Below are 104,803 nucleotides of genomic sequence, written 5' to 3'. Positions count from 1 at the left end.
GTAAGAAGATGGATGTTACCTGAACCTGGTAATCATTTCACAATATATGTATATCAGCGTACTGTAGGCCTTAAGCTTATATAGTGATGTATGTCAATTGTTTTTCAATAACACTGGTGAAAAAAAATAACGTACAGGGGAAACCTGGGTGGCTCAGTGGTTGAGTGTCTGCCTTTGGCTCAGGGCGTGATCCTGGAGTTCCGAGATTGAGTCCCACATTGGGCTCCCTACATGGAGCCCGCTTCTCCCTCTGCCTATGTCTTTGCCTCTGTCTGTGTCTCTCATGAATAAACAAATAAAATCTTTAAAAAATATATCATACTAAAGTTAATAAGGTTGCCTGACAGGGAAAGTGTTTTCAGTGTTCATTCACGTTACAGCTTGTGTCAGTACTTCATTCCTTTTTATTGCCAAATAATATTCCATTGCTAGGATGCCCCACATTTTATTATCCATTCATTGGTTGATGAACATTTGGGTTGTTTCCACGTTGGGTATTATAATTCTGCTATGAATATTTGTGCACAAGTTTTTATATGGACATATATTTTTCATTTCTTAGTTATGTGCCTAGGAGTGGAACTACTGGGTCGTATAGTAACTCTACACTTTTCAGGAACTGTCAGTTGTTTTCCGGAGAAGCTGCTTCATTTTACATTGCTACCAGCAATGTATGAAGACTAAATATCTACAGCCTTACCAACATTTTTTTCTGATTTAAAAAGAATTATTATAGCTATGCTAGTGGGTATGAAGTAGTACCTTATTGTGGTTTTGATTTGCATTACCCGCATATGTATTGATATAGAACATCTTTTCATGTGCTTATTGGCCATTTGTATATCTTCTTTGGAGAAATGTCTATTCAGATCTTCTGCCATTAAAAAAATTAGGTTCTCTTTTTGTTATTGAGTTCATCCCTTTTTTAGTTGGGCAAAACCAAAACTTCCATGATCAGTACACCCACATTACAGTGCTAAGTACGTTATAGTATATGAAGCATGGACATCACTGAAGCAATGTCATGGTGATTATTGCCCGTGTGTTCCATAGATGTGATCCCATCCATAAAACAGATGAGACATTTCTATCTCAACACATTAGCATTTTGCAAGCTAGGAAAGTCCTAAAACATTAAGTAATTAGGTTTTGTCAAGTTTTAAACATAATGCAATGATTTGATATGTGATTTAATAAATGATTTAGTCAGCCCAAAACTTGAAGGTAATAAACCTTTTACTACAAGTAAAAATAGAACCAAATTGCTATAATAAAGTCCATTGATGCTTTCAAGCTATAGCTAATTTGAAGTTTTACCTCTATGCATATTTAATTATTGAAAAGAAGTTGATTTGTCTATTTGTAAAGTTTGTCTTAACTCATTTAGTAAACATACTTTTTATTTGTTAAGAAAAAAAGAAGTTGCAAAACAATTACCAAAGTTCTTACTAGATAAATTAAAGGTGAGACCCACCTTCTCTTCCTACAAAGGTTGGTCTCTTTTATAATAGCAGTGACTAAAATAAATGGTGCCAAATTTTTGGAGAGAGTCTTGTTTAATTCAGAATATAATTAAAATCTCATGTAGCTTTATTGGTTTTAGTATCCAGCAGAGAAAAAATATTGAAACTCCAAGAGATTTTGAATTAAATAGCTACAACAGTTTTGTTTTATTAGTTCTGACTGTGTGAAAAAAAAATTATAAGGACAACTTCGGAAAAATCTAGTTCTTTTAGAGCCCCAAATGACTTTTAAAACAATAAAACAAACTATAAAACCTACACAAGTGATATTAAAAATTATGTAGTTCAATAAATGTGACATTCACAAATGTGGTTGTAATTTTTTTTTAACCATAGCAAAATGAACATGGATCTGACGATTGGATTTAGAAGAGGTGGTGTTATATAGCTTAAGAGAATTAAGTGCTTCAATTTGCTGGTGAGCATTATGTAGCAGAGCTGGAATGTTCTATCAATGCCTTTTAAGATCTCCATCTACCTCATAGGGTCTGTGGCAATCAAAGAAAGAGATCCTTCCTCTTCCTATATTAGTGATTATTTTCCTAGCATTTTAATAATTATTTTTGGAAGGTTTCTATATTTAAGATCTTCTTGGCTGGTGGCTGAGTCATCCACAAAATAAACTATAAACTCATACTGTTTTTGAAGATGGAGAATAACAGCTGGCTAGTGATTTACTGTAAAGGCATTCTATGATTGGAGTAATCATTCCAATCGCTTGCTAGGTAGAAGAGGCAGGAAAAGAAGAAAAACAAAGATGAGGGAGAACATTTTGTGAAAAAACAATAATCACAGTTACCTGCTTAGTTCACTGAGGCCCCAATCTTTGAAGACCCAAACATAACTGTTGAAGTCTCCTTTGAGCTTCAGATAATAACTGTCTGTTCTTTGTCCCCAAATCCTGTCTCTGTCCTTGGTACACAGAAGGGCACACTTGACTTTCACAGTCTTCCAGCACCTGCCTGACTTCTTCATCAGGCCATGTGATGAGAATTATCACTGGTGGAATGGGCACATCATCAGATCCATCTGCAGATCCAATGATTTGCCAATAGTCCTCTGTGGATGGTTTCCAGGGGTAATATACTACCTGAACTTGTATGCAGACTTCACAAATAATTCAAATAATTTTTTTACCTTAAAAAAATGAGATGGCTTTCGTTAACACTTAAATCATACTTTAAAATTGGGAAATTTCAAATCTACAGAGAAGCTGAGACTAGCACAATGAACATAAGTAAAGTCTTCACCTAAATTCACCAATGAATTCTAATTTGCTTTATTTCCATTTATCTATATGTGTGTGTATAATGTTGTGTGTATATATATTGAACTATTTGAAAGTTGCAGATGTCAAGACCCTTCATCCCTAAATACTTTAGCCTGCACCCTACAAGAATAAGGACATTTTACCCACAATATCAGTATCACATGTAACAGAATGAATATTAATTTACTAATGTCATCTAACATACAGTTCATTTTCAATTTTTCTCTATTAGCTCCTCAAATGTCTTTTATGGCTTCTTTTTCTTCTTCTTTTTTTTTTTTAAGCCAGAATCTAATCAAATTGGTGTGATACTATGAGACATTGTGAAAATCCTCATCCTCAGCAATGTTTCACTTGATGGTTCTGGTCCAAAGATGATTATTTCTTGAATGAGTTATCACATTTTTTATTTTCTCAAGGTTTTTTTTTTTTACATTTGTTAGCTGGCATCCTTCCAGCTTTACTATCCACCATTCCTCTGTCTCTGCTAAGAGAGACTAAGGAGAGTGATACTATGAACTGTTATATTCACTGTGTTATAATCCAAAATGTGCTTTTGATGCTTAAACCACCCCAAATTTGGCCAGTGGAAGACACAACAGGTATATCTGTCTCCTTTCTGTGGTTTCTAGCACAAGATACCTTGAGCTCACCTTGTACTTTCCCTGCCCCTAGGATCAGCCACACATCCACATGGTTCAATTCTCTAAATATTCACTAAGTATACAGCACGTTCTCCCTTCAACTCCACCTCTCTCTTCATAGACAGCCAATGTTATTAGTTTTTTGTGTAGTCTTCCAGAGATAGCTTACCTAATAGAACAAGGTCACAGATAAATATCCTTACCCTTTCCTACAGTTTTTTAAAAAATATGTATTTATTTATTCATGAAAAACACAGGCTGAGAGAGAGAGGCAGAGACACAGGCAGAGGGAGAAGCAGGCTCCTCAGGGGGAGCCCAGTGAGGGACTCCATCCCAGGTTCCGGGATCACGACCTGAGCAGAAGGCGGGCGCCCAACCGCTGAGCCACCCAGGAGTCCCCTTTTCCTAAGATTTTAACTCAAATGACAGCATATTACACTCAGTGTGTTTGTGCTTGTAGCGCTTGTCTATCAGGTTCTGAAAGATGCACAGGACTCCACCCCGCAAATATTGGGAGCCTTTAGGCTAAGTTTCAAATGTTTTAGAAAGCTCAGGGAGGATGACTTGACCAAAGTTGCACTGACAACACTCACTTGCTATTCTTTGACTATTCATCCCTCTCTAGGTTTTTTGACAACTACTCCTTCTTCAAACATCACTTCCTTGGAGAACACTTTCCGTTCCTTAACACACCTCCCCTCCCCAACTAGATGACGTCCGCTGGTTATTAGGTTTCAGATCATTATGTACTTCTCCTTCATAGCACACACATAAGTCACAGCATTAAAATTTGTTTCCTGTCTCCGTGAGGACAGGAACTACTACATCTGTCTTGTTCACTGCTGACACACAGTAGTTGCTCAACAGAAATGTGCGCAGTGAAACTCGAACTCGGGCCACCCAGCTCCCAGTCCACTCTTCTTTCGTCTCCGACCCCGCTTTCGTCGGAGAAATAGTTCCTGGACGTAAATTAAAAACCTCAATAGAAAAAGCTGGGAAATGTGCACTTCCACGATTAATGGAGGACCTTAGCAGAAACTGCTCACCGCGAGGTGTGACGACCGCAGGAGGGCGTCAATCAAGAAAATGCCCCCTTGCCCCGCAGGCGAGGGGAGCTGCACAGAGCCGAGGCCGCAAGGGGCAGCGCCGCGGATTCAATGGAAAACACGTGTAAACGCGAGAGCGGTGCTGCGCGCAGCTGCGACCCCCGGGACCCGGGGACAGGGGACCTAGAGCAACCCCTTTGGGTGGGCAAAGGCTGCACAACTTCTCCCTGGCATCGTAAGACCCGGGCTTTCCCTGGACTCCTCCCCGAAAGCGTCCTCACGGGAGCGGCTGAGGGCTGGGGGCGCACCGGAGACACGGGATGGAGCGGCCACGAGTGCGGAGCGCCCCAAGCCTAGTCGTCCGCACCCGACTGGGCCTTAGCTAAGGGTCGGGTTTCTCTCCTCGGAGCTGCCGCCGGGGGCCAGCCTGCCCTCCGGCTCCGAGCTCCGGAGACGCCCCGGCCAACAGCCAGCGCCACCGGCCCTCCCGACGAGGGACACTCTCGGCCGCGACGGCGCGGCTCTGCCGGTGGCCTCCACGCCTCCAGGCTCGAGTCCAGCTGCCCTGCGCCTGGGGTCCACTGCTGCCTCCGTGGGGCCGGGCCTGGGCCGGTGGCGCGAGCCGGGGCCGCCGGGGTCCGTGCTCCGGGCGCCCCTTCCCTCGAGTCTCCCCTCGACGGACGTGGCCCTGGGCTTCCTTCCCTTCGAGGGCTCCCGGGGCCAGGGTGCCCGCCGCGCCGAGCGACGGCGGCGGCCGGGGACCGGGGCGCAGGGTCGGTCCCGGGAGCCGGCGAGCCAGCGCGTCCCGGGGGGCGGGAGCTCGGCCGGCGGGGGCGGGCCGAGGGTGGGGGCGGGAGGCGGCTCCCGGGGCTCCGCGCCATTGGCCGCAGGGACCGGCGGCAGGAAGGGGCCAGAGAGCGCGGCCCCACCCCGTGGCCGGCGGAGCCTATCGCCGGGAGCGCGGAGCGCGGATAAATGTAGCGCCGGGGCGCGGGCCGCCAGCTCTGCGAGGGGCCGGAGGCAGCCGAGCCATGCAGTACCCGCACCCCGCGCCCGCGGCGGGCGCCGTGGGGGTGCCGCTGTACGCGCCCACGCCCCTGCTGCAGCCCGCGCACCCGACGCCGTTCTACATCGAGGACATCCTGGGCCGCGGGCCCGCCGCGCCCACCCCCGCCCCCACGCTGCCGTCCCCCAACTCCTCCTTCACCAGCCTCGTGTCTTCCTACCGGACCCCGGTGTACGAGCCCACGCCGATCCATCCCGCCTTCTCGCACCACTCCGCCGCCGCGCTGGCCGCCGCCTACGGACCCGGCGGCTTCGGGGGCCCTCTGTACCCCTTCCCAAGGACGGTGAACGACTACACGCACGCCCTGCTCCGCCACGACCCCCTGGGTAAGGCGGCCGGGGTCATGGCGGGGCCGAGCCGCGGCAGCGGCGGGGAAGGCGCCACCCGGCAGGTGGCAGCGTCCAGGCGGCGGCGGGGGCGGAGGGGAGGCAATAGAAAGTTGTGGCAGAAGCGATCGAAAAGCGGCCCTCGGGCGCGCGCAGGGACAGGAGGCGCGTGCCCCATGGCGCGCTGCCGGGGCTGACCGCACCGTGACTCAGATTGGTTTTCCTGCACCTTGCGGGCGTCGGGGCGCGCGGGCCCGGGCGAGACCTCTGGCACTGCCGCGGGGGCCGGCGGCCGAAGGCAGCCCCGGGGCGCGCGTGTCGCTCGGGGTGGGGTCCCCGTGGCTGGAGGGACGGGGTAGGGAGTGCCAGGGCGCCCGGGCCGGCCCGGCGGGGCAGGGATAGCTGCTGGGCCCGGGTGGTTACGAGGCTGAACCTGGTTCAACAAGCTTGTGCAGTGAAAGAGCCTGACCCTTTCCGTTCATACAGGAAATCTTGAGTTCTCGATAGGAGTAAATCTGGTTTCAGAAGCTGTTAAGTGTTTTCCTGGCTGCATGAAGCAGACCCTTCCCCCGGAGTAGTGCACGCTGCTGATTATTTTATCGACATCCTCAATACAGACAAATTCAGGAAACACTCGACTTCTGATAGCCGGGATCCGTTTTTCTGATATTGTTCATTTCCTCTGTGTGGGATGTGACTTTATGGCAGCTAAAATAACCAGTTGCTTCCTTTTTTCCCCCCGCCCCCGAAGCTGTTTTGCACTAGTCTGAAGCCTGACGTAAGCAAAATCTGGGAGAAAAAAAAAAAACAATGCCAGCTTTCAAAGTGTTTGGGGCAGGCCTGCAGACCCACGGACGGACGGACGGACGGACTGACTGATAGGTCTTCGGGGTAGGAAAGGCAGGGAAGACACCTAGGACTTACGGTATCGCGGGGCTCGTCCCCTCAGCGCACGGCCTAAGAAATAAGCCAACGGTGATCCGCACCCCCGAGTGGCCCTTGGCCGCTCCGGCATCGGAAGCCCCGGGGGCATAAAGAAACGGGGCTCCTTGCCTTGGGCCGCCAGGGTTTTAGATTTACCCTCTGCTATTGGCAGCTTCTTTGGGGACCCTAGAGACAAAGTAACATTTTAATTAAAATTTTAATGTCTTAACGTTTATGATGAGGCCTTTAGCTCAGCCCTCCACCCTCTTTTCTCATCGTTAAGATTTGGAGGGGATTATATTTTAACTCCTTAAAAAAAAAAGTTATCGTATTTTTTTTTTAATCGTATTTTTGATCCCAGTTTCGAGGGTTTGGTGCGGTGGCTCCTGTCCGGCGTGGTTCCGGCGCCTGCTGGGGCGGGAGCGGGACCCTCAGTCGGGCCGCGTCGGGGGCGAACGTTTTCGCAGAGCGCGCCCTGGGTTTCCTTGGGTTACTGCTGGGACCGCGCAGGAGGAAGCAAAGGGCTTTTCGAGATAGACCAACAGGAAACACATTGACGGAAATGTTGCCATAGCCCACGGGGTAGCTTTAACTGGCCGCCCCCGCCGCCGGGTGTGAAATCAGAGGAGGAGGCCGCAGCGCCCTGGAGCCAGGATTGGAAGCTCCACGAACCCGGGCCCCAGGGCTTCCCAAGTGGGCTCCCCGCGGCGGCACCTGGCCAGGACACCTCGGGTAGTGTAGCAGTCCACGCCCCCCCCCCCCAACATACACACACTCGGGTGTTTGGAAAGTGCAGCTCACCAAGAGAGAGGGCCTAGAGGTGCAAAAAGTTGTGTATAAATTCCAGAGAGACTTGTTAAGGAGTGTCGTGGTATTTTAAACTCCATTTATAGTGTGTGTTCTTTTGGGGATCAAAAGACTTGTGCGTTTGAAATCATCTATGGGTGTGATGGCAGTTTGCATCTGTGAGTGTACAAGGGTGGTCTGTGTGCACATGCAATGTAGATGTGTGTGCCTTTGGGTGTTTCTGCCTCCGGGTATGCATGTGCCTTGGAGGGAACGCATTGGGTCCTTGTATGGGTGTGTGTGAACAAGTCCGGCTGAGGGTCCGTCTAGTTCCCTCCTCCCCTTTGTCACCCCCAGGGCCCGACGGCTCCAGGGCTGTCACTAACCTCTGCTCTCGCTGCCCTGTAGGCAAACCCCTGCTCTGGAGCCCTTTCTTGCAGAGGCCTCTGCATAAAAGGAAAGGGGGCCAGGTGAGGTTCTCCAACGACCAGACCATCGAGTTGGAGAAGAAGTTTGAGACCCAAAAGTACCTCTCTCCTCCGGAGAGGAAGCGTCTGGCCAAGATGCTGCAGCTCAGTGAGAGACAGGTGAGCGCGCCTGCGGGCTGGGGACAGATTCCCGGGGCAGGGGGCTCGGGCGGGAGACCTGGGGGGTCGGGGGGTGCGGGGGGGGAGCCACCGTGGGCTCAGGCGTTCCTCGTCGCCCCCTAATGCCTGGACCTCTTGCCAGCTCCACAGCCCCAGATCAGCTCCGGTACTCCCCAGGTCGCTTGGGTTTGTAGCAAGTTTTCTTTCTCTTTCCTGTAGGTTAAAACCTGGTTTCAGAATCGACGTGCTAAATGGAGAAGACTAAAACAGGTATCGACAAGGTTCCGTTTCTATGGAAATAAATATTTTTATCATGTTATCTGAATGCGAGGCCTGTTATGGGTTGTATGCAAAAGTCATTTGAGAGACTATTTAACCTCTTCACCTTGATTAAAAAGGCAAATAGTCCTGCTGAAATTCAGGATGAGTTGCTCAGGTGGCAGTAATGCTAAAAGCACCTAATGCAGTTCCTATATCAATTATGCTTGGGTTTTCACACACTGGCTAGTAAAACTCTGGGCTAATTGTTTTATAAACCCCATATGTTGTTTATCTAATTAACGCAGGAAAGATAAAGTAATTGACAGTAAATGACTTAAGCAGTTATCTTTGGGAGAAAATTGTTTCTTTTATTTACACAGCCATAATAAAACCAGGCAGAGCTCAAGGGTAAATATAAGGAAATAAACACCTTTAAGTCTTGTTTGCACTGTTTTTTTTTTTTTTTAAGAAGAATTAAATATCAAAGAGTTTAAAATTATTTCCCATCTAATGCCAGCTCCTAAGATGAATATAAGACAGGTAAGAGAATATACAAGCTTATTTGGAAAGTAGCTTAAACTTACTAAGTCTTTTTTTCCAATGAAAAATACTGCGTAAATACTATTATGCAGTATGTGATAAAAAGTAAAGGCTAGTTCAGTTTTTGAAAAACCTCTTTTGACTTAAACCTAAAGATTTGTTTTTGATGTTCCAGTCTGGATGTCTTCTCCAGAGTTTTCTAACAATTGTTGAACTGTTCATATGCCAGTGTATGTACAGCTTAGAATAAAATATCTTTGAAACAGTATTGGGGGGGGATTGAAAGCAGTGTGCATTTTTAAATTTAGTGATCCTAACTTTTTCATTAGAAATAAGATGGTGTCACAAAGAGTACTTTGAGACAGAAAATAAATTGTCCATAATTTCATTATTCTAACATTTAAAAATTTGTAGATTCTCTCTCAATCTCTGACCTTGTGCATCTCTTGGTTGCTTAGTTACAAGCCTAGTGAATATATTATTCTATAGTCTTACTTTAAAAAAGCCTTTAGCAATATATCGTATTTCTTTGTAGTGTTTATGTCTGCTTTAGACAAACAGGATTAAAAATTCACTCATATATTTAGTTCTTGTTCAAAGGCTTGACTGCAGTTTACCAGGAATTTTTTAAATAGTGGTTCCTGTGTAACGTGGGAATATATTTTCCAGAAACTTCCCCCGGATTTTAAGTAAATTGTAATTGTCTCCCTTTACAGTTGGCAGTATTCTTCCAGTTCTGCATTTTTACCTTTGCCATGATTTTGTGACTATAATGAGTATTCGTAAGCTTATAGATTTACTCCAGTAAATGGATGAAAAAGTATTCCATTTTGAAACTTCCCTGAATTTACTATTTAGCATTCATATTTCTTAAATGTCTGGAAGACCCTGTTAATTGGCAAGGTTTAAAAATGCTTAAAGAGGGACGCCTGGGTGGCTCAGTGGTTGAGCATCTGCCTTTAGCCCGAGGCGTGTGTGATCCTGGAGGCCCAGGATCGAGTCCCACATGGGGCTCCCTGCATGGACCCTGCTTCTCCCTCTGCCTTTGTCTCTACCTCTTTCTCTGTGTCTCTCATGAATAAATAAATAAAATCTTAAAAAAAAAAAAAAAAAAGCTTGAAAAATGAAGATAGTGTGTATCTGTAGTGATCTATTCTCTCCTCTCCCCTAAACTTTTAATAATCTTGAAAGTTGAAAGCACTAGGTATAACTAAAAATCTTAAAGGTGATAGAGAATGAAAACACATTTTGATATATGTCTCTTATGTCTCCATATTTCATGAGCCTACCAATTTCCATCTTCATTCCTTCCATTCAGGAGAACCCTCAAAGCAATAAAAAAGAAGAACTAGAAAGTTTGGACAATCCCTGTGACCAGAGGCAAGACTTGTCCAGTGAGCAAAATAAAGGTGCCTTGGACAGCTCTCAATGTTCACCCTCCCCTGCCTCCCAGGAAGACCTTGAATCAGAGATTTCAGAGGATTCTGATCAGGAAGTGGACATTGAGGGCGATAAAGGCTATTTTAATGCTGGATGATGACCACTGACATTCGGAAAGTTCAGAAAACTAGACTCGGGAATAACATATGCTACAGAAAATCTCTGTAGACATACTGGAAAGCTATGAGAGAGGGAATCAATTTTCTGGAAACCTGAAATATTTGGTGCACTGGCTAAGCAGCAAACTTACATTGAAACCTTTAATTTTTACTTAAATGGCTTATGTACTGATTGTAGATTGTATGATGAAGGGACTCTTCACTGATTGAATTCACCCCCTTTTTAAAAAAGTAAATTTTTTTTCTATTTATAAAAAGTAATTTTGAACTTTTTTCGTTAAATTTTTAAGTTCTAACTTTAAAGATTTTAATAAGATCTTGAATAACTTTTTAATCTGTATCTACATCCCACTTACTGGAAAACCAAAAGGGCACCCCAGATTCCAGAGGTATGCCGTGGAAAGGGGTGGGGGCCACATTTCAGACAGCCTTGGAATATTTTAAAAGGAAGAAACATCCTTTACTTTCATATTACATTCTTAAACTGCTGCCTTAAATCCAATATGATCTCAGAGATCGTGTCTCGGGGATGTGTGTGTTCTTTTTGTCAGATATAGTTGATAATCTTAAATGCTTGTTTTGCACTATCACTTAGTACCTTGTATGACCAAGTTGTTAAGGGAATAGTACAGTCCAATTCAAGCAGAGAAACTGACTTGTCGGTGGCTAAAATTAATCACGGATGAACTAGAAGTAGCAGGTTAACTAAATGTAAGTAGACTGTAGATATTTGTGTTTTATATCAAACTGTTTATAATGTGTGTATGTATATATAATTGTTCACTGTAAAAAAAAAATGACCGAAATGGTGTTGTTTTTTTTTTTTTAAATGAGTAACTTGTGTATAAAATAAACCCGTCGGCAAGACGACTGACCTCGAGGGACCTCTCATTCTTCCAACGAAACAAACGCACACCTCTCCCTACCTTTCCTACAAGCGCCACTCGGGTCCCGGCGCGGGGCTGGGGCGCGGGGCAGGGCGCGGGGCCTTTCCCTCGCTGAGGAGGGAGGCTGGGGGCAGGGGAGGGTCTGGACGTGTGCGTGTCGCGGCCGGGGGAGGTCCCCGCCGCGGACCCGGGGTGCGGCAGGTCTGAGACCCCGGCGCGCCAGGTGGCTGCAAGAGCCGGGGGCCGAGGCCGGCTGCGCGGGGAGCCGCGAGGCCGCCGGACCCCATCGATTCGCCCCGGCTCCCAGGCTGGCCCGGGCCGCCGTCCTTGACCGGCGTGAGTCAACACTGCGTCATCCCTTGGCGGCCTCATCCCTTGGCGGCGGAGCCCGGGGCGGCCGGGGGCGGCGGGGGGGGGGGGGGGGTCCGCAGGGGTGGGGGGGAGCCTGCCCGGGAAGAGCCGGGAGGTGGTGTGAGACCGGGAGTCTCAAGCTACAGCCAGCTTCAGAAGCACCTGCAGAGCTTCTCGAAACTCTTGGCCAGCCCTGTCGCCAGAGTTTCTGATTTGGTAGGTCTAGAATGGCACCGGGAATTTGCACTTCAGCAAGTGATCAAGTGATGGCAAAGCTGCTGGTAGGAGGACCGAGCTCCGAGAACCACTGTTCTAAGGTGCTCCTTCGGTGGAAGCAGGTGGGGCCCCGCATACCCCCTCCTTTCTCACCTGCTTCCCTTCTCCCAGTCACTCCTCTCAGTGTGGGAGCAGGTGGCGGAGAGGACTGTAAGGGAGGAAGAGGCAAACCGGGCCTATCTAGGCCTGTGGGAGCAAGAGTCTGATGGCTGTGGGGGCCTGGCAGGGCCGAGGAAGGGGACTGTGAGATGAGAGAATGGAAGCCCCAGGTAAGGCGGGATGTGGGGGTGAGTGCAAGGGCGGCCTGATATTTCTGATTGGCCCAGGGCTTGCATCCAGCTGCTTGCCTAGCGGAGCCAGGAACCATCAGGTCCCTGACATTCCAGGAAAGTGATGAGAGGCCTGTTGGGGGAGAGGTCCAGAAACCTCTTCCTCTAGCCTGGGCCTCCATGGAAGCCTCTAGTTGTTTGTGGAGTTGCCTGACTGAGGGTACCCGAAGGAATGACACTGTCCCCTGCATTGCTGATGGGGGCTATGGTTCCCCAGACCTAGGCCCTCCAGTGAAGACATAGTGAAAAGTTTTCTGCTTTTAGGGAGCTGTTACAGTCTGTCTCCTTAGATTCCAAGAAGGCACCTGGAATTGCCTGTGAATTTATTTTATTTTTTTTTTAATTTTTATTTATTTATGATAGTCACACACACACACACACACAGAGAGGCAGAGACACAGGCAGAGGGAGAAGCAGGCTCCACGCACCGGGAGCCCGACGTGGGATTCGATTCCGGGTCTCCAGGATCTCGCCCTGGGCCAAAGGCAGGCGCCAAACCGCTGCCCCGCCCAGGGATCCCCGCCTGTGAATTTAAATTTCTGAGAAAATTAGCACCAGGTGCTTAAACAGAGAAGTGTGAATAGGCCTGGAAGCTTAATCATTTGGGCTGGGAGTTTTAGTTGTTGGCCTCAGTTCTCTCATCTGTGGAATGGAGATGGTCTCATTGATCTACGTGATCCTCTCCAGCGGCCAAATTCCCAACTCAGCTCAAGATCTTTATCTTTATGGTTTCCCCTATTCTCTGCCTCTTCTCAGTGTTGGAGCCCAACGGAAACCTCCGTTGGCTGCAGGCTCCAAACTCCCAGACCCTGCCTGACAGGTTACATCTAGGTTTCAAGGGTCATCATCAGTCTCACTTGAAAATGGGGCTGTCTGCATCAGAGTTTTGGAGAATGGGAGGCTTGTGGGCCTAATATTGAATTAAAGCAATCCTGAAATCAGTTAGTGTGTGTTTCACTCCTGGAGATAACCTCTGGTTAATGTTTATTCTTGAGAATAACTATCATGATGATCAAGCAGAGAAATACAGCCTTATGTATTGATTGACACTAGAAAAGTTGAAGGGCGAAATCTTGTTTTAAAGTAGAGTTTCCTGGGATCCCTGGGTGGCGCAGCGGTTTGGCGCCTGCCTTTGGCCCAGGGCGCGATCCTGGAGACCCGGGATCGAATCCCACGTCGGGCTCCCGGTGCATGGAGCCTGCTTCTCCCTCTGCCTGTGTCTCTGCCTCTCTCTCTCAATCTGTGACTATCATAAATAAATAAAAAAATTTAAAAAAAAATTAAAAAAAAAAAAAAAATAAAGTAGAGTTTCCTGAATCCAGAATGTTTTCTAGTTTAAAGCTATTCCTGACCCTCCTCAAATTGCTCATATTCTGAATCTAAACATAGTCTTAAGGATCAAGAGCATGTTCAGTGGAGAAGTACAGTATTCTCAGGGCATGGGTTGGCATTAACTGTTTTCAAAATGTCCCATTGCAGATCGCCAATGAATATTTACAAATTCTTCCTACAATCCAGGCATTTTTCATTTGTTTGTCTTTTGGCTATTTCATGTTGAAGCAGCATGTATGACCTTTACAGCACAACTCCTGTCTTGTTTTTAACTCTTTTTATCAGGAGATTCAACTTGAAAACGGTTATCATTTAGCAGAAAGACAAACAGAAAAGCACATTTTTGTAAGCAAAACGTTAATGATTGGAAGAATTGCCCTAATTTCACCATGACAGTGTGTGATTAATCCCCTGGGTCATGTACTTATACTTTAAGTTATTCAGTTCGTTGGTCTTTGATATTCAGAACCCTTTCTAACTTAATAGGATATTGATTTTGTTGGATGATGTACTTTGACTCTTTAAACAACATCACTTTTAGGGATGACTAGCCTGCTGTGTAGTATTTTATTTAGAGAACTATTGCATAAGGTTTCTTTTTCTTACTTTTTATGGTTTTCTCAGGGTGAAAGCTGATAAAACATCTTGTGGGAAAAGAGGAAACCATCTCTGATAGTGAAAGTACCTATTCTCTTTCAACATTTCTGACAACTTTTTTTTTTTTTGTGGTTTCATTGCTGTGAATATTCATTTTACTTAATGGAGGCAGGGCAAGGATTCAAGAAAATGTATTTGGACGTGGGGGAAGTGCACTTCATTGGGAACAGACTGCCCTTACTAAAATTCCTATTCTAGTTATACTGCCTTGTGTAACTCAAGCTCAGAAGCTCACCCTTTTGATCTTTCTTTAAAATCCAGTAATCAATGATCCTTTAAATCTGTGCTTGGAGGTGAGAATTTTGTGACTCCTGGCAACATGGGACAGAATGTGGAGAACGAAACAGTCACCCGGGATGCTTCTGAATGGTTAGGAGTTTGGTCTCTTGTAAAAATAATCAGATGTTGTACCCACATTTCCACCACTTTGGATTTCATGAAATTCCAGCTGGATTCTGTATTTGTCCAATCAAATTCTGTCCTTTGATACTTTTTTTTTTTTTGGTGTTATTAAATCCAAATGACAACCACTTTGGAGATTCTTACCACCTACCAAAATATCTGAGATCCAAGATATCTTCAGATCTAGCTGAGGGGACACCAATGTCAGGAATTATGCTATGCCATTGTGGATAAAAGAAGGGCTTGCAGAATGGCTCTCTTGTTGGTTGGGGGCCTTGGGAACTGTGAATTCTTAGCCCAGCTTCTAGAGAGGTGGGCTGCTTACCTGAGAGGAAGCATCAGACCTGGCACTCAGTGGGTGCCAAGCATTAGCTAGAAAAACTAGAAAGGCCTCACTAACTCCCTTCTTTTAAGGTGGCTCTTTGATACGCTGTAGCAGGCGGTAAATCTCCTCTGTCTGATGTACACAAATCTCTGCAGACAATGGAAAGGGCTGTGGGGAGGAGACCTTGGAGCTGGCAAAGGCATTTCCTGTCTGCAAAGGATCTCGACTTTGGAGCATCCGGGGGTTGCCTCGAGGTTTTTGAGGCAGCCGAACACTTTTCCGAGTAGCTACTTAAAAAAAAAAAAAGAAAAAAAAAAAGAAGAGAAGAAAAAGGAAAAAGGGGAGGGGGTCACTGCCAATTTCAAGTAATTTTTCCAGATGGAAGCCAAGGAGACATATTCTCATTAAAAAAATATACATATTAAAGCTTATTTTCTAACCATTTGAATTTTTTCTAATTTGAAAGGGAAGTTTGGGATCATTAAAAATCTTAAACATTCAAAAATCTCATCACTCTCCAAAGACAACTACAGGGAAAAGTTAACGGTACCCATCCCCCCAACCCCTCCACACCAAGATACAGGAAGAGAAATGCCTATTGAGTTTTCTCCATGAAACTTGTTTATATTTTTCTTTTGTAATTTAATTCTACCTCCTCATCCTTCCTTACCTCTCTACTTCTTTTTATTCATTTCCTTTCTCCACTCCACCTATCCATACTACCACCCCCCTTTCAGGATTTCTCTTCCTCATTGATTTTATTTCCCCATTAAGAATAAAAAAATGACTAGTCTCAGTTCTTTAGATGTCACAATTAGGGCCAAGATATTCTTGGCCCTAATAGTGACAAATATATAGAAATGTTCAACTTTAAGGTGGAAATTCTAGGCTTGAGGAAGATGTTGCTGGAGTCCTAGAACACTGCCCTCATCCCTCTAAACAGTTCTTTAGTTTAGCCTTTTTTGTTTTTGTTTTCTTTTTTAGACCAGGATAAGTGATAATAGTGAGAGTAATAGAAAAGTAATAATATTTGTTCCTCTGGAACGCCTGGGTGGCTCAGCTGGTTAAGTGTCCCACTCTTGATCTCAGATCAGGAAGTCATGGCAGAGGCCTCCAGGGGCTCTTGGAAGAGAAAAGGAGATGGGATTGTAGTCCCAGGGAGGGGGATGATCATGTTCAGAGACCTGGAGATGAAAGAGGTCAAGGAATAAGTATGACAAGAATCTCCAGAGGTTTTTGATTCCAGAATTTTGGAAATGGGATTATGGACTGGTATTCTCCTCCTCCAGTCACATAGATCTCTTGGCTTTTAGGTTTGCAGTTTCCTCCCTCTGGAATTCTCTTCCCCTAGACAGCCTCCGAGCTGGCTCCCTTACCCACAGGCTTGGACTTCCTTAGCCACCCTATTTAAAATCATAACCCCTCTTCCCTCATCCCCTCCCACAATCTGCTTTCCTTTATTTCACTTACTATAATTGTATATCATATTTTTACTTATTATTTACCTCTCCTCATTGAAATGGGAATGCCATGAGGGCAAGGATATTTGTGTTTTATCTACTGCTGTGTATCTCCAGCATCTGTATCTGACACATAATAGGTACTCCATAAGTGTGCATTAAATGAATGAATTAAAGAATGTATATTGAAAAAAAAAAAAAGAATGTATATTGAACATTTACTATGTATTAACATATTAACATTATAGAAGTCCTCTATCATTTAATCCTCACAAAAATTCTATGAGGTAGATTAGCCCATTTTCTAGATAAGGAAACTGTCACCAAGAAGTTAAGCCCAAAACCTCAATTACTATACTAATGTTGTAATGTGACTTTCTTTGTGGAATCTTGTGACCTTGAGAATGTATCAAGCAGAGTATAATTCTAGCTATAAGGTTCATTTTATGTAATCTTTTTGCCTTCATTCAAGTCTAGCATTATATCTGGAAGGGGTGGGTGATGGGTGTTACGGAGGGCACATGATGAGATGAGCACAGGGTGTTATACTATATGTTGGTAAATTAGACTTAAATAAAAATGTTTTTAAAATTTAGAAGGGATTACAATACAGTATAGGAGATATGCAGTTTCTGTCTGTGTAGCCCAATATTCTATCACCCTAGGAAACCAATAAACTGGAGCACTATTCCTATTTTCTGAGGACATGAGCATTATAAAATATGCTTTCTACTTTTCAAGGTGTTAAAAAAAAGTCTGCCACTGGTCGATGTTGTTTGGTGTTCCTCTTAACCAATACACTGTTTGGTATCATTGCATTTATTCTTCATCTGACTTACTGATGAATGTTCCACAAAGGCCTCTGAACATAGAGCAGTGCCGTGGCTTCTTTTTTTTTTTCTCAGTGCCATGGCTTCTATAGGGTCTAAAATACATCTAGCTCTGTGTTTGGCATGTGGTAAGCTGTTAATACATGTTGTACTACAGAATGAGAGTGAAAACCCTACGCCTTCTGCAGTGGAGAGAAGAAATATTTCTCTTCCATAATGAGCTCTGCACCCTTTATGCTTCCTGTTCATTGGCCACAAAAACACAGCTTTCCTGGATGGCTCCAGGAGCTCAGCAGAATGCATGATAGGACTGCAAGTGGAGGAGAGTCTGCGGGGCTGGGGCATGGGTGGGGTGGTGTGGGGGTGGGGGATGTGATTAAGGCTATTCAAGCCTATAGGCACTACAAGGAGATGTTCTTTCCCCTCTTTTTACTGACATGAATATGAAGAGGAAGTGCTTTTGTGGGTTTATATTGGTTCTTTTCCTTTCAGATTTGGCAATTTCATTCAATTTGACATTTACACTTCTCAATTTCAACGTTAGTTAAAATATACCTATTTTGCTGAAAAAAGACACCATTTGTGGTTATTACTATTATTTGTATTGACATCATCCATTTAGCAATTGGAAGCAGGAAAACCCAAGTGTTTATAAATTATTTCTTCAAGTATTTTATGAATTGCAAAGAAATGATTGTAGAAGGAACATAAAATGTGTCTGCTTCAATGTCACACCCTAGTTCAAAGTTTTAGCCTTCCTTAGCTGCTTATGGAATCTGCAATACTGCAGACTTTCCATTAATTGTAAACTAGACCAGACTAATTCAATAAATGTTTAAAAAATGGCCCCTGAGTGCAGGTTCAGAGGTCTAGAGGAAGTGGTTTCTTAGACACCTGCCTCCCATATATTGACTCGATGGTATGTAGGTGGAAGTGAGATAGTTATAATGATGTATAGTGCTGTTGATTAGTTAATTGGAGGTGAAATTTTTAGTTTCACCAAGCAATTACCTGACCTCATTAAGGTCTTTAAAATCACCCAAAAAGCCATTTTGGCTGAAGCAGCTGCTCCTTGTTTGGATGTTGTTTCAGGCATTAAGAAAAGCACAATGCTAGTGGTAACCAGGGAATATAAGCCTGCAATTTCTGGAATATATTGTTCTGAATCTTAGCCATTATTCATTATTATCTATCCTGTCTGAACATGAGACACTAAAATCTGTTTACATCTGTATGGTACTTCTTTTCAGACAGTTTTTTTTTGAAGTATCATGTTTACAAAATATGTATTTTTAACAAATGAAATTGTTTTTGAAAACAGTGTCAGCTTTATTTTAATTTTTAAGGAAACTTCTTGTTAAAGTATAACTTACATACAAAAAAGTTCATAATCATGGGTGTATGGCTCACAAAATGAATACATTTGTTGACACAGAATATGGAACTTCTAGATCTCTAGAAATTTCCTTTTTGTCCCTCCTCTCTGGGTTACTGTCCACAAGGCCATCCCAAGGGAAACCATTATCCTGATTCTAATTTTTTTTTTTTAAGATTTTATTTTTTAAACATGGGCTCAAACTCACAACCCCGAGATCAAAAGTCTATACTCTTTCAACTGAGCTATCCAGGTGCCCCTTCACAATCCTGATTCCAAATAACATGGACTCATTTGCTGATTTTTGAACTTTATATAAACAGAATTCTACAGTATGTTTTCTTCAATCTCTGGCTTCTTTAGTTTACTTCTTTTTTTTTTTTTTTTAAAGATTTTATTTATTTATTCATGAGAGACACACACACACAGAGAGGCAGAGACATAGGCAGAGGGAGAAGCAGGCTCCATGCAGGGAGCCTGACGTGGGACTCCATCCTGGGTCTCCAGATTCAGGCCCTGGGTCCAAGGCAGGCTCTAAACCACTAAGCCACCCGGGCTGCCCCTAGTTTACTTTTTTGTTGGTAAAATTCATCCATATTATCGTGTGATGCTATTTGTTCATTGTAGTAGTTCTTCTGTATGAAGAACTTCTATGTAGTAGTTCACTGTATGAATTTTCATGCTACTTTAAGTAATCCATCTGAACATAAAAAGCTGTACTGCAAAGTTTACAAACATTAAAAAAATATATCACTGTTCACGTATTATAACCAGGCACTTATTTTTCAAAAGGCACCATCTGTATGTAATTCTAAGATTTCTAGGTGCACAGAAGGAAAGATGGCAGAAAGACCAGGAGGTATCTTCAGGAAACAAATGACTGCAAACTGTCACATATCAGAACTGAGAATACCAATATCTAAGCTACTTCCTACTTCCTAGCTTTTCCACTCAGGAAGATTAAATTTAAGGAATTTTTAAAAAGATTTATTATTTATTTATTTATAAAAGGACTTTGTTTATTTGTTTATTTATTTATTTGACAGAGAAAGAGAGAGAGCAAGAGAGCACAAGCAGGAGGAGCAGCAGGAAGAGGGAGAAGCAGGCTTCCCCTGGGACAGGGAGCCCAACGCAAGGCTCAGTCCTGGGACACTGAGATCATGACCCCAGCTAAAGGCAGATGCTTAACTAACTCAGCCACCCAGGCGCTCCTATTTATTTATGAGAGAGGAAGTGGGGGATCCCTGAGTGGCACAGCGGTTTGGCGCCTGCCTTTGGCCCAGGGCGCGATCCTGGAGACCCGGGATCGAATCCAACGTCGGGCTGCGGGTGGATGGAGCCTGCTTCTCCCTCTGCCTGTGTCTCTGCCTCTCTCTCTCTGTGACTATCATAAATAAAAAGAAAAAAAAAAAAAGAAGGAAAAAAAAGAGAGGAAGTGGGACAGAGGAAGAGGAAACAAAAATCGTTTTAAAGTTTTAAAAAATTAATAATGCTTTAGGAGGGGCAGTAGAGGTAAGTGATTCATCATCCTTTAAAAACACCCAGGCTCATCAAATCTCATCACTCTCCAAAGACAACTACAGGGAAAAGTTAACGGTACCCATCCCCCCAACCCCTCCACACCAAGATACAGGAAGAGAAATGCCTATTGAGTTTTCTCCATGAAACTTGTTTATATTTTTCTTTTGTAATTTAATTCTACCTCCTCATCCTTCCTTACCTCTCTACTTCTTTTTATTCATTTCCTTTCTCCACTCCACCTATCCATACTACCACCCCCCTTTCAGGATTTCTCTTCCTCATTGATTTTATTTCCCCATTAAGAATAAAAAAATGACTAGTCTCAGTTCTTTAGATGTCACAATTAGGGCCAAGATATTCTTGGCCCTAATAGTGACAAATATATAGAAATGTTCAACTTTAAGGTGGAAATTCTAGGCTTGAGGAAGATGTTGCTGGAGTCCTAGAACACTGCCCTCATCCCTCTAAACAGTTCTTTAGTTTAGCCTTTTTTGTTTTTGTTTTCTTTTTTAGACCAGGATAAGTGATAATAGTGAGAGTAATAGAAAAGTAATAATATTTGTTCCTCTGGAACGCCTGGGTGGCTCAGCTGGTTAAGTGTCCCACTCTTGATCTCAGATCAGGAAGTCATGGCAGAGGCCTCCAGGGGCTCTTGGAAGAGAAAAGGAGATGGGATTGTAGTCCCAGGGAGGGGGATGATCATGTTCAGAGACCTGGAGATGAAAGAGGTCAAGGAATAAGTATGACAAGAATCTCCAGAGGTTTTTGATTCCAGAATTTTGGAAATGGGATTATGGACTGGTATTCTCCTCCTCCAGTCACATAGATCTCTTGGCTTTTAGGTTTGCAGTTTCCTCCCTCTGGAATTCTCTTCCCCTAGACAGCCTCCGAGCTGGCTCCCTTACCCACAGGCTTGGACTTCCTTAGCCACCCTATTTAAAATCATAACCCCTCTTCCCTCATCCCCTCCCACAATCTGCTTTCCTTTATTTCACTTACTATAATTGTATATCATATTTTTACTTATTATTTACCTCTCCTCATTGAAATGGGAATGCCATGAGGGCAAGGATATTTGTGTTTTATCTACTGCTGTGTATCTCCAGCATCTGTATCTGACACATAATAGGTACTCCATAAGTGTGCATTAAATGAATGAATTAAAGAATGTATATTGAAAAAAAAAAGAATGTATATTGAACATTTACTATGTATTAACATATTAACATTATAGAAGTCCTCTATCATTTAATCCTCACAAAAATTCTATGAGGTAGATTAGCCCATTTTCTAGATAAGGAAACTGTCACCAAGAAGTTAAGCCCAAAACCTCAATTACTATACTAATGTTGTAATGTGACTTTCTTTGTGGAATCTTGTGACCTTGAGAATGTATCAAGCAGAGTATAATTCTAGCTATAAGGTTCATTTTATGTAATCTTTTTGCCTTCATTCAAGTCTAGCATTATATCTGGAAGGGGTGGGTGATGGGTGTTACGGAGGGCACATGATGAGATGAGCACAGGGTGTTATACTATATGTTGGTAAATTAGACTTAAATAAAAATGTTTTTAAAATTTAGAAGGGATTACAATACAGTATAGGAGATATGCAGTTTCTGTCTGTGTAGCCCAATATTCTATCACCCTAGGAAACCAATAAACTGGAGCACTATTCCTATTTTCTGAGGACATGAGCATTATAAAATATGCTTTCTACTTTTCAAGGTGTTAAAAAAAAGTCTGCCACTGGTCGATGTTGTTTGGTGTTCCTCTTAACCAATACACTGTTTGGTATCATTGCATTTATTCTTCATCTGACTTACTGATGAATGTTCCACAAAGGCCTCTGAACATAGAGCAGTGCCGTGGCTTCTTTTTTTTTTTTTCTCAGTGCCATGGCTTCTATAGGGTCTAAAATACATCTAGCTCTGTGTTTGGCATGTGGTAAGCTGTTAATACATGTTGTACTACAGAATGAGAGTGAAAACCCTACGCCTTCTGCAGTGGAGAGAAGAAATATTTCTCTTCCATAATGAGCTCTGCACCCTTTATGCTTCCTGTTCATTGGCCACAAAAACACAGCTTTCCTGGATGGCTCCAGGAGCTCAGCAGAATGCATGATAGGACTGCAAGTGGAGGAGAGTCTGCGGGGCTGGGGCATGGGTGGGGTGGTGTGGGGGTGGGGGATGTGATTAAGGCTATTCAAGCCTATAGGCACTACAAGGAGATGTTCTTTCCCCTCTTTTTACTGACATGAATATGAAGAGGAAGTGCTTTTGTGGGTTTATATTGGTTCTTTTCCTTTCAGATTTGGCAATTTCATTCAATTTGACATTTACACTTCTCAATTTCAACGTTAGTTAAAATATACCTATTTTGCTGAAAAAAGACACCATTTGTGGTTATTACTATTATTTGTATTGACATCATCCATTTAGCAATTGGAAGCAGGAAAACCCAAGTGTTTATAAATTATTTCTTCAAGTATTTTATGAATTGCAAAGAAATGATTGTAGAAGGAACATAAAATGTGTCTGCTTCAATGTCACACCCTAGTTCAAAGTTTTAGCCTTCCTTAGCTGCTTATGGAATCTGCAATACTGCAGACTTTCCATTAATTGTAAACTAGACCAGACTAATTCAATAAATGTTTAAAAAATGGCCCCTGAGTGCAGGTTCAGAGGTCTAGAGGAAGTGGTTTCTTAGACACCTGCCTCCCATATATTGACTCGATGGTATGTAGGTGGAAGTGAGATAGTTATAATGATGTATAGTGCTGTTGATTAGTTAATTGGAGGTGAAATTTTTAGTTTCACCAAGCAATTACCTGACCTCATTAAGGTCTTTAAAATCACCCAAAAAGCCATTTTGGCTGAAGCAGCTGCTCCTTGTTTGGATGTTGTTTCAGGCATTAAGAAAAGCACAATGCTAGTGGTAACCAGGGAATATAAGCCTGCAATTTCTGGAATATATTGTTCTGAATCTTAGCCATTATTCATTATTATCTATCCTGTCTGAACATGAGACACTAAAATCTGTTTACATCTGTATGGTACTTCTTTTCAGACAGTTTTTTTTTGAAGTATCATGTTTACAAAATATGTATTTTTAACAAATGAAATTGTTTTTGAAAACAGTGTCAGCTTTATTTTAATTTTTAAGGAAACTTCTTGTTAAAGTATAACTTACATACAAAAAAGTTCATAATCATGGGTGTATGGCTCACAAAATGAATACATTTGTTGACACAGAATATGGAACTTCTAGATCTCTAGAAATTTCCTTTTTGTCCCTCCTCTCTGGGTTACTGTCCACAAGGCCATCCCAAGGGAAACCATTATCCTGATTCTAATTTTTTTTTTTTAAGATTTTATTTTTTAAACATGGGCTCAAACTCACAACCCCGAGATCAAAAGTCTATACTCTTTCAACTGAGCTATCCAGGTGCCCCTTCACAATCCTGATTCCAAATAACATGGACTCATTTGCTGATTTTTGAACTTTATATAAACAGAATTCTACAGTATGTTTTCTTCAATCTCTGGCTTCTTTAGTTTACTTCTTTTTTTTTTTTTTTTAAAGATTTTATTTATTTATTCATGAGAGACACACACACACACAGAGGCAGAGACATAGGCAGAGGGAGAAGCAGGCTCCATGCAGGGAGCCTGACGTGGGACTCCATCCTGGGTCTCCAGATTCAGGCCCTGGGTCCAAGGCAGGCTCTAAACCACTAAGCCACCCGGGCTGCCCCTAGTTTACTTTTTTGTTGGTAAAATTCATCCATATTATCGTGTGATGCTATTTGTTCATTGTAGTAGTTCTTCTGTATGAAGAACTTCTATGTAGTAGTTCACTGTATGAATTTTCATGCTACTTTAAGTAATCCATCTGAACATAAAAAGCTGTACTGCAAAGTTTACAAACATTAAAAAAATATATCACTGTTCACGTATTATAACCAGGCACTTATTTTTCAAAAGGCACCATCTGTATGTAATTCTAAGATTTCTAGGTGCACAGAAGGAAAGATGGCAGAAAGACCAGGAGGTATCTTCAGGAAACAAATGACTGCAAACTGTCACATATCAGAACTGAGAATACCAATATCTAAGCTACTTCCTACTTCCTAGCTTTTCCACTCAGGAAGATTAAATTTAAGGAATTTTTAAAAAGATTTATTATTTATTTATTTATAAAAGGACTTTGTTTATTTGTTTATTTATTTATTTGACAGAGAAAGAGAGAGAGCAAGAGAGCACAAGCAGGAGGAGCAGCAGGAAGAGGGAGAAGCAGGCTTCCCCTGGGACAGGGAGCCCAATGCAAGGCTCAGTCCTGGGACACTGAGATCATGACCCCAGCTAAAGGCAGATGCTTAACTAACTCAGCCACCCAGGCGCTCCTATTTATTTATGAGAGAGGAAGTGGGGGATCCCTGAGTGGCACAGCGGTTTGGCGCCTGCCTTTGGCCCAGGGCGCGATCCTGGAGACCCGGGATCGAATCCAACGTCGGGCTGCGGGTGGATGGAGCCTGCTTCTCCCTCTGCCTGTGTCTCTGCCTCTCTCTCTCTGTGACTATCATAAATAAAAAGAAGAAAAAAAAGAGAGGAAGTGGGACAGAGGAAGAGGAAAAAAAATCTTTTTAAAATTTTTAAATTATAATGCATTATTAGTTTCGGAGGTAGAGGTAAGTGATTCATCAGTCTTTAATAACACCCAGTGCTCATCACATCACATGCCCACCTTAATGTCCATCACCCAGTTACCCCATCCTCCCACCCTCCTCTCCTCCATCGACCCTCAGTTTGTTTCCTATGATTAAGGGTCTCTTAAGGTTTGTCTCCCACTATGATTATGTCTCGTTTTATTTTTAACTTCCTTCCCCTATGATCCTCTGTTTTGTTTCTTAAATTCCACATATGAGTAAGATCATATGATAATTGTCTTTCTCTGACTTATTTCACTTAGCATAATACCCTCTAGTTCCATCCATGTCGTTGCAAATGGCAAGATTTCTTTTTTTCTGATGGCTGGGCAGTATTCCATTGTATATATACACCACACCTTCTTTATCCATTCATCTGTTGATGGACAGCTTGGGTCTTTCCATAGTTTGGCTATTGTGGACATTGCTGCTGATAAACATTGGGGTGCAAGTGCCCCTTCAGATCACTACATTTGTATCTTTGGGGTAAATACCCAGTAGTGCAATCGCTAGGTCGTAGGGTAGCTCTATTTTTAACTTTTGGGGGAACTTTCATACTGTTTTCCAGAGTGGCTGCAGCAGTTTGCATTCCCACCAACAATGTAGGAGGGTTCCCCTTTCTCTGCATCTTTGCCAACACATGTCGTTTGATGGCTAGTTAATTTTAGCCATTCTGACCAGTGTGAGGTGGTATCTCATTGTGGTTATGATTTGTATTTCCCTGATGTTGAGTGATGTTGAGCATTTTTTCATGTGTCTGTTGGCCATTTGTGTGTCTTCTCTGGAGAAATGTCTGTTCATGTCTTCTGCTCATTTCTTGATTGGATTATTTGTTCTTTGGGTGTTGAGTTTGATACATTCTTTATAGATTGTGGATATTAGCCCTTTATCTGATAAGACATTTGCAAATATCTTCTCCCATTCTGTCGGTTGTCTTTTGGTTTTGTCTACTGTTTCCTATGCTGTGCAAAAGCTTTTTATCTTGATGAAGTCCCAATATTTCATTTTTGCCTTTGTTTCCCTTGCCTTTGGAGATGTGTCTAGCAAGAAGGTGCTATGGCAGAGGTCGCAGAGGTTGGTGCCTGTGTTTTCCTCTAGGATTTTGGTGGATTCCTGTCTCACATTTAGGTCTTTCACCCATTTAGAGTTTCTTTTTGCATATGGTGTAAGAAAGGCATCCATTTCATTCTTTTGCATATGGCTGTCCAATTTTCCAAACACCATTTGTTGAAGAGATTGTATTTTTTCCATAAGATATTCTTTCATGATTTGTTGGTTGACCATAGAACTGAGGGTCCATTTCTGGGTTCTCTATTCTGTTTCATTGACCTATGTGTCTGTTTTTGTGCCAGTACCATATTGTCTTGGTGATTATAGCTTTGTAATAGAGCTTGAAGTCCAGAATTGTGATGCCACCAACTTTGGTTTTCTTCTTCAATGTTCCTTTGGCTATTTGGGGTGTTTTCTGGTTCCATACAAATTTTAGGATTATTTGTTCCAGCTCTGTGAAAAAAAGTCGATGGTATTTTGATAGGGATTACATTGAATGTATAGATTGCTCAAAGTAGCATAGACATTTTAACAATATTTGTTCCTCCAATCCAGAACATGGAATGTTTTTCCATTTCTTTGTGTCTTTGTCAGTTTCTTTCATGAGTGTTCTATAGTTTTCTGAGAACAGATCCTTTTTTTTTTTTAAGATTTTATTTATTTATTCATGTGAGACACACACAGAGGGGGGGTGGGCAGAGACACAGGTAGAGGGAGAAGCAGGCTTCATGCAGGGAGCGTGATGTGGGACTCAATTCTGGGACTCCAGGATAACACCCCGGGCTGCAGGCGGTGCTAAACCGCTGGGCCACCGGGGCTGCCCCTGAGTACAGATCCTTTGCCTCTTTGGTTAGGTTTATTCCTAGGTATCTTATAGTTTTTGGTGAAATTATAAATGGCATTGACCCCTTAATTTCTCTTTCTTCTGTCTCATTGTTAGTGTATAGAAATGAAACTGATTTCTGTGCATTGATTTGTATCCTGCCACACTGCAGAGTTCCTGTCTGAGTTCTAGCAATTTTGGGGTGGAGTCTTTTGGATTTTCCACGTAGAGTATCATGTCATCTGAGAAGAGAGAGTTTGACCTCTTTGCTGATTTGGATGCCTTTTATTTGGGAGAGTCTTTTTTTTTTTTTTTTTAAGATTTTATTTATTTATTCATGAGAGACACAAAGAGAAAGGCAGAGACACAAGCAGAGGGAGAAGCAGGATCCCTGCAGGGAGCCTGATGTGGGACTTGATCCCAGGACTCCAGGATCACAGCCTGAGCCAAAGGCAGCCGCTCAACCATTGAGCCACCCAGGTGTCCCTGGGAGAGAATCTTAAGCAGACTCTGTGCTGAACATGGAGTCTGACAAGTTCCTTAATTTTATGACCCTGAGATCACAACCCGAGCTGAAATCAAGACTCATCAATCTAACCCACTGTGCCACTCAGGTGCCCCTCAGGTAGATTAAATTTTAAAAATTCTTCTAAAATGTGCCTGTTGCTTTAACTTTTAATGAATAAAAACCTATCTCCTCACATAAAAAAAAAATTTCTTCTAAAGACAATTTTCCAAGATTAATTTGTTTAAGTTGTTACACATAGTTGTTTATGATAAGAAAGCTAAATAAAGAGCCAAGTGAGTGAAACAGAACCTCAAATTTATTTTAAGTCTCAACATAAAGTCTCTCTGTTCTTAGAGTATTTTTATGTAGTAATTTTAGGAAATTAGTTTGCATCCTACTCCACTTTTATGTTCCTGTTACTTTGCAGTTTATGATTATGAAAGTACTATGAAAGGTGCCTTGGGTTTGCTGTTAAGTTGCAGTGTGACTTTGGATTTCTTCTCTGAGTCTGTTACTTCTTCTCTGAGTCTTCTCTGAGTCTGTTACTTCATCATAAAATGTGGGGTTTGAACTGGGTCATCTTTAATGTTTCATTTAGTGGTAAGATGCTGTGTATTTCTGTTCTTAACTTCCTAAAGGACACATTTATCTCTTGTATTTCAGTGGTTATGCATTTGAGGTGTTGAAGGATGCAAGGAATCTCTCATTGCACGGACCCTCTGGTAAGTTCCAGTGTTGGGCTGCCTCTTCTACTTGCTCTTACTTTTTTTTTTTTTTTAAAGATTTTCTTTATTTATTCATGAGAGACACAGAGAGAAAGGCAGAGACATAGCGGGAACCTGATGGGGCATATGATCCCAGGACCCCAGGATTACCACCTGAGCCAAAGGCGGATGCTCAACCACTGAGCTACCCAGGTGCCCCTCTTCTGCTTGCTCTTAGTTCTAGAGTTGAGTCAAGGCTCAGTCTCTCTAAAAGCCTATCACAAGCTCACCCTAGGGAGGAGTTCTCGGGAAAGCATCCCCCCAGACTATCCATCCAAATAATAGAGTATTTAAGTGAACTCAAATGTTGATTACCATTCTTCTATCAAATTATTAAATTAATTCAACCATTCACTCAACAAACATTTCTGTCATTTCTGCTTTAGCATATCTAGGACAAATTCCTGGAATTGGAACTGCTGGATCAAGTGGTATGTGCATTTTTCATCTAGAGAGATAGACAATTTGGTCCCTATGTTTTATCATAATTCTGATTATACTGAACATGCAATTTTGATTCCTGTGTTTAAAATATATGTATATATATGTATATATATCTTAAGCTTATATATATATATATATATATATATTTTTTTTTTTTTTTAGTGAGCCTTACACCTAATGTGAAACTTGGACTCATACCCCAAGATCAAGAATTGCATGCTTTATGGACTGAGCCAGCGAGGCACCCCTTGAAATATTTTATTTTATTTATTCTTTAAAAAAGATTTTGTTTTTTTATTCATGAGACACACACACACATGCACACACACACACACACACACAGAGGCAGAGACACAGGCAAAGGGAGAAGCAGGCTTTATGCAGGGAGCCTGATGCGGGACTCGATCCCAGGTCACCAGGATCACACCCTCGGCTGAAGATGGCGCTAAACCACTGAGCCACCCAGGCTGCCCAAAATATTTTATATAAATAAATATTTTCCTTTATAAATATCATGTCAATGATTACATAATGTATTTCTTATGTAATGATGCCATAATTTCTTAATTATTTTATTATTGGGTTGTAAAACATTGTTTTGTTGTTACAAACTTTTTTTATTTTTTAAAGATTTTATTTATTTATTCATGAGAGACAGAGAGAGGCAGAGGCATAGGCAGAGGGGGAAGCAGGCTCCTTGAGGGGAGCCGCATATAGGACCCAATCCCGGGACCACAGGACCACACCCTGAGCTGAAGACAGACGCTCAACCACTGAGCCAACCAGGTGTTCCTGTTACAAACTTTTCTAAAATGAGCACAGTTTACTTCCATTTCAGTTTTATTCCTTCTAGAGTACATTCATAGAAAATGATTTGAGTCAAAAGGATGGATATTTGATAAATATTGTGAAATTATTTCCTAGGAAAGTTCTATTAGTTTACATCACTGGAGAACAAGACTCATTTCACCACACATTCACCAATGTGGAAGATTGTTTATCCACCTAATCTTTCTTAATTGCATAGGAGGAGAATGATATACTTTTATGTGTAGTTTTTAATAAAAAATTGAATTATTTTATATGCTATTTCTTTTTCTTCTTTAGTGTTTCATGTCTCAGTCCTTTTTATAGGAATTTGAGTTTTTTATATTGGAGGATATGACTTTTTGTCTTATTTATTACAGAAATATTTCTCAGTTTCTAAAAAAGATGCGTATAATTTATATGTGAGAAATTTTATGTAGTCATATGTAGCAATATCTTCTTTATGATAATTTATTTTTCTTAAGCTTAGAAAATCTTTCCTCATTCAGAGAACAAATGAGCATCTGCCTGCCTTAAAAAAATATCTCCCTAAGACTCTCCCTTCCCAATCCCCCTTCTTTATACATTTAACTCTTAATCTATCTGGAATTTATTTTACCCCACAGTATGAAGGGAAGGACCAGATAAAAATTTTCCTTAAAGTACCTAACCAAGTATCCCATTTACTCAATAATGGCCCTTTTACTTTATGGCCCTTTTATTATATTAAATGTCTAAAAATGTGTTGGCTTTTGGGTTAACTATAATGCTCTTACAATTTGGTTTCTGTATTTTATACATCTGTAGCTGAGTTTGAGGACTAAAATTTGCTTTCTGCAGCACATGGATGAGAGCACCTGCTCATCCTTAGATAAAATCAACTTTCTACTTCTTCCAAGGCATGGGCTAGCTTTTTTTTTTAAATTTTTAAAAAAAGATTTTATTTATTTATTCATGAGAGACACACACAGAGAGACAGGGGAGACACAGGTAGAGGGAGAAGCAGGCTTCATGCAGGGAGCGTGATGTGGGACTCAATCCGGGGTCTCCAGGATCACGACCTGGGCAGAAGACGATGCTAAACCGCTGAGCCACCCAGACTGCCCTGGGCTAGCTTTTTAAATAAAGAGCTAGCCTTCACATCAGAGTCTACCATATCTGGGTCTTCCCACTCATAACTTTTGTACCACAGCTGAAGAGGCTATCAGAATACAAAGCATGAATTTAAGAAGCACAGAACTTAGGAAGCTTTATATATTTCACTGTCTGAATCATCTGACATGGAGAAGCATGTACCCTGCCTCCCTCCAGTCCATATTTTTTAATTTAAATTCTATTTGCCAACATATAGTATAACACCCAGGCTCATCCCATCAAGTGCCCTCCTCATTGCCCGTCACCCAGTTACCCCACCCCCTGCCCACTTCCCCTTCCACTACCTTTTGTTTGTTCCCCAGAGTTAGGAGTCTCTCATGGTCTGTTTCCCTCTCTAATTTTTCCCACTCAGTTCCCCTCCTTTCCTTATAATTCCTTTCACTATTTCTTACATTCTACATATGAGTGAAACAATATGATGATGGTCTTTCTCTTCGATTGACTTATTTCAGTCAGCACAATACCATCCAGTTCCATCCACGTCGAAGCAAATGGTGGGTATTTGTCTCTTCTGATGGCTGAGTAATGTTCCATTCCATTGAATGGATAAAGAAGACCTCATCTTCTTTATCCATTCATCTTTCAAGGGACAGCGAGGCTCCTTCCACAGTTTGGCTATTGTGGACATTGCTGCTAGAAACATCGGGGTGCAGGTATCCTGGCATTTCACTACATCAGTATCTTTGGTGTAAATCCCCAGTAGTGCAATTGCTGGGTCGTAGGGTAGCTCTATTTTTAACTTCTTGAGGAACATCCACACTGTTTTCCAGAGTGACTATACCAGTTTGCATTCCCACCAACAGTGCAAGAGGGTTCCCCTTTCTCAACATACTCCCCAACATTTGTTGTTTCCTGTTTTGTTAATTTTCGCCAATTCACTGGTGTGAGGTGGTATCTCATTGTAGTTTTGATTTGTATTTCCCTGCAGTCCATCCATATTTTAAATTACAATACTTCAATGTATGTATTAGGCAAAACCTTAGATTAAAAGAATAGTGAATTTATTGGAAGCTTATATTTTTTCTATTTTTTCAAATGTCTATTAATATTTACAGTAAAAGCAAATATTTTCTGGATATAATTTATACTTGTTAATAACATTTTTATTTATTTAGGTGAAATTCATATAAAGTTAACCATTTAAAAGTAAACAACAATTCAATAGCATTTAGTGCAGTCACAATGTTGTGCAACCACCACTTTTATTCTGTTCCAAAACATTTCCGTTGTTCCAAAATAAAACCTGTACCCATTAAGTAGGCACTTCCCCATTCCCTCTTTTGCCCAGTTCCTGGAAACCACCAAGCTACTTTCTGTCTCTATGGGTTTATCTATTCTAGATATTTCACATAAATGGGTTAATACAAGGTGTGGTCTTTTTTTGTTTAGCTTCTAAAACATTAGCATAATGTTTTTGAAGTACATCATTCCTTTTTGTGGCTGAATAATATTCTATTGTATGCATATACACTTTGTTTATTCATTTATCAGTTGATAGATTGTTGGATTGGTTCCGCCTTTTGGCTATTGTGAATAGTGCTATGAACATGTATACAAGTATTTGGTATCTGTTTTCAATTCTTTTTGGTGTGTCCCTAGGAGTGGAATTGCTAGGTCACATGGTAATTCTGTGTTTAACAATTTGAGGAACTGTCGAATTGTTTTCCATAGGAGCTGTATCATTTTACATTCCCACCAACAATGTGCAAGGATTCTAATTTCTCCATCCTTGCCAACACTTGTTATTTTCCTTTTTACTTCCCCCTCCCTTTGGATTATAGGCATCTTTATTGATGTGAGTGCTATTTCATTGTGGTTTTGATTTGCATTTCTCTAGTGGCTAATGATGTTGAACATTTTTCCCATCTCCTTATTTGCAATTTGTGTATCTTCTTTGGAGAAATGTCTATTCAAGTTTTTTGTCCATTCTTAAATTGGGTTGTTTGCCTTTTTGTTGTTGAGTTGTAAGAGTTCTTTACATTTTCTGGGTAAGCTAATTATATAATTTACTGACCCTTATGAGATATATGATCTGCAGTTATTTTTTTCTATACTGTAGGTTGTCTTTTTTACTTTCTTGATAATGTCCTTGAACATACAAAAATTTTAAATTGTGTTGAAGCCCAACCTGTATATTTTTTCTCTTCTTGTTCATGCTTTTGTTGTCATATCTAAGCATGTACTGCCAAGTCCATGTTCATAAAGATTTAACCCTATGTTTTCTTCTAAGAGTTTTATGATTTTAGCTCTTATATCTGGGTCATTGATACATTTGAGTTAATTTTTGTATATGGGATGAGGTAGGGGTCCAACCTCATTATTTGCAGGCAGGTATCCTGTTGTCTCAGCACCATTTGTTGAAGAGACTATTCAATCCCCATCTATTAGTACCCCCATTGAAGAGCACTTGGCCATAGATGTATGGGTTCATTTCTGGACTCTTAGTTCTATTCCATTGTTCTAGATAGCTGTCCTTATGCTAATACCGCACTATTTTGCTTACTGTAGCTTTGTGGTAAGTTTTGAAATCACAACATGTGAGTCTTTCAACTTTGTTCTTCTTCAAGGTTGTTTTGGCTGAGGGTTTATTATCTTGCAGGTACTCCTACTATCTTACAGATACTTCTACACATTATGTTATTCATGTGACAACTCTGTAATATACATATTAATATCCACATTTTACAGGTTAAGTGATTTGGCCAAGGTTACAAATCTGGTAGTATATCTAAGATTAAGATTATTTAACCCTAGAGCCCACTTTCTTAAAAATGATATACCTGTCTCTGTCAAAGAGGAGGGGCCGCTGGAGCTTAATCACACTGTTTTCTTTTAGGTAAAAGGTTAGAAATCTTTCCTAGTAAATATTTCTCAATGGGTAACCCACAGTCAGACTGATCTGGTAATAGATATACTGAAACCCATTTTTTCCTTTCACATTTAGTACTTAATTTTTCTAAGGTTTGTTACTATTCAGACAGTTTTGCATCCTCCTCTACCTTCCTCTTTTTGTGATCTTATTTCTTCAGATGGATGTTTTGAGGTTATTTTCTATTTTGAGAAAATTACACAAATCTGATTTATTAGCACAACAGCTCAAAAGTGGTTCCTGTTGAAGTCTTCCACATTGTCAACACTGAGCTCCCCTTAGCCTCCTTCACTGGACAGGAAACTATGAGTGTGGGTAATGCTTGATGTTTTCAACTAAACTGTTGTTGAAAGAAATTTCAGTGACTTTAGGTGTATCAAACCAATATGCAAATGAAGATTTTGCCATCATAAGTGTGTATGGCTTTAAAAGCAAATACACAAACATATAATATTGGCAAGGAGCTTCTACATCTTTGATGTAGATTTATTTATATATTTATTTAATTTACGTTCAGTAAAATTCACTTTTTGCTGTATAAACTTCTGTGGGTTTGATAAATGCACCCTCGGGGTAAAAAATAGTTTTGCCACTCAAGAAATTCCCTCCTCATGCTGCCCCCGGTAGTCAGCCCCTCTTTTGACCCCCAATCCCTGATAACTAATCTGTTCTCTGTCCCTACAGTTTTGCATTTTCTAGAATGTCATATAGATAGAATCATACAGTGTATTGCCCTTTGAGTATGGCTTTTTTCAATTAGCATAATACATTTGATATTTATCCATGTTCTTATGTTTAGCAATAGTTAGTTCTTTTTATTGCTGAGTATCATTCCATAGTATGCACGTGCCATACTTTGTTTACCTGTTCACCATTTGAAGGACATTTGGATTGTTTCCAGTTTTTGGTGATTACAAATATAGCTGCTATAAACAGCTTGTATAAACATATTTGTGTGAATGTAAGTTTTTGTTTCTCTTGGGTAGATATCTAAGAGTGGGATTTCTGAGTTAGGATAAATGCATGTTTAATTTAATGAGAAACTGCCAAACTGTTTTTTTTTTTTCAGTTTCTTAGAGCTCTATAGTAACAAATTAATACAAACTTGATGGCTTAAAACAACAGCACTCTTGAAACTAGAGGGTATTATGCTACGTGAAATAAGTCAGTCAGAGAAAGATAAAAATCATATGGTTTCACTCATATGTGGAATTTATTTATTTTTTAAAGCTTTTATTCATTTATTCATGAGAGACACAAAGAGAAAGGCAGAGCCATAGGCAGAGGAAGAAGCAGGCTGCCTGCAGGGAGCCCAATGCGAGACTCGATCCTAGGAGCCCAGGATCACACCCTGAGCCAAAGGCAGACGCTCAACCACTGAGCCACCTAGGTGCCCCCTTATATGGAATTTAAGGAACAAAACACATGAACATAGGGAAATGGAAGGAAAAATAAAATAAATTGAAAACAGAGAGGGAGACAAACCACAAGAGACTCTTAACTATAGGAAACTAGCTGGGGCACCAACCCTTGGTGGCTCAGTCGGTTAAGTGTCTGTCTTTGGCTCAGGTCATGATTCTCTGGGATTGAGCCCCACATCGGGCTCTTTGCTCAGAGGAGAGTCTGCTTCTCCTTCTCCCCTTGCCCCTCCCCTGCTTGTCATGTGGGTGCATGTGCGTGCACATGCGCTCTCTCTCTCTCAAATAAATAAAATCTTAGAAAATAAAAGGAAAAGAGTTGCTGGAGGGGAAATGGGTGGGAGATGGGGTAAATAGGTGGTGGGCATTAAGGAGGGCACTCGATGGAATGAGCACTGGGTGTTGTATGCAACCGATGAATCACTAAATTCTACCTCTGAAACTAATAATATACTATATGTTACTTGAATTTAAATTTAAAACACACACACACAAAACAAAACAAAACAAAACAAAACAAAACAAAACAAAACACCAAAACCCAGCACTCCATTCCACAGTTGTGGGGGCTAGAAGTCTGGAGTCGAGGTGTGAGCAGGTTAAACTCCCTTCAAAGGCTCTAGGAGAGAATCTTTCTTGACTCTTCCTACTTTTGGTGGCTCCTGGCAATCCATAGCATATCTTGGCTTGCAACTGTATTACTTCGATTTGTGTCTCAGTCTTCACCTGGTCTTCTCTCATGGGTCTTCTTGTGTCCTTTCCTCATCTTTTGTGGGCACCAGTCATTGGATTTAGAGCTCACCCTAATGAAGTATGACCTCATCTTAACTAATTATTATCTGCAAAGACCCTAGTTCCAAATAAGATCATATTCTAATGTTCACAGTGGATATGAATTTTGAGGGAGGGCTCATACTCTATCTACCACAATGGCCCTACCATATTGCATTCTCATCAGCAGTATGTGAGAGTTCCAGTTGCTCCTAATTCTTATCAGTACTTCTTATCATCAAGTTTTGGGGGTTTTTCCTAAGCCATTCTAATAGGTGTGTGATGGTGTCTGATTTCTCACTGAACTATCTTGGAGAACATGAATTTATCTCTGAACTGATTACTTTAACCTGCATATGGAATATGCTTGTTGGCCAGGCCTTGGTCATATCCCCACCTCTAAAGGTAGGTGTGGGAGGAGTCAGCTCCACCTGAAACATGTGAATTGAGAGTAGGTAAGTGGATTCCTAGAAGAAAAATAAGCAGATGTTAACAGAAAAAAGAGGAACCAAAAATCGCCAGGTAAAAACAACTAATTTTTACTATGATTGGGAAAGTGCTCTTTGTAACTTGCTATGAACTGAATTGTGTCCCCTCCCCAAATTTGTATTTTGAAGCCCTAACCCCTAATGGTATTTTGAGCTGGGGTGGTTGGGAAATAATTAGGTTTAGATGAGGTCATGAGAGTGGGGCCCTCATAATGGTATTACTGACCCTGTAAGGAGAGACATCAAAGATCTAGTTATCTCTCTGCCCTCTCAGCCATGTGAAGACATGGTGAGATGGTGGCCATCTGCAAATCAGGATCATAGCTCTCACCAGAACCCAGCCCTGCTGCCATCCACATCTCAGATTTTTGGCTTCCAGAATTGTGAGAAAATATATTTTTGTTGTTTTGGACACCCTGGCTATAGTATTTTGTTATGACAGTCCTAGCAGACTAATTCTCAACTGCTTTTTATCAGTTTCTAACAACTGCTGTAATCAAAGCAAAAACTGCCCTTTGCCGATTGCTTCCCATGTGCCTTGGACTGTGCTGTGTTTTACATGACTCCAGTTTTCCTAGCAATTCTCTGGGAAAAATTTATTACTCTCATTCTTATTTTACATAAGAAAACTAAGGTTCAATGACTTTGCTAATGCGTCGAAGGTCACATGGCTCTTAGGTGGTGGATCCTGGATCCAAGCCAGGCCTCTCTGACTTCAGTGTCCATCCTAACAACCACTATTGATATCCTGTTCTCTCTCCCCAGCTAAATTAAACTCTGCTTTGAAATGGTGAGGGATCTTCTCCCCGACAGAGTTTCCTGTCTCTCACCCAGCAGTAGCAGACCTCGATTTGGTGTCAGAGCTGAATCTTGGGCACAAATGTGTCTCTTGCCTCTGGGTCAGGGGCAGACAGCTACCACCTTGTCCTCATACAGAGCTCAGAGGATGAATGGGCTTCATCAGATACTCCTGCTTTGCCTTCAAACCTGAGCAGATGCTGCAGGACTGTACTGCCAAGAGAGAAGATCTTTTTGGTCTATTGCCTGCTTCTAGTCTTTCATATGAATATCAAGTGGAGGCCAATGGAAGAGAGAGGGCAAACAGCTAGAGATGCCTCTTGTGTCTAGAGTGCTTAGGGATTTTAAGCTGTCATGCTAGCTTACACTCCGCCTTTAAGAATTTTTTTTCTTACCCAGTTCTATAGTAATTACCTATTCTTCTCATTCTTTGCTATAAGAGAAATAGTTGGTGTGTCTTGTGTCCCTGCTCAGGAGGGTTTATCATCTTTTAGAATTCAGTTCCCTGTTTGCTTTGCAGCTTAGTTCTCTAATGAGCTCAACAAAGCGAAAGTTTTGTAGATTTTCTATATTTTTCTTGTTGCTAGTATGGGAGCAGTGTTCCCTTGAGGTTCTCTACATCCTAGGTGGAAGTAGAAAAATAATTTCCAAAGTAATTGTTAGAAAAATACCAGCTCCACAGAGTGTGAGATATGGGGAAGAAAAGACTCTGGGGTCAAATAAGCTTTGGAAATTTGACATATCTTATTATTTTCTTTTGGATATTTACATGGAGTATTAACATCTTAAAGGCTCTGAGAAGGCTTGCAGAATAGAGAAATAAATTTAACTTTATTTATTTTTTTTGATTTTTTAAGATTTTATTTATTTTTCATGAGAGACAGAGAGAGAGAGAGAGAGAGAGAGAGGCAGAGACACAGGCAGAGGGAGAAGCAGGCTCCCCACAAGGCACCCGATGTGGGACTTGATCCTGGACCCTGGGCTCAGGCCAAAGGCAGATGCTCAACCACTGAGCTACCCAGGTGTCCCAATAAATTTAACTTTAACAATGTATCTTAAAAATTTGTATAGCAACACCTGGCTGCCTCAGTCAGTGGAGCTTCTGACTCTTGATCTTGAGGTCATGATTTTGAGCCCAATGTTGGGTGTAGAAATTACTTTAAAAAATTTGGTCATAGAACACCTCTTGTGCAGCACCCATTATTTCCCTTAGAATTACTGTTCTATGGAGTCTGTCTGGAAAATAGAGGACTACATATTGATGCTTTATTCTCTGCAAACCTGGAAATCCCTCAAAATAGTATCAGAATCCCTGTGGGTATTCCAAGAAGCAAGCCATCCTGCAGATTGGTTAGGGGTGCTGGGTGGTACTGAGGCACTCAGCAATGGCCCTAGTCAGTAGTTGGTGGCTCATCTTGTAGGCTATGATGTCAGAGAGAACACCTGAATGAATGAGACATAAGATTAAACACAAGGTCAAAATAAAGTGTCTATAGATCATTCCACTGGCTCTCAGCTCTGACCCACCCTATCACTTTCTCCAAAATCAGTCATAAATCTCTTCCTGGACACTATGTTTATACAACTCACTCTGATAGCTAGTGGTCACTATCCATGAGGCACACCCCAAATATGAAGCTGCTGTTGTATAGTAAGGCTGGATGTGGACCTATTCTATGGACCCTCATGTAAGTTTGAAATGAGTCTTCAGCCTCAATTTAAAAGTTTTAGCTTTTGGGCCCTGGTCTGACCTGTAGATTTGAGAGTGGCCTGTGGTCTGTGCCCTTCACCTCCTAGCTACATTAGCATTCTTTGAAGTAGCCTGGACATCTGTTGTTTCCATCTCCTTGTAGCCCTTTTGTTTCTCATCTTGGGACTCCACCTCTCTCCCTTTGAACTAACCCTCCTCCACTCCATATTCAGGTGGATCTGCCAACTGGTAATTGCTTGGTAAGGGCCAGATCTGGGGTTTGAACCCAAGGAGTCTGACCCCAAAACCTACTTCCATAAAAATTACACTAGCCTGCTTCCCAGTTCTAAATTGTGTCACTTTTCATTTATATAACATTTACTTTTTATTACTTTGTGTAGTGAAATATCTTCTATTACAAGGCTTCTCCCCAGCCATTTGGATAACCACATATAAGACATAACTGAATCAAGACTTAATATTATTTAAAAAAAAGTTCTCAAAAAATGAAAAAGGTGGTTCTCATCTCAAAATGGGGGAAATTTTCATTTTTTTGTTTTGGTGGTGGCATAAATTAGGTTCTTTTTGAAAAATAATTATTTTTAGTCTAAAGTCCTTTTTAATCCTTAGCTACTTCAGCTGAACTGTGGCCATGAATGATGATTAAGGAAGCTAACAGCTTTTTTCAGAAGGATACAATCCTAATTACCCTGGAAATATCAACTATAAATCAAGAAGGCTATCATGACTTAATTGTTCATTACACAAAAATTATATGATCCCTATTTCTTTCATGTCCTCTCTCTCTCTGTGTAAAAAGGTATTTAACTAAGCAATCAGGAATATTAACTATTCACAGTCTAGGCAAGTGTAGGCAAATAACCCCTGCAATAACACATTGGCAGCCACAGAAATGGCTGGCTGTGAATAAGCACACAGCACTTAGTCTGGTCCTTCTTATGTGTTTGCTGATACATTTGCAATTTCATGCACAGTTTTAAATGTTAGGCATTAATCTGAAATGGGCACTGAAGCATCAATAAAGTCTACATTTTGCCCCTTTTAATGAAAATGCTAGATATAGATGTAATGCAAAACTAAACATTTGGCTTACTACATTCTACTCCAGTAAATTAGCCAATGTTTGTCATCTTTTAAAAAAACTGGGAGTTTAATGCCTCATTTCACACGGTTTTGTTAGGGACAGATAGAAAGCTGATAAACAATCCATTTGTTCTATTACAGTAGCTCCTAGCCACACCACTGAAGTTAAGCCTCAGTGCTCATTTCCTTTACAAACTCTGTTGTGAGTTGAAGTGGTCGCTTTTGAATATTTGACTGAAGCAGTCTTGACAAGAGTGCTTTTTCAGAGGAACACAGACTGCGCTTTGTTGGACAGTGGCCCTAGAGTCATGGGTTCTGAAATGACTCAGTGAACCCAAAAGAGAACAGCACATTGGAGGGCCCTCCTGTGTGCTGTTATAGATTTTCATATGCATTATGCCCACAACAATCACCACAGCCCTGAAAGGTCCATGTGATACCTCCACTTGGCCTGATGAGGAACGCAGGGCTCAGAGATGAAGCTGCACAGGTAGTAAGTGATGACATCTAGATTTGAGCTCACTCACTATGCCACACTGCCTGCCAGATAGGACCTGCACCCCCCACCCCATCTCTACCAGTAGCATTTGTCATTCACAGAGGTTACAGAGGAGGTTACCTCCTCCAGGAAGTCATTGCTGCAATCTTGCTTGTTGACTATCCTTTTTATGCATTTTTATCACACTTTCTCAGTGCCTCCAGTGTAGCCCTTAGGAATAAGTCTGACTTTTATTATATTAATTGATTACTTGTTTGACTCCAAGAGGAAAGGCTATCTCTTAAATCACCTTTATAAACACTATAGGAAGGAACAAGACAGGGATGTCCACTCTCACCACTGCTATTCAAAATAGTACTGGAAGTCCTAGCCTCAGCAATTAGACAACAAAAAGACATTAAAGGCATTCAAATTGGCAAAGAAGAAGTTAAACTCTCCCTCTTCACTGATGACATGATACTCTACATGGAAAACCCAAAAGCCTCCACCCCAAGATTGCTAGAACTCATACAGCAATTTGGCAGCGTGGCAGGATACAAAATCAATGCCCAGAAGTCAGTGGCATTTCTATACACTAACAATGAGACTGAAGAAAGAGAAATTAGGGATCCCTGGGTGGTGCAGTGGTTTGGCGCCTGCGTTTGGCCCAGGGCGCGATCCTGGAGACCCGGGATCGAATCCCACATCGGGCTCCCGGTGCATGGAGCCTGCTTCTCCCTCTGCCTGTGTCTCTGCCTCTCTCTCTCTCTCTGTGACTATCATAAATAAATAAAAATTAAAAAAAAAAAGAAAGAGAAATTAAGGAGTCAATCCTATTTACAATTGCACCCAAAAGCATAAGATACGTAGGAATAAACCTAACCAAAGAGGTAAAGAATCTATACCCTAAAAACTATAGAACACTTTTTTTTTTTAATTAATTTTTACTGGTGTTCAATTTACCAACATACAGAAAAACACCCAGTGCTCATCCCGTCAAGTGTCCACCTCAGTGCCGGTCACCCATTCCCCTCCAACACCCGCCCTCCTCCCCTTCCACCACCCCTAGTTCGTTTCCCTGAGTTAGGAGTCTTTATGTTCTGTCTCCCTTCCTGATATTTCCCAACATTTCTTTTCCCTTCCTTTATATTCCCTTTCACTATTATTCCCCAAATGAATGAGAACATACACTGTTTGTCCTTCTCCGATTGACTTATTTCACTCAGCATAGAACACTTCTGAAAGAAATTGAGGAAGACACAAAGAGATGGAAAAATATTCCATGCTCATGGACTGGCAGAATTAATATTGTGAAAATGTCAATGTTACCCAGGGCAATTTACACGTTTAATGCAATCCCTATCAAAATAGCATGGACTTTCTTCAGAGAGTTAGAGCAAATCATTTTAAGATTTGTGTGGAATCAGAAAAGACCCCAAATAGCCAGGGGAATTTTACAAAAGAAAACCATAGCTGGGGGCATCACAATGCCAGATTTCAGGTTGTACTACAAAGCTGTGGTCATCAAGACAGTGTGGTACTGGCACAAAAACAGGCACATAGATCAATGGAACAGAATAGAGAATCCAGAAGTGGACCCTCAGCTTTATGGTCAACTAATATTCGATAAAGGAGGAAAGACTATCCACTGGAAGAAAGACAGTCTCTTCAATAAATGGTGCTGGGAAAATTGGACATCCACATGCAGAAGAATGAAACTAGACCACTCTCTTTCACCATGCACAAAGATAAACTCAAAATGGATGAAAGATCTAAATGTGAGCCAAGATTCCATCAAAATCCTAGAGGAGAACACAGGCAACACCCTTTTTGAACTCGGCCACAGTAACTTCTTGCAAGATACATCCATGAAGGCAAGAGAAACAAAAGCAAAAATGAACTATTGGGACTTCATCAAGATAAGAAGCTTTTGCACAGCAAAGGATACAGTCAACAAAACTAAAAGACAACCTACAGAATGGGAGAAGATATTTGCAAATGACGTATCAGATAAAGGGCTAGTTTCCAAGATCTATAAAGAACTTATTAAACTCAACAGCAAAGAAACAAACAATCCATCATGAAATGGGCAAAAGACATGAACAGAAATCTCACAGAGGAAGACCTAGACATGGCCAACATGCACATGAGAAAATGCTCTGCATCACTTGCCATCAGGGAAATACACATCAAAACCACAATGAGATCCCACCTCACACCGGTGAGAGTGGAGAAAACTAACAAGGCAGGAAACCACAAATGTTGGAGAGGATGCGGAGAAAAGGGAAGCCTCTTGCACTGTTGGTGGGAATGTGAACTGGTGCAGCCACTCTGGAACACTGTGTGGAGGTTCCTCAAAGAGTTAAAAATAGACCTGCCCTACGACCCAGCAATTGCACTGCTGGGGATTTACCCCAAAGATACAGATGCAATGAAACGCCAGGACACCTGCACCCCAATGTTTCTAGCAGCAATGTCCACAATAGCCAAACTGTGGAAGGAGCTTCGGTGTCCATCGAAAGATGAATGGATAAAGAAGATGTGGTTTATGTATACAATGGAATATTACTCAGCCATCAGAAATGACAAATACCCACCATTTGCTTCGACGTGGATGGAACTGGAGGGTATTATGCTGAGTGAAATAAGTCAATCGGAGAAGGACAAACATTATATGTTATCATTCATGTGGGGAATATAAATAATAGTGAAAGGGAATAGAAGGGAAGGGAGAAGAAATGGGTAGGAAATATCAGAAAGGGAGACAGAACATGGAAGACTCCTAACTCTGGGAAACGAACTAGGGGTGGTGGAAGGGGAGGAGAGCGGGGGGTGGGGGTGAATGGGTGACGGGCACTGAGGGGGGCACTTGACGGGATGAGCACTGGGTGTTATTCTGTATATTGGCAAATTGAACACCAATAAAAAATAAATTTATTATTAAAAAATATATATATATATAAACACTATAGGACCTTTCCTACCAAAGGTACTTACAAAGTGTTCATTGAAATTTTTGTAAGGTAGATAGATGGTTCTCAATATCTGAAACCCTATTTCCAGAATTATGAGAGACACGACAGTGAAGGAAGCAGGTTGGAGGAAGTCTGCCCAGATTTGAATCTGGGCAGCTGTAGGACCTTAGGCAAGTTATAGAGCTTCTCTGAGTTTCAGATTCCTTACTGTATAAAGTAGGGATAATGATAGTACCTACATTAAAAGGTTGTTGCAAAAGCTCAATAAGATAAGGCATGTATGATGCTTGGAACTGTGCCTGGTACGTAGAAAATGTTCAATGAATATTGGCTATCATTTTCCTGAAAACCAGAGATTTTACAGCATAGGCAAGAAAGTATGTGGCACTTGATTTGTCTATAATTATAATTTTAAAACTATTTTTTAAAAAGGAGGATTGGATTGAATAATGGTGATAAAGTGGAAGAATCATTTAATGATGGCCAATCAGATATGATTGTGGAGAGAGAAATGATTAAGAAGGCCCAGGCTTTGGCAAGCCCTGGATTCATCATGGGCCTGGCCTGAGCACTGTGTTCTTCACTTCCAGTCCTATAAGTGGATGTGTCAAGAACTGTAGGCAACATGTGTAATGATTCCTGAGAATGATTTTCCAAATAATTCTGTACCCACTGACACAGGTGTTGTACTTCCTGAACTTACCTAATCATTGTGTCCCAGAAAGACAGACAGATGTTCACACAGTACAGAAAGCTAATTTGGTAAAGCTGAAGGCCATTCTGTTCCGGAGAGCTAACTAACTAACCTAATTGCCTATTTAACACTGATTCAGGGTAAGTCTCAATACCTCTGAGCCTGAATCTTCTTGTGGATAAATATGGGTCAAAATACGGACCCGTGTTTCCCCCTCTGGGCTTCACTTTCCCTTCCACCAAATGACCAGGAAGACTCTCAGACCTACCTCTGGCTAACCTTCCATGGCTCTGCCTTCCCTGGGATGCTGTGAAGTCAGTTCAATTATATTGACCAACCTATTGGGGAATTTCCTGAATTTCCGACCTCAGGCTCTATGGGACACCAACTGACCAGAATCATTGATGGCCACACATGGAAGAATGTCTCTCTTCCAGCAGGAGGACAGCTGCCTGACAGGGGTCTGGGTGACTCCTCAGAAAGGAAAGGGTAGGGCAGCGGGCAATGGCTGTGTCTTCCCCTGGCTTCCAGCCACCTGGCCTCTGCTTGCGTGTAATGCTCTTCCTCTGGGCAGCAGGCAAGTGGCAAGCAAGCCTAGAAGTCTGAATTTTTGTACAGGACCCTAGCCCCAGCACAACACCCTCACTCTCATGGAACCGCATTAGCAGCCCACATGGAAGACAAGAGAAGGGCAGGAGCTCTCAAAGCTTAGACTCTTTGGCTCCAGTTGTCCAGAAAAGTCAACAGCCTTAAACAGGGGCTCCCAGGCCCAGCGTGCACTAGCAGCACACTGGAGGACGTTGTTTTAACACAGATTCGTGGGCTATAGACTAGAACACTCTGCTTCAGTAGGTGAACATGGCCCTGAGCATCTTATTGTAACCAATTCCCCAGGGCCTTTTTGTGCACAGCTGGGCTTAGGGATCCTATTGGCTCAGGTCACAGGAGATAGAGGAGACTAGAGGAGTCTATTTGGCAAAAGACTTTGCCAGCTAGACTCTTATCAGCTCCACCTATGCCCCAGTGGGGTTTGCAGTATGTGGAAAGGGCTTTCTAGCTGTGTCCATGTGTGAGTCTTAACATCTCAAAGTCTTGGTTATCTCATCTCTCAAGTGGGGATCCTGGTGATGACCCCTGCTTATTCATGTGGAGCTTATTTTATTTTTTCTTAAGATTTTATTTATTTATTCATGAGAGACACACAGAGAGAGGCAGAGACACAGGCAGAGGGAGAAGCCGACTCCACGTAGGTGGCCTGATATGGGACTTGATCCCGGGACTCCAGGATCACACCGAGCGGAAGGCAGGTGCTAAACCACTGAGCATCCCTCATTGTGGAGTTTAAATAGACAGTGCCCACAGAGCTCTTGGCAGAGGGCTCAGCACAGAATGAGCATTGAGTAAATACTAGTTATTGTCATTATTATTGTTGTCATTGTCATGACTTCTAAAGAAGCACAATGGCTCTCGGACCACCGCATGTCAGGAGCCAGCCCTATTCTAAGGAGTCTTCCTGAGAGGAGGCCAGTAAATCCTAATCTGACTTTAAAAAAAAAAAAGGAAATAAAGAAAAGGAAAGAGAAAGAGTAGCTAGCTTTGGGGCAGAGCCTGGGGATTTGGAAGAGCAGAGCGAGGTGCAGGCAGAGAACTGGAAAACTGTGGGCTGCCCGTGGAGTGGGGAGCGCTGGGGGCAAGGGGTAGCTTGGCTCTGTGCAGAATCAGACTCCTGGTGAGTCACTGGACCACTCCCAGCCTTCTTTCCCCCCACTCATTTGTAGAGTGGGATTGCCTGGAATGATAACTAAGGTCTCCTTTGCTATACTTCCAACACTTTTTACAAAGATGGTTCAAGTCCGTTAGTCCATGAGGCTAAAAAATATTCACATTTATTCAATCTGGGTGATGAATAGAGAAATGCCTGCTAGGATATTTCTTTAATTTCCTATACTTTTGAAATATTTAACAATAACAAACTCAGCTATCGTTTACAAATGCCAGCTGATTGGTTCATGTTAATCCCAGCTGGTATGACCCTGGTCGAAATAGGGAAGCAGGCAAAATGGCCTGCAGTGGCCCTTCAGCTGTGTGACCGCACCCATTCTTCCCTCAGAGATCCACACTCCCTCTCAAGTTCTTTAGCCCTCCTCAGCCTCCCTTCGGCAAGGACTTGACTCATTTTTCCAGAGTTCCTGGTCTCATCTTGGGACTGGTTTGATTTGAGGTACGAATAGCTGATGGTGGCTTAATTTCAATTCCTACTTCTACTTATACATCAAATGTCATGTGTGTCAGACCTGCGGCTATGAGTGGGGAGGCTGGTGAGGAGTTTTGTTGGAGGATGAAGGTCGCATGCTACCCCTCCAACTCCACCATGTGCAAAGCTGCTCCCTTGTTGCAGGAAAAAGATCAGTTTTGTCTCCATGTTACAGTGTTCCTGCACAGAGCAATTCAGAATGATACCAAAACAGCTACTCACCTCAGGCATCTGGGTGCATGCCTGCCTGTGTGTGTTTTGCTGTCAATTAGTTGCCTGTGTGTAAACAAAATAGCCGCTTTATTGGAAGATTTTTCCCTTCTTAACTAGTCATTATTGCATTGTACACTCTTAGACAAAGAGAACTTTAGCTAAATTGCTTTGCAGGATATTACCCAAACAAATACAAATTCAAAGTGGGACTCTCTTTTGTTTCTTTGCTTCCCTGTGAATATCTAATCTGATACTCAATCTTTCTCTTCTTCCTTCACTCCTCCTGGTGAGTCCTTTGATTTTCTTGGTCTTAATTCTACACTAAGCATAAAATATATCTTGTATATCTGCAGTGTTACCTAAACTCAATCATTCCCTGACCAGTCACCTACTTTTTGCCATATTCATGTATCACCCTTCCTATCACTTAGCCAGTTTTCTTTACATCAAGTCATTTATAAAATAGAATCATCATCAGAGATAAGTTTATTTTTTTTCAATTTTTAGCTTTTATTTATTTATATTTTATTTCAATTCAATTTATTAACATATAGTGTATTATTAGTTTCAGAGGTAGAATTTAATGATACATCAGTTGCGTGTAACACCCAGTTACATAAAGTGCCCTCCTTAATGCCCATCCCCCAGTTACCCCTTCCCCCCAACACAGAGAACTTTAAATTATTTCTTTAAGTAGGAAATCACTATTACTTCACCTAAATGAGAGGTAACTATAAAAATAAATATAATAGAAAACAAAACAATGTCCCTAAATTTAGGTGATTTCCCTATTAAGCATCTCAGTCCAAGACCTGTTTTTTTCTTTCTTTTTTTTTTTTTAATTTTTATTTATTTATGATAGTCACAGAGAGAGAGAGAAAGAGAGGCAGAGACACAGGCAGAGGGAGAAGCAGGCTCCATGCATCGGGAGCCCGACGTGGGATTCGATCCCGGGTCTCCAGGATCGCGCCCTGGGCCAAAGGCAGGCGCCAAACCGCTGCGCCACCCAGGGATCCCCTTTTTCTTTCTTTTTTAAGATTTATTTATTTATTTGAGAGAGAGATTGGGAGAGAGCGAGCAGGTGGGAGGGGCAGAGGGAGAGAGACAGAGTCCTGAGTGGACTCCATGCTAAGTGCAGAGCCAAAGGTGGACTCAATCTCACGACCCTAATACCATGACCTGAGACAAAACCAAGAGTCAGGGGATCCCTGGGTGCCTCAGCTGTTTAACGCCTGCCTTCATCTGGGGGTATGATCCTGGAGTCCTGGGATCGAGTCCCACATCGGGCTCCCTGCGTGGAGCCTGCTTCTCCCTCTGCCTGTGTCTCTGCCTTTCTCTCTCTCTCTCTCTCTCTCTGTGTCTTTCATGAATAAATAAATAAAATCTTAAAAAAAAAGATCCACACAACCAGTCCTGAGCTGAAAAGCTAACATCTTTCTCTTTAAGTGACTTCTTGTTATTTAATGCCTAAAGCAATTCCTTATCTTGTGAGTAGTTATATTCCACACTTTGGAGCTCTGGACCCTTACAGATAGTCTTCTAATCCAGTCTACCTGATTCTATCCTGGCTTTACTTTGAATGCCCAAGGCATCTCCACACTTGTTAGCTTTGGGTGTCTTACATTCTCCCCCAGGGCTCTATAAGTCTTTTGGGCCTTCCCTTACCCACCCTCATTCAAGTCCACCACTAGCAAATTTTGCCCAGGGAGCAGTCTCTTAACCCCTGCCTCCAAATACTTTCAAGGAAAGCTGACAGTGCAGTCTTTCAGAGCCTCCATTTCCTCATCTGCAAATCAAGGAAGTATAATACTGGCTGCAAGGATTAAATGATCCAGTGAAGAGAGTGCCTTGCACAATGGCCATAATAAGAGCTCAATGAGCAGTAGCAATTGTCGTTAGCCATTAAGACATTAGGTCTGACTCCAGTGCCAGCTCCTTTCAAACACTCAGCTCTTAAGCCACCCCCTTAGCCCTTGCTGCCTGCATTCAGTGGCTCTTGCCAATGCCAATACATGATTGTTTCACTTAAATTCCTGGTCAGTGATGGTTGATTGTCTGGAATGCCATTTGTGTTTGCATGGTATGTCTCTGATCTGAATTAGTCACCAGGGTCAAGTAGTTTGGAAGAAGAGTGTGATTGGAGAGCATGTTCTAGTGGTCCCACCTGAGAGGCACATGGCTTTCTGAAGAGACCTTTGTTTTTTCTCGCTTAGTTGATAGGACTAGAAGGGACAGCTTCTGAGAAGGGATATGGCCTTTAGCCCTGAAGGGGCTTTGGAGTGGCCAGGTTCTCCAGCGTATTGGGTAATACATTCATTGTAAGTTCAGTTTCTTTGTGTGAGCTTTTCTTTGCCTTACTAGACTAAGGCAAAGACACTAGATTCCTGGAAGCCAGATTCAGCCTCTTATAAAAGGACACCAAGCAGAGAGTCATACAGTAAAGGGAGGTAAACATTCTTTTAAACTAATTTATCAATTTTACACAGCATAGTGGTGTTGGGTTACTGGAGTCAACAGCCAGCAGTCACATTCCTTAGTTGTTGGATTGGTGAAATGCATTAACAAACCCAGTAAAACTCTTTCTGATTAATCATGTTGATAAGTTTTTTTTTTTTTTTTTTTTTGTAGTGTGTTACAAGCCCTTCTAATCTGCTTGGACAGCAGCCCATACTGGTGAAGTGTCTTGACTTATCTAAAGAGGCATTGCTGAGAAGGCTACCAGACCTGGAATTTTATTGGGATGTCATGTAATCATTAACATTTGCGGATATTGCTTCCCTGCATTTTGATTTCTTTCTTAAAATGAAGGAAATGTTTGTAGGGTGAGGGAAGAAAGTAAGGAAAGATGAGCCCCAGAAACAGTGCAAGGAAAGGAAGATGCTGTTATTAGCTGAAACTGAAAACACTGTCTTATTGTCAGGGATGAAAATATTTGAAAACACTAATAATAAATAACTTCAATGAACACTCATCTTTTAAAGGCAAAGGAAGATAAGTATGCATTTATCTCTCAAAAAATAAGTAGAAATCTTTTTTTTTAAAGATTTTTATTTATTTATTCATGAGAGAGAGAGAGAGGCAGAGACACAGGCAGAGGGAGAAGCAGGCTCCATGCAAGGAGCCCAACACGGGACTCAATCCCCAGGATCACACCCTGGGCTGCAGGCAGCACTAAACTGCTGTGCCACCGGGGCTGCCCAATAAGTAGAAATCTTGATTCAGGTTTCTCAGCTTTGGCGCTATGATGTTGTGAATAGGATAATTGTTTATTGTGGGGAGCTATCCATGAATTATAGGATGTTTAGCCTCTACCTAGTAGAGCCTGTTGCTGTCCTCTGATCCCTCTGTGACAACCAAAAAGGTCTTCAGACATTGCCGGGTGTCCCATGGGGTACAAAATTGCCCTCAGTTGAGAAACACTGTTCTAGATGTATAGTTCTGAAATCTCAAATAACCTGTTATGACTCTCTGCTGATCCCATTCCATCATATTTTTTAAGACAAAAATGAAACATTTAGTTCTTCCAGCGGCCCCTTTCTCACCTGGACTTCTCTTTTCCTGATCTCTCTACATAGAGACCTTCAGTCTATATGTCTACACTGTTTTCTCCTGCTCCTCCTTCTACACACTACACTGTACTAAACAATTGATCAGTAACAGCTTGCTAAAGGGAACTCCTTCTCCCTTAAGTTTGTGACACCTCAGAGGCAGTCTAGACAAAATTCCTCAAATTATTCAGAGATAAAATGAATATTCTTTAATTAAAAAAAAATGTCTAGCGGATCCCTGGTTGGCTCAGCAGTTTGGCGCCTGCCTTTGGCCCAGGGCATGATCCTAGAGACCCGGGATCGAGTCCCACATTGGGCTTCCTGCATGGAGCCTACTTCTCCCTCTGCCTGTGTCTCTGCCTCTCTCTCTCTCTCTCTCTGTCTCTCATAAATAAATAAATAAATACAATCTTTACAAAAATAAATGTCTAAATAATAGCAACTTAAATGAGACAAGAGGCAGCAAGATGTAGCCCAATTACTGGAATTTAAAATAGCTCATGTCTATAGGCAGAGGACCTGAATAGACATTTTGCCAAAGAAGACATACAGATGGCCAACATGAAAAGATGCTCAACATCACTCATCATCAGGGAAATGCAAATCAAAACCACAATGAGATTTCACCTCACACCTGTCAGAAGGGCTAGTATCAAAAAAGACAAAAACTCATAAGTGTTGGCAAGGGTGTGGAGTAAAGGGAACCCTTGTGTTACTACCAGTAGTAACTGGTAGGAAGATAAATTGGTGCAAACACTGTGGAAAACAGTATGGAGTTTCCTCAGAAAAAATAAAAATAGAACTAATATATGATCCAGTAATTCCACTACTGAGTACTCAAAGAAAACAAAAGCACCGATTTGAAAAGATACAAGCACCCTTGTGTTTCTGCAGCCAATAGTCAAGATAGGGAAGCAACCCAAGTGTCCATCCATGGATGAATGGATAAAGATGTGGTATATATACAATGGAATATTACTCAGCCATAAAAAAATGAGATTTTGCCATTTGTGACAACATGAATGGACCTAGAGGGTAATAAGTGAATAAGTGAAATAAAGCAGAGAAAGACATATCATATGATTTCATTTATATGTGAAATCTAAAAAACAAAACAAATGAAAAAATAAAAACTCTTAAATAGAGAACAGCAGAGGGGAGGTGGTGGTGGGGGGATGGATGAAATAGGCACAGGGTAGTAAGAGGTACAACCTTCCAGTTGTAAAATAAATAAGTCATGGAGATGAAAAGTACAACAGAGGGAATATAGTATATAAAAAAAAGCTCACATATATTAAGTGCTTGCTTGGCACCACACCCATTATCTTATTTAATTCACATGTTACCCACATTTATCAGATGAGGAAATAGAAGTTTAATGAAGTGATTTGTTCAAGTCCCCAGAGCTGAACTGGAAGCATGTGAATTTGATCGCAGGCAATCTGACCCTGGGGTGGGCCCTCAGCCCTTAATGCAGCCAGCTACAGTCCTAAAGGGGTAGAGGATCTCTGAATGGGGCTGGGGACCAAGGGGAGAAATGACTTTTCAGGAGTTGTAAGAACAACTTGGCTGAATTCTAGAGGCCCCAGCTTTCAGTGTCTGGGCCTATGCAAATCTGCAAGTGAGTGTGGTCCCATTTCTTTGTTTCCATCTGCCTTAGTGAAACTGCCTCTGCTTAGCGGTGTGGAGTATTGCTTTCTTAGTTTAGAAAGTGCATTTATAAAGGCAGCTGAAGTGAAGAATATGGTTCAAGAGGGTGCCCCAGCTTGCAGGTGTTGGGAGAATAGGGTGGGGGTGGGGAATGTAGGGCTGGAGGATGGAGAAATAAGTTAAGCCTTTGATCGTTGAGGAATGTGGGAAGAAAAAAAGGATGGACATAGGTTCAAAGCCTCGGCTGTACCTGGACCTATCCTAAAAACTGTTTTTGTTCATTTTGTATTTCTAATACAAAAGCACAAAGGAGATAGTTGTAGTTTCCAATTTTTTGGTGGCAAAATTGTCTGCAGACATTGTAGAAGATTTCCACATGCCCTTCTATACTACAATAGTAAACATGTTTACTGGAGAAAAACTAAAAGCAAGAAGGAAAAAGTAACAATATAACTGACAACCCCACTGCATGGCAAAATCCACTGCTTATACATTGTAAATCAGACTCTTGCAGGTCACAGAATCTTCAAGAGAATTGTCATCAAATGATTGGTTGAACAAGATGGGAAGGGGGAGGAAAGGAGAGGCCACAGTGAAGGCCAAAATTAACAAGATCATCCAACCCGTATTAGCTGCCATCTGACTGCTTTAATAAGCTCCTACATTCTGCAGGGAGCAGCGTGTCAGTTCCTAAGTACAGGGCACCCATGAGGCCCCTCCTTGACCACTGACCAGAGGTATCATCTCTGCCTTACTCTAAACGCCCTCCTCCCAAAGGTGGGGCAAGGCCTCTCAAGGGCTTTGGAAAACCCTGCATCCCCCCTCCTCCACCTGCCTCCAACCATCGGAGCCAGTCACCCATGCTGTGAGTGCTGGAACATAGTCTTCCAGTGCTCTCTCCTGGGTAGCCCTTAAAGGGCTCTCAAAGCTTCAGGGTTCTCTCTGGAAATCACCCCACCTGGGCCTCTGAAAGGCTGCACCACACTAGACCACTGGAAAACAGGAGGAAAGCCCGAGTCACAGAATCATTGGGAAAACTTTTTTTGCACTGAAGTCTGTTGTCAGACTGTCTTCTCTTCTAATGCTGTGTAACCCAATGTTGTATGTGTTCATCACGTGTGATTTTTTAAAAAGATTTTATTTATTTATTTGAGAGAGAGAGAGAGGAAGGGGGAGAGAGAGAGAGGGAGAAGCAGACTCCCCACTGAGCAGGGAGCCCTATGTGGGAGTCGATCCCCAGGTGTCCCTCATCCTATGTGATTTAGATATTTTTTCCTTTGAGGGTGGGGGATGTTTACCTCTTATATTGATTGTTTGATTTGTTTCTTTGTTTTTGTTACAGAGAGAGAGCCTGTGGTGGGGTGGAGGGGTGGGTGGTGTGTGGGAGGGGCAAAGGGAGAGGGAGAATTTTAAGCAGGCTCAGTGCTCCGCACAGAGCCTCAGGATTAGATCTTAAAACCCTGAGATCATGACCTGAGCCAAGATTGAGAGTCTGCAGCCTAACCTACTGAGCCACCCAGGCACCCCTTGATTTGTTTTTAATAGAAGACCATCAATAGGGGGCACCTGGGGATGCCTGGGTGGCTCAGCAGTTGAGTGTCTGCCTTTGGCACAGGGCATGATCTTGGAGTCCCAGGATCAAGTCCCGCATTGGGCTCCCTGCATGGAACCTGTGTTTGTGTCTGTGTCTGTGTCTCTGTCTCTCTCGGTGTTGCTCATGAATAAATAAAAAAAAATCTTAAAAAAAAAATAGGGGCACTTGGGTGGCTCAGTCTGTTAACCATCTGCCTTTGGCTCAGGTCATGATCTCAGGATCCTGGGATCAAGCCCTGTGTTGACTTTGACGTGTTTCTAGCTCTGCTTCTCCCTCTCCCTCTGCCCCTCCCTCCTCCTCATGCTCTCTCTCTTTCTCTCAAATAAATAAATAAATAAATAAATAAATAAATAAATAAACAAACAAAACTTTTTAAAAAGAGAAGAAAACCATCAACAGTTACAGAAGAGCATATATAGTGAAAATTGTTTTTCCTTTAACCTCTCATCTAATCTCCCAGTTCTCTTCCCCAGAAGCAGCTATGGCTACTGAGTGACTAAACAGCTGTCTCAGTCCCTTTTGAGTCTTCCCAGTACACAGAGGACCAACACCCAAAGCTCCAGCAGGGTCTCCAAAGCCCTGCCCAGCCATCCAGGCTTTTCTGGAGCCACATTTTTCCTTGCACTGTGCTCCAACTGTACTGGCCTTCCCTCCATTCCTACCTTGGGACCTTTGCCCATTGTGGCTGCTCCACCTGGGTGCTGTCCCCACTTCCTGTGTCCAGCTAGGCTCCGCAGGTCTTGGCTTACATACAACTTCCTCAAAGGGGCCTTCCTGACCTCCTTCTCTCAACTAAGGCCATCTCTAACCTGTCTGCAGCTGGATCATTTCCTGTGGAGCATCTTCTCAACTTGTTTTATATTTATTTGAGTGACTATGTGTTTAATGTCTGTTCCAACTAGGCTATAAGCTCTCTGAGGGCAGGGGCTCCAGCATCCCACACGGATGGGGTGTCCTGCACACAGTGTTTGACTTACCGGGGGAATAAATGTTGTCTTGATTGAATATTTGGTTAGTGGAAGGCAATTGTGTTTTTGTGGATTTTCTGACTTTTAACTTAAAAAAATTTATGGAACATCTCCAGTGTATATCAAAGTAGCAGTGCATTGAACCCCTATACACATTACCTTGACTCACCAGCTGTCAAGATTCTGCCAATTTGTATAATTTTACCCTCTTTTACTTTACTTTCTTTTTTTTAGCCTGCTGAAGGTACAGAAACATTAATGATAGCTGCCATTTATTGAGTGTTTACTATGTGCTGGTAACTGTGTTAAATGTTTCTAATGGGTAGTATTTTTTAATCCTTTCAGCAACTCTGCTGAATGGGATTTATTTATTTATTTATTTATTTGCTGGGTACAGTATACTTTATTGATGGTACATGACAAGGTAGGGCTCCCCAAGCCCCTCCCCTTCCTCAGGGGTCTGGGATGTAAATTAGAGGTCAGGAAATTCTCAGTGTGTTGGGGGATTAAGTTGGGGCAGGGACTCCCCAGCAGCTGAGGGCCTCTCTCTTCCTCTTGTTCTCACTGGGGCTGGTGGTCCAGGAGACTCTTACTCATTGGAGGCCATATGGACCATGAGGTCCACCACTTGGTTGCTGTAGCCAAATTCATTGTCATACCAGGAAATGAGCTTGACAAAGTGGTCATTGAGGGCAATGCCAGCCCTGGCATTGAAGGTGGAAGAGTGGGTGTCACTGTTGAAGTTCCAGGAGACAACCTGGTCCTCAGTGTAGCCCAGGATGCCCTCGAGGGGGCCATCCGATGCCTGCTTCACCACCTTCTTGATGTCGTCATATTTGGCAGCTTTCTCCAGGCAGCAGGTCAGATCCACAACTGACACATTGGGGGTGGGGACGTGGAAGGCTATGCCAATGAGCTTCACTTTCAGCTCAGGGATGGCCTTGCCCACAGCCTTGGTGGCACCAGTGAAGCAGGGTTGATGTTCTGGCCAGCCCCTCGGCTGTCACGCCACAGGTTCCCAGAGGGGCTTCCCTGGTCTTCTGGGTGGCAGTGATGGCATGGACAGTGGTCATGAGAACCCTCCACGATGCCGAAGTTGTCATGAGTGACTGGCCAGAGGAGCCAAGCAGTTGGTGGTACAGGAGGCATTGCTGACAATCTTGAGGGAGTTGTCATACTTCTTGTGGTTCACACCCATCACAAATATGGGGGCATCAGCAGAAGGAGCAGAGATGATGACTCTCTAGGCCCCACTGTTCAAGTGAGCCCCAGCCTTCTCCATGGTGGTGAAGACCCCAGTGGACTCCACAACATACTCAGCACCAGCATCACCCCATTTGATGTTGGTGGGATCTCACTCCTGGAAGATGGAGATAGACTTCCCATTAATGACAAGATTCCCAATCTCAGCCTTGACCGTGCCGTGGAATTTGCCATGGGTAGAATCATACTGGAACATGTACACCATGGAGTTAATGTCAATGAAGGGGTCATTGATGGCGACAATATCCACTTCACCAGAGTTAAAAGCAGCCCTGGTGACCAGGTGCCCAATTCGGCCAAATCTGTTCACTCCGACCTTCACCATCGTGTCTCCAGGACGCGGCTGGCACTGTGCCAGAAGATGCAGCTGTCTGTCGAATGGGGAGTAGCAGAGAGCCCTAAGTGGGCATTATTATTCCCATTTTGGAGATGAGGAAACTGAGACAGTTTAAGTCACTTTGTGCAGTGTCCTCCACTCAGTGGATGGAAAAGCTAGGCTGAGAATCCAGGTCTCTGACTCCAGAGTCCAGATTCTCAACCACCAACTTGCTTGTTGCAGACTTAATCAAATACACATCTCTCTCACCTGCCTTCCTTCTTGATACCTACAGACTTTAAAAATGTTTGAAGCATTTTTATTGTGCCTAGGCTGTAAGGGAAATGTTCTCATGTCTGTGAAAGGAGCATGGCAATTGGCTTTATTATTCTCCTATAAAAACACCAACTCAGCCAATAAATGCTTATTGAACCCTTTTTTATTTACCAAGCACTGGGTTTTAGAGCTGGGAAAACAATAGTGAGAAAAAAATAAATACCATCCTTGCTCTAGTGGAGCAGAGTCAAGTCCAGATCCTCATCTACTTTTTTCTTTCCTTCTGCTTCACAACTATCTGAAGCAATACTACTTTCATTTCTGATTGGGCAGAGGAAGGATAAAGATATGTAATTCAAAACAGGGCTGCTGTGTACTGTTATGCAGTTAGTGCACTGCACAAAAACACCTGGTTGAGGAGGCCAGTTGGAGCTGGTTCTAACCTGAGCCCCATTTGCCAAGCTGAGACCCTGACCTGAGGCTATTCCTGAGGAAGAGGTGCCTTCTCAACACCTCCCCCCTTCCCACTGCAGACCCACAGAGGCATTACATAGCCCAAGGTGGCCTTTTTGGTAGAGCTAGGAAAAGAATGGAAAGGAGAGAGTAAAACTGCCCTGTCAAACTGAAGTTTCATGAAATTTACCATTTGTGCTCTTCATGTCTCCCATTGACTTCGATGATGAAATTTGAAGGGACTTCAGGTTTTCATTTATGTTCAACAGATGTTATTTCTGGGTCACCTGGGTGGCTCAGCTGGTGAGCATCTGCCTTTGGCTCAGGGCCTGATCTTGGACACCCAGGATCGAGTCCTACATCGGGCTCCCTGCATGAAGCCTGCTTCTCTCTCTGCTTATGTCTCTACCTCTCTCTCTGTGTGTCTCTCATGAATAAATAAATAAAATATTTTTTTAAAACCCCAGACATTATTTCTTTTCTTTTTTTAAAAAAAAATTTTTATTTATTTATTTTAGAGAGACAGAGGGAGAAAGAGAGTTACTACGGAAGTGGGGGAGGGCCCGAGGGGTAGGGAGAGAAAGAATCCCAAGTAGATTCTGAGCTGAGCTCAGAGCCCGATGTGGGGCTCAATCTCATGGCCCTGAGATCATGACCTGAGCTGAAACCAAGAGTCAGACAACTGACTGAGCCACCCAGGCTCCCAGACATTATTTCTTAGAGCTGTTTTAGGTTGACAGCAAAGTTGGGTTGAAGGTACAGAGATTTCCTGTGTGTGTGTATATATATATATATCTTTTGCCCCAGCACATGCGTTGCTTCCCTCATTATCAACATCCCCCAACAGAGGATAATAATCATATGCCAATATAAGTTCACCAGTTATAACAAAAAAGGCCAAAGGCCTTAAGGTTTTGATGACAATAAGAATCAAGTACTGGTTCAACATAGGAAGAATGCATAGTGGTTAAAAGCATAAGATGTAAAGGGTATACATTATGACTTAAGAAACTTCCTGTGGGATGTGCCTGACTGACTCAGTCAGTAGAACTGTGACTCTTGATCTCAGGGTTGTGAATTTGAATCCCATATTGAGGGTAGAGATTACTTAAAAAAAAAAGAGAGAGAAGAAAAAAAAAAAGAAACTTCCCACCATGGGGCGCCTGGGTGGCTCAGTTGGTTAAGCATCTGCCTTGGGCTTAGGTTGTGATGCCAGAGCCCTGGGATCAAGCCCCACACTGGGCTCCCTGCCCAGTGGAGAGCCTGTTTTTCCCTCTCCCTCTGCTGCTCCCTCTGGTTGTGCTCTCTTTCTCTAATAAACAAACAAAATCTTTAAGAAAAAAAAAATAAAGAAACTTCCTGCCAACATGTAACTGGAAATAATGGGAAGAATTAGTAATAGTTTTCAATTGGCTCATGTCTTAGACTTAATTTCTAAAGTTGAGTGGATCATCTCGTCATAATGATGAAGAAAATAATAATTACAAAGCTGTCTATGAATTAACCCAGAAGTTTTCCATTAAAAAAATTGAGATTTAAATGAAATGTAACATTGCATAAGTTTAAGGTATGCATGTTAATTTTATATATTGCAATATAGTTGCCATTGTAGTGTTAGCTAAAACTTCTAGGACATCATATAATTGTCATTTCTTTCTTTCTGATGAGAATAATTTAGATCTAGTCTCTTAGCAAATGTGTTATTTATAATGCAGTGTTGTTCTCTATAATCACTATACTGTGCATTACATCTCCAGGACTTATTTATCTATTAGCTGCTAGGTTGTACCCTTAAACAACTTCTCTCCTATTTCCTCATCCCTCAGGCTCTGGTGACAACCATTCTATTCTGTTTTTAAGTTTGGCTTGTTTAGATTCCTCATGTAAATGATACCATACAGTATTTCCGACTTATCTCACTTAGTATAATGTACTCAAGTTCTATCCATGTTGGCATAAATGGCAGGATTTCCTTCTTTCTCATAGGTGAATAATATTCCATTGTGTATGTGTATGTGTATGTGTATGTGTGTATGTGCATGTGCTATACCACTTTTTTTTAATCCATTCATCCTTTGACAGATACTTGGGCTATTTCCATATGCTGACAATTGTGAATAACACTACATGTAACTCTTCAATACCCTGTTTTTGTTTCCTTTGGATATATACCCAGAAGTGGAATTGCTGCATCATATGGTATTTCTTTTTTTTTTTTTTCTAAGATTTATTTATTTATTTATGATAGAGAGAGAGAGAGAGAGAGGCAGAGACACAGGAGGAGGGAGAAGCAGGCTCCATGCTGGGACCCCAACGTGGGATTTGATCCTGGGACTCCAGGATCGCGCCCTGGGCCAAAGGCAGGCGCCAAACCGCTGAGCCACCCAGGGATCCCCCTCCGCCCATTTTTAAATTGAGTTTAAATTGAGTTTATTATTGACTTATAGGAGTTCTTTATATATTTTAGATATTAACTCCTCTCTGTTTCTATTATTGTGTATAAAAGTATTAATTAATTTAGTGAACACAGATACGTGGAGGGCCTTGTACTAAGAATTTTACACACGTTGCTTTATTTAATTCTCTTCATAGTCCCATAAGAGAGTGTTTTATCTCAGTTTTATATAGAGAGACACTGACATTTGAGTTACCCAAGGTCATATAACAAAGAAGTGGCTAAAAATGGGGCTTGAACGTGGTCTATTTGACTCCAAAACCTGCACATGTCACCACCATCTTATGCTCCTCTGTTTTAGGAGAAGAGATCTATTGACTAAGCTTTCAGGTCCCTATCTTGACCAGAGTACCCACCACACAAATTTCAGACTTCTATAAAGTATTTCCAGTCTACTTCAATTTGGAATCTTTCTCAGCTTTCCTTCATTAAATATCTGCTACCCTCATAATGTAGCACTGGTGCCCAGGAATCCTTCTTGGGGAGTGCAGCTAACTGACCACTCTTTCTAGTGTAACCGCAACTCACAAACCCCAAACCAACCCTGGCCTTTTATCTGTGACAACCTCAGCCAAAGCTCTAAACTGAGATATACAAAATCTAATAGGATTTTTCTCCTTGGTAGTATCTTCACAGATGTCCATAGGGAGGGCAATCATTTAAAAGGACCACGACAAGAAAGTATTGTGTGATTCAGTTCAGAGGGGATAAGAGAGACTTGCAGCTGAACATGAAGAATGCAGGAGGTGGTGTCATTGAGAGATGGTTTCCATGGTTCTAAGATCACAAGTGGGATTGGGAGTTGATTATAATTATTTTTTGCTTTGGGTTCAAGGGAGATTAATTAGATAATTGGTTTGCTGTTCTTGAGTGGCATGATATTTTATTTCACCTTTAACTCTTGGGAGCCCACAGCTTTTGTAAGGCAAATTCACCAGTAATAATAACCCCTATTTGTATTACTTTTACCCTTTGCTATTTTGGACACTTTAATTTCATTTCATTTAATTCTTAGAAACAGTCTGTCAATACCTTTCATTTTACAGATGACAAGAGGGAGGTCCAGGTAGGGCAAATAACTTGCTTAAGGGAACAGCTAGTAAGTGGAAGAGACTGGATTCAACCTAGGCAGCCAGCCTCCGGGCTGGGCTCTTAATCTCTATTCCCTGTACTCTCGAATTCTTGCGGTGGGGGCAGAGGGAGTAAGGATGCCTATCCAATACATTTCGCATATAGAGCTTGTTAGGCTGCAAATGCCTGGGATGCTTCTTGCCACCTTTTTTGTTTCCAAGACTAGGGGTTTTCCCCAAACACTCTTGGCCTGTATCCCACATTCACTCCTCCCCTGGGGAGATGGAGTGTTACCTGAATGGGGAAAGGGGCCTGCATGACCTATCTATCTTCTTTCTCTTGTTCTTTCTTTGGGTTGCAGTCTTTTTGTAGAGACTATACATTTTGATCTGCTCCTCCAGGGGCAGGTCTCCCCTGTGGGGTGAGGATGGGGAAGCCTTGGGTGGTCCAGTGCTCCAGAGTACGTAAGGCTGCCTAACAGGTTCAGTGCCAGGAGGCCTCTTGCTTCACTTAGACCCCATCTCCATATCAGCTTAATAGAGAGGATACTTTTGAACCTTACCTGATTGTCCTTTGTCTTATTTCTCAGTAGATCTTCAACTCAGATGGAGGTGTTATGTGTATCCTTATCACACCCTCCCCCAAGAACTATTGAGGGAAATAAAGAATTATAGATAAATAATTAAGATATCACGTGAATTAGAGATTCTTGATCTAGCATTCAATGAATCCAAGGTGATCAGTTCATCAATTAAGCTAAAAAAAGGGAACAGAGCAGGTATTTCACTTACATGATCCTTTAACAATCATGTGAGCTGAGGCTTATTATCTCTATTACTTATAAGAAATTTACATTCTCTTCACTCAGAAAATATTGGATGTGGCCCACAAGCCAGGATTTGTTTTATTTTTATTTTTTTTCCTTCAAAAAAATTTTTTTATTTAAGTTTTGCCAACATATGGTATAACTCCCAGTGCTCCTCTCATGCCAGGCTTTGTTTTAGGAGGCTTGGAGAGGTAATGAGCATTGCTCAAGATTGTATAGCTGGTCAGTGAAGGAGCTAAGATTTGAATCCAGCTCTGATCAATGACCCAGGTTAAGCATATCTAAGACAGAAGGGAGGGTGGGAACAAGTTAAAAAAAAGTGATAATAACTGTGTCTTGAGCCCCGATGTTATATCAGTGTGTAACTTTATACCATTCAATGCTTGTGGGGCATTATCTCATTAAATCCTTGCATCACCCTTATAAAGTAGGTATGTTTTTCCTCATTGAACACATGTAGAGCCTGAGGTTTAATGATGTTAAATAGTTTTCCAAAGGCTACACAGTAAATGGTAGAGTTGTAACCCAGCTTCTTCTCATTCCAAACGTTGAGTTCCTGAGAAGTTTGTTTTTCTGGAGCTTACAAAAGTTTTTGGGAGCAAGTTTTTGGGAGCCCATTGTGGGACTTATGCCTCTGATATAATATTAGAGCATTTTGAAACCATTAATTAACAAGTGTAGATCAACCTGGTCGGTGTGCATGAGGTGCTGAGGGGTATGGGAAGAATGGGGAGGACAGTAGAGTCATCAGCTTTGGGTAGGTTCACCCAAGCTTGCTGATATATGCTTGATGACAATGAGGAAAAATATCATGGCGACTTTGAGAATCAGGGAGAATTTTTGAATGGCCTGTGTTTGTATGTGGTAAATCATTTGTAAGAAAGAAACAAAACAAAAGCAGCAACAACAAAACCCCACTGTCTCTGAAATTGAGGAACTGCCCTAACATGAAGATTGCCTCTCTCTAGGTTTTAAGGATTTTGTTTGGATGAGACTACAAAGACCCTAGATTTTGCCATGGCTTTCTGTTAACTAAGTGGTGACAATGGGGAGTTATTTAATTTTTCTGGACCTTAATATTCTTATCTTTAAAATGGGGAAAGAGGGGATTCCTGGGTAGCTCAGCAGTTTGGCACAGGGCGTGATCCTGGAGACCCGGGATTGAGTCCCACATTGGGCTCCCTGCATGGAGCCTGCCTCTCCCTCGGCCTGTGTCTCTGCCTCTCTCTCTCTCTCTCTCTTTCTCTGTATCTCTCATGAATGAATGAATAAAATCTTTTAAATAAATAAATAAAATGGGGAAAGAATATGTGCCTTCTGAAATTCTATCTAGCAATAATATATTTTTTTTCCTCTTCAGCAGGACAGGGAAGAATACCAGTTTTCCCCAGAATTTCTGGCACATGGATGATGATCAATAAATGTTAGTTGAATTGAACTAATTAGAGACAATGATACTAACTGAAAAACCGATTCCCTTGCATAGTAAGCACGTCCTGTTTGCTATATTCTTGTGCCTGTGTTCCATACTTCATCACTTCTGGCTCTCAATTAACAAACTTGGCATTTCCCTGTAGATGAAACCTCTCCCCAAGATCACTCTGCTTCCTTCTTTCTAAACTCTGTCTAGAATGGGCTCAATCACTACATAAATCCCTTGCATTCTTAATTCTTCTTACATAGTTTTCTGATTTCCTAGTTTTTAACTACAGCTAAATTGGCTACATACTTATTCTACATTTTGAATTTTTAAAAAAAGATTTTATTTATTTATTCATGAGAGACACAGAGAGAGAGGCAGAGAGAGAAGCAGGCTCCATGCAGGGAGCCCAATGTGGGACTCATGCCCTGGGCCTAAGGCAGATGCTCAACCGCTGAGCCACCCAGGCATCCCCTACATTTTGAATTTAAAATTTAAATTCATTTGGAGAGTCTCATTTACTCCTTCTGTACCTGAACAAATGTCTCCATGAGAGGCATGAATGTAACCACATGATTGAAGGAGTTAATACCTTGGGCAGTGGCTTCAATTGCAGGCTTAAGTTTTAATAGTGACTATTTCTTTAAAGTTAATTTTTTTAAAAAAGATTTTATTTATTTATTCATGAGATACACAGAGAGAGGGAGAAAGAGGAATAGACACAGGCAGAGGGAGAAGCAGGCTCCATGCAGGGAGTCTGACGTGGGACTCGATCCTGGGACTCCAGGATCATGCCCTTCGCCAAAGGCAGGCGCTAAATCACTGAGCCACCCAGGGATCCCCTAAAGTTAATTTTTAAATGAAGAATATACAGTGATAAGGATTCCTGGCTGACTCAGTGGATTAAGCATCCAACTCTTGATTTTGGCTCAGATCATGATCTTAGGGTCATGAGATTGAGCCCTGTGTTGGGCTCTGCACTGAGTGTGGAGCCTACTTAAAATTCTCTTTCTCCCTCTCTCTCTCTGCCTCCCTGCCCCCTGCTCCTGGACCCACATGGTCTCTCTCTCTCTCTCCCCTCACCCCTCCCAAAAGAAAGAAAGAAAGAAAGAAAGAAAGAAAGAAAGAAAGAAAGAAAGAGTATACAGTGATAAGAATAGCATTTCAAGAAGGAAAATCATTCCACATGTTTGGTTTAAACAGATAAAATTAGTATTAAACAGATAAAACAATCATGTATTTTTTTTAAAAAAAGATTTTATTTATTTATTCATTGAGAGAGAATGAGAGAGAGAGAGAGAGAGAGAGAGAGAGAGAGAGGCAGAGTCACAGGCAGAGGGAGAAGCAGGCTCCATGCAGGGAGCCCGACATGGGACTCGATCCTGGGTCTCCAGGATCACACCCTGGGCTGCAGGCAGCTCTAAACCGCTGTGCCACCGAGGCTGCCCGACAATCATGTATTTGATAGAATTTTTCACTCTTCATCCATAAAGCTTAGCACCATACATGCAGAGGCTGAATTTATTTGTTCAAAATTCCAACTTGAAAAGGATCACTTTCATTTAGGCTTCTGAGATTGAGTCAGAGCCTTGAAATCCAATTAATCTAGTTAGTTGTGGCAGTAGTGTGGCAGACACTCTTGGTTGGCTTCCCTATCTCCAGTATCCCCTTATTTCTCTCTATCAGACTTAAAATTGTGCTGAAGACAAATGTCTCTTTAAGAACATATACCTTCCAGGACTCCTTTGGAGCTAGAGTGGCTACAACCTCAGTCTGGACAAAGATATAGGTAAAAGTTTCCTATGTGGGGGGGATAAAGTTTCTTATGTGGGGCTTCCAAGAAAGACATTTTTTTCTTTTCTGATAAAAAGAGATGGGTCCAATTGGCACATGAATTTTGCTCTTTACCTTTCCCTTTCTGTCTGGAGTATGAATACCATATTGGAGGGGTAACAGCCCAACTTTTAATTCTGAGGAAGGAAGTCAGGCATTGAGAGTGGCAGAGGAAGAAGTTAGAAGGAGCCTGGGAATTTGCTGACTTCTTGTAAATAAGGGACCTGATCTGGTCTGGGAAGGTTTCTATGAGGAGCTGAGGTCTGAGCTAAGCCTAGAAGGATGAACAGGAGTTTAATAGGCAAAGGTAGTAGATGGAATGAGAAGAAACAGCACGTGTAAAGACCTCAGGACTGTAGAGAGCAGGGCACTTTTGAGGAACTGAAAGTAGTCCCTTGTGACTGAAATATTGAGCACAAAATTAGGCTGGAGAGGTAAATGGGCCAGATTATGGAAGGCCCTGTGGTCAGTTTATATTAAGAACTTGGGTGTTTGTCTTAAGAACAATGGAAAGTCATTGAAGATTTTAAACCTTTAGCAATGACCTGGTCAGATTTGAGTTTTAAAACTCAATTGCAAAAACAAAAACAAAAACAAAAACAAAAACAAAAAACAAAAATAAACTCAATTGCCATTCTATCCTTATGACCCAGAATGAATTGGAGATATGAGGCTAGAGTTGATGTGGGGATGCTGATTAGGATACCAGATAGAATATGGTAGACAAAGTGAGAGCTAATGAAAGCTTGGATTCAGGAGGTAACAGTGGAGGTAGAGGCAAGTTGTGGTATTTGAATACTATTTAGTAAAATCAACAAGACTTGGTGGTGGGTTAGACAGTGGTTGACAGGTGGGAGAGTTCAAGGAGGACCTCTAGATTTTGACTTGTAGAACTGGATGGCTGGTTGAGTGGCATTTACTGAGAAAGGAAACATGGAGGAGTCCTGAGTTGGGTGGGGACACTATAAGAAGTTTCTGCTGACCATGTTGACAATGAAGAGCCTTTGAGACACCCACGTGAATATGTCACATAGCAGGTATATGTAGAGGTCTGGCACACAGCAAAGAGGTCAGGGCTAGAGGTATCAGTGTGTAGATGGTGGACGAAGTTATAAATCATGAATAATTTAAGGGGAGAGGAGAGAGTGAAAAGAGAAGGAGGCTTAGGACCAAGTCAATACAAAGATGAGTAACCTTGTTCTCATATTCAAGAAGCTTCTAAGAAGCTTGGTAGAAGTGATGAACTATATATATATATATATATATATATATGTAATTATATATATAATTGTATATATAATTATATATACAATACATAATAATGCAATATACGTAAGTATATATATATGTAAGTAATTACAGTACAGACAGTAAAGGACTTATATCCTACCAGTGCCATTAATGATGCACCCAGAAGAGGGAAATACTATACCAGCTAAGGGGATCAGAGACTGTTTAATGGAGAAGCATTTAAGAACATCTCTGTTTGATAGCTAAAATAAAGTGAGGTAGATGAGGGGAGGAATGGACTTCCAGGTTGAGACTTGAAGAAAGTTTCAAAAGCTGAAAAGCAAGACACATTGGGGGAACTTCAGGGTTTTCAGTTTGTTTAAAGATGGTGTGTAAGTAGGGGAGTCATGAAAAGGTGAGCTGGAGCCAGATTGAAGAGAGCTGTAAATGCCAGGCTGGGATACTTTACCTGTACAAGTGGGAGCCAAGGTAAGGTTTGTATGTAAATGGAGAAGGTGACATAATGATGCAGTGATTGAAGAAGACTCCTCTGGTTTCCCACATGAATTGCACTGGAGAGTGTCAATACTGGAGGCAGGGAGACCGAGGGAGGCTGGGGTGAAGTATCTCAGAGATTGTTTAAATGCCACAACTTAGCCCACTTAGCTAGTTAGCACAGTAAAAAGGAGATTTAGTTTAAAAAAAAAATGACAATCTTGAGCCTTTCCATTGTCTTAAAATAATCCTGGAATTCAAATTGGTTCACAGGAGATGGACAGTCATCAGGCTTTCTTTGTGTGTCTCTCTCCTTGTAGACACATGATCTCTTGCCTTTGCTTTTCTCAGCACTGTATTCTTTGCAGACCAGTTTTTTCTGAGAGGCTCTTGGCTCCTGCTCTCCCTTTACCATGGTTTGCATGGGGGTTGGGTTGCCGTGACATTTGCTCTGACCTGAATCCACTTCTAGATCTTATAGCCCCAGAGCACACTATCATTTGCCACCAGCTCTACAATGATCATGGCATAAAGATATGCTGTACCTTTGGGTGACAAAGCAGACTCCAAATTGAAATCCTAGTCACAATCAATGTAATAATATAACAGATCTTTTCACATTTCCTATTGATGGGACACCATAGCATTTGTACATATTTGTTGGCATGATTTGACTCACATTGTTTCTACATTTGTGCAACGATACATTATTTCCTGCTCCCGGAATGAGAGAAGGAACCATGTTTGTCTTGTCCACCACTGTATCTATTGCTATGTAAAAAATTACCCCAAAACTTGCTGGCTTAAAGCAAAAATAGATATTAATCATCTCACACTTTCTGTGGGTTGGGAATTTTGGAGAAGCTTGGCCAGGTGGCTGTGCTTGGGGTCTTTCATGAATTTGCAGTCAAAATGTTGCTGGGCTTGCAGTCATCTGAAGGCTTGATTGAAACTGGATGATCCCCTTCCAAAGTGGCTCTCTTGCAAGGTGGCTGTTGGAGGAAGGCCTAAGTTCCTCACCACATGGACTTTTATGTAGGGCTGCTCAAGTGTCCTCATAACAGGGCATCTGGTTTTCCCCAGAGTGAGTGATCCAAGAGAGATCAAGGAAGAAGCCACATTGCCTTTTACGACCTAGTCTAAGAAGTCATAGTGTCACTTTTGCCACATTTTGTTAGTTAAAAGCAAGTCACTAAGTCTTGCCCACACTCAAGGGAGAAGGGTTAGTTTTAACATTTGAGGAAATAATTGTAAACGATTTTGTAGACATATTTTAAAATCCCATAACCACTATAACTTCAGCACCCAGTACAGTGTCTGACACATAGTGGGTGCTTAGTAAAGGTTTGTGAAAAGAATGGTTATTCTCTCTTCCAAACTTGGATTCACTAGCACTGAGAAAAAGTGGCATTAAGGCAAGCAGCCACACTAAGGAATGGCCATTTGAGGCTTCACTCGGGTTTAATGTATTCTGTGATGTTGTCCCACCAACAAGTGTTCAGCCATTTTGAGAAGTTGCCTGGCCGTTTTCACAGCATGCGAGCTGCTGGGATTCCTTCAAGTATCTGTACAAAACTGGGAAAATAAATATGAAGTCTCAGAGGTACATAAAAGTTAATTTTTGCTAGTGAACTAGATCTCTAGTATAATTGTTGTTGGTGTTGTTATTTGAGGAGCGGCTCCTTTATATTTTTTTTTAAGACTTGGAATCACTGATGTGTGTAAGACTAAGTAGAGTCAAATCAGAGTGGGTACAGTGGGAACACAAATCCCATACAAACTATGGTCGAGGGAGAGCAGAATGGAATTATCTAATAGTTTTTTTTAAAAAAGATGTATTTATTTATTTGAGAGAGAGAGTGCATGTGCACACTTGAGCAGGGTGAGGGGCAGAGGAGCGGGAGAGAAGGAAGGACAGAAGCAGATTCCCCACTGAACGTGGAGCCTTACATAGGGCTTTATTTCAAAACCTTAAGATCATGACCTGAGCTGAAATCAAGAGTTGGATGCTTGACCCGCTGAACCACCCAGGTGCCCCCTAATAGTTTTTTTAAATCCCTTTTCTTCCAAGAGAAAAGAAGGTGAACAGTAGATGTGGCAGTGGTGGATGTGTGCCACACAGCTCTCCCTTCAAGAAAGAACCTGGGAGGAGCACACTTAGTTGCAACACCTGTGGCATCCACCACTGATTTGAAGTGGAGGCTGTGCTCTTCCTTGGCAGCCCCGAGTCTATGACAGAACATGGTGAGGGCAAGGTTAGCTTCCTGTCTAATGTGGGTCTTCTTGGATGAGCAGTCTTTGTACTTGAAAGCTCCATACTGAGATCTTCAATCACTGAATGCTTCAGTGTGTCTCATTGCCTCTGTCACTGTCATTCTCAAGGGTGGGCCACAGACCCTGACCCAAGCTTTACTGCCACTACTGCTGGAAATGTGTTGTGGCTGTCCCTGATCACATTCACCCAGCCATCAGAATGGCTTCTCTGCAGTCCTCAAGATCCTTCCTCCTTTCCCTTCTGCTCCACTCATCACCTTCTACTTCTTCTTTCACCTCCCTCACCCTTCTCCACTTCTCCTTCCCTTTTTTCTCCTTCTTTCTCCATCTCTGTCTCTCTCTCATCTGTGTCCATCTGCATTATCCCCAACCTCCCACTTCTCCATCTCTCCTCTCTGTCTCTCATCTTTTCTCTCTCATCTCTGTCTCCATCTCTCGTCTTTCCTCTCTCATCTCCATCACCATCTCTTATTTTCATTTCCATCTCTCATATCCATCTCCAGCTCCATTTCACATCTCCATTTTCATCTCCACCTCTTACCTTTGTCTCCATCTCTCATCTCCATCTTTATCTCCATCTCATAGTTTCATCTCCATCCCTCATCTCTGTCTCTGTTTCCATCTCTATCTTTATCTCCATCTCTCATCTTTGTCTCCATTTCCATCCCTATCCTTATCTGTCATCTCCAGTTCTCATCTCTCCTCTCCATCTCTATCTCCATTTGTCATCTGCTTGTCTCCATCTCTGTCTTCATTTCCATATCCATTTCTGCTTCCATCTGTTATCTCCATTTCTCATCTCTCATCTCCATCTCTATCTCCATGTCTTAATCTCTCATCCCTGTCTCCATTTCCATCTCTCTTTTCCATTTCTATGTCTGTCATCTCCATTTCTCATCTCTATCTCTATCTCCATTTCCATCATCTCTATCTCTCTCCTTCAACCTTTCCCTTTCCACTGGATCATTGTCCTTGTCAAGTAGCTGTACTAAATCTTCCTCATTAAAGAAATCTGTGACCCAAGTATCTCTCTTTAACTTCTTTTCAATCTTTTTCTGAACTTCAGAAAAATCTATTTTTCTTCCTCACATCTTATTTTTTTAAGATATATTTATTTACTTATTTATTTATTTATTTATTTATTTATTTATTATAGACATAGAGAGAGAGAGAGGCAGAGACACAGGAGGAGGGAGAAGTAGGCTCTATGCTCTCCCTCTCCCTCAGCTCCTTTACCCACCACCCCCTTGCTTGTGCTCTCTCATAAATAAATAAATAAATAAATAATTTTAAAAAATTTATAATGTCCCAAACTGAATTTATCTTTTCCTCAAAGTTGCATCTTCTCCTGAGTGTCCTGACTCAGAGATGTGCTCCATCATCCACTGGCTTCTCCATCTCACCTTGGAAGTTATCCTGGAGGCTTGCTACAGCTTGTAAGCTCCTACCTGATTTTAGTCTCAAGTTCCTGTCCATTATGCTTTTTTGATAGCTATCACATGGCTCATTCCTCTTTTTTTTTTTCTTGCTGTCACTACCTTGGTTTAGTTTGCATCTCTTTTAGCTTGAATTATTATGTCTAATAATGACAACAAGCATTTATAGAGTGCTTATTGTGTGCCAGGCCCTTACATAAGATGCCTTCTAGTCCTACTCTTCAATCTGTTCTGATTTCAGAAAGACCTCTATAAACACAAATGTAGCAGGTATAATAAATGTTTAGTCCCCCAAACTCAGCTGATGACAAAAAATATAACTTTTTTCTATAATTCAGTTTAATGATTATTTTAGACTTTCATTCTGTATGATGGCAGAAAACATAATCTCAAATAATTCTGAGTAAATAACTAATTCCTGCACTGTGTCTTTTTATTTACTATATCTTAATATAATAATTCTTTATTTTATTTATTTATTTATTTATTTATTTTTTATTTATTTAGAGAGGCAGAGACACAGGCAGAGGGAGAAGCAGGCCCCACATAGGGAGCCCGATGTGGGACTCGATCTGGGGTCTCCAGGATCATACTCCAGGCTGCAGGCAGTGCCAAACCGCTGCACCACCGGGGCTGCCCTAATTCTTTTTTTTTTTTTTTTAAGATTTTATTTATTTATTCATGAGAGACACACAGAGAGAGACAGAGAGAGGCAGAGACATAGGCAGAGGGAGAAGCAGGCTCCATGCAGGGAGCCTGATGTGGAACTGGATCCTGGAACTCTGGGATCATGCCCTGGGCCGAAGGCAGTTGCTCAACCACTGAGCCACCCAGGCATCCCAATATAATAATTCTTAATACTACTACTAATATTGAGACTGTCATCATTTTTATTGGCAGTATAGTATTCTGGTATATGAATATGCCAAAACATTTATCCAGTTTCTTATAGATGGACCTTTAGATCATTTGCAGTCTTTTGCTATTACAAATCGAGGATACATGTGTCTGTATAACTTTAGGGTAAAATCTCTGAAATGGAAATCCTGGATTGAAGGGTATATGCATTATAAATTTTAATAGCTATTGCTGAGTTACCCTCTAAAGAGCTTGTACCAATTTATACTCCCACAAATAGCATATGGAAATGCTGTTTCCCATCACCAGCATCAATAGTGGGTATTATGAAGCTTTTAAATACTTGCCTTATTTTGTCTTTTCTTTTTTTTAAGATTTTATTTATTTATTTGAGAGAGAAAGCATAAGCAGGGAGAATGGCAGGAGGGGGGAGATGCAAGCGATGCCGGGCTCGATCCCAGAACCCTGGGATCATGACCTAAGCCAAAGGTAGATGCTTACCCAACTGGCCCACCCAGTTGCCTCACCTTATTTTGTCTTAATTATATTTCTTTAATTGAGGGTGAGTATTTTTTTCATTATATACTGTTTTTAAACCTTTATTTTCCCACCAAGTTTAATATGAATGTCTTTTCATTCAAATAGATATTCATCACTCCAGATGTACTTTTATAAGTTTAGTTTGTACTTACAAATCTATAAGACCACACCAGGCAGAAATCTTTCTTGAAATAAGAATGAAGTATTTGTTACGAAGAACTCTTAGGTGGATTCTAAGTCTTAGAATAAACAATAAACCAAGAGTCTAAGCCAGATGTTCCCCAAAAACATATAATGTGAACCAAATTCAAGTTATATATGTAATTTTAGATTTTCTAATAGCTACATTAAAAAGGTGAGAGGAAACAGATGAATTTAAGTCAACAATATGTTTTTAACCCAACATATTCAAAATAGTGTCATTTTAATATACAATTGATATGAAATTATTAACAAAATATTTTACATTCTCTTTTTGTCCTAAGTCTTCTAAATCTAGTGTGTATTTTACTCTTACAAAACATCTCAATTTGACTAGCCACATTTCAAGTGCTCAATAGGCACATGTAGCTGGTGGCTACTGTTAGGGGACTAGTTGTACAGAAATTTCTCAGTGCATAAAAGCTACAGTTAACACTTAAATAGCTTAAACTTGAGCATGACAACTTGCCTAGTGTTTTGAGGCCACATTCAGTGCCTTTTAGAGAGGAGGTACTCAAAGTTTATTTTTCTAATTGAGTTATTTTTATTTTTTCAATTGAATGTTGGTACTTGCTTTATGTGGATATGGTCAAAATACCTCATTGTAGCAATGAATCATTTTGTTAGTCATAAAACAAAAAAACAATTCATACATTTTACTTTGTTTCTCAGAAATGAGAGATGTTTTAAGAATGTGTTTTCATAACACTTGCCAAAATTTTTCATCACACAATAGCTTTTCTCCCCCCCCCCCCCTTCCTTTTGGACAACTATTGAATTGATGAAGCTTTTAAGATAGGTAGGAACAGATGTGTTGACTCAATTTGGGAGGCAAAAACATTTTTACTTGAAGAGAAGCCCTCAGGGGAATGGCAGTCTCCTAGGAGTGTTTAAAATCTAGTTGTAGGAAGTCCTGAGTCTTGAGCAGGTGTTGTGATTGAATTAAGAACCAGCAGAGCTTGGGCAAACTCTGACAGTCCTCCAAATACCACAATGCAATATTAGGACCAGGCTCCCTAACTTGACATTTCTGAAGAGGCTTTACATTTCAATTAGTTGCCCAAAATTTAGCCTTATAATTGGCCCTTTAAGCAAATGTTAATCTCATTTATTTATCTTTTTTTTTTAATTTTTATTTATTTATTTATGATAGTCACACACACAGAGAGAGAGAGGCAGAGACACAGGCAGAGGGAGAAGCAGGCTCCATGCACTGGGAGCCCGACGTGGGATTCGATCCTGGGTCTCCAGGATCGCGCCCTGGGCCAAAGGCAGGCGCTAAACCGCTGTGCCACCCAGGGATCCCTCATTTATTTATCTTTAATTTTAATGTTCCAAAATCTACTTTAGGGAAGGAAAGAATAATGCTCTGCACATTTATGTAGGTGCTTTATAATATGATGTGAGAAAGAAATTCTTTTATTTTCTGTTTTTGGAGGGGAGTAGGAGAGAGGCAGAGGAAGAAAGAGAGAGAGAGAGAATCTTACTCAGGCTCTATGCTCAGTGCAGAACCCCACATGGAGCTTGATCTCATGATCTGGAGATCATGACCTGAGCTGAAATCAAGAGTCAGACGCTTAACCAACTGAGCCACTCAAGCACCCCAAAATTATTTTCATTAAAATGATATTAATGTTCAATTCAAACATGGGAGCCCTAACACATTAGAAATGGACTTGGAGAACAGCAAGTGGAAAAGCCATAAATACTACCTCATTCAATTCAATCCAATCCATTCCTCTTACAAATTTAGAAAACAAACTCAGAAAGGTGGAGACACCTGCTTAAATCATATAGCAATTCAGAGGTCTGGATTTTGGCATTCTGGTTCTCTGGAGTATGAATTATAGCATTATATAACAATTACTGAGCACTTACTAAGTGCAAGGCTCTGGGTTAAGTGATTTTCTTTCTTTTTTTAAAAAAATTAAATATTTATTTTTTAGAGAGAGTGCACATGAGAGAGAAAGAGAGAGAGTAGAAGCAGGAACAGAGGGAGAGGAAGAAGGAGAGGGAGAAGAAGGCAGGGAGCCTGATGTGGGGCTCCATCCCAGGACCCTGGAATCATGACCTGAGTGAAAGCAGATGCTTAACTGACTGAGCCACCCAGGAGCCCCTAAGTGATTTTCATAGATGTCAATGATTCACATAATCTTTGCAATATAAAGCATTTCACATTTAAAAGATAAAAAGCATCACTCTTCTCTAATGATTTTTTTCTTGAAACTTCATTTGTTTTCTTTTTTTAAATTTTATTTATTTTTTCATGATAGTCACACACAGAGAGAGAGAGAGGCAGAGACATAGGCAGAGGGAGAAGCAGGCTATAGAGGGAGCCTGATGTGGGATTCGATCCGGGGTCTCCAGGATCGCGCCCTGGGCCAAAGGCAGGCGCCAAACCGCTGCGCCACCCAGGGATGCCCATTTGTTTTCTTAAACAGAAGTTGCTGACGCATAAGGTAGCCAGAGTCAGAGTCTGCAACGGATACTTAGGTATACTCCACTGGGCTGTGTTTTGATGGCTAAATAAACAGTAACTTATGCACAACTCAAGCCTAATATATTTCTACTAAGGTTGCAGAGGGGTTTGGAAAGCACAGCTTTTTTCCCTTTTCCTTCCTTTAGTTTGTTCACTAATGACTTCTTCCCTTTTTTCCTGCCTTTTTATCTTTCCTCCCTCCCACCTTCCCTTCCTCCCTCTCTCCCCCACTTTCTCCTTTTCTCTCCCTCTCTTCTTCCTTCCATCCTAAAGTGATGATACTAAGGGCATTTTCTGCTGAGATTCTAAACATGTTTTGATTTGTCTTGGACATAAAGAATGTTGGACATGCAAGGGTCTTAGGCATCATCTGAAGAAAAGTGGAGACTCAGGGAAGTAGGGGATTTTATCTGAGGTCAACTAAATGAAACTGTACTGAGGTCAGAAAGCTACTACATAGCTAGAATCCAGTCAGCCCCAAGTGGAAAGCCATCAGAATAGCAAAAGTAATGTCTCATTGGTTCTGGAGGTGTCAATATTTTTTTAAATAACATGATTCAATCTCAAACCAGCAAGTTCCCTTTCTTCATTTGAAGGAAGCCAGGATCCCTTGTCAGGAGCCTCAGAATGAAAAGCAAGTATCTAATGATACTCAGTACTTCAAAATCCCTAGAGTTGAGGGCCATGTAGCCAGTGGGGCTTACACAGATTAGGTTCTCAGAAATACGAGGGTCAGGACTTGGGAAAGCCACAAGGGGAAAAAATGACTTTTATTAACCTGTGCCTTAAGGCTCTTTAAATCACTAGACTGTGGAATAAAACCAACACATTAAGAAGCCCTAAGGAGGGAAAACTTGAAACTGGTTTTCACATTGGAAGTCCAGTGTTTCAGATCCATTGCCTTCAGTGACAGGCTGGTGAGGTGTTCAGCACCAGGACCTTCACTTAACATCCTAATGACTGCAGCAAAAGAACCTCCAAAGTCATTTCTGGGCCTTGTTTTCTCCTCTTGTTAAACAAGAGGATTGGTCCAAATGGCCAGTCTATCTATAAAGTACTACCATGTGACTCTATAATCATATTAAAATAAAAAAATAACATCTGATTCATTAATTTTTTATCATTCTGATTTTATTTTTTTCCATCCTAGTTTGGGCCTTGGCTGAACCGGCTTAAAATGAGGGGAATACCTTTGAAGGTCTAAATTACTTGTAAAGACTTTATCTCACAATTTCTCCCAAAGAATGTTAGAGCTGCTGCATTTCTCAGAGATCCTTGCCTAGAAAACAATCTAGAAGCAGAACATTAGGAACGCCTGGGTGGCTCAGCAGTTGGGCATCTGCCTTTGGCTGGGGTCATGATCCCAGGGTCCTGGGATCGAGTCCTGCATCAGGCTCCCTACGGGGAGCCTGCTTCTCCCTCTGCTTATGTCTCTGCCTCTCTCTGTGTGTCTCTCATGAATAAATAAATAAAATCTTTAAAAGAAAAAAAGAAGCAAAACACTATTAGAGGTTTAGCAGTGTTTTCTGGAATGATCCTCAATGTGCTTAGAATAGGGCCAGACTCCTTTCCATGGCCTGCAAGGTCCCTACCCAATCTGGCACCTCTGTACTTTCCAGACTTATGTCATAAGCCTCTCTCCTCCTCATTCAATTTATTCTGACACACACGTGGCCTTCCTTTAGCTCCTGAAAGCACCAACCTCTTTCCCCACTCAAGACCTCGATAGGGCCAATTGTCTCTGCTGAAACTCTCCTCCCTCGCTCTTGGTCTGCTTGGATGACTCAGGCCTAAACATTACATATGTGATCGGGGAAGTGACCACCCCATCCAAGACCAAAATCAGGCCACCCTGTCCTTCTCTCTTCAGAGCACTCAATATAATTTGTGGTTTACACGCATTTGTATGTTTCCTTTCATATCTGTCTCCCCAAGTCGTCCTTGAGGGAAGGGGCTGATTCTTTGTTCGCTCTTGTATTTCCTAGCATTTAGTACGCACTCAACAACTACTTGCTAAATTAGTGAATGAATGAATGGAGTCCTAGAAAATTCCCAGCACAGGCAGCTCTTATTGGTTGTTTGTATATGACACAATTTATGAGACCACTTAGTGAAACCGTCACTCTGACCTTGTTCTGGCATCGTGGAAATAGCAATTGGTCCTTCAGTAAGTTGGCAACATTTCCAACGTGTGTTTACTCAGGCTGAATCAACCTCTTTAATGACTCAGTGGGAACGCAACCTCAGTGGCCCCAATGTGAGTTCTTGGTTGACTGTGGGGATGGTCTCCTGGCCAAGAAGATTCCTGAGATTTCGAGTTTGAGCTAAAGGATCCTTAAGAGAAAAATCAAGTGAATCTCCCGTGACTGATACTGGCTACGAATAAAAGTCAGAATTAAGTCATCTGTGGAAATGCTACATCCTCACCCGACTGCAGTCGGTTTTCTTAGCTGTTGCTGGAGCCCCACGGAAAAGGGCTTATTTATTAAGAATGAAATCGTTCTTTTCAAATTTGGTAGCAATCATGTCTCTTTCTCTCTCTTTTTTCTTCCAGTCCATGGAAAGTGTTATCTCAGGCAGCTCTGTGCAGGAAGTTGGGTTTATCACTTCCTCACAGTTGCAGTTTGTCTAGGACTTAACTACATGCTATCAGATTACATCAAAATGTAGGCCTTTGTGTGTTTAACTCATCAAAGGAGTGGACCCTCAGGACTTGATATCACTTCACTGCATATGCAGCCATGTAGCAAAACAAAGCCTATCTAAACAGGACAGAACTATTTCTGTTGTGTGGCGGCTCTGCTAGCTGGAGCTTGCAGAAATGGTTGGGTTTCAGGTGTCTGCAGTGTTTCACTTCTTGTTTTTATATTTATCTCTTTTTAGAATTGCAGTCATTTGCCTGGTTGTGTGCAAGGAAGGAAAACCAAAATATTACCTACGAGGGAGGAGACAAGATTGGTCCAATCCCCAGGGTCAGTTGGAGGCAGTACTAACCTTTACCTCATCATCTGGATTTTCACTTGAAAGCTGAAGTTGCTGTGGTCCTAGTCCCGGCTCTGGAAGGACCACACAGGGGGTTTGAATCCTGGCTCCTCTGTCTGCCCTGGGACAAGTTGTTTCACCTCTGTGAGCTTCAGTTTCTCTGTCGGAAAAATGGAAAAATAATAGCACCTGCCTCATAGCCTTATGAAATAAACAATAGGGATTAAATAATGTATGGGAGGCCCACCAGGCTTGTAAAGCCCGAGGGCTACTGAAGGCCCCACCATGCTCTGCAGAGGGGCAGGGCAAGCTGGCAGCGGCGCAGTCCCAGGCAGGCTCAAGTTTCTCAGGCTGCACTTCCACCTTTGGGGCCTCAGTGCTAGTTTCTTCTCCGCGGAGTTCCCTCTTCTCTGCGGTGGGCTGGCTGCCAGATGCTGCCTCTATTGGCAGCCACAGGAAGCCGATGCAACTGTGAAGTAATACTTCTGCCCCAGGGCTGGCTCCGCCCTGTTGACCAAGGGTTTTAGATCTGCTCAGCCAACTTCTTTTAATGTCTTGCCTAAAAAGGACTTCTCACTCAGCTCTGCGGACTGGGTAATGGCTGATTGCCCTAGAGGGCTCAGACAAATAGCTTTTGGGGATAGAAAGGGTGAAGGGATCTTCTTTCTCCCAGCCCAATGCTACAGGAGTTGGGGGTGCCATCTTGCTGCAACTCTCCCATATGATGATCATTTACCAAAATCAAATGTCAAAGGAAGACGGATGGGCTTGATTCTATAAAATCCCTCCAAGCCAGTGGGGTATAATGAGATACTCTTAAAAAAATTATTTGCATCAAGGCAGTATGCAAATCTTCACAGACCTCTGACTGGAAAGAAATTAAGTTACACCTAAAAAACTGTATAATTTAAGAAGGTAAATGTTTTCTTTTTTCCTTTTTTAAAACCTGAAACCATTCTAAATAGGAAATTGAAACAAGCATAATGCTTTATTGCTTCTTTATACTCGAGTTATTCACTGATGGCTTCCTACCTCTTGGTTTCCTCCCTTCTGGCTTCTGAGGTGGCAGATGCCCTGTGAGCTACACTTCACCTCAGATGTTCAGATCTCTTCAGAGCCACAACCACCCTCCCTCCATTCAGTGCCAGCTGGCATTGAGTTGGTGTCAGAGGTTCTCATCCAGTGGATTTTGCCTCTTTGCCTGGCCCCTTTGGGTGAGCTCTTTGGCTATCTCTTTAGCTTTTGGCCCTGGATGCTGTCTCTTGGAACTTCATTTAGCAGCCACTAGGCCAGTCTCAAGCTCTGTACAAGAGACAGGTTCCCAGGCTGGATCTAGCATTTTGGGCTTCATGTTATCTGGGAAGAGTTGAGATATTTGGCTACAACTCTCTTAGAACAGCAGTCAATGCCAATGGAAGACCAGCTCTTTCTGTTGCTTGATTAGCTTAAAATAATTTTTTTCTAATTGCAAAAGCAGTAAATACATAAACATGTGCGTATATACACTCCTAAACACAGAAATATATAAAGTTTAAAGTTGAAGGGCTCCATATCAACTTCCTAGTGGTAATTCTTTGTTATATACTGTACCAGATTTATTTCAGTACATATAAAAGCATTTTTCTTCACCAAAAATAAAAAAGACGAAAGAGAGAATGGAATGCATACCTAGTCTTCCTCAACTTGCATGTTTTCCTTAAGTATATCTTGAATAGATTCAAATGCTAATGTACACAGATTTACCCCATTATTTTGTATGACTGTGGCTATTCCACTGTAGCATAGATTATGAATTATTTACTCAATTCCTTATTCATGGACTTTAGACGATTTGAGGTTTTGTTTTTGTTTTTGTTTTTGGCTTAACTGAACATCCTTGTGTAAACATCTTTGTGTGGATGTGTATTTCTGTAGAATTGTTGGGTTGGAGGGTATGCACATTTTAAATTTTAATAAACTATGCTAAATTGTGTCCTAGTATACCAGTCGCAATCTACTCAGAAACCTGAGAAGCCCTGTTTCCTCAAATACTTATCAACTCTAGTATTACTAAATTTTATAAGTCTACTAGGCAAAAAAAAAAACCAACTTGTTTATTGGTGTGTTTTTTTAAATTGTTAGCAAAGTTGAGCATCTTTTGGGATTTTTTTTTTTACCTATCTGCATTTCATTTTATGTAAGTTTTGTTTGTATCTTTTATCCAATTTTCTGTGGAGTTGTCTGTTTCTTACTGACCTATGTAACAGGATGTTTTCAGAATGCTTACTGAAAGATGGCTTATATTTATTGTTTACTATTCTAAAATATCTAAAGATATCTAAAAATATCTAAAGATAGGGTATTCCCAGGTTGGGCAGTGATTTAGCAGTCTTGGGCATGGATACTTTCTCTGCTGCGTTTTATTCAACTTGTCTTTTTTTGTGGTTTCAAGATGGCTACCATAGTTACAGTCATCACATTTTAGACAACTATCTCTAAAGGTCCAAAAAAGGCTCTCTTACCCCAAATCCTCAAGCTTCTCTTTTGATCATGAAGGAAAACTTCCCAAGTGGACTCTCTCCACTGAGCACAGAGCCTGGTGTGGGGCTTGATCCCATGACCCTGAGATCATGACCTGAGCCAAAATCAAGAGTTGGGTGTCCAACTGACTGAACCACCCAAGTGCCCCTGGACAGCTCTTATTTTATGTTTTTGGATGCTATTGTACATGGACTTAAAAAAATTTCATTTCCAATTTTTTGTTGCTTGTATATAGAAATGTAACTGATTTTTAAAAAATATTTTATCTATTTATTCATGAGAGATACAGAGAGAGAAGCAGAGACAAAAGGGAGAAGCAGGCTCCCTCTGTGGAGCCTGATGCAGGACTTGATCCCTGGACCTTGGGATCATGACCTGAGCTGAAGGCAGAGGCTCAACCACTGAGCCAAATAGGTGCCCCTATAATTGATTTTTGTATGTTGACTTAGTAATTCTGTGATCTTGCTGTTAGTTTTACTAGATTTTTTGGTAGATTCCTTAGTCTTTTCCACATAGCTGAGTAGCTGATCGTACTGTTTGTGGATACAGATAATTTTACTTCTTCCTTTCCAATCTGGATGGAAAGGCTCCAGGGTGTAGCCCTATAGGCAGCCAGCTTGATGAGCAATCATGTGGTTTGGATTTCAGATCTGGTAGTTCCTTGACTGGGCTGCCTCAAGCAATGAAAACCTGTCCAATCAATGTAGTGGCCTTTTCTGGCTCTTTGGTTCTATGCATGCTGCTTGTTTTTTCTTTTCCTCCTATTTGAGGATTCCCTTCCTTATTTGATGTGTTCGATTTGAAAAGTGGTTCATTGATAGACAGTTTTTAGGTCTACCTTATCTCTAAAGGATTTTTACTCTGGCTAATGGTCAAACCTGCCATTCTTGGAGTATTGACCACCTTCCCTTTTCCATTTCCTTCTTTGGTTCCATAATGAAGTAATCATTCCCTCCAGACTCACCAGCCAGCTTATCCACTGGCTCTTCCATGATTTTTGCAAGTGACTTTCACTAACCAGTGGTCTGGTGTCTTTTGCAAATGAAGGTCTGGGACATACTTTGCCCTCAGTTCCCAAAACTTTAAATGTCCTTTATTAAGCAACTTGTCATGCTGGGAAAACCATAACTGGTTTCTACTGCTTCCTCACAGTTTTAACTGCTTTAACATTACTGGATAGTAATTGTATTTGATTCTTTGATTCTTTATCTTAATGACTTTTTTTTTTTTTTAAGATTTTATTTATTTATTCACGAGAGACACAGAGAGAGAGATAGAGGCAGAGACACAGGCAGAGGGAGAAGCAGGCCCCATGCAGAGAGCCTGACATGGGACTCCATCCCAATCCTGGGTCTCCAGGATCATACCCCAGGCTGAAGGCAGTGCTAAACCGCTGGGCCACCAGGGCTGCCCTATCTTAATGACTTGTACACTTGCTTTCTTTAAATATTCTATCCTCCAAATATCTCTTATTCTTTCAATTGATTCTAATTATTTTTATATACCTCTCCTTTATCTATTTTGGAAGATACTTCTTTTTCTTTTTTAGCTCCTTTCTTTGTTAAAATGAAAGGACAAAATAATACCCACTCAGTAATATTCAATCCAATGATTTTTTAGACCTTCTTTCTGGAAATATAGGCTTAAGATTCTTTAAACTCAATGAAATTTTTTTTTTTTGGCAGATTATGGTGAAAGAACAGTTTGTCATAATTTTACAGAAGGCATACCAGAGGATCAAGATGAACATTGGCTCAGGGAGGATCTACTCTCAACCATAGGAATAATCTTGGATTTTCATTGATCATTCCCTTTTCATTTTTCTTTGTCTTTTCTTTCCAGTTTGCTTTTGTATTTCCTTACCATCATTACCAGGTCATTTTCCTTAATTCCTTCTTTTTGGAAAACAGCATGAATACGTGGAAGGAACACGAATTTTGGAGTATAAATAGAACTGAGTTTCAATACAACTTTGCCTGTTACTAGATGTGCATTCCAGGGTAAGTTATTTACCCTTTGGAACTCTACTGTTTTCTTCTAAGGATTGCCTGTGAAAATACGAATAATATTCATAAGGCATCTAGCACAGTGCCTGGCCCATGGAAGACATATGTTACCTGTGATTATTAACTTTTACTACTCTTTCTTGCCCTGCATTTTTTCTGTGATCACTTGCCATTTATTATTGGGCTTAGATGAATCTATACATTGTGATCTCTGAAAGTAGTGGTTTACCTTCTTTCCTCTTAATATTAGGTCGGCAATATGACATCAGAAAAACAGCTTATGCAGTCAGCCTGAATTACAAGAGAATGAATAAAAGTTGAATGTGTCCAGAATCAGAATACGAGACCCTTGATGGATTTTAGAGACCAGCTGCTTCAACTCGTTTTATTTTATAGATGAACAAACTGACATAGCAAAGATAAGCAATTTGCCCAAAGCCCATGGAAGAGCATATGTAGATACTGAGATTTCCCCACTTAGGAAAAGACTTTATTTTAATTAAGACAAAATTCATAAAACATAAGTTAACCATTTAAAAATGTATAATTCAGTGGCAAACAGTACATTTACAATGTGCAGCCCTCACCTTTATCTATTTCCAAAACATTTTCATCACCCCATGTTCATTAAGCAGTCACCCCGCCCCATCCTCCCTCATACCAGCCCCTGGTAATCACTAATCTGCTTTCTGTTTCTATGGACTTGCTTATTCTGGACATTTCATGCAAATAGAATCATATACTCTGTGATCTTTTGTGTCTGATCTCTTTTACTCAGTATAACGTCTTCAATTCATACTCATTGTTTAAAAATTCAAACATGAAGGACAGTATAATGAAGAAACTAAAAAAATATTCTGTAATCTCACCTACCTTTGATGAAGACTGTTAACAGTGTGGTGATTGTTGCTGTTACCATTGTCTCCCACATAAATGGGTTTACACTATTCACACCTTTTACTTGAATTTGGTTTTTCACTTAAGACTTGTGAAACAGTTTCCTGTGTCAACACACATACAGATCTCTTCATTCTCTTTATACTTTGAATGTTATTTTATTATATGGTTAGTCTAGGCTGTTTAACAAACCTGCTGTTGGATATCTTTTTCCCCACCCAATTCTTTGCTAAGTGGAACAGTTTGTACCTTAACCTGCTGAATGCACATTATTTTGGAATCCCAGTATTGGAGAGAAATGAATAGCTTCCATTACTCTGAAGCCAGCTTGGTTACACTGGAAAATTCATACAACAGTAAGAGGTAGATAAACTTTGGGTTGGCTCTAATTTCAGATTCTTTGGGATTAGTACCACTATCATGGTAGTTCTAGGGACATAGTGGCAAATGTCTAGGACTGGGAATTAATTAGGAGGTGTGGGTTTAGCCTTCATTTTGCTAAAGACTAGCTCTGGGCCTTTGGAAAGTTACTTACCTCTTCAGATTTCAGTTTCTTAATCTGTGAAATGAGGTGAATAGACTAGTTGGTTAAAATCAACAAGGTTACTGCCCAGTTTATAATAATTCTCCTCCTGCAGGAATACCTCTGCTTCCTTAGGGTAGGCCCCAAGTAGCTATGCCATATTATGAGACCCTCCCTTCTCAGCCATATCTGATTGTTCTAGCAGAAAGCATTTGTCACAAGTCAATCCAAACAAAATCCTTCTTTAGGATTTTTGAATGTGAACCACAGAATGTATGGGCAGTTCCTCTCTTGTGGTGGGGAGATGTGAGAAGTGAAACTTGGTAGCCATTGGTAACCATATTATTAGTGAATCTAGGTTCCAACATGGAGAGGGAAGGGGTGGGACTCCTGTGCTATGGGTTAGTGAGAGAATAATCACATAAAAAAAGGAGGTCGTGAATTGTGTCTTGGAACAGAAAAGGGACAGGAGAAAAACTGGTAATCCAAGTAAAGTCTATAGTTAATACTATTGCTAATAACCTATGTTAGTTTTAACAAAGATGTCATATTTATATAAGATGTTGACATTAGGGGAAACAGGCTGAAAACTCTCTAAACTATCTTTGCAATCTCAACATCATATGCTTCCTAATATGATGCAATGAGAAGGGTACAATATCACTTATACGGTACTCTTTAAAAAAAATGTATCCCTGAATTTAGCCATTAGGAAATAGCATTGAGAGACATTCTTTAAATGACTAGATGGTGCCCTTCAAAACTGTCAAGGTCATGAAAGACAAAGGAATTCTCCCATATTGGGGAAACTTAGGAGACATGACAACTAAAATGAAATGAATGATCCTGAATTCCATTCTGGACCCAAAAAAGATCATTAGTAGGTAATTGGAAACATTTGAATAAGGTGTATATATTTGCTAATACTAATTCTTGGTTTTGATGAATTTTTTTGTGGTCATAAAAGATACTAACATTTGCGAAATAGAAATAGTATAGGAATTCTTTCTCCTGTTTTTGCATTTTTTTTAAAGTCTGAAATTATTTCAAAATTTAAAGTTAAAAAGCTTACCAAAAGGTGATATTGGTATAGTGTAGACAGCTCCAAACACCCATCCCTCCACAGAAACATTAGAAAGAAACCCCAGAAACTGTTAAGGCCAACTTTGGAACTCTGGAAAATAGTAAAAAATTTAGAGCCACCAAGCAAATGCTGAATCAAGAAAAAGAACCTAAAAGACGTAGGAAATCTCCATGCCATTTTTCCTTGCCCTTGCTCCACCCCTTCCTGGTGAAGTGGCAGTCTTGAATTTAGCGACCTAAGTTCCCAATGTGGGGCCTTGGCCTTGGCTCCAGAGAGAGCAGAGCAGACCTATTAGCAAGTCATTGTGTTTGTTTGTTCTACTCTGTCTGAAGGCTACCTGAAGGATTCACACAAGGTGTATCTGTGTTTCACCTAACTCAGAAATTACTCACAGAAGCAAAGTAGACATAGCTCAGACATTGTAAGGTAGGAAAAACAAAACAAAACAAAACAAAACAAAAAAACAACCTCTGTAGATGCCTGGGGCAAAAAGACTACAATTGAGACATACAATAGACTGCCTACAGTTTGGGAATAAAGCTGGGGCTTGTTTTTTTTTTTTTAATTAAGGCATACATGAAAGCCCGCATATATACTAGGGAGTTTAGAAAGCCATATACATGCCCAAGACAGGACACATTCTCAGAAAAGACCCAAGAAGACCCTAGCTTTCCACTCCAGATTATCTCTAGGCTTGGTGCAAGTAGCAGGTGAGGGCTAAGGCAGAATTGCAAGAAGTCTGGCTAACCGTTAAGAATACCCCAACATAGGGGGATCCCTGGGTGGCGCAGCGGTTCAGCGCCTGCCTCTGGCCCAGGGCGCGATCCTGGAGACCCGGGATCGAATCCCACATCGGGCTCCCGGTGCATGGAGCCTGCTTCTCCCTCTGCCTATGTCTCTCCCTCTCTCTCTCTCTCCCTCTCTCTCTCTCTCTCTCTCTGTGACTATCATAAAAAAAAAAAAAGAATACCCCAACATAGCCAGTCTGTGAAGAATGGAAGAAATGTTTGTTTTTTGTTTGATTGGTGCCTTAACTCCTGGCATCAAGGAAATATCTTTCAAAGGACTAACTGAATACAGGTAAGAAACAGAGACTTCAGTGACCGTATACAAGGAATACAGTCTCTACAAAAAATAGTTTGGAAAAAAAAAATCACAGACAAATGGACAGCTGTGGCCTTCAACAATCAAGAACAGCAAACTCTGGAAAAGAAAGAAAGTCTGATTTCCAGAGTTACCATATTATAATATTCAAATGTACACTTTTCAATAAAAAAATCACGGGACACCTGGGTGGCTCAGTGGTTTAGCACCTGCCTTTGGCCCAGGTCGTGGGGTCGTGGAGTTCCGGAATCGAGTCCCACATCGGGCTCCCTGCAGAGAGCCTGCTTCTCCCTCTGTCTCTGCCTCTGCCTCTCTCTCTGTCTCTCTGTGTCTCTCATGAATAAATAAATTTTAAAAAATCACAAAATTATGCAAAGATACAAGAAAGTATGGCCTATTTAAGAGATAAAAATAAAATGACAGAAAATATATACAAAGAAGACCAGACATTGGAGTTACTGGACAAAGACTTTAAATTGACATCTTAAATATGCTCAAATAGCTAAAGGAAACCGAAAAAATAGTGTATGAACGCAATAAAAATATCAATACAGAAATAGAAATTGTAAGACGGCACCAAATAGAAATTCTGGAGCTGAAAATACAGTAACTGAAATAAAAAGTTCACTAGAGGGGTTCAACAGTGGATTGAGCAGAGAGAAGAAACAAATCAGTGAACTTGATAGGACAATTGAAACTATCCATACTGAGGAGCAGAAATTAAAAAAAGGAAAGTGAACAGATCCTAAGATATTTGGGGGTATCATCAAACCAACCAACCAACATATGTATTTTGGGAGTCCCAGAAGGAGGAGACAGAGAAAGTGGCCAAAGGGATTACTTAAAGAAATAGTGACCAAAAACTTCCCAATTTGATGACTCTATATGTCCAGGAAGCTCAGCAAACTCCACGTATGATAATTTCAAAGACATTCATACTGAGACATATTATAATTGGATTATCAAAAGACAAAGACAGAATCTTAAAAGCACTAAGAGAAAAAAAAAACTCATTACGTTCAAGGGATGAGACTAACAGCCAAATTCTTAGGCAGGAGGCAATGTTTAAAATGTTGGTGAGAGGGCCCTAGATGGCTCAGGTGGTTAAGTGGCTGGCTTTTGATTTTGGCTCAAGTCATGATTTCTGAGTCCTTGGATCAAGCCCTAAGACTCCATGGGGGGTCTGCTTGAAGATTCATTCTCTCTCCCCCTCTCCCTCCCCCTTGCCCTGCTCATGTGCATGCAAGCTCTCTCACTCTCTCTCAAATAAGCAAATGGATCTTTAAAAACAAATGTTGGGGAAAGTCAAGAATTCTACATCTGGCAAAACTATCTTTCAAGAATGAAGGAGAAATTAAGATATTACCAGATAAGCAAAAGCTGAGATAGTTTGTTAAGGATAGACCTGTAGTATAAGAAGTGTTAAAGGGAGTTCTCAGGTCCAAATTTAGGCCATATGGAGAAATAAAAAGTCTTAGATGAATGTAATTACACAGGTAAATAAAAAATCAATATTATTGCATTTTTAAATTTGTAACTCTACTTTTAATTTCCTATTGATTTAAAAGACAAATGCTAAGAAAAAAAATCTATGTCGTTGGCACATGAAGTGAAAAACTATCAGTTTTGTAAAAAAAAAAAGTGTGTGTATATACATGTGTGTATGCAAACAGATCACACATACACACACGTGCCTGTATGTTATAGAGCATCTATGGGCATAGAACATCGCTGAAGGGATATACAAGAACACTAATCAGTTGTTTCTCTTATAATTCTCCAGCTAGATGAACATACTCCAGGCAGCTAACTCTTATTTCTTGTCTCAAATCTGCTACTTTTTTCATTTCTCCATTTCCAAAAACGTAATACCACTTATCTAGTTGATGACAGAATAGTGGAAAACAGGTTTGTTTCTTCCCTTTTCCTCACCCAGCCCCCATTAAATTGATCATTAAATCCTGTTAATTTTATCTTTAAAACATATCTCAACTTTGCTACTTCTATTCGGAAGATGTTGACTGTCCCCAAATGTTTGTTGTTCTTTTCATCCTTGATCATAGAACTCTTGAGTTTTCACAGGATATGTAGTCTCTAGAGTGACAATTTTATTTCTCAACACACTCCTTGCAAGTAGATGGGGCCATGTGAGTAAGTTATAGCCAATGAGTTTTCACTAAAAGTATCGAGTATCATTTCTAAAAATGCTTTTAAAAGGGACTGGACATGCCTTTTCTCCTTCTTTTCTCATTCATGTTGGCTGGAATAAAAACAGAATGGCTGGAGTTAGAGCAGCTATCTTGGACTAGGAGGTGGTAGTCACATATTGAGAAGAGGGTATCTAGTCCTTGGTGATTGTGGAGCCACTAATCTAATTCTAGGTGGACTATGTGCAGACTTCAGTTATTTTTTTTTTTTTTAAAGTCTTCTATTGGGCAGCCTGGGTGGCTCAGCAGTTTAGTGCTGCCTTCAGCCCAGGGTGTTATCCTGGAGTCCTGGGATCGAGTCCCATGTCAAGCTCCCTGCATGGAGCCTGTTTTTCCCTCTGCCTGTGTCTGTGCCTCTCTCTGTGTGTGTCTCATGAATAAATAAATAAAGTCTTTAAAAAAAATAAAAAGTCTTTTATTGAAATTCAATTTAGTTACCATATAATGTATTATTAGTTTCAGGGGTAGAATTTAGTGATTCATCAGTTGCATATAACACTCAGTGCCCTCCTTGATGCCCATTACCCAATTACACAGACTTCTGTTATATGAGAGGGACACAAACATCTGTCTTTCCAAGTCACTGTAGTTTGGAGTTTTCTGTCACAGCTATTCCTAATTACAAATGATAAAATATCTCTCCATTTTGACCATCAACCCCTTGGTCCAAGCCCAACACATCCACCTGAACTATTGCATTAGCATCTTGACTGTTCCAGCCACATCCAATCTTGACCTCTCTCTCCATTCAATTCTACACATTCCAACCAGAATAGTTTTGTGACTACACATGAAGGAGCAAATCACTCCCTTGTTTGTAAACCTTTAATGAATATTCATTAGTTGTAGAGTAAGTTGGAAATTCTCAACATAGCCTGTGCAATCTTTCATTATCTGGCCTCTGAAACTTCAGCTTATCTCTTGGTACTTTTCCCCAAATTCTCTGGCCTTCAATCATATCAAAGCCTTAAATATCCTATGCCCTCTATTGTTATATTTATCTTAAGTCTTCTTTTCCCAATCCTTATTGCCTAACTAACTTCTAATCTTTCAGGTCTCTGAGAAAATGTAATTTCTTCAGGAATTGCAGTCAGGGGCCATTACTATACTTCCTCATGGCATTATAGACTTTAAAAAATAGTCTTTACTCCCACTTACATAATTATTTGTGCAATTATTCATTTAATATTTCGAATAGTGCATAGGCCTAATGTACCTATAGATATATTCCATGGCCCACATAGACTTTTGGTTTTTGGTTTTCTTAAAATTAAATGAAGAACTTTAGTTAGTACATCTTGTTTTCAGTTTGTCACAGGTCCTACCCAGTCATTCCATTTCACAAACTTATGTTTCTTTCCATCATCCTCTAGGCCTTAGTATCTTTGGCCTGTCTCCATTAAACTGGAAGCTCCATTAGGGTAAAGATGGTGCTTCCACATCACTCTTTGCCCTCTACCTTTATATCCTTGGGGCATATCAGAAGCTGTGGAAATCTTGTCAAATGAATGAAGGCAGTGAATGAACTGCCCTTGTCATAATTATTAACAGTCTTTTCCTTCCTTTGGCTTTATTTTCAATATAAGATACTATATGGAGATAAGTATGGGGAAGTAACCACTTGTTGACTTTCAAAACAATTTTGAACAAATTTAGCAAAAGATTCTGAACTTTAAAGTCAACCTTCACCTCCTTTTTTTTTTGACTAATCAACTAAATAGAAAGTGAAATCATATGTTTATAATTTTGCAAGTTTCAATAAGGTTACATCTAGTCATTCCATTCCTTGGGATGGGAACTCTATCTTCGTAATTTTTATTAAATCTAAAATTATTCCCAAATGCAAAGTTTATAAAATGGGGGAGGGAGAGGAGAGTCCCCTTCTCTTGGATTTCCAAGCTTACCTATGGATATTTTCAGCTCTAATTTGAACCAATTAACTCTTCCTTCCTAATTATATTTTCTTCACACTCTTAACATCTTAAATAAAGCTTATTGAAAAGTACCACTCTTGGAGAATGTGTTCATATCGTGTCATTGTGTATAGTTCTGCAATTTGTGCACTGTACCTGGGTACCCAGATGGGAAGCCTGTAAGGGCTGAAACCAAGCCTATGTTTCCTACTAAGCTGCTGTGTACCCTGGCTTGTGGCTCCCCCAGCCCAGAGGAAGAAGGTACATTTATGCCAGCAGCAGACCTGTGCTCTTAGGGAGCAATCACTTCTCTTTGCTACCCCTAGTCCTGATCTTGCCACAGAGGAGAAGCTGTAAGAGAAAAGGAAGCTAAGACCCAGGGAGACGCCAACACTACTGATGGAGAGAGAGGGATTCTAGGTGGCAAACAGTCCTATGTCTTTTCTTGTCTTTTTTTTTTTTTAAGATTTGTAAAATTTCTTTATTTGAGAGACAGCAAGCATGTGAGCTGGAGAAGAGGGGGAAGAGCAGAGGGAGAGGGACAATCAGACTCTGCACTGAACACATAGCTCCAAGGGGAGGAGCTTGATCTCATGACCCTGAGATCATGACTTGAGTTCTTTTTTTTAAAAAAGCTGATTTGGGATCCCTGGGTGGCGTAGCGGTTTGGTGCCTGCCTTTGGCCCAGGGCGCGATCCTGGAGACCCGGGATCGAATCCCATGTCGGGCTCCTGGTGCATGGAGCCTGCTTCTCCCTCTGCCTGTGTCTCTGCCTCTCTCTCTCACTGTGTGCCTATCATAAATAAATAAAAAATTAAAAAAAATAAAATAAAAAAGCTGATTTTTTTAAAAAAAGATTTTATTTATTTATTCATGAGTGATGCAGTGAGACAGAGAGGCAGAGACACAGTCAGAGGGAGAAGCAGGCCCCATGCAGAGAGCCTGATGTGGGACTTGATCCCCGGTCCCCAGGATCAAGCCCTGGGCTAAAGGCAGCACTAAACCACTGAGCCACCAGGGCTGCCCATGACTTGAGTTCTTGAAGAGTCTGATGTTTAACCGACTGAACCACCCAGGTGCTACTGTCTTTTACTGTCTTAATCAGAAGGCCATATTCCTGGTTTCCCTAAGGTTTGGTGATTCAGTCCTTTTTTTTTTTTTTCTTCAATTAAATTGACCCCTTTTTGCTTTAGCTTGATCAGTTAACTTTTTATTTCTTACAGAATATCTTAGATTTCTTCTGGTTCTGACAAAGGATCAGCTGGGACAGATTATAGTAAATGTTCCACAACTGGCTCTGATTTCCATGGTATAAATATTGTGACCATAGCTAATTTCAAGCTACCAATGTGATGTCATAGAATCATACAACTGACTCTTGTAAGTGTTTAGGAGCTGGCTTTAGCAGATTACTGGAAAGCATCCATTAGGCCAAACTTCATCCACTGATGGGGTATGTAAATGGTGTTGGTCATCAAATGGTAAGCCCACAGGCTAAATATGACTTCAGATGTGCTCTGTTTAGCTTACAAGTGTTTAGATTTTGGGAGGTTAGTTGCCAGAATTTAAATATTATGATATTTTGCCTAAAAACACATATTCTACTTTTTCATGAGAAATAGGAATATATTGCAATATTGGATCAGGTGCTCAGAAAAATTCAGTGATGTGTCCAATGTGACATGAGATTATCCAAGGTTACACCAAGCATAAGTACCTGAATCAGAACAAGAACTCAGGTCTTGGGACTCCCAAACCAAAGCTTGTGCCACTTTTTCAGGTTGCCCTCTTATTGCCTCATCCATGATCATCTTTACAACCATAGCTTGCTTGGCATTTTCTTTGGAACTGGTGTTTTCTCTTTACAAAGTATATGTGACCCAGGGTTGTTAAAATCCTATCTATGGGCTCATAACTAGGTGAGTCATGGCAAAGATTCTATGCATTGACCTAACTCTTTTCCATGTTTGCTTTTACTTTTTAGAATACTGATTGCTGTTTTTGTAAACACAATGGGGATCCACTTTGAAGAAGGAGGAGGAGGAGGAGAAGGAGGAGAAGAATATAGCAAAGGGAAGGGAAAAGCGAAAAACTACTCCTGGGGCACCTGGGTGGCTCAGTCATTTGAGCATCAGACTCTTGGTTTTAGCTCAGGTCATGATTGAGATTGAGCTCCGAACTCAGTGCAGAGTCTGCTTGAGATTCTTTCCTACTCCCTCTCCTCCCCCACTCCCTTACACTCTGTCTCTAAAAAAGAAAAAAAGGAAAGAAAGAAAAGAAAAAGAAAAACTACCCCTAAACACCTAAACACCATTTAATCCTTGTCATAAGAGAACATTGCTTCCAATACCCTATGTACATACAGAAAAAAAAGATTGCTAGATTGCTAGTCAGAAATGGGATCATTCTTGATGTGCTAGTTTAATCCTATTTAAATTTGACAAAAGAAAAAGGAACTAAAGTGAAGCTGTTAACAAAAGTGAAACTGAGGGAATTGAACTTTAAATGTTTGTTTATTACAAGGAACATTAGTTCTGAGGTACCTGGGTGGCTTAGTACCAAGGACCTGGGATTAAGCCCTGCATTGGGCATCTTGCTCAGTGAGGAGAGTCTGCTTCTCCCTCTGCCTCCTCCCATCCCCCCATCATGTTCCTTCTCACACTCTCCTTCTCTCTAAAATAATAAAGTCTTTTTAAAAAGCCAAAAAACAAGGAACATTAGTTCTTTTAAGATACTCCTAAGATTTAGAAAAGAAATTGTAGTAAGCATTGAAAGCTTTGAGTCATCAAGGGTTTGTTTTTTTTTTTTCACTTTCACATTACACTTCTAGAGAGTGTCTTTCATGCTCTCCTAGGAGAGCTAGGAGCATCAGTACACTAAACAGTCCTGTCTCCTCTTTTCTGTGCTGAGTCTAGTTGGTTCATTTCATTTTTATGTGGTTATGGTTTTTAATATTTACATTCTGTTTCATAACCATAATTTCCACAGTTGGTTAATCTTTGTTCTATATTTAAGTGAATTCAGTGTTCTGCACCAGTTTTTTTTTTTTTAAATCATCTCCTCTTCATTCTTGAGTTCTTTGCTTTAATTCCTCTCTGATTTGTGTGAATTTCATCATCAAGTAGTCCCCTGTCCCCAAGAAGAGCTTATAGTAGCTATATTCCTGGAGTATGTGTTGACTTGAGAATATATTTGATGACCTTGAAAAAATAGCCTAGCTGGATATAAAATCTTGAGTTACACTTTTTCCCCCCTCAGAACGTGGTAGATATTGCTCTTTTGTCTTTTGACCAAAGGTACTGAATGTGGTCTTTTACCATGGCTTCTCCATTTATCTCCTTTTGGTTGAGTCATCAGTGGATGTTTTTTCTAAGGAGGGTTCATGTGTGTTATTTTTCCTGAGTTTGTTTATTTTCATATTTGAGATGTTTGCTTGTTACATTAGTTATAGATGAATGACAACTTGTCTTTATGGATGTTCCAGTACCTCTGGCATGGAATAAGACCATGGAGAGATTGGGCAGTCCTGATGGCTCAGTGGTTTAGCACCGCCTTCAGCCCAGGGCATGATCCTGGATTCCCCGGGATCGAGTCATGCGTCGGGCTCCTTGTAGGGAGCCTGCTTCTCCCTCTGCCTATGTCTCCGCATCTGTCTCTTTGTGTCTCTCATGAATAAATAAATAAATAATCTTTAAAAAAAAAAGAGAGAGAGAGAGAGAGACCAGGGAGAGTTTGAAGCCTGCTGGGCTTGCAAAAAAACAAAAAAAACAAACAAACAAAACTAAACAAAAACCTTTGTAAATGACTTACTTTATTGCTTGTTTTCCTAAAGAATTGTTTATCCTTAGAGTCCAGTTACAACTGGAATGTATCTCAATTATTTGTGCTATGACATTTTTTTGTTTACAAAGTGTGTGCTCCTTTAATATGTAGCTTTAGTTCTTTTCTAATGTCAGGGAAATTGTCTTTTAGAACTTTAAACAATTTTCTATATGATTTGTTAGGTTTGCTGCTTCAGGGATGTCTGTTGTCATTATGTCAGAGTGTTTGTGTCTGTTTTCCATTCCTATTATCCTCTCTCTACTTATTTTAATGTCTTTGAATTTTTCCTTGCATTTGTTAAAAAGCAAAATTAAAACCTATTTATTGCATTAATGATTCAATTTTCAGCAAATATGTATTATTTCTCCTTTAGTTTATATTTTCTTAATAGTTCTTCAGTAGTATTGCCTTGGCCCTCGATTTGTTTCCTTAACTTCTGTCTCCCTTTTCATCTCTTTCTGCTGTTTTAGTGTCTTATCATTTTCTTCATTTTTTTGTTGCAGCATATTTGCATAGCTGCCATGCTACTTTTGAAAATCCTCTCATGCTTAATATGTGGAGCTATTTCCAGACCTTCCACTTGCTCACATATAGCTTGGTTAATTCTTCCTTCTTTACCTATTTTCTTTTCTTCAAGTATCAATCTGAGGGGTACTTTTAACTAGCTTGAAGGTGTGAGGAGAAGGGGAGGGACTGCTCAGCTGAGCTGTGCCCAGGGAAGATCCATCCCTGGGAGAAAATTCTAGATTTAGAGTCAGATAGTCTCATCAGCAGTACCAAGCATGTGTAACCATACCAGCAAAGTCCATAAGACATCACAGGAGTTCCCTACCATAATGAAATAACTGTGTGGTAAGTAACACTTTATTGAGCATTTACTCTGTACCAGACATTGGAAGAAATAATTTGCTACCTTTATTATGTATTTAAGATGCCAGTCCTGTGCTAAGTGCATTATATATATTATTTTATTTATTCAATACAATATGGAAATACCTTTACCAGCCACCATTTTTTGAATGAGGGAGCTCAGGCTTAGAGAAGCTACATAATCTGCTACAAGTCATACAGCTAATAATGACAGAGCTGAGCTTTGGAACCATGTCTAAGCCATAAATGTTTAGTATGGAAAGATTTTTTTTTTTTTTTAAGATTTTATTTACTTATTCGTGAGAGACACACACACAGAGAGAGGCAGAGACACAGGCACAGGGAGAAGCAGGCTCCATGCAGGGAGCCCGACGTTCGACTAGATCCCGGGTCTCCAGGGTCACACTCTGGGCTGAAGGTAGCGCTAAACCGCTGAGCCACCTGGACTGCCCGGAAAGATTCTTTTATCAGGAAATTTGATGTATTGTCGGGAAATACTTGTAGAACCTTGCTCCACTGTGGTTTGCATGTAATCTATTAAAAGCTGAGCAATGTTTCTTTTCCAAAAGTAATTCTAATTTATTGATGAACTATGATATAGACTTGCTTCAAAATGATCTGGGCAGGGGAGGGGACACTGGGTGAGGGAATGGATGGAACAAGATTAACCATAGGTTAATGAGTGAAGCTGGGTGACTTGACGCGTGGAGGCTCATTGTACAGACGTAAATAATAATTGTTCAATTAATGACTTTTCATAGTGGGGCTCTTGAAGTTTATACCACATTTTATTTTAGTTTTTAAATTTTTTAAAATTTTTATTTATTTATGATAGTCACACACACACACACACAGAGAGAGAGAGGCAGAGACATAGGCAGAGGGAGAAGCAGGCTCCATGCACCGGGAGCCCGATGTGGGATTCGATCCCGGGCCTCCAGGACCACGCCCTAGGCCAAAGGCAGGCGCTAAACCACCGTGCCACCCAGGAATCCCTATACCACATTTTAAGCAGCGACTTCTTTGCTTTTGGTGTAATGACTATTTGTCATTATACCAGAACTCTGAGAGAATAAATTTTTATTGTTCCATCCATGTAATATGTGGTACTTTGTTATGGCAGCCTTAGCAAACTAATACACTTACTTAAGTTTGTTTTCCTTGTTCATTTAGAGGAAACATTTTTAGGAATGGATTAAACTCACTGAGTGAAGGATAGCTGTACTTTTCTCTTTGGATATGTTTGAAATTTTCTATAATAAAAACTTCAAAAATGTTAAAAAATACTTCTGGTGAGCAGGCTTTCATATAGAATATTATTGATCTCCAATGACCTACTTTGACATTATGTAAATAGGAATCATTCAGAGAGGTGGTATTTAAAATAAGTCATAGCTGGCCAGTGGGGAAGTTCTGCCCCTTTTCTGAGCAGGAGCCTGATACTAATGGTGTTGAATGCCTGTAAATAATAATCTGAGATTTGGATTTTGACCATCTGTTCTACATGGGTCAAGATTATTTCAAGATTAAATTTGGTTGCTTATGTACCTTATGACCCATCTATACAGATCCATTTCCTATTCAGGGGCTTTGGTTTTCATATAAACCAATGTGGCAAAGTGGTTCAGAGCAGTCTTCTATAGTCAACAGACCTGAATTGGAATGCTGGCTCCACTAATTACTATCTGGGTGCTTAATCTTAGATACATTGTCTTCTCTAAATACTTTCTTCATCTGTAACATGGGGGTAATGACATCTGTCTTTGAGATTGTTGGAAGGAGTAAATGAGATCATATATATAATGTACTTGGCACAATGCCTGGCCATTGTTATTACATTGTCTTAAAAAGATGTGGCAATTCAGAGTGACTAAATCTTTGGCTTATGTCCACTTGACATGACCTGGGCTGAACTATCATTTGTGTCATTTTCGGTGTGGTACCACTTCTCTTAAGGTGACTAAAGTCAGCAGGCATCCTTCCCTTTATTTCACAATTTTAAGCCTCATGTGAACTGCAGGAAATAAACAGATTTCAACATGCTTAGGGAAATAGGAAGGTTCAAGTAGGAAGAAGGTCCACCTGTCATAGAAACCCAACAGAGGTAAAGTCATCTAGTCAATAAATATTTATTGCATGCCAGTATATGGCAAGCTCTATTCTATATGATGGGGATATAGCAATAGACAAAAATACCAAAATCCAAGCTTGGGAATGAAAGTTACATTCATGTGGGGCATCTGGTAGGTGTTGTTTATGGAGTATGCATAATGAGAAGGAAATATATGGTAAGTTTCCTGCTGTTGAACCAGTGATCAAATTGCACACAAGAATATAAAATTATATATGTTAGATGTATATGTACTTTGCCTATAAGAGGGGTCCAATAAATGAGGCATGAGTAAACGATTGTGAAAAACTGAAAGAATAGTGAAACTCAAGAGAGAGTGTGGTTTGTAGGTGTAAAGGTTCAGATTGCACTGGTTCATGGGTATATACTTTATTTATTTATTTATTTATTTAGATTAAAAACATTTTTAAAAAAAGATTTTATTTATTTATTCATGAGAAACAGAGAGACAGAGAGGCAGAGACAGGCAGAGGGAGAAGCAGGCTCCATGCAAGGAGCCCAACGTGGGACTCGACGCTGGATCTCCAGGATCATGCCCTGGGCCAAAGGTGGTGCTAAACTGCTGAGCTACCCAGGCTGCCCCAGATTAAAAAAAATTTTTTAAGTTGATTTCTACACCCAACATGGGGCTTGAGCTCAACCTTGAGAACAAGAGTTTCATGCTTCACTGTCTGAGCCAGCCAGGTGCCCTAGTTCATGGATATATGTTTTATAACAACCTTTAATCCAGTGATCTATATTATGCTTTAATAAAACTTTTTAAAAAGTAATTGAAGGAGGAAAGGAAAAAAACCCTAACCCTACAAGATAGAAGTCATTATCCTCATCCTTCATAGAAGGAAACTGAGGCTCTCAGTTAAATATAATTTGCTCTAGATCTCACAGCTAATAAGTGCCAGCGATAGATTTGAATGCAATTCTAAAGTCCATTCTGTTTTGATTGTTTTGGGTGTAAGCTTCCTTGGAAGCATGGTGTTAACATTTGAAAAGAAGAACTTGTTCATTCAAACTCATCTTTAATTAATAAATTTGATATTTGTCACCCCGTCTGTTCTCAGAAAGGAAGGAAAGTGAACTAAATCAGTCTGAGATACCCTGTCACATTCCATTCTGCATCCTCTTTCCACTTCTTCCTTCTCTTCCCTTCTATTATTTAGAAGGTGATTTCCGGGTACATAATTGAAGAAATGGAAAACTCTAGCGTTGGGTTATTAGTAAGAGTATCTCCCCTTGTCCACAGTTTTGCTTTCCATAGTCTCAGTTACCCATGGTCAGCTGTGGTCCAGAAGATGATGATTCTCCTTCTGATGTGTTATCAGGTCAGTAGTAGCCTGATGTCACGTCACAGTACTTGTGTCACTCACCTCACTCAACTCATCATGTAGGCATTTTATCATCTCACATCATTACAAGAAGTGTGAGTACAGTACAATAAAATATTTTGAGAGAGAGACATTTGCATACAGTTCATGATAGTATATTGTTATAATTGTTTTATATTAGTTATTGTTGGTAATCTCTTACTGTGCTTAATTTATAAGTTAAACTTTATCTTTGGCAAGTATGTATAGGAAAGAACATAATATATAGGTTTCAGTACTATCCGTGGTTTTAAGCATCTACTTGGGGTCTTGGAATGTATTTTTCCTGGATAAGGTGGAAACTACTGTATTTCAGTATCTCTGGTGAAAATTGGTTGTTTTTGACTGCCCAGTGTCCATTTTCTAATCTTCTGGTAATAGCATCTGTAGCAGTCAGAATTGTATTTGGCTACAAGTAACAGAAAACACAATTAACAACGGCTTTAACAAATAAGGGTTTCTTGTATCGCATGATAAGTCTGGAGGTTGAGAGTCAGGGCTAAAGCAAAGGCTCATTGGAGCTATCAGGTACCCAGAAAATTTCTATTTTTCTGGTCTACCAGCTTTGGGAGGTGTTCATATGCAGCCTCATGCTTTTTGCTTCATAGTGACAAGATGGCTGCTGCCTTCCTGTCATCACATTCATATTCCAAGTAGAAAGGAGGCAGAGGGTAAAAGAGCAAAAGAACCATGCCAGATCTTTTTTCTAGCAAAGCATATCTTTCTAAAAGGCTCTACTTAGCAAACTAATGCTTATTTCTTATTAGCTGGGGCTGTATCACATGACCACTTCTAGACCAATATTATAGGGCTGAAGGAATAAAATTTCTTTTTTTTTTCAATTGAAAGAGGTTTAATAAAAAGATGAATGTACATAATTTATAAATGGCATTTCAGAAGTCAGGATCATTGCCCAAAAAAATCAATTGAAAGCAGAATACTGAAGCCTAATATATTTGCATGACATTTAACAATTGTTTTGCATACAAAAAAGAAACATGAAGAAAAGGGAATACTTTAGATTGGAACTTAAGACACAAATCAAGTACTACCAAGAGATACTACATATAACTTCATTTTTCTTTTGAATTAAGAGGCTTTATACAAAGCTGATTTCATGAACAAAACAAATCACACATTGATAATTACCATAACGTTTTATGGATCCAAAAGCATAATATCTACTATGAAATATGAGTCACTGTATATCTTTAGTTTGAAGAATCATCATGATGCAGATGCAACAATTTAGATTTACTTCCCACCTCTACAATTAAATACTAAAACCTTTTGGGAGATCATGATACTTCTATTATCAATTTGAAATTGTTTCATTTTTCAAATATCTTTCTTAGAAATAAAAGGCACAATCACAATGTATGCTAAGCACCATTCCCTTTTTTTTTTTCTTTCTAAGCACCATTCCTAAAAAAGAAATCTTTAATCACATGGTGTTGGTTGGGGCTTAAAAATGCACTTATTTTGGGAATAGTTTTTGCATAAGCACAATTTGATAACGTTAAAAAGGCAGATAGTGATTGCTGCAAACAAATTATTAGCTCCTGTAAAGTACCAAGGTGCATTCTTGATATATTAAGGCATTTGGAGACAAGAGACACCTCTATAGTTTCCTTATCTTAGAGCTTGCTTTTACTCTTGAAAGTATTCTTCAAATGTTTGACAAAGGAAATGTCCCCTGCTCCATGAGGCCAGTTGTCATGATCTGGTATGTCAAATATGTGCGTATACAAGACTGGCCCCCGTCCATGTTCACCAACTGTCCAGTGATGAAGGAAGCTGCAGGGGACAGCAGGAAGCAGACCACCAAGGAGATCTCCTCAGGCACTCCAATTCACTTAGCTGGGATTTTCTCAAAGTACCCTGCAAATACGTTTTCTGCCAAAGGACCATAGTTGTCAACAGCACTTGGGGAATAAATGGTTCCAGGGGCAACACAGGTGATTCTTATTCCACTGTTGGCCCATTCCACAGCTATGGATTTGGTGAGCTTGTAAACCCCTGCTCTGGCAGCTCCACTATGCGTAAATCCTGGATATCCATTTCTAGTAAGGATAATAATATTGACAATAGATCCTCCATGCTCTTTCATCCAGGAGTTGTAAACTGCTTCGCACATGTAGAAGGTGCCTGTCAGGTTGGTTTCAATCACAGCATGCCATACCTTTGCATTAATGTTTTCCATAGAAGCCATGAACTGGCCTCCTCCATTGTTTATCAAAAAGTTGATTTTACCATAAATCTCTAGGGTGGATCTGACCAAATTGTTCACCTCTTCTTTGCAAATGTTGCATTTTATGGGAGTGACCTGAGCCTGGTTGGTCAGGGGTAGGCTGGCCCTCAGTTCATCTGCAGTAGATTTTAATCGATCAAAATTATGAGATGCAATGACCATATTACATCCCAGATGCAGGAGCTCGGTGGCGATGGCCTTCCCGATGCCCGTGGCCCCGCTGGTGACAATGGCCAGCTGGTGCTGCAGCAAGCCGGGAGCCAGGAAGCTCCTGCACTCGCCCCATGGCTTTATGTCGTCGGAGGGCCTGGCTTGCTGCAGCGCGGGGCTCCCCAGGTCCAGGAATAAAATTTCTAATAATTCATCTTGGTGGTGAGGATAAAAGCAAACTCTCCTTCTGATCAAGATCTCTGTTCTACCTGAATCATTAGAATTCTGTGCAGGGAAAGGGGGAAATGTATGTTGAGTGGCAGTGGACAGTATCTGCTATGGAACCTCCACTTTCCTTTGGGGAACCCACTTTCTCTCATGTTCAGCCCATGTGGATCAGATGGAGCATTCCCATTCACGAGCCATGTGTAGGGAGGACAGGCAGGATGCCTCTAATTCCTGGAAGAAGCTCCACTGGAGTTATTGAGGAAGTGAAGCCTTCTTGCTGGGAGCACTAGCTGTAAGGCAACTTAAGTCTTGATCTACCAGGACCCCTGCAGGCATGGTTTTTTTTTTAAGATACAGAGGTCAGATGGAAGGAGGGCTTGATAATATGGGACCCTGGTCAAGTTAAGTTTATATCTAGAATTTCACTAGAATAGACTTTTTAGTTGCTCCAGCCCATGAATTCCTTCTGTGTGCCTAGTTCACATATGCGCACAGGATGTGGATTTTGCCATCAAGAGTCTCAACAAATAGTATACTCAGAGAGTCTCTTCCCTCAGGAGGCCCAGACTCTTCAGATATTGTTAACTTCTCACTAAAGAATTAACCAGGCAACCTGAGGGAGCCCATGACAGTCTATTATATAGCCAGTGTAGCAAATGACCTAGCAAACTGTATACAAGTATAAAAACAATGTGCCATTTCCTCAAGTTGCAATTGATATGTATTAGTTTTTGATAAATTTGTAAATTTCACTGTAATATAATTGTGCATTCTAAATCTAGTCCATAATTTTTAAAAAGATTTATTTATTTATTCATGAGAGAGAGAGAGAGAGAGAGAGAGAGAGAGAGAGAGAGAGGCAGAGACACAGGCAGGGACACAGGCAAAGAGAGAAACAGACTCCCGGGATCATGCCCTGACCGAAGGCAGACACTCAATTGCTGAGCCATCCAGGCATCCCAAATCTAGTCCATAATTGTGAAGCTATCTATTACATAGACTCAGATTGCATAATTTTTTCCTTTTCTTTTCTTTTCTTTTCTTTTCTTTTCTTTTCCTTTCTCTCTTCTTTTTAAGGACTGTATCGCTCATACAACTTGGGTTTCAGCTGTACTCACAAATGATAAATAAAATTACATTGGAATAAATGGAAATTAGGCTACATAAGTAGGGAGTATGACAAAACAGCACTCTCTTTTAAGCATAGAATCAGAAAGTCAACCCAAGGAGAATATTAAAGTGAATAAGAACTCACTTTCTAGCTCTAGCAAATGAAAAGAATAAAAGAGAATGTTATCACCAATAGATAATGTCTTTAATAAGATGGTAACGGGAAAGCAAGAACTTTAAATATTTTTGTTCATTTTTAAACTTCCATTGTTCTGGATACTCTGTGATCAGAAAACTAGAATAACCTGAAATGGAAAAAAAATGAGCAAACAACAAAGACAGTGAAATGCTGGCTTGAAGAGCAGTAGCTCTTAACTGCCAAGGTCATTGTCTACTTTGAGAATATGATGAAAGCTAACTGCCGTCTTCTCAGAAAAATACACATGAAAAAAAAATAAAAAAATAAAAAAATAAAAAAATAAAAAAAATAAAAAATAAATAAATAAATAAAAAGAAAAATACACATGTTTTGCACACAGTTTCTGGGATTTATAGACATCTTAAAAACCAATCATGGAGACTCCATCCTCAACATACAGATCCATGGATTCTAGATTAAAACCCCTCTTTTAAGCATGTTAGTCTTTGTTTTAAAATTCTTTTGGTGGGGATCCCTGGGTGGCTCAGCGGTTTGGCGCCTGCCTTTGGCCCAGGGTGGGATCCTGGAGTCCTGGGATCGAGTCCTGCGTCGGGCCCCCGGCATGGAGCCTGCTTCTCCCTCTGCCTGTGTCTCTGCCTCTCTCTCTATGTCTATCATAAATAAGTAAATAAATCTTTAAAAAATAAAATAAAAAAAATAAAACAAAATTCTTTTGGCAAGAAAGTGAAACTAACCAATTTGTCACATTCTGGTAAATAATAATAGCTATCATTTAAAAAACTCCTACGGTACAATATGGCATTGGGCTTGATAGTCTTAAATATATCATCTCATTGAATTCTTATAAGTCTTATTATAACCCAGGAAAGTTGATACTTTAGTTGGTCCTTGTTTTACAGACAGCAAAATTGGGGTTGACTTGAAGATATTAAATAACTTCATAAAGGTCACATAGCAGGGCAGGGATTAAATCCAGCCAGGTTTGTCTGATTCCAAAATTCACCATCCTCTTCTGCATGTCATTCCAATCTCCTTGTCCCAGCTTCTTGTTTTCAGTTGGGTACCACATTTTCACCTTTTTGGTTCATATTTGAGAAACCTACAGAAACATTTCACCATGTTCCTGTGGGTTTCTTTAAAAACCCCTTCAGTCAGTCTCTGTCCAGAAATCACCCCATCAGAGAACCTTCATCTAAAATAAACTCCAGGGGTGCTTGGGTGGCTCAGTCGGTTAAGCATCTGACTTTGGCTCAGGTCATGACCCAGGGTTCTGGGATCAAGCCCTGTGTTGGGCTTCCTGCTCAGCAGGGAGGCTGCTTCTCCCTCTCCCTCTGTACCTACCCCTGCTCACGCTCTCTCTTGTTCTCTCATGTGCTCCCTATCAAATAAATAAATCAAAGCTTTTAAAAAATAATAAAAATAATACCCCAATACTTTGTCACTCTGTTCCTTTACCTGCTTCATTTTTCTTCCTAGCACCTCTCATATACTGACATGTTATTACATTTTTATTTTATTATTGTCTGCATCTCCCTCCATGAAAGCAAGGACTCTGTTTTAGTTACTCTGCATCCTCAACATCTAGTATACAGCCTAGAATATGGGAGGTACTCTATCAATATATATTAATAAAGGGAAGAGTAAATGAATGACTATTTGGGGAAGCAAGAGAAGTACATATCTGGTCTTTGTTTCTGCTTCACATGGTCAGAACCTTCAACAAGTTCAGAACATTCCAGACCAGTGTTTCTCCAGCTGGGACAAGCTTCTCAGAAGAAATTCTCATGGACTTCTGCTTAAGATCTGCCAAAGTGAGGTGCCTGTTAGCATATCTGTTCCCTCTAACCCACAACCTTGGCAGTGTTCTTCCTTTTTCCTGTATTAAGGACTTTTCCCCATGGACCCTTTAAATGCCATTAGACCCACGACTGACCTCTCCAAACTCTCCTCAGTTTAATTCAATGAGAATATTTGCCTTTCCAACCAAGAACAATGTCACCAAACTCCTGTTTCCTAACCTTTTAGGAAGCCTAAGGATGTGGGACAAAAGTCTCACTATAATTAGCCAGATCAATTCTGCTCTGCTGCTATGCTGTAATATGACTTCTTTGCCTGACCTGAATTTTTTCCTTTTTTAAAAATATTTTATTATTTATTTATTTTAAGAGAGAGAATGAGAGTGCATACATGCATGAGTAGAGGAGGGGCAAAGGAGAATGAGAGGGAGAAGAAGAGAGAGACTGAAGCAGACTCTGTGCTGAGTGCAGAGCCTGATTTGGGGCTTATCTCATGACGCTGAGATCATGATCTGAGCTGAAACCAAGAGCTGGATGCTTACCTGATTGAACCACCAAGGTACCCCTGACCAGAATTTTCTTAATAAAATGAGTATCGTGTACTTTGTTCCCTTTTGGGGTTTGAAAATTGGTTTATTAATTTTTTCCTCATTTTTTTTCTTGGGCACTAAAGTTAAGATTACTGGTCTTTTAATGTCCCTTTAATAACATGGTCACCATGTGGATATTTAAAAATCTTCAGTATAAATTTGAAAGCATTTTGGGAGACCAGGTATGGTGTAAAAATTATGACATTTTATCTATTTATAAAAAGACTTTATTTTGTAGATCAATTTTTGGTTCATAGAAAAATTGAATGGAAGGTACTGAGATCTCAAATAAACCCCTTGCCCCCACACAGGCATAACCTCCCCAATTGCTTATTTCTTTTTAGTGCTGAATACTATTTCATTGCCTGCATGTACCACAGTTTATCCATTCACCTAGTGAAGGAAATCTCAGTGGCCTCCAAGTTTTGGCAGTTATGAATAAAGCTGCTATAAACATTCATATGCAGGTTTTTGTGTGGACATACGTTTTCAACTTATCTGGGTAAATACCAAGGAGCACAATGGCTGGATCATGTGGTAGAAACATGTTTCGTTTTGTAAGAAACTGCCAAACTGTCTTCCAAAATGTCTGTATCATTTTGCATTTCCACCAGCAATGAATGAGAGTTCCTGTTGTTGTTTTTTTCTTAAATATTTATTTATTTTTAAAGTAGGCTCCATGCCCAGCATGCAGCCCAATGCAGGGCTCAAATCAATGACCCTGAGATTGAGATCTGAGCTGAGATCAAGAGCTGGACACTTTGACTGAGCCATCCAGACACCCTAAAGTTGTTTTTTATTTTTATTTTTTTATTTTTAAGTAATCTCTACACCCAACACAGGGCTTGAACTCACAACCTTGAGATCAAGAGTCACATGCTCTACTGTCTGAGCTAGCCAGGTGTCCAAGAGTTCCTTTTGCTCCATGTCCTTGCCAGCATTTGGTAGTACTAGTGTTTTGGATTCTGACCATTCAAAAAGGTATGTAGTGGTGTCTCATTGTTTTAATTTGCAATTCCCTAATGACCTAAGATACTGAGTATCTTTTCATATGCTTATTTGCCATCTGTATATCTTCTCTAATGATGTGTTCAGATCTTTTGCCCTTTTATTAATCAAGTTGTTAATTTTTTGAAAATTTGAGTATAGTTGACACATGATGTTACATTAGTTTCACAGGTAAAACAGTGATTTAACTTTTCAATACATTATGCTATGCTCTTCACAGTGTAAGATTGTTAATTTATTACTGTTGAGTTTTAAAAGTTCTTTGTGTTATTTTGGACAAAATTTTTTTTTTTTTAAGATTTTATTTACTTATTCATGAGAGACACAGAGAATGAGGCAGAGACTAGGCAGATGAATAAGCAGGCTCCCTGTGGCAAGCCCGATCCAGGCTCCCAAGACCCCGGGATCAGGACTTAAGCCAAAGGCAAACGCTCAACCACTGAGCCCCCAGCTGCCCCTGGACAACAGTTCTTTTTTAAAAGATTTTATTTATTTATTCATGAAAGTCACAGAGAGAGATGCAAAGACATAGGCAGAGGGAGAAGCAGGCTCCATGCAGGGAGCCTGATGTGGGACTCCATCCAGGGACTCCAGGATTACGCCCTGGGCCGAAGGCA

General features: G+C 40.9%; 1 protein-coding gene, 1 long non-coding RNA gene and 2 pseudogenes across 2 annotated transcripts; 2 read left to right on the top strand and 2 right to left on the bottom strand.

Moving 5' to 3' along the window:
- Positions 1-5,323: 5,323 nt before the first annotated feature.
- On the top strand, positions 5,324-11,399 carry HHEX (hematopoietically expressed homeobox). Its single transcript, XM_041746552.1, has 4 exons — positions 5,324-5,875; positions 7,994-8,172; positions 8,392-8,442; positions 10,292-11,399. Exons 1-4 carry the CDS (start codon positions 5,515-5,517, stop codon positions 10,508-10,510), a joined length of 810 nt encoding a protein of 269 aa, XP_041602486.1. The 5' UTR covers positions 5,324-5,514; the 3' UTR covers positions 10,511-11,399.
- Positions 11,400-11,865: 466 nt separating this feature from the next.
- LOC121484275 lies at positions 11,866-90,787 on the top strand. The gene is made up of 4 exons (XR_005985975.1): positions 11,866-12,108; positions 28,029-28,087; positions 28,516-28,560; positions 90,694-90,787. It is a non-coding gene; the product is annotated as an uncharacterized LOC121484275 (long non-coding RNA).
- LOC121484273 lies at positions 54,442-55,635 on the bottom strand (annotated as a pseudogene).
- A 7,743-nt stretch (positions 90,788-98,530) lies between the features above and the next one.
- On the bottom strand, positions 98,531-101,861 carry LOC121476958 (annotated as a pseudogene).
- Between the last annotated feature and the right edge of the window lie 2,942 nt (positions 101,862-104,803).

Source organism: Vulpes lagopus, chromosome 2 (assembly GCF_018345385.1).
Source record: "Vulpes lagopus strain Blue_001 chromosome 2, ASM1834538v1, whole genome shotgun sequence".
Lineage (NCBI taxonomy): Eukaryota > Metazoa > Chordata > Mammalia > Carnivora > Canidae > Vulpes > Vulpes lagopus.
This window is presented reverse-complemented; position numbering and strand designations above follow the sequence as displayed.

What these genes read in the sequence shown, in the direction of transcription:
- HHEX (XM_041746552.1), top strand. Translation starts at nt 5,515, where the DNA reads ATGCAGTACCCGCACCCCGCGCCCGCGGCGGGCGCCGTGGGGGTGCCG. An exon ending in GCTCCGCCACGACCCCCTGG is followed by an intron (nt 5,876 to 7,993) that starts GTAAGGCGGCCG and finishes GCTGCCCTGTAG; the next exon opens with GCAAACCCCTGCTCTGGAGC. An exon ending in TGCAGCTCAGTGAGAGACAG is followed by an intron (nt 8,173 to 8,391) that starts GTGAGCGCGCCT and finishes TCTTTCCTGTAG; the next exon opens with GTTAAAACCTGGTTTCAGAA.